At 46.0% G+C, this 144,179-nt stretch overlaps 3 protein-coding genes across 7 annotated transcripts; all 3 read left to right on the forward strand.

Moving 5' to 3' along the window:
- Positions 1-57,637: 57,637 nt before the first annotated feature.
- COX5B (cytochrome c oxidase subunit 5B) lies at positions 57,638-66,665 on the forward strand. The gene is made up of 4 exons (XM_083184627.1): positions 57,638-57,815; positions 59,499-59,569; positions 65,844-65,943; positions 66,425-66,665. Exons 1-4 carry the CDS (start codon positions 57,719-57,721, stop codon positions 66,541-66,543), a joined length of 387 nt encoding a protein of 128 aa, XP_083040753.1. The 5' UTR covers positions 57,638-57,718; the 3' UTR covers positions 66,544-66,665.
- Positions 66,666-75,383: 8,718 nt separating this feature from the next.
- On the forward strand, positions 75,384-91,649 carry LOC146075419 (neuropeptide Y receptor type 1-like). 5 transcript variants are annotated; one of them, XM_083184629.1, is made up of 4 exons: positions 75,960-76,126; positions 81,525-81,663; positions 85,194-85,259; positions 89,236-91,649. In XM_083184629.1, the coding sequence occupies exon 4, from the start codon at positions 89,272-89,274 to the stop codon at positions 90,382-90,384; it is 1,113 nt and encodes a 370-aa protein (XP_083040755.1). In that variant the 5' UTR covers positions 75,960-76,126; positions 81,525-81,663; positions 85,194-85,259; positions 89,236-89,271; the 3' UTR covers positions 90,385-91,649. The 5 variants fall into 5 exon arrangements, with proteins under 5 accessions (XP_083040758.1, XP_083040756.1, XP_083040755.1 ...); XM_083184632.1 differs by lacking the exons at positions 75,960-76,126; positions 81,525-81,663 and adding an exon at positions 75,384-75,950; XM_083184630.1 differs by lacking the exons at positions 75,960-76,126; positions 81,525-81,663 and adding an exon at positions 75,384-75,938.
- An 18,201-nt stretch (positions 91,650-109,850) lies between these two features.
- PURB (purine rich element binding protein B) lies at positions 109,851-117,373 on the forward strand. Its single transcript, XM_083184634.1, has 2 exons — positions 109,851-111,112; positions 112,272-117,373. The coding sequence occupies exon 1, from the start codon at positions 110,084-110,086 to the stop codon at positions 111,071-111,073; it is 990 nt and encodes a 329-aa protein (XP_083040760.1). The 5' UTR covers positions 109,851-110,083; the 3' UTR covers positions 111,074-111,112; positions 112,272-117,373.
- Positions 117,374-144,179: the final 26,806 nt, after the last annotated feature.

Raw genomic sequence — 144,179 nt, forward strand, 5'->3', positions numbered from 1 at the left:
TGGCTGTACGCGGTGCGGGTGGAGGAAAATGTCAATTAACATGCATCGGGACTGAGCTCTCCCTCCTGCCCGCTGGACCGTCACCCGAGGTCCTCCTTAAGGGTGAGTGGTGTCCCCCCCCCCCAGGAGCAGCATGGCGGCCGTATTCCTCCCCCACCCCACCCCCCGTAGAGCGGGTGAGCGCCGGGGCGCCCCCCTGCCTAGGGCGCTCCGGCGCCTTGCACCGGCACTGCCCAAGCCAATTGTATCTGACTCTGCACATGTTACATCTGGCCCACCTGCACTGCACATGCTCTGACCCACGTTGTTGAAAACATTGATCTACCATCATAACAGAATAATAGGCATAGTGCAACGCTAACACAAAGTCAATTTGTACACTACAAATGTTACATGAACTCAGGCCACAGCACAGCATGTTTTCCTGCATGAGTGTGTGTTCTTCTCACACATGTGTATGGGGCTTGTTCTCCTGGGCTGGCTGGTACCAGGATGTCAGTTGCTGGCCATGTCTTTGATCAACTTAGCTGATGTATGAGTCACCATAACTGCTGGTTACAGCTGACTTTACAACAGTAACAGGTGTATTTGATCAGCTGTGTGTAGTGGTGCCTCACAGGCATCTGTCTTAGGGCCAGATGTACTAAGCTTGAAAAGTGATAAAATGGAGAGTGATAAACAACCAGCCAATCAGCTCTTGTCTGACAATTTTCAAACACAGCCTGTGACATGGAAGGTAGGAGCTGATTGGCAGGTTGTTTATCACTCTCCATTCTATCACTTTTGAAGCTTAGTGCATCTGGTCCTTAGAGAGATAGAGAGAGAGATATGGGGCAGATTTATTAAGCTTGGAGAAGAGATAAACTGGAGATAAAGCGGAGAAAAGGTAAAAGGAGATAAAGCACCAGCCAATCAGCTGTGTTTGAAAAAAGACAGTTGGGAGCTGATTGGCTGGTGCTTTATCTCCTTTTACCTTTTCTCCGCTTTATCTCCTGTTTATCTCTTCTCCAAGCTTAATAAATCTGCTCCTATAGAGGGAGACAGAGACAGATTATAATGTATTCATAATCACACAAAAAGCCAGAGAGATAAACACACATGTGTAATCAATTCCCTATGTATCGCATACAGCAGTTTATACAGTATTAGAGACTTACCCAGTAGCCAGCCCTCTGCCATTGATCCGGCTTCAAACTCATCAAAGAGGACTGACTGGCCGAGGATATAGGAGTCATGACATGAGCCAGGGTAGCCTGCAAACACACTCATGATCTTAAGATTGGCATCACAGACCACCTGCACGTTGGTACTTGTGCTTCCATGTCGGTTATAATAGGAACGGGCAGTATCCCGAGGTGGTCTCAGCGGAATGTGTGTGCAGTCAATAGCACCAAGCCCATTTGGCATGCATGCAATGCGATGGAATGCTACCCTAACATCATGCCACTCTGTCTCCTGGCTTGGGAAGCAGATTGAGGCATCTATATGTGGCTGAAGGGCTTCAAGCACCTGGGTCAGGTACCTGGACAGTGTGGGCTGAGATATGCCAATGCCTTGGCCAGTGACATGTTGAAAACTGCCAGATGCCAGAAAGTACAACACAGCCAGCAGTTTGTGCGGCCTGAGACAGCGCATGAGTCGTCTTCTTCCTTGGCACTGCCAAGACATCAGGTCTCTCAAAGCCCACACTGAAGCACCCTGATATAGCATATAGTCTGCCATGCTAGAAGTCAGGAAGTGTTTGTAGGTAGTTATTTGGCTTTTATAAGGCACACATTTGGGATTACAATGGTCTGTGATGTATTGTTAAAATGATAACACATGTGTCCCATTGAAGCAGGCGAAAGACACTTCAAAATACACCTTGCAAAGGAAGGTGTATTTTTTTTCACGAGTTTGTTTACGAATCGTAGGTGTTTACGAATCCGATTTTACGAATTCACGAATACGAATTTTTAGTAAATGGTGAAAATACGCATAGCCAATGCAAAAATCAGGCGTATTCTATCGATGGTGTAGACTTTTCGTAAACATGCGTAATCGTATTTAAAAATACGAATACGAACTCAATATGACATGTTTACGACAATACAAATTTCACGAATCTACGAATTTTGCACTTGATAAATGAACATTTCACGAATACGACAGAAATTCACGATTATTTCCCTACGAATACGACTTTTTTCTACTTTAAAATACGAATCCATATTAGTAAATTTCCCCCAAAGTGTCTGAAGCCAGTGTTAACCGCAGGAAGTCCAACAATCCTCAGCGGGTGTCTGCAGCCTCGGCTGGTACATCTCAGAACACGAGCCAGAGAGTGCCATTGTGCATACGGAGGTGGTACCGCCCAGGTACTCGGGCACTGATGGAAAGTGGAGTGGAGTACCCCAGGGATCTGTACTTGGACCGGTGCTTTTTAATATCTTTATTGGTGATATTGCAAATGGAATTGAGGGTAAAATGTGCCTTTTTGCAGATGACACAAAGGTATGCAACAGGGTAGACACACCAGGAGGGGTAAAACAAATGATTGAGGATCTAGGCAGATTAGAGAAATGGTCAAAAGAATGGCAACTACAGTTTAATGCCAAAAAATGCAAAATCATGCACTTGGGTCTCAGAAATCCAAAGACTCAATATAGTATAAATGGCACTATAATGGAAACTACTGAGGAAGAGAGGGATCTAGGTGTCACTATTTCAGGGGACTTAAAAGCAGGTAGGCAATGTAACAAAGCAATGAAGAAGGCAAGTCAGATGCTTGGTTGCATAGGGAGAGGTATCAGCAGTAGAAAGAAAGAAGTAATAATGCCACTGTATAGGTCATTGGTACGACCTCACCTAGAGTATTGTGTTCAGTTCTGGAGGCCATATCTCCAGAAGGATATAAATACATTAGAGACTGTACAAAGAAGAGCAACTAAAATGGTGCATGGCCTACATCACAAAACGTACCAGGAAAGACTAAAAGATCTTAATATGTATACTTTAGAGCAGAGAAGGGAAAGGGGGGACATGATAGAAACTTTCAAATATATCAAGGGCTTTAACAAGGTACAGGTGGGAGACATTCTTCACAGGAAGAGGAGCAACAGAACACGAGGACATGCACTGAAACTAGAGGGAGGAAGATTCAGGGGAAATGCGAGGAAGAATTTTTTCACAGAAAGAGTAGTAGATAAGTGGAATAGCCTCCCAACAGAGGTGGTAGACGCAAATACAGTAGTACAATTTAAACATGCTTGGGATAAGCATATTGATATCCTTACAAAAAAATAAGGATCAAATATGGTTTGAGGTAACATGTTTAAAAAAAGGGGCAGACTAGATGGGCCAAGTGGTTCTTATCTGCCGTCAAATTCTATGTTTCTATGTTTCTATGAAATACGCAAGTACCAGAAATCAACAGACCTGCTGATCAGGAAGGCCCCGTTCTACCGCCTGGTGAGAGAGGTCTGCATGGAGTATTCCCACGGAGTGCCGTTCAGCTGGCAAAGCCAAGCGCTGATGGCATTGCAGGAGGCAGCTGAGGCCTACCTGGTGTGGCTTTTCGAAGACGCTTACCTGTGCAGTGTCCATGCACACAGGGTCACGCTGCACGTGAAGGACATTCAGCTCGCACGGCGAATTAGAGGGTGCCACCTCGGACTCGGATAGCACGATGTTGAAGTTTTCCGTTTCACGTTTGTTTTCGTTGGTATTTTATTCCCAGTTTTATACACCGTTGGAGGAGGTAATTTATGACCTCAGATAATCCTGTTGCAGAGCACGGACATTAAAGCTCTGGGTTTTTGTCACATTGACATGGAAGTTGACTGTTATTCTGCAAATTTATATGGTTATTACTTGTTTTATTTAACCTGTCAATAAAAATGTTTTAAAAAAAAAATGTCCGACAAACAGGATCCCGACTAACAGGGGCTATTCTCCCTCTTGGAGGGCCACGACCCCCATAGAGGGAGAATAGAACCTGTGGCAAGCGCAGTGTAGCAAGCGCAGCGAGCAAGAAGATTACCCTGAAAACAGTGGTGCGCTATAGTCCTAAAAATGAAAAAGAAAGTGTCTGAAGCCAGTGTTAACCGCAGGAAGTCCAACAATCCTCAGCGGGTGTCTGCAGCCTCGGCTGGTACATCTCAGAACACGAGCCAGAGAGTGCCATTGCCCATACGGAGGTGGTACCGCCCAGGTACTCGGGCACTGATGGAAATGCGCAAGTACCAGAAATCAACGGAGCTGCTGATCAGGAAGGCCCCGTTCTACCGCCTGGTGAAAGAGGTCTGCATGGAGTATTCCCACGGAGTGCCGTTCAGCTGGCAAAGCCAAGCGCTGATGGCATTGCAGGAGGCAGCTGAGGCCTACCTGGTGTGGCTTTTCGAAGACGCTTGTCACACCAGGGGATTCAGTCGACAAGACTGAGACCTCTGGTGGGGACCTGGACCGGTACCTGAACCGGGAAGGTTGGAGAGGACCCTTGCGCATGGAGTGCGCGACAGTGCACCCAGAGCCAATAAGCAGTCAGAGGTAAAATACAACCGGAGTTTATTTGCAGATGGTTGTAGGATAACAGACAGTAAAGCATGCAGGATAAATGACAGAGTTCATGCAGATTGCAATACTTTACAGATGTGATGATATGTGGGATCGATGGTGGAACATCGGATGTGAAGACTGTGGGTCCGGAATGACGGACGGAAGACTTGAGCTTGACTGTGGGTCCGGAATGACGGACGGGAGCTTGGCTTAGAGATCCGGAATATCGGACTATCGATGATGATGTGGGAACATCGGATCCGGGTATCGGATATGGAAGAAGGCTGTGGGTCCGGAATGACGGACGGGAGATGACAGTGGGTCCGGAATGACGGACGGAAGCAGGAGATCCGGAATATCGGACTAGCGATGAAACATCGATGGTGGATGATGCTGGAGCATCGGAAGGACCAGAGTCCCGGAGCTAGGCTTGGTCGCTGGGCTGAGAGGCAGGATCACAGGCGATGGAATAACCTGGACTTCACAGGAGATGGAACAACCTGGAACACACTACAGCATGGAAGACAACACCAGCAGAGAAATACACTTGCACGGAGACAAGGACAGCTGACCATACACTGGAGACAACTAAAGCACTAGCAATGGTTCTGAGAGCTCCCAGCATACTTATCCCCACTGGGTGGCCAGGATTGGCTGAGGAAGTATGACAGGGAGATCAGAACCAACAGGATTGGACAGCACAGACATGTGACTGGGAAGAACATGGCAGCCCCCATGTCTGCTATGGCGGGAAAGTGTGTTTGTGCACACCATGCTGGATACTGGGAGCAATGGCGGCGGACAGGTTGATTGCCGTGCACTGGGGACTGTCACTGGGAGACAGGACGCCGGCAGAGATGACGTCTGGACCGCAAGCTGAACCTGCGGAGGCACTTAGCCGGTAGGAAAGTCTGTCTGACAGCTCGGATCGTGACAACGCTTACCTGTGCAGTGTCCATGCACACAGGGTCACGCTGCACGTGAAGGACATTCAGCTCGCACGGCGAATTAGAGGGTGCCACCTCGGACTCGGATAGCACGATGTTGAAGTTTTCCGTTTCACGTTTGTTTTCGTTGGTATTTTATTCCCAGTTTTATACACCGTTGGAGGAGGTAATTTATGACCTCAGATAATCCTGTTGCAGAGCACGGACATTAAAGCTCTGGGTTTTTGTCACATTGACATGGAAGTTGACTGTTATTCTGCAAATTTATATGGTTATTACAAGATGGGTCTTTTGCCATCCTTGCTGGCGGGTCGCCAGAACGTACGCGCTGGCGACCCGCCAGCAGCCTCGCCAGCGAGGAGACTGAGACGCGCGTGCGTCTCACGCGCACGCGCGTCTCAGTCTCCGTCGCTAGCGCGACGGAAACCCTGTCCGTCTCCGCCTCAGGGAGACGGACAGGGCTAGGGGGGTTAGTGGGGGGTGCGGGCAGGCGGCGGGGACCCCGGGTTACCGCCGGCAAGCCGGCGGGGACCCGGGGGAACGCATCGAAGCGCCGTCGGAAGGGGACGCGCGCGCCTCTCGTGCGCGCGCGTCCGCTTCTCACCGTCGCCATGGCGCTGGCGGGGGATGGCGGCTGGCGACGCCAGCGCCATCCCCTGCAAAGATGGGACAAGACCCATCTGTACTTGTTTTATTTAACCTGTCAATAAAAATGTTTTAAATAAAAATGCCCGACAAACAGGATCCCGACTAACAGGGGCTAGCATAGAACCTGTGGCAAGCGCAGTGTAGCAAGCGCAGCGAGCAAGAAGATTACCCTGAAAACAGTGGTGCGCTATAGTCCTAAAAATGAAATAGAATGTGTCTGAAGCCAGTGTTAACCGCAGGAAGTCCAACAATCCTCAGCGGGTGTCTGCAGCCTCGGCTGCTACATCTCAGAACACGAGCCAGAGAGTGCCATTGCGCATACGGAGGTGGTACCGCCCAGGTACTCGGGCACTGATGGAAAGTGGAGTGGAGTACCCCAGGGATCTGTACTTGGACCGGTGCTTTTTAATATCTTTATTGGTGATATTGCAAATGGAATTGAGGGTAAAATGTGCCTTTTTGCAGATGACACAAAGGTATGCAACAGGGTAGACACACCAGGAGGGGTAAAACAAATGATTGAGGATCTAGGCAGATTAGAGAAATGGTCAAGAGAATGGCAACTACAGTTTAATGCCAAAAAATGCAAAATCATGCACTTGGGTCTCAGAAATCCAAAGACTCAATATAGTATAAATGGCACTATAATGGAAACTACTGAGGAAGAGAGGGATCTAGGTGTCACTATTTCAGGGGACTTAAAAGCAGGTAGGCAATGTAACAAAGCAATGAAGAAGGCAAGTCAGATGCTTGGTTGCATAGGGAGAGGTATCAGCAGTAGAAAGAAAGAAGTAATAATGCCACTGTATAGGTCATTGGTACGACCTCACCTAGAGTATTGTGTTCAGTTCTGGAGGCCATATCTCCAGAAGGATATAAATACATTAGAGACTGTACAAAGAAGAGCAACTAAAATGGTGCATGGCCTACATCACAAAACCTACCAGGAAAGACTAAAAGATCTTAATATGTATACTTTAGAGCAGAGAAGGGAAAGGGGGGACATGATAGAAACTTTCAAATATATCAAGGGCTTTAACAAGGTACAGGTGGGAGACATTCTTCACAGGAAGAGGAGCAACAGAACACGAGGACATGCACTGAAACTAGAGGGAGGAAGATTCAGGGGAAATGCGAGGAAGAATTTTTTCACAGAAAGAGTAGTAGATAAGTGGAATAGCCTCCCAACAGAGGTGGTAGACGCAAATACAGTAGTACAATTTAAACATGCTTGGGATAAGCATATTGATATCCTTACAAAAAAATAAGGATCAAATATGGTTTGAGGTAACATGTTTAAAAAAAGGGGCAGACTAGATGGGCCAAGTGGTTCTTATCTGCCGTCAAATTCTATGTTTCTATGTTTCTATGAAATACGCAAGTACCAGAAATCAACAGACCTGCTGATCAGGAAGGCCCCGTTCTACCGCCTGGTGAGAGAGGTCTGCATGGAGTATTCCCACGGAGTGCCGTTCAGCTGGCAAAGCCAAGCGCTGATGGCATTGCAGGAGGCAGCTGAGGCCTACCTGGTGTGGCTTTTCGAAGACGCTTACCTGTGCAGTGTCCATGCACACAGGGTCACGCTGCACGTGAAGGACATTCAGCTCGCATGGCGAATTAGAGGGTGCCACCTCGGACTCGGATAGCACGATGTTGAAGTTTTCCGTTTCACGTTTGTTTTCGTTGGTATTTTATTCCCAGTTTTATACACCGTTGGAGGAGGTAATTTATGACCTCAGATAATCCTGTTGCAGAGCACGGACATTAAAGCTCTGGGTTTTCGTCACATTGACATGGAAGTTGACTGTTATTCTGCAAATTTATATGGTTATTACTTGTTTTATTTAACCTGTCAATAAAAATGTTTTAAAAAAAAAATGTCCGACAAACAGGATCCCGACTAACAGGGGCTATTCTCCCTCTTGGAGGGCCACGACCCCCAAAGAGGGAGAATAGAACCTGTGGCAAGCGCAGTGTAGCAAGCGCAGCGAGCAAGAAGATTACCCTGAAAACAGTGGTGCGCTATAGTCCTAAAAATGCAAAAGAAAGTGTCTGAAGCCAGTGTTAACCGCAGGAAGTCCAACAATCCTCAGCGGGTGTCTGCAGCCTCGGCTGGTACATCTCAGAACACGAGCCAGAGAGTGCCATTGCCCATACGGAGGTGGTACCGCCCAGGTACTCGGGCACTGATGGAAATACGCAAGTACCAGAAATCAACGGAGCTGCTGATCAGGAAGGCCCCGTTCTACCGCCTGGTGAGAGAGGTCTGCATGGAGTATTCCCACGGAGTGCCGTTCAGCTGGCAAAGCCAAGCGCTGATGGCATTGCAGGAGGCAGCTGAGGCCTACCTGGTGTGGCTTTTCGAAGACGCTTACCTGTGCAGTGTCCATGCACACAGGGTCACGCTGCACGTGAAGGACATTCAGCTCTCACGGCGAATTAGAGGGTGCCACCTCGGATAGCACGATGTTGAAGTTTTCCGTTTCACGTTTGTTTTCGTTGGTATTTTATTCCCAGTTTCATACACCGTTGGAGGAGGTAATTTATGACCTCAGATAATCCTGTTGCAGAGCACGGACATTAAAACTCTGGGTTTTTGTCACATTGACATGGAAGTTGACTGTTATTCTGCAAATTTATATGGTTATTACTTGTTTTATTTAACCTGTCAATAAAAATGTTTTTAAAAAAAATGCCCGACAAACAGGATCCCGACTAACAGGGGCTATTCTCCCTCTTGGAGGGCCACGACCCCCATAGAGGGAGAATAGAACCTGTGGCAAGCGCAGTGTAGCAAGCGCAGCGAGCCCGCAATGGGCTTTGTTGCGCTCGGCCCCATTGGAGTACCAGGTTTCAGATGTCGGTATACTGACCATCGGAAACCCGACTTTTGGTATGCCATAGCCCCCACATTTGCATTGTATTCCTATCTACCATAGGATAGCTACCAGCACTGGTTTTGGCTGTTACATTAACCATAAATAATTTGAACTGGTCCTGGACCACCAAACCAGGGCACCCATGCAAGTGTCCCGTGGCACCCCAGGGAGCCACGGCACACAATTTGGGAAACACTGCACTAGGGGGATTCACATGCGATATGGGCACTTTTCATGCAATTGTGGTTTTCAACTGCATAAAAAGTGCCCAAATCGCATGTGAATGACAGAAGGTCCCCATCACATCGGAGCCCGCGAGTCACACCGGCTGCACAAGCGATCTGATGGATTGCATCCGAGCCATGCAGACTTGGATCATATGCGATATATCGTATTCAAAAGATGTATCAGAGGTACAGGGTGGCTAAAGGGGGGATTGCGTGCAACATCTCTGAGGGGAGAATTCGCACAAGTGTATGCCCAGCTTTAGAGGGGAACAAATTTGGTAGCTCTTGATTATTTATGTCAGGAAACCATCTGGGTCTCCCCCATCAGTGTTCAAAGTAGTCACCATTGGTCATACACCATCAATGATTTAAATGCCCATCCCGACCTGATGGGGCAGTTACACTGACTACAGCATTGCACATTATCTTTTGCAACTGTGGGCACGTGCAGCCTGTTCAAAAACATTCTTCTCCATACAGATCAGTGGTGTTTTATGTATACACATTGAACATCATAGAAAGCATTCAGCACAGTTATATCCCTGTTGGCTAATACCACATGTATATTACTGATGGATAATTCAGTGTCCCTGGAGCAGAGCCATCTGACCAGTCCCACATAACATGCTCTCATGCCCTGCTATGAAGGTTTGCATGTGTGTAACAGCAGGGGTGCTGGACTGGAGATGTGGCTATAACTGATGGGAATGGACTGTGGGAAGCACTGAGCCACCGCATGCTGGGCGGCTGCTGAGCTGCTGCAGACGGTCAGACCTGGGGGAGGAGGGGGGAACCCGAATTGTTACCATGGTAAGGAGCGGGGACAACACTGCAGAGGATATTTGGGGGTGACTTGTAGAGTATTAGGTGGTTCGGGGCATACAGTGTCCTTTTTTAGGTCTCAGCATTGCAACAGATACCGGTGTCATGGAATAATGCAGCTGTGCGGTACTGCCCCTATGCTCTCTGCGGGGAAGTTGGAAGTATTTACGCGTATTGTGCGCATTTACCTTAGGTCCGTGCTCCGGGCACAGCCGACACGCACTGTCTGCTCTCACATACCCCTCCCACAACTGGACTTACTGCTCCGGCACTTGGCCAACGGCCAACTCTAACGACCCCGCGCGCCTTTCAAATCCTAACGGGCGCTCCTCGCTGGAGAGCGCAGGACCAGAATACCGCCCAGTACTGGCCTGCGGTTATGCAATATGGCCACTCCGCGGCCAGGCGGGAGGGGCGGGGCTTCTCTCAGATCCGTAATAATCGTATGTGTGTATGTAATACAGGCGGTGTGTGGCTGTGTGCTGGCCGCTACCACCAACCCCTGGCCCCAACACACGGTAAAATCACAGTCACCATGGAGACAGCCTCTTTACATACATTTCTAACAGTGTCCTCCCCCTACTGCCCTACATGTTGTTCAAGTAATGGCCTCTTGCGCAAAAACAGGCTATACTATGCAGGAAGGATCCATTACAGGAGGGCACTTCAGAATTGCAATGGCAAGAAGAAGTGATGAGGAACAGGGGAAGCACAAGACACATACTTTACAGTATATGCTTTTTTGAGATTCAGTAAAATAAATAAAGACTTTAAAAAATAAAGATTCAGTAAAATCCATCTTGCAGTGGAACATTAAACAGAGTATTAATCCATACTTATCAGCAATAAATGACAGGGTGGATACATCACTGCAGCTCAGTCTTAACAGCTGTTTCAGCACGTGGGTTTGCTGTCATCAGGATCATGCAATATATATATTCATTATTCACATTAGGGTTACCACCTTTGTATTGAAATATTCCCAGACAGTGGCCTGCCCCTTGACCCACCCACTGCCCCAGCCCTGCCCCATGACATGCTTTTTTTCACTTTTGCTTCAATTATTTTCTTGATTTTGCACACCATAATGCCGCTTACATGTTATGCCACATACCGTAATGCCCATTGCACGTTATGCCACACACTGTGATGCCCATAACACATTATACCACACACCCTCATTATACATTATGCCACAAACCGTAATGTCCATTACACGTTATGCCACTACAAGTTATGTCACACCGTGATGCCCATTACGCCACACAATGTAATGCCCATTACACATGATGCCCATTACACGTCATGCCACACCCCCATTACACATTATGCCACAAACCTTTATGCCCATTACACGTTATGCCACTACAAGTTATGCAATACCGTGATGCCCATTACATGTTACGTCACACACTGTAATTCCCATTACACGTTATGCCACACACCATGATGCCCATTACATGTTATGCCACACACCCCCATTACACGTTATGCCACTACAAGTTATGCCCCACACCGTGATGCCCATTACATGTTGCACCACATACCATGATGTCAATTACAAGTTATGCCAGGGAATGACAATTTTTATAAAAATCTTTTTTAAAACTTGGAGCCATGATATAAGTGTTGGAGTAAAACAAACTAAAAATAGGTGCGTGCCGAAAAATTTGCACCATTATGCCTATTACAACGTCACACACCTATTACATATTATACAACATACCATAAGGCCCATTACATTTTACACCACACACCGTAATGTCCACTACACATTATACCAAACACCATAATGCTCATTACATATAATACCACACACCGTAATGCCTATTACATATTATGCCACATAACTGCATACATGCATACCAAACATGCGCGTTGCTACGGGTTTCTAGGTTGATGCCAGGGGTTTTATGCTCGATGCCAGGGGTCACATGATATATGTCAGGGGTTGCATGCTCTATGCCGGGAGTCGCATGCTTTATGCCAGGGGTCGCATGCTCTATGCCAGAGGTCGCAACTCTATGCCAGGGGTTGCATGCTCTATTATTAGTCAGGGCAGCAAGAGCAGCAGCAGCTGAGCCACAGGGGGGGCACACACACCACTGTGCTGTCTAAGTTTTTAGTTGCCACTTACATATAATGATGTTATGGGGGAGGGGAGCACTGGGCATCGGAGGCAGGACACATATTGTCCCTCCTCCTCATCCCAGCACACACCACGGTGGAGTGTGCAGTGTCAATAACAGGTCAGTGTGTCACATGGAAGTGCAGGGGGGAGTGTCACACTGACTCCAATAGACCGGCCAGGCCACGGGTGGGCAAAAGAGCTGCAGCTGTTGCTGCCAGGGCTGAATTCCTGGACATTTTATAGTTCGGGACAGCCATCCGTCCGGACGCCGAACTGTTACCGGACTGTTCGGAGTAATCCCGGATGGGAAGTAACCCCAATTCACATGTTTATACTGTATATAACTGGTCCCCACCCCGAGCCAAAAGGGTGCACTTGACCACACTTGTCTGCCTGGGGGTTTTCTCTACCATTCCACAGAGCCTGACCTTGTGTCACTGTAGACTCCTTCGCTCTCGCATCGTCAACAAGTTTATGGGGTGGCTGTAGTCTAGCTCACTCAGTGCCTACCCTTGTTCCTGGTTGACGATACAACTACCTTGCAAGCTGCTCCACAATAACAATCTGCTGCCCGATGCAAAAGATTATGGCATTGATCACCACATCTGCTTCTGGATACTTCCATGAGGCCAGCAGTCTCCATTGGTATTCTTAGATGTCGAACTAGTCACTTGCAACCTGTAAGTGGTTGACCTAGTGAATGACCACCTAGACATTGTCTATCATCAATACCAGAGCCATCTCCATTTCAGTATTGGAGTACTGACCTGCCTCTCTAGAAGAAATATTGATACAGACTAACCCATTCAGATATAAAGAGGAGTCAATGTAATTGCTTTTATAGTACATAGAATGTGCAGTTACCTGCTTTTCTTATCTAGAGCTAGTGGTGAGGTCAAGACCCATGAAATCACATCCCTAATTGGCTTGCCCTTAAGGTGGCCATACACTACTGCGATGTATAGTAGCTAGGGATGCCAATCCTGGGATCGGGATCCAGGGATTCTGGGCATTTTTGCCCAGGATTACAATCCCGGGATTAAAATGGGCATGTGCATTACATCCCTTAAGGGCAGGCAGCGCTGAACACCAGCATCGCTTGGCTCAGACGCTGCCTGGAAAACGCACACCTGCCCACTACCATCTGCAGGTCCCCTCCACAATTCCTGCTGCCACACTGCAGGCATGTCCAACACAAAGCGGGTGGAGCCACTGGATGAGTGGGCATGGCCTCTGCTGGAGTGGTCTATTGCTGCAACCCCTCTTTGTCGTCACTTATTGGGTTGTGTCCAGCGCTTCCCGAGTAGCTTAGCAGCCTCTTGCTCCTCTGCCTGAACTAAATATTCAGTGATCGCTGGGAGCTCTAATGAGCAGTGCAGTGGGGATTGCAGGCTCCCCCAGCGGTCGACGTTGTTTCCGTGTGTGGGGAAAGTGATGCAGCATTCAATTATAGCAGAACTGCCTCGCTGTAATTGGGACAGTAGGGAGGTATGCCATATTTGCAAAAAGCTGAGCTGCGGACCACAGGTGAATACAGTCAACCATTTGATGGACATGAGAATATAGCCTCCAATTTTCTTTGACATATGTACTTCTATTGGATCAAGAACATTTACATTCCCAATCATGATGTTAGGATAAAACCCTCAAAAACAGCACTGTCCCAACATTATAGAGAGGGTGGGAGATATTATTTTAACATATCAGCCATAGTGGCGTATTCAAATAGTTGGTACTTCTTTACTTTCACGGCGCCAGCATGGCGCCGCACATCAGAGTCCCCTTGTGGGGCTCGCTTCGCTCGCCCACGCTGCGGGCTCGGTGGCTCGCTACGCTCGCCACGCTAATTAAAATCAACTCCATGCCAACATGGATAGTGGAGGTATGAACTATCCATGTTGGCATGGCGTTAACTTAGTTTATTTTACTTAGTTTGTGGCGAGCGTAACCCGGAAGTAGCGCGGCGCCATGCTGGCGCCGTGAAAGTAAAGAAGTACCAAATAGTTTTTTAAAGTTCGAAGTTCAGCTCGTTTGAGCACTTGGTCGGGTTTAGTGCGGCTACACCCGTCCTTAATTAGCGCGATATGCGCAAAAAAGAAATGACAATTGAATACGGCCCATAGTGTTTAAATTGCAGTTGGTGGTAACACTCTGGTATACTGTAATGCACTGGTGGTTTTTACCAATGGGCTGCAGGGCTGTTGCCCCCCCCCCCAGGTAAAATCCACCACTGTCTCTGCCTAAATTGAAGCCAGATGCTGTCTGTGAGACTGCACTGGCTTCAATGTGACTGGCAGTGACTTCCTATTAGAAGTCCGACCTTCCAGTCACGGAAGGCAGTCCCATTGGGAGGTGTTCCCACCCTCCGGGATGCCTCTACAGTATGTGCGCAAATGCGCAGCAACCCCAAAACGGGTTCTGCGCATGAGCAGTACTGCGGACCATACTGCGCATGCACCGGACCCGGGAATCGGATTAAGCCTCCGGGGGCTGCTGCAAAGGCAGCCCATGGAGGCTTGGGGCAGTGCAGTATGTATGAATTTACTGCGCATGCGCTGGCCCTGTGCAGGGGACCGGTGGCTGGGACCGGACCTGAATTTGTGGGAACTCGGAGCGCGGCGGAGGCAGCAGAAGCGGAGGGGGGGGCAGCGCATTGTGACAGCCCCCCTCCTTGTAAAGGGTAAGAGCCGCCACTGATGTAATGACGTCAGACAGTTATATGTTGAGAATGACACAATAATATCCAATGAATGGAATTTTGCTTCAGATTCCTGTATACAGTATTATAGTGTATAACCGTTACCTAAAATAATGGCAAGCAGGCAATAAAAATAATTTGACAACTTAATAATTACAGACTGATCTTAATGGACGTAAGTCTTTATTCAGTCTTAGTATGTTACAAGGGCAAACTAAATGTACTTATTGAACTTTGCAGTTGATTGTTCCCTTAGAAAGTTGTTAAAAAGGATAATTGCACTTGCAATAAATATTTTTTAGTAATATTTATCTGTAAATTTTTGGCGGTAAATTTACTAAGCTAGGCGGTCTATTGAAGATAGGATGTTTACAGTAGTATAAAGGGTTGATTTCGCACTGGATTCCTGCCTGCTGGTACTATGTACGTTAGAGTAATATACAAGGCAGTATGGACTCCTGTACCCCAAAGTAGTATGCTTGGAAAAAGCTAACCAATTATATAGGGTGGGAGGTGCTCCCCAAAGTCAGAAACAACATAAATTTACACATAGAAAAAGAAGACTTTTGTTGGGGGCACAATTAGTAAAGGGAGGGATGTAGTGATTAGTTGAAATTTTAAAACTTAGCGTTTAATTAGATAAATTTAGAAAATGGTCCTATGGTACCCTCTCAGTTTAAAGATCCGAGCCGGGTGTAGGACTAAAGAAGGGAATATAATGATATTCCACTAATATTGGTTTACATACAGACTTACAAACATAAAACACTCACATACACAGGGTGTAATAAATTACCCAGTGATTAAATTGATTAGGTAATGACTGTCACCAGGAAGGGACTGAATAGTTTAATTTCTAAACAGTCTCAAAAGGAAGATTTACAGAGAGTTTCAAATAGAAAAATAGAGAGCTGTTAGCTTGGTCTCTCCACCTATCCTCCTACTTTCACCATCATGTTTCAGAGGATAGTGGTTCGGAGATTTCAAGGTAGTGAAGCTTATTTGCTCAGAAGTGATAGATTCACTATTTCCTTCTGCTGCTTGCTTTCATATGTGCGGCAGCACTGATGTTTAGTAACATTTACAGTGCCGTCGTTCAATTGTCAGTCAAGTGAGAGAGGAAAGAAAAAGAGGAGGAGGTAGTGAGTATTCCTGTGCAACCAGCCTAATTCAAGGTTTTAATGGATTGTATCGTTACTATATTGGATACACATTAGCTGTTTTGTATTCAACAAATTGGTACAATGTATCCGTTAGGTTGCACAGCAGGAACAGTACACAAAAAGAGATTAACAGGATATAAATTCCCAAACAGACTCTACTGTCATCCCATCATTTTGAAGCGGATGGGTGATGAGAGATCTGGTGGGATATCTGTTAATTTTCAGAAATAAATTCAGAAAAGCAAACTCTCTGCCCCTTTGCGTTTAACATGTGGCTATAATCCTGATATCATGTACATTGCAGGAATAAGGCCACCGGTCCCGCTAGTGAGAGGAGTTTATAGAGTTCAAAGTATAGTGTTAGTTTAGACAGAGATATTTGCTGCGTAATTAGTGAACTCAAATAGTTCTGGACTAATGTCCGTATTTGTGCAGTCTATAGTAAAAGGTCAGAAATGTCTGCCCATATACATAAAATTTCAAAAAACCGTACTGTTAGTCTTCCTTTAAACTGAGCAGCTAGATAAGGAGAAACACATATTTGCACATAAGAAAGTAAGGCAGCAGCGGCAAGGTAACGGCTCTCAACGGAGCCAATCAATTAGAGGTACAGCCTGCAGACATACAATGACATTGAACCGCCCCAAATAGACGGTGATAGTCAGTAGAGATATAGTGCCACTTATCTGGTGATGTATTCACCCTTCGCTCGTGTCCGATAGAAGTATCAGTCCTTCCTGCCGTGCAGGACAGAAAAGTGCCTCCCGCTGCTTGTTTCAATGTGCTGGCGTCTGTCTCCTAGTGCGCTCATCCTGAGAAATGCCCTGCAAGAAGGAGCAATAACCAAAAATGAATATGATTATCTGTGGATAGAGAATCCAAAAATCTCTACATTTTACTTGCTCCCCAAGGTCCACAAAAATTCCCAAATACCGCCGGGCAGACCTATAGTATCAGGGATTGGAAGCCTCTCTGAGAAGGCCAGTATCTTCCTGGACCTACACCTACGCAAATTTGTACTTGAGCTACCCTCATACACACGAGATACTAGTGATATACTGAAAAAAATCCACGATATCAAACTAGAGGACAACCAACTACTAGTAGGACTGGACGTTGAAGGATTGTATACCAGCATCAACCATAAAGAAGGTGTAAATGCCATCAAATACTTTCTGAACATGGAAGAACAAGGTAACTTTCAGGAATTCCTTGTAGATCTGGTACGCTTTATTTATTGATGGGCGGAGGAGCTCACAACTATAAATTTTTGTGAGCGTCAATTGAACATGTCGAACAAAACAGCGGTCCAGTATAATCACCTTATGTGTGAAGCCTGCACTGTGGACCTGATGACGCAGCCCCAACGCAAAATTGGCGGTCCGGGGAAAATCGCAGAAGTCGACGAGAGTCTCTTTGTGCAGAGGAAAAGCCATGTTGGACGGATGCTGCCTCAGCAGTGGTTATTTGGAGCGCATTTGCAGGGAGACTGGTGAGTGTTTTGTGACACCAGTACAAAGACGTGATGCCAGTACCCTGATGGCCGCCATCGTGAGGGACATCGAACCGGGGATGAACATCTTCTCCGATTGCTGGCGTGCCTACAACACAGAGCAGCTGGAGCTAGCAGGGTACCACCATGGTCGGGTGAACCATCGGTACAACTTCGTGGATCCGGAGACCGGGGTTCACACCCAGAACATTGAGCGCCTTTGGGGATCCTGCAAGTGTCAAAAACGCCAAAGGGGCACTGCGCGCCATCAGCTTAACTCCTACTTGGAGTTCATCTGGCGAAAGACTGTGGGTGCCAAAAACACTTTTGAGCGTATCCTCCATTCGCTAACCCAGCTCCCCCAGGCTGAGAAAGGCGACGAGGCAAGTGCATCCACTTCTGATGCTGTTTCTGCCAATGCAGAAGAATTACTTATTTATTATTTTCTTTTCTCATGATTAATTGATTTTATTATTATTTGTTAATGTGATCTTTTCTCCTTTATTATTAACTAAAATCCTGTCAACAGTTAACATGTTGTCATCGCTGCGCTCGCCACATTTTATAAAAATCAACTCCACGCCGACATGGATAGTGGGTGTATGAACAGGTCGGGAGGACGCGTAACGCATCCGCTAGCCACGCTTTGGACTGGCGTGGATAGTGGGGGTTTGAAAATGTATCCTTTAATGTACATAGGACGCACATGCACCCACACACACGTGCTAATAATTACTGAGACGCAGGAGCATCTGAGACACACCTGCGTCTCATACAGCTGGAACATCTCTCCGCTGGCTCCCACATGATCCCCTCTTCGCCGGCGTCCGCCAGAGCAGGGGATCTGGCGGTTACCGGCGCTGTGTGAGAGGCGCTCACTAGGCTTGGCATGGACGCCGGGGATAGAGCCATGGACGCCGTGGACAGAGCCGGGCTGCCGTGGACTCACTACGCTAGGCAGCTATTGGGCTGCCGCGGAGTCACTACGCTAACTACGCGAGGCAGCCGTTGGACTACGCTGACAGCGTAGCTTAGCTTACGGCTGCATACGTATGTTAACTGGATGCCCGGCTACTACACAAGTACCTATTTATTTAACACCTTCTAGAAAATAATAAATAGGATCAGATCCCATCTTAGTAATTGTACCCATTGATGTTTTGAAATCTCCACTTAAAACTGTGTGGTTGTAGTAAGCGCTGTGCAATATGTGTGCTCACTATAAATAACTTAATAAATAGTGTTAAAACAAATAACGCATCAATAATTCTATACTTTTGTTATACTCTGTTTTCTCAAATATTGTTATTTATTGCTGCAGGTGGCGTTAGCTTGTTGCACAAGGTACTAGCCACGGCGTATGAGGCCTACCCTTTGCGCTAAGCAGCAGGTGTTTGTTAGAAGCAGCAGCCATTTTGTTGAATCATGACTTGCATAATAACATTATAAAATGGCTGATCATTCAGAACAGTGCTGTAAAAGTGATTTCTTATAGAGAATTGTTTTTGGTTTTAGGAGCTTAAGAATGTGATGTTGACATTATAATGGAGCAAGGACAGAAAGCTAGTCTCCACAAACTGAATAATATGGGAACAGGGCCACACATAGACCCCAAGGCCACTGTGCCTAGTTACAAGGAAGTTGGGTGTTGGGTTAATTATGACATCATGATTGAAAGCAGAGCTTGCCAATAAGACTCAATACTTATGAGTAATTAATTAATTAATGTGATTAAAGTTTAAATATCAGAGTTAGAGAAGGAGGAGGGAGGCAGTTGAGGAAGAACAAGCAAGCACAAGGGGGGCTGGAGGTAACTATGAAGAAGGTTTAATCATGGCTGATCACTGTCCTTGAAAGGTGTCCATTTTGATTTGATTTAGAATTACTGTTTAAATATTAGCTAATCAATTTGATGTTTCTTGTGTTAGTCTGCATTTGCAAATACCTGTAATGAAGCTATTCTGTAAGTAAAGCATTGTCATACATTTTATAACAAGGTTGTGTGGGTGTGCAATCATTTCAGCGTTGCCGTTATATTTAAAGGTAATAAAGTAAATATATATAAGTTTGGGTTATCAATCATACCTAATCTTATCAAACAAATATTTGCGTTATCAGTTGGAGGCCCCAGCGAGATTCACTGATGTTGGTTTCCACATTTTATCAGTAATTGAGAAAATCAAAGTTTGAAAAAAAAATATTAGCTATTTAAAAAAAAAAAATGTGTGTAGAAAAAATTGTAAAGTCGGTGCATTTTTGTACACTTATCTATTTCTCAATATCTGTTAAAGTGTGGTAATCCATATTACTTGAAACTACTTCGCTCTTTAATTATAAAACAAATAGATCGTAATTTAACATATGGAAAGACAACGCTGCATTTTGCAGACTGTCAGCTTACTAAACCCCCCCCCGCATCGCCCATTTCTTCTCTGTGTCAGAGAATAGATAAGAAATGCGAGAAACTTGGCAAGAAGTTTTAAACAACCTTGCTTGTTTCTTTAGTTTATTTGCAAAGCGTGCAGACTATAGCAAGCATATTGATTTAAAGGTTATGCTGGCAATGATTTTCTACTTTTAAAAAAAAAAAAAGGAAAAAATAATTCTTTAAATGACAGTATGTTTTTGTTTGTTTTTATTTTTTGACCGCGGTTGGATTGTTTGGTGTATATTGTCTGCTGAGGATATTGCTGAAGTAACTAATCTGTAGCGGTTGTTTTGATAATTAGAGTTCTTTGTTTGTCCAATCTATAAATTTTAAAGAAGTTGCATATATTTGTTGTAGGTTTTCCCGTGCTTATAATTTGGTGATTAGAGATAGGAGGTTGTGCATTTACATTTCTTTCTGGTTGACTGGCCAGCAACATGTGGAAGAAATGGAATGCATGATTTATCCATAATCTGTATTGTTTGGAAACCCCCGAATTGTCTACTGTATATGGTTTATATAAGAAAATGTTAATAAATAATTAAATATACGTTGCATTGTTAGAGCTAGCAAGCAGTCGGATTACAATAACAGTTTGAGCTAATTTCTTTATATCCATAGACAGAGGTCCGTTAAAATACAGAGTTTAAAGGAGTAGACGCTTATATTGTAAGCCAAGTTCATTTTTACCACCAGAATAAATAAAGTTAATTGGAATATTGTTTATAACAAAGAAAGTAAGATCGAGTTTATCTCATTGTAAAGTTTTTTTGGTCTCTTGTCTTGTGGAGATGAAGTACGTAATGTAGGACTGATGTTTTTCTGCTATGGGTTTTTGATTTAATTTTTTTGGTTTATTAAACAAAGCAGCTGTCAGCACAGGCGGGTTCTCTGTTTCCGGCAGTGACCGTGGTGGACCAGTGGAGGGCGCTGGAGAGCCAAAGGCAGAAGGTTAAATGTAGGACATACACGGGGAGATCAGGGCACAGCGAACCAGAGGGTTGGCGGAGACCAGAAACAGGGGCGCGGAGTCTAACCTGCCAGCGGTATTCACCAGGGAGCCCCGCAAGGAACTTTGGACTTAGCTGCGTCTGACAGGCAGGTCGCGGCCCCCTGCCCTGGTCCTCTGGACGCAGGCAAGGGCGATGATACTTGAGATATGAGTATACAGCGAAGGAGATGCACTCTGGGGACTGCAGAGGATTGCACGGGATGTTGATCAATAGTGTCGACAGTGGTGCCCACGACTGGTGGGTGGCTCAGGTATATGCTGGAGCAATAGGACGTGGATGGTAAGTCTCTATAGTACACAGCAGCGGAGTGTCAACACTGGAGTCGACGGAGCCTGTCCGTAGTTCAGGAGCCAATGGTGGTAATGGCGGGGCACCGGTACTCGACTGCAGAGGTGGAAAAGGCAGGAGTCTTCTGGAGATGAACGGAACCAGGTAAGTATCGTAGGTGCAGGTAAGCTGGATTGAGACACAGGGAAACCTGGAGATCTCGGAGTCTTGGGAACTTCTCTGTCACAGGAGAATACTGAGAGCAGGTAAGCAATTGTTCAAGACAAGGAAGGAAGGCCGCAGGCCGGATTTATCCCCCTTGCTTGTCTGTGATTGGCTGCCGGCTGGAGTACCAATCAATACTGGAGAGTGGAGCACACACCTTGATCCAGGTACAGGTGTGTGGGTCAGAGGTGAAGCGAATGGACATCGGGGATTGGTCTGGGGGATCAGCTGACTGTGAGTGTCATGGCGGCACCCATGCTGCCCGGGAACGGCGTGCACTCGGTAGGGAACTATGGCAACGGCCCACGGGGACACTGGGGACATCACGCCACACATCAGAAGCCATGCGAATGACAGACCTCTCACGCAACACAGACCATCGAGAGGGCAATGACCGATGTTTCCGATGGTGAGATCTGCGGTTTGTGACAGTACCCCCTCCTTTTAGGGTGGGCACCGAACACCCTTTTGGTTTGGAAGGATTCTCTTGGTGGAATTTCTCTCTTAAGCGGGAAGCATGAACGTCTTCGGCATTAGTCCAACTTCTCTCCTCAGGACCATATCCCTTCCAGTCAATGAGATACTGAAGGCGTCCAAAACGATGGCGAGAATCCACGATCTTTTGTATTTCAAATTCAACACCTCGCTCAGTTCTGACTTGCGGTGATACTGGAGATGAGGACTGGAAGCGATTTAGGATTAGAGGTCGTAGCAAGGAGACATGAAATGAGTTGGGAATGCGCAGAGACTTGGGTAGTTTTAATTTGTACGCTACCGGATTGATCCTCTGTTCGATGACATATGGACCTATGAATCGGGGTGCAAATTTCATCGAGGGTACCCTCAGCCGTATGTTTCGGGTAGAAAGCCATACTTTGTCACCTCTTACGATCAGCAAAGAATTTGTAACGGACAGAGGCTTTTTTCAGGTTTGTCACACCAGGGGGCTCAGCCGACGAGACTGAGACCTCTGGTGGGGACCTGGACCGGTACCTGAACCGGGGAGATTGGAGAGGACCCTTGCGCATGGAGTGCGCGACAGTGCACCCAGAGCCAATAAGCAGTCAGAGATAAAATACAACCGGAGTTTATTTGCAGATGGTTGTAGTATAACAGACAGTAAAGTATGCAGGATAAATGACACAGTTCATGCAGATTGCAATACTTTACAGAGATGGATGGTATCGATGGTGGAACATCGGATCTGGATATCGGATGTGGAAGCTGTGGGTCCGGAATGACGGACGGAAGGCTTGAGCTTGACTGTGGGTCCGGAATGACGGACGGAAGCTTGACTGGAGGTCCGGAGTATCGGACTATCGATGGTGATGTGGGAACATCGAATCCGGGTATCGGATATGGAAGAAGACTGTGGGTCCGGAATGACGGACGGGAGATGAGACTGCGGGTCCGGAATGACGGACGGAAGCAGGAGATCCGGAGTATCGGACTAACGATGGAACATCGATGGTGGATGATGCTGGAGCATCGGAAGGACCAGAGTCCCGGAGCTAGGCTTGGTCGCTGGGCTGACGAGGCAGGATCACAGGCGATGGAATAACCTGGACTTCACAGGAGATGGAACAACCTGGAACACACTGCAGCATGGAAAACAACACCAGCAGAGAAATACACTTGCACGGAGACAAGGACAGCTGACCATACACTGGAGACAACTGAAGCACTAGCAATGGTTCTGAGAGCTCCCAGCATACTTATCCCCACTGGGTGGCCAGGATTGGCCGAGGAAGTATGACAGGGAGATCAGAACCAACAGGATTGGACAGTACAGACATGTGACTGGGAAGAACATGGCAGCCCCCATGTCTGCTATGGCGGGAAAGTGTGTTTGTGCACGCCATGCTGGATACTGGGAGCAATGGCGGCGGACAGGTGGATTGCCGTGCACTGGGGACTGTCACTGGGAGACAGGACGCCGGCAGAGATTACGTCTGGACCGCAAGCTGAACCTGCGGAGGCACTTAGCCGGTAAGAAAGTCTGTCTGACAGCTCGGATCGTGACAGCACCCCCCCCTTTAAGGGTGGCCCCAGGACACCTTTTAGGCTTGCGGGGAAACTTGGAGTGGAATGCCCGGATGAGTCTGGGAGCATGGACATCGATGGCATTGGTCCATGATCGCTCTTCGGGGCCGTAGCCCTTCCAATCGATCAAATATTGCAGACGACCATATCGGATGCGAGAGTCCAAGATCTTACTGACCTCATATTTTGTTCCACGCTGGGTGCAAACCTTTGATAAAGCTGGCAGGACCGGCGAAACGCGTCAGAAAGTGCTCCTAACCTCATTAACCACCTTGATTTGTGAATTGGAGTCCGAACCAGCCCAGTGGAAGACTCAGCTTACTTCTCAACTACTACACCACCGAGACGTTTACTCACTCCAGGATCATTGCCTCATTCATCCAAACGAAAAGGTGACCAAATAATTGTCCTTCAAACATCTCCAGTGGTACCGGTTATTTGTGCCAACTTGGGCCGACCACCAGGATACAAGGACATTTGGACATTCTCCACCTACCAATTGATCCGTCGCAATTTCTAACTGGAGTGGTAACTATCCATTATTTCCCCAACTCTGGGCATACTAGGACCGGACTCTTCACATTATCCCCCTATTGTGGTATTGAGGTTACCTACGCCTTGCAATTGTGTTTTATATTTATGCACACTCAGATGTGCTGTTTTAACTGTATGTTGTGTCACATTTTTCTTGTAAAATATTTTCATATGTAAAGATCATCCAATTTACTGTTTTTAATTTCCCCAGCGCTGCTACCCTTTTTCTTTTTCCTTGTTGCAAACCTTAGGAGCCTTGGGGAGCTTGGAATGAAAGCGATTCAGAACCAGCGGCTTGAGCAGCGAAATGTGGAATGTAGCTGGCACTTTCAAATAGGGCGGCAACTTGAGCTTGTAAGCTACTGGATTGACGACTCGCTCAACTGGGAAAGGACCAATATATCGGGGAGAGAACTTCATCGATGGCACTCTCAATCGAAGATTCTTGGTTGACAACCAGACACGATCTCCTGGACGGAGGGCTGGCACAGCTCTGCGTTTCCTGTCGGCAAATTTTTTGTACCTGCTTGAAGCCTTCAGAAGTGAAGAACGAATGAGCTTCCAGGATTTGACAAATTGCCGGATGGTCGTGTCGACCGCTGGAACAGAGGACACAGGTTGCAGAGTGAAGTCAGGAACTCGAGGATGAAACCCATAATTGGCAAGGAATGGAGTGACATTTGATGAAGAATGATATTGGTTATTATGGCAGAACTCTGCCCATGGAAGGAGTTGAGCCCAGTCATCTTGGGAAGAAGAGACATATGTGCGGAGAAATGCTTCAAGGTCCTGATTCACCCTCTCCGTTTGGCCATTGGTTTGAGGGTGGTAGGCTGTGGAAAACTTTAACTTGATTTGAAGCAGGGAGCACAGGCTTCGCCAGAACTTGGCTACGAATTGGACTCCTCTATCGGAGATGATTTCAAGAGGCAGCCCATGAATCTTGAATATCTCTTTGATGAAGAGCTGGGACAGCTTGGAAGCTGACGGAAGACCGGTGAGGGGAACGAAGTGAGCCATCTTGGTGAACCGGTCAACAATCACCCAGATGGTGGTGAACTTGTCAGACTCTGGAAGATCAGTTACAAAGTCCATAGAGATATGCGTCCAAGGACGATGTGGCACTGACAGTGGCATCAATTGCCCAGGAGGAGACTGACGACTGGTCTTGTGCTGAGCACATTTAGCACAAGAGGAGACAAAGTCCTGTACATCCTGTTTGAGGGACGGCCACCAGTAGGACCTGGTGATAAACTCGTAAGTTTTCTGAATGCCTGCATGGCCAGCGAATTTTGAAGAATGCGCCCAACAGAGCAACTTCTTTCTTAGAGCTGGCTTTACAAATCTTTTCCCTGTAGGGGGCGTGAGATTTGAAACTCTCGTTGCGGAGAAGGCCACTGGATCAATAATAAAATGTTGATGTGTGGACTTAGACTCACTTTCTTGCTCCCATGAGCGGGAAAGGGCATCAGCTTTTCGGTTTTGTGTCCCTGGACAGAACGACAGCTTGAAACGAAACCTGGAAAAGAAAAGTGTCCATCTGGCTTGACGGGGATTTAAACATTGAGCAGACTTGAGATACAGAAGATTCTTGTGGTCTGTGATAATTGTGATCTCATGAACAGCGCCCTCTAGAAGATATCTCCATTCTTCTAATGCCAACTTAATGGCGAGGAGCTCTTGGTCACCGATGGCATAATTACGCTCTGCAGGTAGGAACTTACGGGAGTAGAACCCACAGGGATGAAGACGTCCATCGGGCGCTTTCTGCGAGAGGACTGCCCCAACACCCACGGAGGAGGCATCAACCTCGAGAATAAAGGGCAAGGTGGTATCAGGTTGTCTTAGAACAGGAGCGGAAGTGAACCTCTGTTTCAACAGATGGAAGGCTTCGATGGCTTCTGCCGGCCACTTCGCTGGATTAGACCCCTTTTTAGTCAAGGCAGTGATGGGAGCCACAATAGAAGAGAAGTTACGAATGAATTTTCTGTAATAATTGGCAAAACCCAGGAAACGTTGAATACCTTTCAGCGAAGAGGGAATTGGCCAATCTTGTATGGCCTGCAGTTTTCCTGGATCCATTTGAAGACCAGAACCGGAGACAATGTACCCTAGGAAGGGTATAGACTTCACCTCGAAGACACACTTTTCCAGTTTACAGTAGAGATGATTAGCTCGCAGCCGGGACAGAACCTCTTTGACCCAATAACGATGTTCTGTGATGTTATTGGCGTAGATTAAAATGTCATCGAGATATACAACTACATGACGATACAGAATGTCCCGAAAAATCTCATTGACATAGTGCTGGAACACGGCTGGGGCATTGCTGAGCCCGAAGGGCATGACGAGGTACTCATAGTGGCCGTCTCTGGTGTTAAACGCCGTCTTCCACTCGTCGCCCTCTCGTATGCGGATGAGATTATATGCACCTCTCAGGTCGAGTTTCGTGAAGATGGTTGCACCGCTGACACGGTCAAACAGCTCGGTGATGAGGGGCAACGGATATCGGTTCTTTACTGTAATGTCATTGAGGCCGCGATAATCAATGCAGGGACGTAGGCCTCCATCCTTCTTCTTTATGAAGAAGAACCCTGCGCCAGCAGGAGAAGTCGAAGGACGGATGAATCCCTTTGCCAGATTTTCCTTGATGTAATTGGTCATGGCTTGAGTCTCTGGAAGAGAGAGAGGATAAGTTCTACCTCTGGGTGGTTCTTTGCCTGGGATAAGGTCGATAGGGCAATCCCACGGTCTGTGAGGAGGTAGGACATCAGCGCCAGACTTGCTGAATACATCTGAGTACTCTTGGTAGGGAAGAGGCGGAAGGTCTGCTGCATCGGCTGAAGAATGACGAGCTGGGAGTACCTTTTGGAGACAGGTACCGGAGCAGGAAGGATCCCAGGAAAGGATTTCCGATGTCTTCCAATCAAGACGAGGATTGTGAAGACTGAGCCAGGGTAAACCCAGAACCAGAGCATGAGTGGCTCGGGGTAAAACCAGGAAGGACAAAAGTTCAGTGTGCAGGACTCCCACTTTCACTGTAAGTGGCAAAGTTTTGCGGGAGACTGTTGCATCAGGAATCCTACTGCCATCCACAGCAGTCAGGAAGACAGTGTTGGAAAGACTTTCAGTGGGCAACCCCCACTTGCGGACCAGCTCTGCAGTAACAAAGTTGCCAGCGGCACCGGAATCAAGAAGTGCGGAGACAGTCTTGAAATGCTGACCAACTTGTAGGGAAACTGGAAGGACACAATCAGTTGCTGATGGAGAGGACTTAATTACTCCTAGCCTACCCTCTCCTTGACGGGCTAGGAGGAGGAGTTTTCCTGACGCTTTGGGCATGCAGAAATTTGATGTGCAGGATCGGCACAATACAGACAGAGCTGTGCCAACCGACGACGTCGACGTTCTCCAGGAGACAAACGGAAGCGGTTTATCTCCATTGGTTCTTCTTTGGAATGGACCGCAGGAGCAGTGGGTAAAGAAGGCGGAGGAGTTGGCACTTTAACTGGAGCGCTCTTGTGACGTTCTACAGCCCTTTCTCGGAAGCGTAGGTCTACTTTGATACACAATGATATAAGGTCACTTAGACCTGAGGGTAAGTTTCTGGTAGCGAGTTCATCCTTAATACGATCGGATAGGCCATGCCAGAAAGCTGCGTATAAGGACCCATCACACCAGGAGAGTTCAGACGCCAGAATCTGGAACTGGACCAGATATTGCCCGACGGAGCGGGATCCCTGTCTGAGACGGAGGAGTTCAGTGGAGGCAGATGCTGATCGCCCAGGCTCATCGAAGATACGCCGGAATGTTGACACGAAGTCCTTGTAATTGGACAGGATGGCATCAGATCTTTCCCATAAGGGAGATGCCCATTCTAACGCTGCTCCACACAGGAGGGAGATGATGTAGGCGATCTTGACCCTTTCAGTGGGGAAGTTGCTGGGTTGCAGCTCGAAGTGAATCTCACACTGATTGAGAAAACCTCGACAGGTCTTGGGGTTCCCATCATACTTGGTGGGGACAGACAGATGAAGGCGAGGTGCAGCAGCCACTGCAGGAGGATGAACTGGACTTGGAAGTTCTCTGACAGGCTCAGGGCCACTGAGAGTGGTCTGTAGCTTATCCAGCCGGGAAGACAGATCTTGCAGACAATGAATCACTTGGCTCTGCGCAGCCTCTTGCTGATCCAAGCGAACAGCCAGTTGCTGTACAGGGCTGGGTGGAGATGCTTGTCACACCAGGGGGCTCAGCCGACGAGACTGAGACCTCTGGTGGGGACCTGGACCGGTACCTGAACCGGGGAGATTGGAGAGGACCCTTGCGCATGGAGTGCGCGACAGTGCACCCAGAGCCAATAAGCAGTCAGAGATAAAATACAACCGGAGTTTATTTGCAGATGGTTGTAGTATAACAGACAGTAAAGTATGCAGGATAAATGACACAGTTCATGCAGATTGCAATACTTTACAGAGATGGATGGTATCGATGGTGGAACATCGGATCCGGATATCGGATGTGGAAGCTGTGGGTCCGGAATGACGGACGGAAGGCTTGAGCTTGACTGTGGGTCCGGAATGACGGACGGAAGCTTGACTGGAGGTCCGGAGTATCGGACTATCGATGGTGATGTGGGAACATCGAATCCGGGTATCGGATATGGAAGAAGACTGTGGGTCCGGAATGACGGACGGGAGATGAGACTGCGGGTCCGGAATGACGGACGGAAGCAGGAGATCCGAAGTATCGGACTAACGATGGAACATCGATGGTGGATGATGCTGGAGCATCGGAAGGACCAGAGTCCCGGAGCTAGGCTTGGTCGCTGGGCTGACGAGGCAGGATCACAGGCGATGGAATAACCTGGACTTCACAGGAGATGGAACAACCTGGAACACACTGCAGCATGGAAAACAACACCAGCAGAGAAATACACTTGCACGGAGACAAGGACAGCTGACCATACACTGGAGACAACTGAAGCACTAGCAATGGTTCTGAGAGCTCCCAGCATACTTATCCCCACTGGGTGGCCAGGATTGGCCGAGGAAGTATGACAGGGAGATCAGAACCAACAGGATTGGACAGTACAGACATGTGACTGGGAAGAACATGGCAGCCCCCATGTCTGCTATGGCGGGAAAGTGTGTTTGTGCATGCCATGCTGGATACTGGGAGCAATGGCGGCGGACAGGTGGATTGCCGTGCACTGGGGACTGTCACTGGGAGACAGGACGCCGCAGAGATGACGTCTGGACCGCAAGCTGAACCTGCGGAGGTACTTAGCCGGTAAGAAAGTCTGTCTGACAGCTCGGATCGTGACAAGGTTGAAGTGCACTTTTTTCCAAATTTGTGAAAAGTGTCTCAGGGCTGCGGTAGCTGCTGGGACTTCGGTGGTTGCTAACGCCTCAAAGCTGGGTGGTCTGGGATGTTGGCCATAAACAATGTAGAAGGGGGAGTGACCTGTGGACAAATGGTACCTGTAGTTATGGGCAAACTCAGCCCAATGGAGTAGTTTGGCCCAATCATCCTGGGAAGATGAGACGTACAGCCGCAGGAATGTCTCGAGGTCCTGATTGACTCTCTCCGTCTGGCCATTGGACTGCGGGTGATAGGCAGACGAAAACTTCAGTTTTATTTGAAGGGCTAAAGACAGTGCTCTCCAAAAGCGTGCCACAAATTGCACTCCTCGGTCAGAGACGATTTCTGTAGGCAGGCCATGGCTTTTGAAGATGTGCTGTACAAATAACTGCGCCAAACTAGGCGCGGAGGGTAACCCGGAGAGGGGTATGAATCGGGCCATCTTTGAAAAACGGTCAACTACCACCCAGACGGTGTTATATTCTTGGGACTTGGGTAACTCTGTGATGAAGTCCATTGAGATGTGCGTCCATGGACGCGTCGGGATAGATAAGGGGCAAAGTTTCCCAGCAGGGATTTGACGAGGAGTTTTATGCTGGGTACAAACAGTACATGATGCCACAAATTCTTTGACGTCTTTTCTAATCTGGGGCCACCAGTAAGACCGTTGGAGAATCTCGAGACTGCCCTGGACGCCAGGGTGTCCGGAGAATAAGGACTTGTGAGCCCAGGACACCAGTCTTTGGCGAAGCTCAGGGGGCACAGGAGAAAGTTGCGTAGGAGCAAATGCAATGGGATCAATGATGGGATTATTTTCTGGTACTAGAGGATCCTCTTCCATGGAGCGGGATAAGGCATCAGCCTTCACGTTCTGAGTACCAGGACGATACAGGATTTTGAAAGAAAATCTGGAGAAGAATAAGGACCACCGGGCCTGACGAGGATTCATACACTGAGCCGATTGCAAGTACAGGAGGTTCTTATGATCAGTGTATATAATAACTGGAAACTTGGCTCCTTCCAGGAGATACCTCCATTCCTCGAGTGCTAATTTGATAGCGAGTAACTCCTGATCGCCTATAGAGTAATTTCTCTCTGCTGGTAAGAATTTACATGAGAAAAAACCGCAGGGATGCTGCTTCCCATCCTCGGATGTCTGGGACAGTACTGCTCCTACCCCCATATTGGAGGCATCGACCTCTAGGGAGAAAGGTCGTTCCATGTCGGGTTGGGACAGGATAGGTGCAGAGATGAAAGACTGTTTCAGCAACTGAAATGCGGATAAGGCCTCTGGGGACCAGACGGACGGGTTGACTCCCTTGCGGGTGAGAGCGGTAATGGGAGCGATCAGAGTAGAGAAACCCCTAATGAATTTTCGGTAGTAGTTGGCGAAGCCGATAAAGCGTTGTACGGCTTTCAATGTGGTGGGTTGAGACCACCCAGTTATGGCCTCCAATTTCTCGGGGTCCATACTCAGTTGTGATCCGGAAATTATGTACCCTAGAAATGAGACAGAGGGAACCTCAAAAGTACATTTGGAGATTTTGCCATAGAGTTGATTTTTCCTGAGACGGTGGAGGACTTCTTTGACTTGGGAACGATGTGAATGCAAATCTCTGGAGAATATAAGAATGTCGTCCAGGTAGACCACGAGGCAAACGTACAGCATGTCCCGGAAAACTTCATTAACGAATTGTTGAAAGACAGCTGGGGCATTGCAGAGGCCGAAGGGCATCACTAAATACTCGTAATGGCCATCTCTCGTATTGAATGCAGTCTTCCACTCGTCTCCCTTGCGGATTCGTATCAGGTTGTACGCCCCACGGAGGTCCAGTTTGGTAAAGACAGTGGCGCCTTTCACCCGATCGAATAATTCTGTAATCAAGGGGAGCGGATAGCTGTTTTTGATTGTAATGTTGTTTAGCCCCCTGTAATCAATACATGGTCGCAGACCTCCATCTTTTTTTTTTTACAAAAAAGAATCCTGCGCCCGCTGGGGATTTTGAGGGCCTGATGAACCCTTTCTGTAAGTTCTCACGAATATATGCTGACATGGCTTGAGTCTCGGGGACCGATAATGGGTACGTACGTCCTTTGGGAGGAGTCTTCCCGGGGAGAAGGTCAATTGGACAATCCCACTGGCAATGGGGTGGCAGCGTGTCGGCTGATTGTTCACAGAACACATCAGTAAAGTCTCTGTAAACTTCAGGGAGGCCAGGCAACGAGGAGGCAGCGACAGAGCGCACAGGTATCACAGGATTAAGGCAATGCTGATGACAATGGGGACTCCATTGCTCTAATTGCAAAAGCGACCAATTGATGTTAGGGTTGTGGAGCCTGAGCCAGGGGAGACCCAACACAATATCATAAGACGCCTTGGGAATGACAAAGAATTTAATCTGCTCCTGATGTAATGTGCCCACTTTTAGATGAACCAGTCTGGTACAGGAACGAACCTCACTGCCCGGAATTTTACTGCCATCCACTGCTGTGACAATGAGATGAGGATGTAGAGGCATCACGGGAATTTGTAACTTGGTAACAAGATGTTGAGAAATGAAATTCCCTGCCGACCAAGGCAGAGCTTGATCTAAGTCCAGCAGGGGTCTCCAGGGACACTGGAAGGGTAAAGTCAGTACAGGGAGGAGACTTTGAGACATGACCTAACCTAACTCCTCCGTTACAGGTTAGGCCTTGGAGTTTCCCGATCGCTCGGGACAATCATTGATGAAGTGGCTGGGAGCAGCACAATAAATGCATAGTTTGTTGCGCTGCCGACGGGAGCGTTCCTCAGGAGTCAGGCGTGATCTACCTATTTGCATTGGTTCTTCACTCGCAGGGGACTTTGAGCGTACTCGGGGAGTAAACTTGGGAATTAACTTCTTTTGTTTCTCTAGACCTCTTTCTCTGAGGCGGAGATCAATCTTTACACACAAGGAGATCAAGTCTTCCAAAGAATCAGGGAGATCGCGGGTGGCCAGTTCGTCTTTGATGCGTTCTGATACCCCTAGCCAGAACGCGGCTGTCAGGGCTTCGTTATTCCATTGTAACTCAGATGCCAAAGTCTGGAACTGGATCACATATTGTCCCATGGATCGGGACCCTTGGTTGACCCGTAGTAAATCTGTGGATGCTGAAGTGGAGCGTCCAGGTACGTCAAATATACGATGAAAAGTCTGTAAGAACTTGCCATAGTCTGACAACAGGGGGTCAGATCTCTCCCATAGAGGTGATACCCAGTTGAGGGCAGAGCCAGTTAGCAGGGAAACAATGTAGGCTATTTTGATTCTGGCGGTAGGGAAATTGTGCGGAAGAAGTTCGAACTGGATCTGACACTGGTTGATAAACCCCCGGCAGAGTTTTGGATCGCCGTCATATTTGCTGGGAACTGGTAGCAGGAGGCGAGAGGGAAAAGCAGCGGGTGATGACAGATTCCCCTGGGCAGTTGACACAGGAGTCGGCAATGATTGCTGCAATGTGTCCAATCGATTGGATACCTCTTGAAGGAATTTTATCACTCGCTGCTGAGTGGCTTCTTGAGTCTCTATTCGGGCGGTAACATCTTGGATGACCGCTGGTCCCACACTGGGGTCTTGAGCCGAGTCCATCGGTCTTGAACAAACTGTCAGCGCAGGCGGGTTCTGTGTTCCCGGCAGTGACCGTGGCGGACCAGTGGAGGGCGCTGGAGAGCCAAAGGCAGAAGGTTTAATGTAGGACATACACGGGGAGATCAGGGCACAGCGAACCAGAGGGTTGGCGGAGACCAGAAACAGGGGCGCGGAGTCTAACCTGCCAGCGGTATTCACCAGGGAGCCCCGCAAGGAACTTTGGACTTAGCTGCGTCTGACAGGCAGGTCGCGGCCCCCTGCCCTGGTCCTCTGGACGCAGGCAAGGGCGATGATACTTGAGATATGAGTATACAGCGAAGGAGATGCACTCTGGGGACTGCAGAGGATTGCACGGGATGTTGACCAATAGTGTCGACAGTGGTGCCCACGACTGGTGGGTGGCTCAGGTATATGCTGGAGCAATAGGACGTGGATGGTAAGTCTCTATAGTACACAGCAGCGGAGTGTCAACACTGGAGTCGGCGGAGCCTGTCGGTAGTTCAGGACAAGATGGATGATGTCGCTGAAGGCTTGGGAGCCAATGGTGGTAATGGCGGGGCACCGGTACTCGACTGCAGAGGTGGAAAAGGCAGGAGTCTTCTGGAGATGAACGGAACCAGGTAAGTATCGTAGGTGCAGGTACGCTGGATTGAGACACAGGGAAACCTGGAGATCTCGGAGTCTTGGGAACTTCTCTGTCACAGGAGAATACTGAGAGCAGGTAAGCAATTGTTCAAGACAAGGAAGGAAGGCCGCAGGCCGGATTTATCCCCCTTGCTTGTCTGTGATTGGCTGCCGGCTGGAGCACCAATCAATACTGGAGAGTGGAGCACACACCTTGATCCAGGTACAGGTGTGTGGGTCAGAGGTGAAGCGAATGGACAGCGGGGATTGGTCTGGGGGATCAGCTGACTGTGAGTGTCATGGCGGCACCAATGCTGCCCGGGAACGGCATGCACTCGGTAGGGAACTATGGCAACGGCCCACGGGGACACTGGGGACATCACGCCACACATCAGAAGCCATGCGAATGACAGACCTCTCACGCAACACAGACCATCGAGAGGGCAATGACCGATGTTTCCGATGGTGAGATCTGCGGTTTGTGACAGCAGCTGTGAGTTGGAAACTCTAAAGTGATGGATTCAGTTGATGTAATGCGAGATAAGGAGTTGTCCATGTTAGGTGAAGAAACAGGAAATGATCATTTGAATTCAATGTTTTTTTTTCCATTTAATGAGTAATACATTTTGGATAAGAAAAGCGATATATATCGATGAGATATGAGTCCAATATAACATCTATTCTTAAAGGTTCATTTTGATATATTAGACCGTGTTTTCTGTTGTCAATTTCTATTGCTTATTTGCTTGATCTGGATACATATATTGCATCAGATATACCTTGAGTTATGCGCAGATAAATCCTGGGTTTATTTTTATTCTTATGAATGGAAGGGAATCATTGATAACTGACTCAAGGCTGTGGGGTTTTCTTTAAGCCAATTTTTGTTTTGTTTTTGATTTGTGTTAATTTAATTTTGTTTGTTTTGAAAGGGGGAGGGTACTAAATTGATAGAGTATCTTAAGGGGTTAATACTGTGGCCACAGTTAGCTAGATAACCAAGGGAGATAGTGATCTAATCGTGTAATGATCACTTAGACAATGTGCAGATATGGTAACAAAGAATGACATATTGCATATAATTTTTTTCTGATTTCCTGTGAGAGTGCTGACCGGTAGCGAGATTCACAGGGGGTATCTGCCACCTACGTACAAGGTAGAATATATGGGGAAAAATAACAAGAGAAGACAGGGAGGGGGTGGGACACGTGGAAGCGTAGGTGTGATAACATTGGGTGACACATAACGCAGCGTGGAAAGCGTAGGTGTGATAACATTGGGCGACACATAACGCAGCATAGGTGTGATAACATTGGGCGACACATAACGCTAGGTTAGGTTTTTTGGGGAAATTTTTCATTTATTTTATTTACATTTTTGTCTTTGAAAGAGGTAACACCGTTTTAAGCATTTGTATGGGATCACAGAAAGTTCTCTGAGTATGTGACTGGTGTGAGCAAGTGAGAAGGAATAGAAAATACTATGCTGGTCATAGTTAGTTGGAATTGGCGATGATGATGCACCTGTGAGGTAATGATTATTTGATGAGAGTGAACGCGCAATGGCCTGGTGACAGGTGGTGAAAGCTTCAAGAATTGAGATAGTATATCCCACTAACCCACATATGTTTGGAAAGATTGTACTGTCTCACTGAGGGGTTAATTCTGTTCAGTGAGAAGTGAGGAGAGGTGATATCTCTTTTAGAGCCCTAGGGAAGAAAAAGAAAAATGGGGGGAAAAAAAGAATAATTTTAAAAAATTTTGTTTATTTATGAAAAAGCAGAAGGGAAGAAGTTTTTTTCAGTGATGAGGTGAGAGAGTAACATCAGAAATAACTCTGTAGGAGATTAAAGGCAGGAAATGGTTAATGAGATTGATAAGAGAGTAAAGTTTTATTCCTAAATGATGTGAAATATCCAAGGAGTGTTACAGAACTGTTTTCCATAACAAGGACATTTAAACAATTATGTGTTGAAAGATCTTAGAATTGAAGATATTGTTTACCCTTTTGAAAAAGCACAATGAATAGATTAAAGTTATTGCAATGTTTGTATGGGACAGTGATCAGCCATACCTAAAGATGACCTCCAGCCCCCTCCCCTTTGCTTCCCTCATGTGATAATGTTGTTTTATCAACATCTGTTTAAAAAACTGCCATTTTTTTTTTAAAATGACAAATGCTAATATGATGTCTGAGCTTAATAATGCTATTGCTTTGGCTTGTTTTATTTAAATTAAATCCCAGCCATTGTGGGGGCTTGACTGAGACGTCATGACGTGGAGAGCGAGTGAGACGCGGGACACCAGGTGCTGGAACGGAGAGGAGAACTAATAGCGGGCACACAGGCCGACTGGGGACGCCACTCTACCCCGCTCAAAGACGCTGTTGCAGCAGTAAGACAAGCCCGCTTGGAGTACAACAAAGCCGCTTGCTTGTCGGGTGAGCGCAATAGACACAGCGCCGGCGGTGACCCGGTAGCATCCGCAGACCGGGAGTACGCAGTGGAAACAGCCCCGGAAGCAGCGGCCCGACAAGAGGTCAGCATCCACACGCTGCGGGACACCGCAAAGACGCCGGGCTCCAAGACACGCCAAGCCCAGTGAGGTGAGCGGGAACCAGAGCTGAACCAGGGCTGCTGCAGTGACTCCTGCGAAGAGACCTGAACGGCAGAGAACAGGTGAGAAACTGCCTGAGATACATAGAGACTGTGTACCCGTGCTTTGTGGAAGGGTCAATGATGTATGGGCATAGTACCAAGCCCTAGAATATGGTGAAATACAGCACCTACTGGGCCCTGCGTTTCCCCTCTCCACTTAAGTGTGTAGCTGGTTACAGGGGTAAAGATGCCTGGACACCCTGTGACGGTTACACAATGCTAGAGTAATATCCTGTGTCGTCTTGCCACTCTCTAAAAGTCTAAAATAAAATGAAAACGTAGAAAGAAAACAAAAACTTAAAAAGCTCCCTCTCCTGCTTGTTCTCCTTAGGATCCATTGTGCCTCCTAGACAAGATAGCATAAGCACCGGCTGCACGCAAAAATCCCTGGTGTTACATTCTCACTAGAAATAAACCTTACTATGCCTGCAAAGAAACCAAAAGCGGTGGGGAATCCGCCAGCAAGTATCTTTAAAAGCTTGCAAACCCCGACAAATAAAACTAAAGACAGAGTCTCCATATCACCGACCATACAGAGAAATCTAGCACAAAATAATTCAAACATTTCGGTCACCACAGAAGAAGAAAGTTTAGATGAACCAATTACTCAACGGAAAATGCTGCAGTTACTGTCCGAATTGAAAGCTGACCTGACAGGGGAGTTTAAAATTCAGCTTAAAGAGTTAACAAAGGATGTTGCAGAGTTAGGAGAAAGAACGGACCAATTAGAGAGGAAACTTGAAACAATAGCTGAAGCAGACAATGAGTTAAAAACAGCACATGAAACCCTACAGGTAGAAGCCCTATCCCTCAGAGAAAAGCTGAGCAATGCTGAGGACCGGGCCAGAAGAAATAATATAAAAATCAGGGGGATCCCAGAAAAAATCCCAGATGCCCAGCTAAATCAATTTGCCTCAGACCTATTTTGCAGCATTCTCCCAGAGGTCCCAAAAGAATTTTTCATTATCGACAGGATACATAGGTTACCCAAACCAAAAACTGTACAAGCGGAATTGCCAAGAGATGTAATCCTAAGGCTGCACTATTACCATATAAAAGAACAAATTCTCTTAGCATACAGAAATGAGACCAGAATGGCTGAGGTACTGGGAGACCTCAAGATATATGGGGACCTATCAGCTGCAACCCTGGCAAAGAGGAGGACATTTTCAAAAATTACAGCAGCACTTCGACAAGATAAAATAAAATATAAATGGGGCTTTCCTGTGAAGCTTATTGTGTCACACGAAGGTGTAGTGAAAATCTGGAAATCTGAGGAAGAGGCAAGAGAGGGAATGGAATCTGCAAGTCCAGAAAATAGGAGGAGAAAAATTAAGTGTTGTACAACAAGAATGGACTTCTGTAATTGCCACTTAAAAGAAGGAGAACGATAGCCCGACTTAGCACAAACTCCAACCGAACCAGATTTCATCCCGGGATTGGACGTGGGGGGGGGGGGGGCCTTGGGAGGGGTGGGGGTACTGAGGGAGTCCTTTTGGGGTTCCTTTTTTTTTTTTTTGGACCGCTAAGTTGATGACTATAGACGAATGACGTAATCTATAAGCCTTATGCTCGAATCTTAGAATAAAGATAGGAGAATGAAGATATTAATATCCACCTCTCACGGTGAATTCAGTTTGCACTTAACAATGTATAGGATTTTTTATTTAGAAATACAAGGAAGAAGGGAGAGAAGGGGACGGAGAAAAGAGAAGGAGGGGTGACATCGTGTTGTATATAAAAAGATTGGTACTACCTCCCTCCTAAACAGAAGGAGCTGGAAAGAAGTGGGGAATAGTACAGCAGATGATTTGGAGATGTCAGTATACCCTCCCTGCCTGTGTTAGCAAATCTACTTCCACCCTCACTCCTTGAATCCCCCTTTTTCTTTTTTTTTTGCACAGCTCACTGTTCGGATTTGATGAAAATGTATGAAGCTCACAGCTAAGCTTAACCTTAGTTCACATATAAAGGGACGCCGAATAGAGGAGTCCCTCCCCTTGGTGTGATCACGGAAGGACCGATACACTAAAAATACCTCACGTATTCCGCGAAGATAGATATCACTTAAAGCCTTATTTCATAGAGGATTAAAAGATGAAGGGAACTAGGTGCACTTATACACTGTATAGATTAAGAGTAGGAATTAGACATAGCACCATAGATAACTATTGATCCCAACAAACGGGAATCATAATTCGCCGTCTTCTCCTTGCCTATGTGTGTCCCTAAGCTGTTTTTTTTTTCTCCCTTCTCCCTCTCCCTCCCCCCCCCCCCTACCCCCTAATAATGTTCATGCGACTCTCCTTAAGAGGGGAGTTCTTTGGTGCGGGACATAGCACCTTATTGTCTTGGGTGATGGGAAATGTATATTTGTATGTGATGTGTGTATTGACAGGGCGGAAACTAAATACCGAAATAGGGATTATGCAACGATATGGGTAGCCTGATGAAATTTATGTCCCTGAATGTGAAAGGGTTAAACTCCCCACAAAAAAGGCGGAAAATTTTGAAATATTTGAATGATCAAGATGTTGGGATTGCAGCCCTGCAGGAAACTCACTTCTCAAAAGTGCAGCAAACCAGTCTGCGGGACGGTAAATATACTGAGGCCTATTTCTCAAGTGCAAGAAGGAAAGAGGCGGGAGTGGCGATACTGATTAGAAAAGAGATTAAGATAAAGATAGATTTACAAATAACTGATAAAGAAGGAAGATACTTAATATTAAAGGGGAGCCTTAATAATAAAAAAAGTCACAATTGCATCAGTATATGTGCCTAATAGCTCGCAGATGGGTTTTTTGAGAGCTTTTTGGCAGACGTTCAGGGAGGGAGCATTGTTTGTATTGGGAGACTTTAACTTAGTAAGAGATGTTAAACTGGATAAATCAGAACAGAAAAGTTCAAGATCAGCCCATGTATATAAAAATCTTGTGGACAAATTTAACGACACTACACATAAAGCCGGAATGTATGACATCTGGAGAGTACTCCAACCGACCCTTAGGGACTATACGTTCTTTTCAGGTGTTCATAAATCCTATTCGCGAATAGATTTTGTGTTCACGGATAGGATTACCTTGCAAAATATAAAAAGAGCGGACATTCTGCCAAAAACGCTTTTTGACCATGCACCCCTCTTAATTGTGTGGCAACATATGGCATTTAACATAATGCCTAGAAGTTGGCGTTGCCCAAACTATATTATTTCTGCACAAGATACAAAAAAGGTACTAAAAGAAGCCTTAGAGGAATATCTCATATTCAATAATCCTCAACAAACTAACGCAATAAATATGTGGTGTGCCTTGAAAGCAGTAATTCGGGGGAAAATCATCCAGATTATGGCCAGATTAAAAAAACAGGAACGACAAATTCTTATTAATTTTGAAGAGCAAATTAAAAAACTTGAGAAAAGCCATCAAGAACAACCAAGTAATGACCAAATATTGACCGATCTCCTTAAGATAAGAGAAGAGCTAGAATCTTTAAATATTAAACAAATAAATCGACAAATGGATAGATTCAAACAAAAATATTATGGGGAGGCCAATAAAGCTAATACATTTATGGCTAAAAAAAACCCTTCCCGCCCTGAGACGTACCGGTACGTCACTGCAGCGAGGTAGTTCGCGCAACTTGCCGTACCGGTACGTCCCCGCCATGTCATGTCACCTTGTCAAGTGACATAGTAACGATGGCTGCTGTCATCGACAGCAGCCGATCACTGCAGTGCCCCGGCGGACCAATCAGAGTGGTCCCGCCCCGCCGATCGCTGTGATTGGTCAGTCAGTCCTGACTAAACCAATCACAGCTTTTTAATTGATACAGGAAGTTTTGGCTTCTCTTCCCGGGCTCTAACCGTCTCACTCGTGTTAGAGTCTTGGAGAGAGCTGTGTCAGAGCTGTGACAGAGCTGTATTTAGTGTAAAAAAACTAAAATTGCGCCGATCACCACATTACCCCTGCCTACCTATACACATTTGATCACCCACCCTGTGCTGGGATCACCCTCACTGTGGTCATCTGTGCTGTGATCACCCTCCCTGTGGTCATCTGTGCTGTGATCACCCTCCCTGTGGTCATCTGTGCTGTGATCACCCTCCCTGTGGTAATCTGTGCTGTGATCACCCTCCCTGTGGTCATCTGTGCTGTGATCACCCTCCCTGTGGTCATCTGTGCTGTGATCACCCTCCCTGTGGTCATCTGTGCTGTGATTACCCTCCCTGTGGTCATCTGTGCTGTGATCACCCTCCCTGTGGTCATCTGTGCTGTGATCACCCTCCCTGTGGTAATCTGTGCTGTGATCACCCTCCCTGTGGTCATCTGTGCTGTGATCACCCTCCCTGTGGTCATCTGTGCTGTGATCACCCTCCCTGTGGTCATCTGTGCTGTGATTACCCTCCCAGTGGTCATCTGTGCTGTGATCACCCTCCCTGTGGTAATCTGTGCTGTGATCACCCTCCCTGTGGTCATCTGTGCTGTGATCACCCTCCCTGTGGTCATCTGTGCTGTGATCACCCTCCCTGTGGTCATCTGTGCTGTGATCACCCTCCCTGTGGTCATCTGTGCTGTGATCACCCTCCCTGTGGTCATCTGTGCTGTGATCACCCTCCCTGTGGTCACCACCTAATTTTGTGTGTTGTGATCTGTATAATTTTTCTGTACTTTATCCGTACACTATAATTTTTCTGTAGGTGATCCGTACACTATATTTCTGTGCGTGATCCGCATACTATATTTCTGTACCTTATCCGTGCACCATAATTTTTCTGTGCATTTGTACCCCATAATTTTTCTGTGCATTTGTACCCCATAATTTTTCTGTGCATTTGCACACTATAATTTTTAAGTGAATTTGCACACTATAATTTTTAAGTGCATTTGCACACTATAATTTTAAGTGCATTTGCACACTATAATTGTTAAGTGCATTTGCACACTATAATTGTTAAGTGCATTTGCACACTATAATTTTTAAGTGCATTTGCACACTATAATTTTTAAGTGCATTTGCACACCATAATTGTTAAGTGCATTTGCACACTATAATTGTTAAGTGCATTTGCACACTATAATTTTTAAGTGCATTTGCACACTATGATTTTTAAGTGCATTTGCACACCATAATTTTTCAGTGCATTTGCACACTATAATTTTTCAGTGCATTTGTACCCCATAATTTTTCAGTGCATTCGCACACCATAATTTTTCAGTGCGTTCGCACACCATAATTTTTCTTTACGTGGCTTAATTTTTCTGGAAAATTGTCAGTGCTACAAAACCCCACACGTGTTGAAGCACCTCATAAATACATACACCAATAAAACTATGGCCCGCCGAACATATACTGCCGAGGAGGCATACGAGTTTCTGGCCTCTGAAACTGCTAGCGAGGATGAGACAAATTTCCGTTTGTCATCCTCTTCATCATCTAGTGACTCTGATGAACCCCCAAGGAGGCAACGCAGGACTCCCACTGCAGTAGTCGAGTCCTCTGACCCCACATGGACAACCCCTGAAAACTACGTACCCCAGGTCCCTGAGTTCACAGGGAATCCAGGAATACAATTCAATTCAGCAGGGTTCAGAGAGCTGGACTTTTTAAAAAAAAATTTAGTGATGATTTAGTTGATCTAATGGTCACCCAGACTAATGTTTATGCCCAACAATTTATTGAGCAAAACCCCACCTCTAATTATGCCCAGCCCCGCAAGTGGACCCCTGTACAAAAAAATGAAATGGTTATATTTTGGGGCCTTGTACTGTGCATGGGGCTAGTGAAGAAGCCCACGATTAGGTCCTACTGGAACACAGACATATTATACAATACACCAATGTTCCGTGTGGATATGTCAAGGACCCGCTTCGAAGCGATCCTTAGGTTTCTCCATTATAGGGATAATGCACAATGCCCACCCGGGGTTGACCCCAATTATGACCGGTTATATAAACTTAGACCCCTAATAGACCATTTTAGTACCAAGTTTGCCCAGGCATACATCCCCGAGAAGCACATTTCAATAGATGAGTCCCTGGTACATTTCAAAGGGAGGCTCCAATTCCACCAGTACCTGCCAAGTAAGAGGGCAAGGTATGGCGTGAAGATGTACAAGCTGTGTGAGAGTACATCAGGGTACACACACAAATTTAGGATATATGAAGGTAGAGACACAAAAATAGACCCCCCACAATGACCCCCTTACTCGGAATTAGTGGGAAGATAGTGTGGGATTTGGTGCACCCACTGCTGGACCAGGGATACCACCTGTACCTGGATCATTTCTATACCAGCGTCCCACTATTCAAAAGCCTCGCTTCCAGAAGTACTGTGGCATGCGGCACTGCACGTAAAAATAATAGAAGCCTCCCTAGGTCGCTGCTTGGGCAAACATTTAGAAGGGGCGAGAGCAGGGCATTATGCAGCGACAATGTACTGTGTGTCAAGTATAGGGACAAGAGAGATGTCCTTATCTTGGCATGGCCATAGCAGCACCCCTGTCCCAGTGCGGGGCACAAGTACCGAAACCCCAAAACCCAACTGCATTGTGGATTATAATAGGTACATGGGGGGGGTCGACCAGTCAGATCAAGTGCTGAAGCCTTACAGTGCCATGAGAAAAACAAGGTTCTGGTATAAAAAATTAGCTGTACACATAGTACAAATGGCACTGTACAACGCATTTGTACTACATCGATGTGCAGGCCAAAGGGGGACATTCCTGGAGTACCAAGAGGCAGTAATAAAGGCCCTTATTTTTGGCAACCAGGAACAGGGGGGCCCTAGTACTTCTGGAAGCGAGGCCTCGCGAATTCTACCAGGGCAACATTTTCCGAGTGAAGTCCCCCACACTGGAAAGAAAGGAAGGTCCCAGAAACGATGTAGAGTATGCTACAAAAAGGGGATAAGAAAGGACACAACTTACCAATGTGAAACCTGACCCACACAACCCGGCTTGTGTATCAAAGATTGTTTTAAGATATATCACACTTCCCTTGAATTTTAATGTTTTAAAATTTATTTAGATGTACTCCACACAGCTTGTACAAAGAGCCGCATGCCATTACCTTCCCTTCTGAGTCTTGCCATGTGTCCAAACAGAAATTTACAAACACATAAATGCTATTGCCATACTCAGGAGAAAAAGCACCCTGTCAGGTCTGGGGTCTGTTGTGTTCCCGGCCCTGACCGTGGTGGACCAGTGGAGGGCGCTGTGTATCGGAAGGCTGGAGGCCTGATGAATGACATGCACAGAGACAAAGCCTTGCGTACCAGAGTGTTGGCGGAGACCGTAAACAGAGGCGCGGAGTCTAACCTGCCAGCGGTATTCACCAGGGACCCCCGCAAGGGGATATGGACTTCGCTGCATCTGACAGGCAGGTCGCGGCCCTCTGCCCTGGCCCTCTGGACGTAGGCTGTGAGTAGTAATGACACTGGAGACACGGGTAGGTGGAATAGTCTCTGGGAGGCACAGTGTGAAAGTGTCAACACTGATGTCGACAGCTGGGTCGATGAGATCACTCAACTGCACGGTGGTAATAGCAGGAGGCTTCTGGAGATGGTATGCCTGGTGAGGATGGTAACAGGAGTAATTACTCGACTGCAGAGTGGAATGGCAGGAGTCTTCTGGAGATGACAAACCAGGTAGTAACGGCAGAATCTGCGAGAGGTACACGGGGAGACCGGATAACCAGGAGCCTTTGGAAACAGCTGAACACAGGAGGTACTGAGGTCAGATGAACACATATTCAAGGCGATGACTGAGAGTTAGAGGCCGGAATATATCCCCCTCGCTGAGTACTGATTGGCTAGCTGCAGCAGCACCAATCAGTACAGGGAAAGAGTGAGCATACCTGAGAGGTATGCAGGTGTGTGGGTCAGAGGTTACCCTGGCTGAGCAGCGGGATTGGACCCTCTGGTCAGCTGAGTGCAAGTGTCATGGCGGCGCCCATGACGCGCGGAGTCCACCATGCCGGCATGTCGATTACACGGGTCAGCGCCAGCCAAACATGGGACATCTTGCCAGACACTGACAGCAACCAGAGGCCTTACTCTCAACGCTGACCACCGGGAAGGTAATGGACGTGGTCTCAGACGGGGCTGAGACCCACGGTTTGTGACAGTACCCCCCCTTTTAGGGTGGGCACCGAACACCCTTTAGGCTTGGACGGGTTCTCTTCATGGAACACTTTGAGTAAACGGGGGGCATGCACATCTTCTGCATCGGCCCAACTCCTCTCCTCAGGACCATATCCTCTCCAATCAATGAGGTACTGGAGGCGCCCATATCTCCGACGAGAATCAATAATCTTGTTTATCTCGAATTCCACTCCCCTGCTGGTTCGAACTTTGGGTAGTGATGGTGAAGAAGCATGGAAGCGATTCAGGATGAGAGGGCGTAACAAAGAGATGTGGAATGAGTTGGGGATGCGTAAAGATTTGGGTAACTTCAACTTATATGCCACAGGATTGATCTTTTGAAGAACAGTGTAAGGACCAATAAATCTGGGAGCAAATTTCATAGAAGGGACCCTTAGTCTGAGATTTCGGGTAGAAAGCCAAACTCTATCCCCTGGACGCAACTCAGGGACAGCTCTTCTCTTGCGATCTGCAAAGAATTTGTACCTTGTTGAAGCTTTCTTTTTTTTTTTTTTTATAATATTTTTATTGGAATAAAGCAGTTATGGTTCACAAGAGGTACATTGAATTTGACAGTCAAGCATATAACAAAAAGGTAACGGAATGGTGCATAGACGTGTTTTGGCAAAAGGCACATTGTTAATCGTATAAGAGAACACATCCACTAGGTATGACCATATACATGAGGCAATAGTCAACTATTAAGGTGGCTTGGGACATGAGGCTTGTGTTGGGTAGGCGGAGAGTATTGCTGCACAATATTTGAAGGTGAAACACGGTGAGGTCTGAATAGAGGTTATATCAAGCATAGTACGGCAGTTTGAGCCTTAAGTAATCCAGTGTTGGGGGCAGGCCGTCGAGCAGTGGATTAGAAAGGGGGGTGTCCCCTTTCCAGGTTGGCCAGGTTGTACCAAGTGGTGAGCTGGACTGCCTGTTTTACCCGATCTTTTTCATGACTGGGAAGGGATTGTACAAACGGTAGCCAGGTGTTGAAGCTTTCTTGATGTTGGAATGAACCTCTCGCCAGATTTGAGAGAAATGTTTAACGGCTGCTGCGGCTGCAGGTACTTCTATCGCAGGTAAAGCTTCAAAATTGGGGGCACGGGGATTTTGTCCATAGACTATAAAGAAAGGGGAATGACCAGTGGTAGTGTGGTACCTGAAGTTATGAGCAAATTCTGCCCATGGGAGGAGTCTCGACCAGTCATCTTGAGAGGATGATATATAAAGACGTAGGAAGGTCTCCAGATCCTGGTTCACCCTTTCTGTCTGACCGTTGGACTGGGGATGATAGCCTGAAGAAAACTTTAATTTGATTTGGAATGCATCAGACAGGGCTCTCCAAAACCGTGCTACAAATTGTACCCCACGATCGGACACAATTTCATTAGGCAAGCCATGACTTTTGAAGATATGTTGTACAAACAGCTGAGCCAGACTGGGGGCGGACGGTAGCCCGGGTAATGGAATGAATCAGGCCATCTTGGAAAATCTGTCAACTATTACCCATATGGTGTTATACTCTTGAGATTTGGGTAAGTCGCAGATAAAGTCCATTGAAATGTGAGTCCAGGGACGAGATGGAATGGACAGAGGATGGAGCTGGCCGGCTGGAGCTTGTCGGGACACTTTGTGCTGTGCACACTCTGGACATGAAGCCACAAACTCCTTCACCTCCTTGCCAATCTGCGGCCACCAATAGGATCTCTGAAGAATTTTTAATGTCCCCTGGGCGCCAGGATGCCCAGAGAATAACGACTTGTGTGCCCAGGAGAGAAGCTTCTGACGCAGTTCAGTGGGGACGAAGATTTTACCAGGAGGAGGCACAGGCGACACTTGCGTGGGAGCAAAGGCGATGGGATCAAGAATGGGCCGATTCTCCTGTAGGTCAGAATCCTCTTGCATGGAACGAGATAAAGCATCAGCTTTCACATTCTGAGTACCTGGACGGTATAACAACTTGAAAGAGAAACGAGAGAAAAACAAGGACCAACGAGCCTGTCGAGGATTCATACACTGGGCAGACTGGAGGTATAACAGGTTTTTATGATCTGTGAAGATCGTCACGGGGAACTTGGCACCTTCTAAAAGATATCTCCATTCTTCGAGGGATAATTTGATGGCCAGTAATTCTTGGTCTCCAATGGAGTAATTTCTTTCTGCTGGAAGAAACTTGCGAGAGAAGAACCCACAGGGGTGGAGTTTTTCATCACTGTTCTTTTGGGATAATACAGCACCGACTCCTATGTGAGAGGCATCTACCTCAAGAAAAAAGGGTTTGTCGACATCAGGCTGGGACAGGATAGGAGCAGTGACAAAGGCTTGTTTTAAAAACTGGAAAGCTGCGACAGCTTCTGGAGGCCAGCTGGCTGGATTAGCCCCCTTTTTGGTGAGTGCGGTGATGGGTGCAATCAACGTGGAGAAGCCTCGAATGAATTTCCTGTAGTAGTTGGAAAACCCTATAAAGCGTTGGACTGCTTTGAGGGAAGTGGGTTGTGACCACCCGTTAATAGCCTCCAACTTCTCTGGATCCATACGTAAGTCAAAACCAGAAATGATGTAACCCAGGAAGGGCACGGAAGGAACTTCGAAGGTACATTTGGAAATCTTGCCGTACAGTTTGTTTCGGCGAAGACGAGACAATACTTTCTTGACCTGAGTTCGATGAGAGGATAAGTCTTTGGAAAAGATGAGGATGTCATTGAGGTATACCACAAGACAAACGTAGAGCATGTCCCTGAAAACCTCATTCACAAATTGCTGGAATACTGCTGGGGCATTACAGAGGCCGAAAGGCATTACCAGGTACTCGTAATGACCATCCCGGGTGTTAAATGCGGTCTTCCACTCGTCACCTTCACGAATTCTTATCAAGTTGTATGCCCCTCGGAGATCCAATTTGGTGAAGACTCGGGCACCTCTCACTCGGTCAAAAAGTTCGGTAATTAAAGGAAGCGGGTAACTGTTCTTGACTGTGATGTTGTTTAAACCTCGGTAATCGATGCATGGGCGAAGGCCTCCATCTTTTTTCTTTACAAAAAAGAAACCTGCGCCTGCTGGGGAACTTGAGCGCCGGATGAAGCCTTTCTGAAGATTCTCCTGTATGTATGCAGACATGGCTTGAGTCTCAGGAACGGACAATGGATAAGTTCGACCCTTAGGAGGGAATTTCCCTGGGAGGAGGTCAATTTTACAGTCCCAATTACGATGAGGAGGAAGAGTATCAGCAGACTGCTCGCAGAACACATCAGCAAATTCACTGTAGACTTCGGGGAGCCCAGGAAGAATTTTTACATTGGCTGAACGAGTGGGTACCACTGACTTGATACACTGCTGTTGGCAATGAGAACTCCATTGCTCGATCTGAAGCGTCTTCCAATTGATGTTGGGATTATGAAGACGAAACCAGGGAAGACCGAGGACGAGGTCATAAGAAGATTTGGGAATGACGAGAAATTTGATCTGCTCCTGATGCAGCATGCCGACTCTAAGGGTGAGGAGGCTGGTACAGAAACGAACCTCAATGCCTGGGATTCTGCTGCCGTCAACTGCTGTAACAGCTAGGTGGGGAACTAATGGTTCCATAGGAATCTTCAGTTTAGTAACCAGGTCTTGAGAGATAAAATTCCCGGCCGACCCGGAATCTGCCAAGGCGGTGCTAGCATGGGCACCGGCAGGGGTATCCAAAGATATGGGCAAAACAAAGTCCCTTACAGGTTAGGCTCGGTCGTTTCCCGAACGCTCGGGACAATTGTTAATGAAATGACTAGGAGCAGCACAATATATGCACAGACGATTGCGCTGCCTACGGGTACGTTCTTCGGGAGTCAGTCGTGATCTACCCACTTGCATTGGTTCTTCACGCGTAGGAGACTCAGAACGAATCTTGGGAGAAACTTTGGGAATTAACTTCTTGTGTTTTTCTAGTCCTCTCTCACGAAGACGTAGATCAATCTTGATACATAGAGATATAAGATCTTCCAATTGGTCAGGAAGATCGCGAGACGCCAGCTCATCTTTGATCCGGTCAGAGACTCCTAACCAGAAGGCAGCTGTGAGGGCTTCATTGTTTCACTGTAATTCAGACGCAAGAGTTTGAAAGTGGATTACATACTGCCCCATGGGGCGGGACCCTTGCTTAATCTAGAGGATGTCGGTAGCTGCTGACACGGGTCGACCTGGCAAGTCGAATATGCGGCGGAAGGTCTGGATGAATTGATCATAGTCTGCCAGCAGAGGATCTGCTCTTTCCCATAAGGGTGATACCCACTTCAGGGCAGAACCAGTCAATAACGACACCATGTATGCAATTTTAATTCTGGCCGTAGGAAAGTTCTGAGGGATCAATTCGAACTGAATTTGGCACTGGTTGATAAACCCTCTGCAGGTCTTGGGGTCACCATCGTATTTGGTGGGTGCTGGCAGGTGGAGACGAGAAGGTAGGGCTGGTGTTGCTGATCGTACGGGAGAGGTTGACACAGAAGTCGACAGGGACTGTTGCAGGGTGTCCAACCGACTGGACACATCCTGTAAGAATTTGATCACCTGCTGCTGAGTGGCTTCTTGGGTCTCCATTCTGGCAGCAACATTTTGAAGAACCGCTGGTCCCACACTTGGGTCTTGAGCCGAGTCCATCAGCCTTGAATATACTGTCAGGTCTGGGGTCTGTTGTGTTCCCGGCCCTGACCGTGGTGGACCAGTGGAGGGCGCTGTGTATCGGAAGGCTGGAGGCCTGATGAATAACATGCACAGAGACAAAGCCTTGCGTACCAGAGTGTTGGCGGAGACCGTAAACAGAGGAGCGGAGTCTAACCTGCCAGCGGTATTCACCAGGGACCCCCGCAAGGGGATATGGACTTCGCTGCGTCTGACAGGCAGGTCGCGGCCCTCTGCCCTGGCCCTCTGGACGTAGGCTGTGAGTAGTAATGACACTGGAGACACGGGTAGGTGGAATAGTCTCTGGGAGGCACAGTGTGAAAGTGTCAACACTGATGTCGACAGCTGGGTCGATGAGATCACTCAACTGCACGGTGGTAATAGCAGGAGGCTTCTGGAGATGGTATGCCAGGTGAGGATGGTAACAGGAGTAATTACTCGACTGCAGAGTGGAATGGCAGGAGTCTTCTGGAGATGACAAACCAGGTAGTAACGGCAGAATCTGCGAGAGGTACACGGGGAGACCGGATAACCAGAAGCCTTTGGAAACAGCTGAACACAGGAGGTACTGAGGTCAGATGAACACATATTCAAGGCGATGACTGAGAGTTAGAGGCCGGAATATATCCCCCTCGCTGAGTACTGATTGGCTAGCTGCAGCAGCACCAATCAGTACAGGGAAAGAGTGAGCATACCTGAGAGGTATGCAGGTGTGTGGGTCAGAGGTTACCCTGGCTGAGCAGCGGGATTGGACCCTCTGGTCAGCTGAGTGTAAGTGTCATGGCGGCGCCCATGACGCGCGGAGTCCACCATGCCGGCATGTCGATTACACGGGTCAGCGCCAGCCAAACATGGGACATCTTGCCAGACACTGACAGCAACCAGAGGCCTTACTCTCAACGCTGACCACCAGGAAGGTAATGGACGTGGTCTCAGACGGGGCTGAGACCCACGGTTTGTGACACACCCTATAATATGTTACACAATTTATCCTATTAACCCTTGTGAAAATGGCACATTTTGATCTAAAGCTACATATTAATGGAAAAAATTAGTTTTTTTTTATTTTCACAGCCCATAACAATTTGACAAAACACCAGTGGGGTCAAAATGCTCACTACGGCCATAAGTGAGTTCCATGAGGGGGGCTAGTAACAAAAAGGTATCACTTGCTTGGGATTTCCACTGCACAGGTACAATATGGGCTCTGCAAATGCAAGATGTCGCCCGAAAACCATTCCAGCAAACTCTGTGATAAAATGGCACTCCTTCCCTTCTGAAGCCTGCTCAAATAGCGTTTTACAACCATATATGGGGTATTGCCATACTCAGGAGAAATTGTGTAACAAATTTTGGGGTGCTTATTCTACTATTGCCCTTTGTGGAAGTATAAAATTATGGGGTGAATCTACAAATTAATGGAAAAAATGACATTTTTCATTTTCACGTATCGATGCCTAACAATTTGACAAAACACCAGTGGGGTCAAAGTACTCACTATACCCATAGATGAGTTCCTTGAGGGGTGTAGTTTACAAAATGGTATCACTTGTTGGGGTTTTTGACTGCTCTGATACAACAGGGGTTCTGCAAATGCAACATGGCGCATGAAAACCATTCCAGCTAAATCTGCGCCAAAAACGCCAAATGGTGCACCTTCCCTTCTGAAGCCTGCTGTCTGCCCAAATAGCGTTTTACAACCATATATGGGGTATTGCCATACTCAGGAGAAATTGTGTAACAAATTTTGGGGTGCTTTTTCTACTATTGCCCTTTGTGGAAGTATAAAATTATGGGGTGAATCTACAAATTAATGGAAAAAATGACATTTTTCATTTTCACGTATCGATGCCTAACAATTTGACAAAACACCAGTGGGGTCAAAGTACTCACTATACCCATAGATGAGTTCCTTGAGGGGTGTAGTTTACAAAATGGTATCACTTGTTGGGGTTTTTGACTGCTCTGATACAACAGGGGTTCTGCAAATGCAACATGGCGCATGAAAACCATTCCAGCAAAATCTGCGCCAAAAACGCCAAATGGTGCACCTTCCCTTCTGAAGCCTGCTGTCTGCCCAAATAGCGTTTTACAACCATATATGGGGTATTGCCATACTCAGGAGAAATTGTGTAACAAATTTTGGGGTGCTTTTTCTACAATTGCCCTTTGTGGAAGTATAAAATTATGGGGTGAATCTACAAATTAATGGAAAAAATGACATTTTTCATTTTCACGTATCGATGCCTAACAATTTGACAAAACACCAGTGGGGTCAAAGTACTCACTATACCCATAGATGAGTTCCTTGAGGGGTGTAGTTTACAAAATGGTATCACTTGTTGGGGTTTTTGACTGCTCTGATACAACAGGGGTTCTGCAAATGCAACATGGCGCATGAAAACCATTCCAGCAAAATCTGCGCCAAAAACGCCAAATGGTGCACCTTCCCTTCTGAAGCCTGCTGTCTGCCCAAATAGCGTTTTACAACCATATATGGGGTATTGCCATACTCAGGAGAAATTGTGTAACAAATTTTGGGGTGCTTTTTCTACAATTGCCCTTTGTGGAAGTATAAAATTATGGGGTGAATCTACAAATTAATGGAAAAAATGACATTTTTCATTTTCACGTATCGATGCCTAACAATTTTACAAAACACCAGTGGGGTCAAAGTACTCACTATACCCATAGATGAATTCCCTGAGGGGTGTAGTTTGCAAAATGGGGTCACTTGTGGGGGGGTTCCACTGTATTGGTGCTTCGGGGGTCTTGCTAATGCGACATAGCACCCACCATTCATTCCACCAGAATCTGTGCTGCAAAATCCAAATATCACTCCTTCCCTTCTGAGTCCTGCCATGCACCCAAATGGTATTTTTTGGTCACATATGAGGCATTGCCGTACTCGGGAGAAATTGCGGCACAGATTTTGGGGTGCTTTGTCTCCTTCATTCCTTGTGAAAATGAAAAATTTTGAGCCAGAACTGCATTTTTGTGTAAAAAAATGTAATTTTTCATTTTCACAGCCCAGTTGTACCAAAATTAGTGAAACCCCTGGGGGTTTGAAATGTACACTATACCCCTAGATAAATTCCCTGAGGGGTGTAGTTTGCAAAATGGGGTCACTTGTGGGTGAGGTTCCTAACTTTTAGCATCTTATGGTGCCTAGAAACCTACATGGTGCCTAAAAAATAATCTCATACAAAGGAGGCTCCAAAATCAAGTAGGTGCTCCTTCTATTATGAAGCCTGTGGTTTGGTCAACGTGCACACTAGGGCCACATATAGGATATTTATGAAAATAAAAGAATTGGGGGAATCAATTTTTAGTCACATTTCTCTAGTAAAATCTACTGTGTTCCTTAGAAAAATGTATTAAAATTGAAAATCTGCTAAAAAAATGAAATTTTGAAATTTCACCTACACTTTGTTTTAATTCCTGTGAAACACCTAAAGGGTTAACAAACTTCCAAAATGCTGTTTTGAATACTGTGAGGGGTGCAGTTTTTGAAATGGCATCATTTATGGGGGTGTCTCACATACAAGTCCCTCAAAGTCACATCAGAACTGAACTGGTCCCTAAAAAAATCAGTGTTTGAAATTTTCTTGAAAATTTGAGAATTTGCTATTTATATTTTAAGCCTCCTAGTGTCCAAAAAAATTAAAAGGAGGTTGAAATAATGATGGCAACATAAAGTAGACATATGGTCTTTGTTAGTTATTAACTATTTTGAGTGGTATGATTATTTGTCTCACATGATAAATCACAGGACAAGACGGCAGCATAGCCAACTGACAGGTCTTAAGCTGGGGGGCACAGCACTAAAAAACTCTGATCATGTGCGGAATCTTGGTGTTGTCCTGGATAATGGCCTGACACTTAAACATCAGGTGTCAGCCACAATCAAATCCTCATTCTTTCATCTGAGAAACATAGCCAGAATCAAGCATTTAATTCCCTCAGAAGACCTTCCTAAAGTCATACATGCATTTATATCATCACGACTAGACTACTGCAATGCTCTCTACCTGGGTCTTCCAGCAAAAGAATTGCACCGCTTGCAGCTGGTACAAAATGCAGCCGCCAGACTATTAACTAACCAGCCCCGCTCCTGCCACATAACTCCCATTCTCTACGCCCTTCACTGGCTACCTGTAAAATGGCGAATCGTTTTCAAGATTGGCTTACTCACTTTCAAGGCCCTACATGACCAGGGCCCAAGGTACCTGCAACAGCTGCTGATCCCTTACTGTCCTACTCGATTACTACGATCCACTGAAGAAGGACTACTAACAGTACCCAGAATCTCCCTGAATTCATCTGGGGGTCGAGCTTTCAACTTTGCTGCTCCAACTCTGTGGAACTCTCTTCCTCGCACAGTGCGAGAAGCGCCCACTATAGAATCCTTTAAAAATACACTAAAGACATACTTATTTACTCAAGCATTTCACTGACATCTACTGTTAAGTTTGTTTTGTATTTCGAGCTGTAAAGACAATGTGTGAAGCACTTTGAGTCCTATTGGGAGAAAAGTGCTATATAAATATCATTATTATTATTATTATTATTATTATTACAAGCAGAAAATTTAACATTTTGCAAATTGCAAAATTTTCAATTTTTTTTTCCAAATTTTGGTATTTTTCACAAAAAAACACAGACTGTATCGACCAAAATTTACCACTAACTTAAAGTACAATGTGTCACGAGAAAACAATCTCAAAATCAGTTGGATAAGTAAAAGCATTAGAAAGTTATTCCCACATAAATTTGATTTGAAAAATAGGGCTGCGTCCTTTGGGCCCAAATAGGCCGCGTCCTTAAGGGGTTAAAGGCAGAAGGATTAAAAGCTCAATAACTGCATTATATAATAAGAAAGGGGAAAAAATAACTAACCCAGTGGAAATGTCTAACATTTTCGCAGACTATCTGAGTAAATTATATAATCTGAGTGAAGACAAAGAGACATTTCAACCATCCCCACAGCAAATAGATGCCTTTTTTGTGAACATAGAATTACCAAATTAACCCAGCAACAGAGGAACAGCTTAATGCCCCGTGGAACCTGGGAGAGGTAACGCGCGCAATAAAAACTCTTAAATTAAATAAAACACCGGGGCCAGATGGCTTTATTAACAACTTCTTTCTAGACTTCCAGAACGAAAAAGCGCCCACCCTACTCCAGGTTTTTCTTGAAACAAACAGAACGGGAAAAAGAGATGCTGGAAGCAAAGATAGTCATGATAGCGAAAGAGGGGAAAGACCCCACACTCCCTAATAATTATCGGCCAATTGCATTACTCAATACCGATATTAAAATCTTCGCCAAAATGGTCGTTAATAGACTTACCCCAATTCTAAAAGACCTAATTAAGATAGAGCAGGCAGGGTTTGTCAGGGACAGACAAGGTACACACAATATTCATAAAGCAATACATATCATGGAATATGCAGCTAAGAAAGAGTTTCAGCTGGTGGTTCTGTCTCTGGACGGAGAAAAAGCTTTCGACCGCTTAAATTGGATATTCATGGAAAAAGCTTTGGAAAAATATGGATTTGACGGGAGCTTTGTGAAGGCTATCCTGGCACTATACTCGGCGCCATCCGCACGAGTATATTGTAATGGCTTCTTGTCACACAAGTTTAAAATCACAAATTGGACAAGACAAAGCTGCCCGCTCTCCCCAGTAATCTACGTATTAGCGATCGAACCACTAGCAGAAACCATTAGGCAAGCAAAAGAACTGACGGGTCCCAAAATAAATAAAACCCAGCATAAAATACTATTATATGCAGACGATGTGCTGCTCTTCCTGACAAACCCTAAGCATGCCCTGATTGTGCTTTTGAATATCATTCAGGAATTTTCTAGAGTATCATATTATAAATTGAATACAGATAAATCTGAGGCTCTTCCACTAAATCTCGATCCTAATGAACGAGACTTTCTGAAAGGAAAATACAGATTTAGATGGAAGGAGAACGCTCTACAATATTTGGGTGTCCAGTTGGTGGCGAATGAAAAGAATCTGATAGATTTCAACTTTGCCCCTCTTCTCCACCAACAGAACACAAAAATTAATACCTGGATGAACATAGAGGCATCAGTAATGGGTGGAATTGCTATGCTAAAAATGTTCTTACTACCTAAGGTATTATACCTATTTCGTGCCCTCCAAAAAGCACTCCCTAAATATTGGGTGGATAGATTTAATAGCATATTCAATAAGTATATCTGGAGGAATAAACGTGCTAAAATAGCTAAGAAATACTTAATGCTCCCAAAGGATAGAGGTGGCCTCGCGCTGCCGAACCTAGTAATATACCAATCAGCCACTCTAATCGATCAAATTAAGGTAGTATGTGGCCCTATGGGAAAGGATCTAAGACCAGACCCAGAAGTGGATAACAAAGCGCCAATCCCCTTCGAACACCTAATATGGCTCCCACCTGCTGTCGGAAACCAGTGTAGCGATCTACCAAAGGGTATGAGAGCTATACTCCACAATTGGTATAAATTCTTAGAAACAATAAACCTCCTAGGTTCCCCGATAGCCCATCTACCTCTGGGTGCTCTAACAAAAATTATCCCAAATTTGGATTCGGAAGCATGGGGAAAACGCTCTATAAAGACACTCGCAGACCTATATATTAATAAACAATTAATGTCATTTGAACAGATTAAGAATAAATTTGGTGTCCCAAATTCTGATTTCTATAATTTTTTGCAGATTAGACACTACTTGCAGTCTGACATCTTTTCCTCAAGGGAATTGACATCACTCCCTACAGAGCACTTACATCATATATATGGGTTGAAAAAGAGGGGAGGAATTACCTTTTGGTATAGAACTCTAACCAAAGAAGAACCGGAGTATAAAAGGAAAACGATATGGCAGCAAAAGTGGGAAAAAGATCTAAACTTTGAATGGGAAGTGGAGCAATGGTCAAAACTATTTAACACAATTAATCATATGTCCAAATCCATAGTGCATATCGAAAGGTACTTTAAAATCTTTTACCAAACTTATTATACCCCAGCTAAAATCAATAGTTTCTTCCCTGAACATCCAGATGGGTGTTGGAGATACGGGGAAAGAGCGGATATAAAGCATATATTCTGGTCCTGTGTGAAATTAGAGAGCTTTTGGGCGGATATTAAAACATTACTAGCTGAGAGGCTGGGCTTGGTAATACAATTAACACCACAGTTGATACTACTACATATTGCCCAAGAAGGCTTAACAGCCTCGAAGAAATATGTATTAAACCAAATAATATCCACAATAATTGCTACCATCGCCCAACTGTGGAAACAAGAACTAGTACCATCCTCTCAGAAAGTAATAAACAAAATTGAATATAGCTATAAGATGGAAACCTTAGGGGAAAATCAAAAGGATAGAAACACAAAACTATGGAAAGATTGGGAGATCTCCCGGAAGAGAATATTAGGGAGAAACTAGTAGGTGGGAGGAGTCCGAGGGTAGAATGGCCCATACCGTTGCATATTTAGACTTAGGAAAGTATACTATAAGCAATCCCCCCGTCAATAATACTTGTAGTTTGTATAAGTGTATAAGTGTATTGTAAATGTTAATGTCATTGTGTCTTTATGTAATGTACTTCTTTAGGACGCTCAAAGATGGGAGGGTCCTCTTTGTATGTTAATAATTTAAAAAAAAAATGCAAATAAAAATTTAAATTAAAAAAAAAAAAAAAAAAATTAAATCCCAGCCAATAGAGGTGTGACCATTCCAGAGAAAACATTAATTTACAAATTGATGCATTTAATTTTGCACAGAAAAAGCAAGTGTTTTAAAAAATATTATTATTATTATTACTACTGAGCCACTAGAAATTCTTTAGAAAATAATATTGAGTCTGCAGGTACCTCTGCAGAATCCTTATCAAAGCCCTTATTGGAAAATACAGATTTTATAGTGATTATAATAAGATGCATATTGAGTTGCATTTTTATGCTTACTGATGTATCTGATTGCATGTTGCCACTTTACTAGATCCATTGGCCATGCATATGAGCCCACAAATAAGGAATGGAGGTCACAATTAGGTGCAGCACTACTGGGTACTGCTACTAGTAATCGCATTTGCTGCACAACTAATCATGATATTCTCTCAAATATTTGTAATGATTTAATGATTATTTAGGGGCATAACTTCTAGGAAGCAGTCTAAATTGACATCTTGGATATATCTTATCTCTGGCTGCTTAACTCTTCTGCTGTTCCTGATCTGCACCAAAATTGCTCCTTATTAGGATTCAGGATATTTGTGTAGTCATTGTCTTAGCGTTTCTCCTAAATCCTTTATTCCTTCTCACACTGTCCTCCATCATAACCCTCTATATTGGTTTTATGTTTTTCGATTCAGCATCATCAGTATACACTACAGCATGTATGATTACTGCTGCAGCACTGGGTCACCTACACACACGACACGAGAAGGCCGCCATCATAGCACTCACGCCACGTGATGCAGCTGCAGCACACGCAGAGGAATCGCGCAGGACAGGAGGTGACGTGTGAGTGACTGCCGGGCTGTGCGACTTCCTGGCCGCGGTTGCTGCTGTGTGTGTGATTGTGTGAGACTGTATCATGGCTTCAAGGTTACTGTTCCGCAGCGCCGTCCGCGCCTTCACCAGGACCGGGGCGGTGAGAGCGGCGGCCCCAGTGCGGAATATGTCTGCGGGAGGTGAGCTGGTCACAGCCTGGCGCAGGGAGAGGGGCGCTCACCCAATCCACCGGCACAGGGCGCAGATAGGACACGCAGCCTCCCTGTTCCGTGTGTGACTGTGCCTGGCCTCAGCCCCATCATACAGCCACCTGCACTGTGTATTCTATGTAATGCATGCAATGCAGGGCCTCCACTTTTAATTAACTGTTCAGGACTAATAAGCTCTAAAAGTGGTATAGCTCACTGACCATACATTGTGTGGTATAGCTCACTGACCATACATTGTGTGGTATAGCTCACTGACCATACATTGTGTGGTATAGCTCACTGACCATACATTGTGTGGTATAGCTCACTGACCATACATTGTGTGCTATAGCTCACTGACCATACATTGTGTGCTATAGCTCACTGACCATACATTGTGTGCTATAGCTCACTGACCATACATTGTGTGCTATAGCTCACTGACCATACATTGTTAGACAGTTGATAGGCCGACTGACAAAAGTCTACACATCCAAAGTTGACATGAGTTTTTCATAATTTTTTGCTGTGAATGACGTCTGTGCACATGGTTCCCCCATTAGTGAAGCACGTACCCTAAATGCTGGTGGATTGCACAAGAATTGCTAACACCACAAAGCTCCACTTTTACCATACATGAGAACAGCCAATATTATTGACATATACAGAGTACACAAGACCCACAAATGCCCTGGTGCCCTCCAAGAATGCTCACTTTATTACAGATGAATCAGGGTATGGGTGAAAACCGGACCAGGACAAAACCCCCGGACCGCCGGACCAGACATCAAACGCTGCATTTTGGAGCTTGTAGAGTCCGGTCCGGGGGGTGTCCTGTCCGGGGGGGCTGCCTGTCACACCTGTCACCAGGGAGAGGAGGAGGGCTAGAATAAAGTCTCCCTGAATGGTCCGGGCATGTAGCAAAAACCGGACGGTCCGGACCACACGGGGAGGCTGTAATCTCCCCTTCCCCATGTCCCTGGTGATAGCTATCACAGGGACCCCCTCGGACAAGACACCCCCCGGACAGGACACCCCCCGGACCGGACCCTATAAGCTCCGGACTGCAGATTTTGATGTCCTGTCCGGCGGTCCGGAGTCTAGTCCGGTCCGGTTTTTACATAGTCCCGATGAATCAAGGTCTGCACTACTGTACTTGCTATTGCCTGGATGTGTATGTTAACAGCATCACCATCACATGCATTTTGATAGATATACGTGCAACTCAGAGTAAGGGTCACCGTGGATCTCGTGTGAGCAAGTCTATAGGAAATGGGACTTTGATGCTTATAGCTCTCGGTATAGTCTCCGTATAACTTCTGTGAAAACCAGTCAAGCAATTTCATGTAACTTGTGCCAGTCAAATATGACTGACAGATCAGTTCACATAGCTTATGTTAATGCATGGCCTACTCAGTAGGTCATTAGATCTTCATTTTACATGTATTTTTTATCTGCTACAGGTCTTCAACCTGTGGCCCTCCAGATGTTGTAGAACTACATTTCCCAGCATGCCCTGACCGTTTTGGCATGCTCTTATAGGAAAAAATGTGGCAATGCATGTTGGAACATGTAGTTTCACAACATCTGGAGGGCCATAGGTTGAAGACCCATGAGCTACACCATTGTGTGGTGACCTCAGCATGATTGGATTTTTCTTTCTGTCTTCTGCAGGTATTCCCACTGATGAAGAGCAGGCTACCGGTTTAGAGAGGGAGATCCTTACAGCACTGAAGCATGGTGAAGTAGGTAGCACTATGACACTTGTATTGTGGTACCTGCTGATCTGGTTTTCTAAATCTGTTTTACCCAGAAGACACTGCTTTCCATCTGTTGTTCTTCCCCAGTAATTTCCTATTTCCTCTACTCCAGTGGTCCCCAAATTTATTTGAATCGTGGCTCCCTAGATTATCATAGCTTTTTTTTTTTTTTCTTGCACTCCAGGACTAAAGTCAGATTACTGCCTCAAACATTTCTACCTGCTAATTTGCCAATTAACACAGGTCCCTTTCTTGTGTGAAAGGGTCAACCTGGGTCAAAATTCCCAGGTCTTCCACCCTGGTTTCTACCAAGCTTGAAGACCTGGGAATTTTGACCCAGGTGGACCCTTTCATACAGAAAGAAATACCTGTGTTGATCAGCAAATTACTGGGTAGAAATGTTTCACCCATTAATTTGCTTGTCTGTGTGAAAGTGGGTTATGTGCTATACACACACGATTCGATTCAGGGACATTTTTGATTTGGCTTAGTTTATAGAAATGAAATTGAATCAAAATTGACCCTGTATCACAGAGTGTTAACTGCCTTCGATGCAGGTTTGATCACAATGCGTGGCTCCAGGTTTGACAGCAGAAATAACAGACTCGCCTGGCATTTTGTGCTTCAGTCTGGAAGATCAGAGGCAGTTACATGCTGCTCTGTGCAGCATTCGCCCCTTCCTTCCCTGCGCACACTGACCCTCCCATCTATTGTATGCCAGCACCCACCAGCAGTCGATATCGAATTGGTGTCGACGGCCGCCACATCTTTACGCCCCATTGGACTAGAACTGGCAAAATGACAATGCCTTCAAAAGACAAGATTTACAGACAATTCTGTCTGAATTATTCTTATTGAGAAATTCAGAACAAAATGAAACTTAAGTAAATTGTGTTTATATTTCAAACCTAGGTTCAGTAATGTGACGAGGGACAGGATTCACTTGTGTTTATCATTGGAAGTGACACACACAGGTCTTGCCTATTATATTGACCATAAATAATTTCAGTTAGTACTGGACAACCAACCCAGTGCATCCTTGCTAGTGCCTTGACGCTTCCTAGGGTGCCACATCACCCAGTTTGGGAACCATTGACCTAGCCTGAAGGAAGTAACTGAAGCTAGGAAAATATATATAATTATCAGTTAATTCAGGTCTATCGAATTCTACTGGTAAATAAGAAGGGGGATATTGTTCACAAACAAAGGTTTCCCAGTAAAACACAAATTGATCATGCCAATGACACAATGAAGTAGGTCAAGTCATGAGACAGACTATGCAGAAGGGAAGACCTACAGGATATATTACTTTAGAATGATTTGCTGGTTGCCAGTCTTCCACAAGAATCATATGGCCACTGTGATTGGAAATGGGCACACATTGCTTATTATATTAAACCTATTACAGGAATTGGCAATTCACATGTCCTGCCACAGTTTTAGTGTTAAGGAATGATGAATTTGTGGCACACATCAGCTGGAGTGCCGCAGGTTGCCAACACCTGACACTGTAACCCATAATGGTTGGCATCTATGATCGCATACTCCCAAAAACTCCAAACTGAAGAAAAAAAAAATCATATCTAGTATGTAAGATTAGATGCTGTTTTCTGTATTAGCAGTTATTGCCAAATGAATGCAGAAATCTGGAGCCGGTCCATAGTCTACAATCCAGCCTAATCTTTTAATGCGCCAGTGAGGATGTGCATCTGTACATATGAATAGCCAGCAGCGTGTTATTCCGTTCCTGGGATTTCTCCTGCCCTGATTTATATTGCAGATCTGTGTATAGATACTGTTATGCGTCATAGTTTAGTGTACACCATAAGTCGCACATGTGTATTTATATACAAGGGGAGGATCTAACATCAGAAGCTAAACAGACTTTATTATAATAAGATAATCGTGTTTTGTCATATTGACGACAATGATTGCAAATGTAAGTTGTCACGGGCTCGCTTTGCTTGCCACACTATGGGCAGGTTGCTGTTCCTAATCGTGGCCCACACGGATGGTAACTCAAGCAAAAGGTGAAAAATATGAACAGTCTCCAATCATTTGTCATCCATATTTGTGTCGACCTGTTGACCTATTAACCCTGTCTATTCTTTCAACCTATTGATTGTCTATATAAACACTACGTATATATTGGAACCCGTGGAAAAATCTAGTTCTAGTACTAATGATGGATACTTGCCATAGCTATGCAATTACTTCAGTAAATTCAGATTAGACTCTTGCTGGATGGCAAGGTCCTCAGTACATATTAAGCCAACCTGTTATGTTTCAGCTTCCAGGTGCCGTGTGTGTGTGTGCGCGCATATGAAACCACAAAACATGAATAAAGCAAAGTACGATGTTTATGGCAGTGATTCTGTGCTGAGAACCAATGCTAGCTGTATGTAAAACCTGTTAGCTTAATATATAAAGGAGATGAAAGTCTTGGTTGGTAACAACTGCGGCCCCAAGATGGGGCTGCAGCACAGTCCAAAAAGTCAAATAGGGGAGCCACTAACACCCCGAACACTGACAAACATCATCTGCCAGGACTCGTTAGTGGGTGTGGCTCTTCTATTTGAATTTTTGAACTGTGCTGCGGCCCAACCCTTGGGAGCCATTACTGGTTGGCAGGGGTTTGTCAAGGCCTATGTGAGACTGCCTGTCAGGTGGATACATACGTAAAGGATGCTACAGATGAACGCTACAATTTGTGGATACAAAAAGGATGTACTTTAAGCTATAGTCTTGGATGTGGCCACTGGCGGTATCGTTTGTGAAATCTTTTAGCTTTTAAAAAAGATATAGAGGCCGATTCGGACCCATTTGTTTGGGGCCCAATTCAGACCAGTTTTCAATGTTCGGGGATTGGGCATGCAGGAGTATACACATGTGCAAGCGCCAGGAGCGATCGGCTCCTGCAAGTTTCACGCTCGTTGAGCCATTCGCTTTGTGAAGGGGGAGGGTGGGAGCAGGGGAACGCCCATAAATACGCTGGGCATCCTCCTGCTACTACAAATGCGCACGGCAATGCTTGCTCGGTGTGGATGGCTAATGTCACATGACATCAGCGCCCGCCCCAAATTCGTCGGCCGGAATAAAAGTTAGTCCGAAGGGGAGAAGATTAATTCAGTGATGTGTGACCATTGAATGATTTATCTCCCATTCAGCCGCATGCAAGGGGATGTTAGAGAACACCCCCACCCCCTCGCATGTCAAAGGGGGGATTCGTGGGGGGGGGGGGGGCGGCATGTGGGTGGGTTGACCTGTTTGCTAGGCTGCAAACAGGTCTGAATCAGGCCCATACTTTGTAAGGGAGTGCAAGGGAAATAATCAACAACATGGTGGGTGTTGTAGTGTTTACTCTAGAATTTTTTTAGGGCAGGGTGCTGACCACGGGGAGGGCACATTTTTCAGTGAGGAAGGCACATTTTTAATTTTAAAGGGCAAAATAATGCGAGATATAGATAGATAGATAGATAGATATATCTATCTTATTCTGGCAGCACAAAACAGACTACCTTTACTAAACAGGCTGTGGTAATGTCCCACACTGTAATGCCCATTACATGTTATGCCATGACTGGACAATTTAAAAAAAAATTAGGGATAATACGGACAGAGCGTGCCAAATAATTACACCATAATGCCTATTACACATGTCACACCCATATAATACCACATGGCATCATTCCCATTACATGTTATGCCAGGACTCAATTTAATAAAAAAATTAAGGACAACTGGGACAGTTTACACCAAATATTTATGCCTTTTATACTGTACATCACACACCCATTACATAGTATACTACATGCCCATTACACATTATGCCACACACAAGTTAATGCCCATTACCCATCAAATGATTAACCGATTGTGCACAGACCCTAGAGAATCTGTTACCAGCCTATACAGAAGCCAAAATGAGAGATGCAATCCATGTGGTTACAACATTCCCAGGACAAACATGAAAGCACATCTCTTGATTGCTGCATTTATGTAACATAGAGATGCTCAGAGCTCTGAAGGCTGCAAACGGCTTTCCTAGCATCTGTACTAGAGAGGGGACTGTCACTGAAACCTCTATTCTAGCGCCAGGAGAACAACAGGGGAGAGAGCACTTTATATTAGTCCCTGGTATTTTTCCAGAACTGGTATAATAAATAACTATAGTTCTGTCAACTATAAAATGGTCACTGATCAGTATGACGCCATTGAAGAATGCAGGGTATGAATGAATGGTATGACACGCAAACTGCATACAGAAGCCCCTTAGAGCCAGCACCCTTTAGTGCCAGTGGTCCCCATACTACAGACAGGAGCCCCCCAAAGAGCCAGTGGTCCCCACACTGCAAACAGGAGCCCCCACAGAGCCAGCACTCCCCCACACTGCAGACAGTAGCCCCCTCAGAACCAGGGACCCCTCCCCAAACACACACTACAGCCAGGATGCCCCCCTCAGAGCCAGTGGACCCCACATTGCAGATAGCACCCTCCCAACACACACAGAGGAACCCCCGTGGGCTGTGACACCTGCTCACCAGCATTTTCAGTTCCTCCTCGGACATGCTGGCATAGTGGTGCTGCTCGAACTCATAGCTGGTGGTCTTGGGGGGACCCGCGGACAATCTCGGCAGAGGGAGGCGCGCGGCCACCGAAGCCGGGGTCACGATGCGGCGGCACCAGGCGCACAGGAGAGCCGGCCAGGAGCTCACCATGACCAGGGCGTGAGACCTCTGTTTCGGGTCATCGCCCGGTGGGGGCGGACACAACAGCGACACACTGCTCCATTCACTCCCGACCAGCTAGGGAGACTGCAGGGCTGAGGGGCTGGCAGGTAGCAGGTCCAGGCAGCGTATGGACAATCGGCAGCGGGGTCTCTGCAGACGATGGGAACTAGTTCCCATCCGCTGCTGACTGCCCATACGCCACAGGGACCTCCTGCCTGCCCGCGCTGCCCGGATTTATCAGCGGCTGCTATTTACTGTGCAGGGCGGCAAAAAAACAGGCAGGGTGGAATTTGGCGGCCTTTAAAGGGGCAGGGAGCAGCGCCCTGTGAAATAAGCCTAGCGGGAACACTAGTTTTATGTAACGAGCCCCGTACGCACTAGCCGATGAGCTCTGTAAATGATCATTGATGATATCGTTCAGTGTCCTCATCCGCCCCAGCTGCAAGCATACGTCACTGACAATATAGCTCACAGATAGGAGGGGGGTTTGTTAACCATGCGCTGGAGTGTGCATTTTTAACAATATTGATTGTACATGCTAGACCAGGGGTGGCCAACCGGTCAGAGGTAAAGAGCTGAAAAATATCGGTAGGCAAGCTAAAGAGCCGGCATCATGCGCGCGCCGAAGGCTAATGCGCCAAAAAAAGGGGCGTAGTCTATTTTGACCCCTTGGGTGGGTGAGATACAAATATGCCTCCAATAGTGCAGTGCCATATATACATATGCCCCCAATAGTGCCAGATACACATATGCCCCCCACGGTGCCAGGTATTGCACCACACGGTGCCAGAAAGCTGGTTTGCCCCCACAGTGCCAAAAAGCTGGTATGCCCCCACAGTGCCACAAACTGCTATGCCCCCACAGTGCAAATTTCCCAGCAGCACTCACCGTTGTTGCTGCTGCTGCCGGGCGTGGAAAGGACAGTCTGGTGTCCCCCTGCAGTCCTCCTGTCATGTCACCGATGGGAGGAGAGCACAGCAGACCGCGTGTCTCCTTCCCCCTCACTTCCCTGTGACTGGGCCCTCCACCAATTAAAGCTCGCTGGCCGGTACCTGATTGGCTGCTGGCCCGCGAGCTCTGATTGGCGGACGGCCCAGTCACAAGGATGCACAGTAAGGGGTAGGAGAGATGCGCGATGCGCGCTCTCCTCCCCTCAGAAGGAGAAGGGATTCAGGGAACCGGCAGCAGGAGGGACTGGGACAGACGGTGGGCAGCAGTGGGAGCAGGAGCCGCACTTTACAAGGGGGAGAGCCGCATGAGGCTCAAGAGCCACAGGTTGGCCACCACTGTGCTAGACAATATATTCTCATTCATATTGTCATATACATATTTATGAAGCTTGTTCTGTACAAGGCTTTACATGACAAATGATGTGTAGTAATTCATTTAACTATGTATCATGGCTATAGTAAAATGTTTGACCTACGATAACATTTGGGGCGTTTGTCTTCGTTATGAAAACCGCAGAGCCGTGTTTAATATGCTGATAAATCCTCTTGAGATTATTATTATTTTTATTTTTTCCACAGGATCCGTACAACATGCTGAAGCCAAAACCGTACAAAGGGACCAAAGAGGATCCAAATATTGTTCCTTCTGTGAACAACCAAAGGATCATAGGATGCATCTGTAAGTCGGTTATTTTAAAATAAAACTCCCCTAATACCCCCCCCCCCCCCCCCCCCCAACAAGGTTGAATTGTCTTACACCTTCCCATCGAAGTGTGCTGGCACTGTAGGCTATCACACTTGCCTGTCCCTACTGTGGTTCTCCTGTTGAAGTCCCAGCATGCCCAGCCAGAGTTCTGGCATTGTGCAGTTCAGAACAGCTGGAAAATCTCAGGTTGGCCTGGCCTTGCATTTTAAATGTTATTAGTTTTGAGGAAGGACAGATAGCATTAACTAAACAAGAAAATAATCCCCCAAATCGGCTTCCTGCTGAATTTAACCCATGGTGGTAATCTAAGCCATATTTGTTGTAAACAACAAGGAACCTGTGTGCACCTTCTCATAGATGGACCTGGCTCTTGGTTCCCAATTCTGGTTCTTAGTGTGCGCTATAACTCTGACCTCTGATGCTGTTTTGATGACCATTTCTTGTGTGTGCACAGGTGAGGAGGACAACACTGCTGTTATCTGGTTTTGGCTACACAAAGGAGAGGCTCAACGCTGTCCATCTTGTGGCTCCTTCTACAAGCTCGTACAGCATGAATACCACCACCACCACTAACGGGCACGGCAACCTCCTGTCTTGCTTACATTGTTGTTAGCTGTTACATTTTAAGGTGTCCTGTATTTTATTCCTTACTGACATGGGACCATTAATATTACAATTAAAAAGCCCATCTTCTATGTATTGCTTCTACCCTTTATTTCCATATGTAGGGATGTTTGGTTTGTGTGCAGTACATATATACAGCTCTGTAGCAAATACAACAAATGTAAACCACCGTGGAAATGTGTTTTCTGCCTTGTAAGAATCTTAGTTTTAAAACGGGCCCCTGGTGCTGTGATACATTATGTTCTCATTAGTATACTTATCGTAGGATGTTGTGTTGTAGGTGGACTGTACTCATCAGATTGACTGTATCACTAATATAACCTCTTGACAGTATACAGTCCAATACAGGTTTAGTATCCCTTATCCAAATGATTCCGAAAACCATAGTTTCCAGAATGTATGTATTTATTTTTTTTGCTAAAAACCTACGGGAGACGTAACGGGCACTGCTGGGGGACGGGAGACGTAACGGGCGCTGCTGGGGGACGGGATACGTAACGGGCGCTGCTGGGGGACGGGAGACGTAACGGGCGCTGCTGGGGGACGGGATACGTAAGCATAAGCAGCCAACAGACTTGGGATAGGACTCATCAGGCAGTTTTCTCACCCAAAAGCGGGTCAATTTGTAGCCAATAAAAACGTCTGCTAATTGGTTACTACAATAATGACCATGTCATTAATCTTGATATCTGCCAAAACAGCATGGGGGCTAATAAAATATCAGGTACTTGTTTCCTAGCATGGCGCCCACGATATTCAGTCGTATGGCATCTTATGCATTGTATCGCATCGCATGCCATATACCCGCATGCAATGCGATTTTAAATTGTATAAGCACCCTAATGGGTTTTTTCAATGGTAAATGCCCCCCCCCCCCCTATATGGTTTTTAATTGTATAAGCACCCTAATGGGTGCTTACAATGTTAAATGCACCCCCACTCCACCCCCACTATCAACGCCAACCCGAAGCGTGGCGAGCGGGGGCGGTATGCATCCTCCGACCTTTTCATACCCCACTATCCACGTTGGCGTGGAGTTGATTTTATATAGTGTGGCAAGCCACTAAGCCCTAAGCGTGGCGAGCGGACGCGTATTACTTTACATGTATTCCGCGGGGCTCGCTTCGGGAGTGGTGGCTCGCTGCGCTCGCCACACTGTCTGAAATCAACTCCACGCCAACGTGGATGGTGGGGGTATGAAAAGGTCGGAGGACGCATACCACCACCCCTCACGGGCTCGGTGCGCTCACCACGCTTCGGGTTGGCATTGATAGTGGGGGTGCTTTTAACATTGTAAGCACCCATTACGGTGCTTATACAATTTTAAATCGTATACCATTGTATATGGCATACAATGCGATGGTATACGATTTAAAATTGTATAACATCGGCTGCCATCGCGTACCATCGCATCGCATACCATCGTATGCTTATGGTATGCGATGCGATGGGCGCCGTGCTAGGAAACAAGTACCAAATATCATATCACCCTTCATTAGATCCTGCATGTTCATTTCAGGAATGTCTGCAGATGGCTGGATTCTCAAATGGCATAAGAAAGACCTCAGATGCGAATGACTACTCTGCAATAACAATAATTCAAACCCGGAAGCTAGATACATGCTATACAATTATTGGATCAGTTTGCTAATAACCGGTGGATCAGCCAACAACCAATAACCTAAGGAGCAGATGTAACAAGGAGTTATCCATCGAAACCAATCGGCTTCTATTTATGATTTTATTGAATGTTCTTCATAACTGCTACCTCAAAGCATATTGGTTGCTATGGGTTAACGTCACTCTTTTTATCACTTATCCCTCCCTCTCCTTGTCACATTGGCTCCTCCCATGAGACATTGTAGCCAAGCCATCACAACAAAATGTCAATTAGTGTTCCTTAAGGTTTAAAGAACATTTAGTCATCATTAAGTTAATGCAGAATAATTACTGAGTCAAATGCATTGAACTACTCCATTAGACAATAGTAATAATAATAACAATATTGATATTTATATAGCACTTTTCTCCCAACAGGACTCAAAGTGCTTTACCATTGTCTTTACAGCTCAAAATACAAAACCAGCTTAATAGGAGATGTCAGTGAAATGCTTGAGTAAATAGGTATGTCTTTAGTCCATTTTTAAAGGATTCTACAGTGCGAGGAAGAGAGTTAGATAGAGTTGGAGCAACAAAGTTGAAAGCTCGACCCCCATATGAATTCAGGGAGATTCTGGGTACTGTTAGTAGTACTTCTTCAACGGATTGTCGCAATCGAGTAGGACAGTAAGAAATCAGCAGCTGCTGCAGGTAACTTGGGCCCTCGTCATGTAGGGCCTTGAAAGTGAGTAAGCCAATCTTCAAAACAATAAACCATTTTACAGGTAGCCAGTGAAGGGAGTATAGCATGGGAGTTATGTGGCAAGAGCGGGGCTGGTTAGTTAATAGTCTGGCGGCTGCATTATGTACCAGCTGCAAGCGGTGCAATTCTTTTGCTGGAAGACCCAGGTAGAGAGCATTGCAGTAGTCTAGTCGTGATGATATAAATGCATGTATGACTTTAGGAAGGTCTTCTGAAGGAATTAAGTGCTTGATTCTGGCTATGTTTCTCAGATCAAAGAATGAGGATTTGATTGTGGCTGACACCTGATGTTTAAGTGTCAGGCCACTATCCAGGACAACACCCAGATTCCGCACCTGATCAGAGTTTTTTAGTACTGTGCCCCCCAGTGTAAGACCTGTCAGTTGGCTATGCTGCCATCTTGTCCTGTGATTTATCATCAGGACTTCTGTTTTATCTGGGTTCAATCTCAGCCAACTGGTGCTCATCCACTCCTGGAGCTGAGCTAGGCAGCCATTTAAGGTTGTTATTGTGTTATCAGTGCCTAAAGGACAGGTACAGTTGTGTATCATCTGCATAGCAGTGGTAGACCAGGCCATGATGTCTGATTATGTCACCCAGTGGAAGCATGTATACTGCAAAAAAGCATGGGTAGTATAGAACCCTGTGGGACACCACAGGACAACGGCACTGGTGGTGAAGAGTATACTTCCAATGAAACTCTGACCTGCCAGTGAGAAATGATTTGCACCAGCTAAGGACTGTGCCCCCCAGACCGCAGAAATTCTTCAGGCGCTCAATTAGAATCCCATGATCAACGGTGTCAAATGCTGCAGAGAGGTCCAGAAGGATTAGGATTGAACAGTCCTCCTCTATCCCTTGCATTTAGAAAATCATTGAGCACACATACCAGAGGTGTTTCTGTGTGATGTCTTCTCCTAAATCCTGACTGGAATGGATCATAAATGTCATGGGTTGACAGGTGGGTTTCTAGTTGAGTTGCAACCACTTTCTCAATAACCTTTCCTAGAAAAGGAAGATTTGATACTGGCCTGTAGTTGGTCATGCAGTCAGGGTCTAAATTAGATATTTTAAGAAGTGGTCTGACTATTGCTTCCTTTAGTGGTTCGGGAAAAACGCCTGTCTGCAAAGAGCATTGAACTATTTTTGCGAATGCAAGGCCGATTATTTCCATACACCCTAAAAGAAGCTTGGATGGGGCAGGGTCCAGATCACAGGAGGAGGGACACAATAGTCGGGAAATTCCAGCACCGTATTGTACATCCACTTGGTCAAAGATGTCCCATGAAGGCAGTTGTCTTACACTGGCAGGCTTGGTATGTTGGTACTCCTTTGGTGTCACTGTGGGGATTCCAGCCCGGATGATAGATACTTTATCTGCAAAGAATTTAGCAAACTCATTGCATCTGGACTGGGAAAGGGTTACATCAGCCTGCAGGCATGCTGGTTTGCAAAGCATCTCCACTGTACGGAAAAGCTGAGCGGGACTATTTTTTGCTGCCATGATCTCATTTGAAAGGAACTCTGTTTTCTTGCGGGTGATTGTTGATTGGTATATTCCAATGTGTTTGATTAGATTTAATTTATCCTCTGCCAGGTTTGTCTTCCTCCATCGTCTTTCAAGTATACAACCCCTTTTCTTGAGATCACGAATACTGTTGTCAAACCAGGGTGCTTGATGGTGCTGGGCTAGAGTGCCAGGGCCTGAATCGTCATACCACTCCTTGGGCGATATTTGGTAAATTCCATGGGCAAAGATCTATTTTGAGGGGTTGCGACTGAGAACCATATTGAATGGTGGTCTGACCATGTGACTGGGTTTATCTTTAGGTCAGAGACTTCTAATCCAATCTGGAAGACAAGATCAAGAGTGTGACCACTTTTATGTGTAGCAGAGGGGATGACTTGTGTGAGCCCGAGAGCATTCATTGTGCACATGAGATCTTGGCCAAGGCGTGAGAGTAGTAGTAATTCTTTTTTTGTTTAGGTGGGACTGATAATGCCAGCCTATAGTAGCATCTATTAGAGGGATACTGTGTAGGCTATAGATGAGTTATTGAGCAAAGACATGGAATGGGTGAGCGTTATGTGTGTTGGGGACTAGAGTTGGTTGGTGGAACTGCCAAGGAGCTGTATGTGCACTGCACCTATGTTGTTCTGTGAGAACCTGTGTCTTGACATAACCTTAAAGTCGGTCCTCAGGACCCCACACAGTGCACGGTTTGCAGGTCTCACAGAATCAAGTGAAATAATTAGCTCCACCTGTGGATCTTTTAAAATGTGTCAGTCAGTAATGAGTGCACCTGTCAGGTGACCTGGAAACTGAACTGTGTGGGGTGCTGAGGACTGACTTTAAGGGACTGAGTTTGAGAACCATTGAGCTATAGGGATACATCAGGATAGCGTTTGTGCTTACATAAATATACACTGGGTCTGCATATAGCACTATCTCTGGGGTGCTATTCATATATATCCAATATTCTAAGGCAGGCATGGCCAAACGATGGCCCTCCAGCCGTTGTGAAACTACACAGCCCAACATGCTTTGCAACAGTTTTAGCATTCCCTAATAGCAAAACTGTGGCATGGCATGATGGGATTTGTAGTTTCACAACAGCTGCAGGGCCATGTTCCATCCTCTTTGGGACAGCCCCGACCAGGAGTCACAGACTTCTGTTGGGCTGGTTCAGGATCATGTTAAAGATCAGATCTCCAAGTTCTAACGAACCTTGTTATATTGTATACGGCTAAAAGCAGGAAGGCATCTGGTGTGGTTCAGGACTGAGACCACTACGTACAAGTCTGTGGTAACCAAAAGAAGAAAAAAAAACACCTGTCAGGTGACCTGGAAAACATGAACTGTGTGGGGTCCTGAGGACCGAGTTTGAGAACCACTGTAATACAAATTTATGGATATTATCACTCAGAAAATGAAATACCCGGGCAAAGCAGTTCCACCTGGGAATTTCATTAAATACACGGGTCCTTTTTCTGTGTGAAAGGGCACACCCGTGTTGTAAATCCCGTGTCTCCGACCCTGGAATTGACCAGGGTCGAGGACTCGGGATTTATGACCCATGTTGACCCTTTCACACAGAAGAAATACCCGTGTTCAGCAAATTACCGGGTAGAGATTTTGAACCCGGTAATTTTGTTCTTCTGTGTGAAGGGGGGTCAGGCTGCTCCCAGCAAAGTGACATGTCATTTGAAATGCAGTGTATTTGCCGGGATTTTCAGACTTTTCTGTCTGAAAGGGGTATGACTTTGAAGAGGTGTGATTTTAATGTAAGCTTGCTTTCTTGTGATAACTGAATTCTTAACAGGGGAACACTGAATACTCATTTGCTTGTGTTTATAGTGTACTAGCTGAGATATTCAGCACGCTCTGGTTTTGTTGTGCAATTAGCATTACTGGAACTTTCTCTTGTGTTAAGATTGACAACTCTTCCAGCAGACCCAGGAGGTGGCTGCCTAGTGTCATTTTTGTTAATGTGGTTTCACCTATAGTATACCCTCCTACATGGCCCATTACATTAGGTACAAAATGCTCTGTTGCAGAACTTCCCTCTTACTCGTATGATTGCTATCATATGTATGCTGTGTAGCCATAATCCCCACACTTTTTATTGAGCAGCAATCCGATCTTTTTGTTTTGTTGGGGGGGGGGGGGGCACAATACTTTTCCCTTTTTTTCTGCATCTGTAGCATTTTGTAAGTTTTTTTATTTTTTTGCCATTTTTTGGGGTATTCCACCAACAGGAACCCAAACACTTAGTTAGTCATCGCAGACCATTTGTCATCCGTCTGTGTCATTTCCATCTAGTGGAAGGCCCAGAACACGCTCCGCGGGTCAAAGATCTGTCCGGTGTATACCAACTTGACATTGGACAGTGGTCCTGCCCACTCCAATAGGCATCCCAGACCTTTTGCCATCCGTCTCTGAAGTTCTCATCCAAATCCGTCCAGCATATGACTGGCCGACAGTCAGTATACCGACATCAGAAGCCAGGACTCCGACAGAGGGTGAGCACAAAAAAGGCCTTTGCTCGGCACTGGTTCTATTCTCCCTCTATGGCGGTCATGTACCCCACGAGGGAGAATATCCCCTGTTGGCCAGGTTCAAGACTATAGTGCAGTTGAGCAGCTGGGATTTCGGCATCTGTATACTGACTGTCGGGATCCCGACAGTCGGACAGACATCCAGCACCCCCATGGTGTGCCTGGCATACACCTCTGTGGTCAGCTCACGTATCTGAACACATTTTTTTTCTTAAACCATATGTCCTCTACCCCTTCTATATTCTGCAAGTTTGCCATATCTTGATTCCCTGACCCACTTTGTGTAGTGGCAGGAACCTTTTTACGGGCCCCCGGGACCCCCACAGGGTCAGGATTTAGGGGTCAAAGTGGCCACATATTTTTCTTAAATCCTATGTCCTCTACCCCCTCTATATGATTCAACTTTTGCCATATCTTGCCTACCTGACTCACTTTGGGCCTTATTCTAGTTTACTCTTAGAGGCAAATTTCGGTACTTATGTATTATCTGGACTCCCATGTTAAATGCACCCCATTTTTTCATACCCCTACTATCCAACTACGCATGGAGTTGATTTTATATAGTGTGGCGAGCGCAGCGAGCCACCGTGCCCAAAGCGTGGTGAGTGCAGCGAGCCCCGCGAGGGGACGCGGTCTCATAAGAAAAATGGGAGTCCAGATATTACATAAGTACATAAGATATTTTAGGTAGTACATAGATTTTGTGTTTAAGGCTCTGAAGCCTGTTTTTTTGCGTGAAATAATAAAGAGATAAATGGTCTGACTAGATGGACGGATTATTCTCTATTAACTTTCTGTCTCTGTGTATTTTCAGCATGAGCAATAATGCAACAGTGAGTGCCAAGGAATACCATAGATTCCACTAATATCATAGTATGTACAGGGATCCTAGAGGGACTGAGGTGTTTGAACAGGAATAGCAGCTGTTCCTGTGGTGGCAGGGTAATAGGTGCATCTTTGTGTGTGCATACTCAGGGATAGCAGCTATTCCTGTGGTGGCAGGGTAATGCTTGCAGGAGCAGCTTAGTATTTGCTTGCCCAGGGGCATACTGAAGAATAGCAGCTGTTCCTGTGGTGACCGGGTTATGGTTGCTGGAACATGCTCAGGAATAGCGACTGTTCCTGTGGTGGTGGCATAGTGGGTGCAAGAGCATGCTCAGGAATAGCAGCTGTTCCTGTGGTGGCAGTGTAATGGGTGCAGGATCATGCACAGCTGTTTCTGTGGTGGCAGTGTAATGGGTGCAGGAACACTCACAGGAATAGCAGCTGTTTCTGTGGTGGCAGGGTAATGGGTGCAGGGACATGCACAGGAATAGCAGCTGTTTCTGTGGTGGCAGTGTAATGGATGCAGGAACACTCAGGAATAGCAGCTGTTCTTGTGGTGGCAGGGTAATAGGTGCAGGGACATGCACAGGAATAGCAGCTGTTCCTGCGGTAGCAATGTAATGGGTGCAGGCACATGCACAGGAATAGCAGCTGTTCCTGTGGTGGAGGGGTAATGGATCCAGGGACATGCACAGGAATAGCAACTGTTCCTGTGGTGGCAGGGTAATGGGTGCAGGAACATGCACAGCAATAGCAGCTGTTCCTGTGGTGGCAGGGTAATGGGTGCAGGGACATGCACAGCAATAGCAGCTGTTCCTGTGGTGGAAGGTAATGGGTGCAGGAACACTCAGGAATAGCAGCTGTTCTTGTGGTGGCAGGGTAATAGGTGCAGGGACATGCACAGGAATAGCAGCTGTTCCTGCGGTAGCAATGTAATGGGTGCAGGCACATGCACAGGAATAGCAGCTGTTCCTGTGGTGGAGGGGTAATGGATCCAGGGACATGCACAGGAATAGCAACTGTTCCTGTGGTGGCAGGGTAATGGGTGCAGGAACATGCACAGCAATAGCAGCTGTTCCTGTGGTGGAAGGTAATGGGTGCAGGGACATGCACAGCAATAGCAGCTGTTCCTGTGGTGGAAGGTAATGGGTGCAGGAACATGCACAGCAATAGCAGCTTTTCCTGTGGTGGCAGGGTAATGGGTGCAGGAACATGCACAGCAATAGCAACTGTTCCTGTGGTGGAGGGTAATGGGTGCAGGGACATGCACAGGAATAGCAGCTGTTCCTGTGGTGGCGGCATAGATGGTGCAAGAGCATGCACAGGAATAGCAGCTGTTCTGGTGGTGGCAGCGTAATGGGTGCAGGAGCATGCACAGGAATAGCAGCTGTTCCTGTGGTGGCAGTGTAATGTGGGTGCAGGAACATGCACAGGAATATCAACTGTTCCTGCGGTGGCGGGGTAATGGGTGCAAGAACATATTCAGGAATAGCAGCGGTGGCTGGGTAATGGGTGAAGGAACATGCTTAAGAACAGCAGCTGTTCCTGCGGTGGCTGGGTAATGGGTAAAGGAACATGCTTAAGAACAGCAGCTGTTCCTGCGGTGGCTGGGTAATGGGTGCAGGATCATGCTCAGTAATAGCAGCTGTTCCTTGTGGTGCCAGAGTAGTGGGTGCAGGAGCAGTTTAATGTGTGCATGCCCAGGAATAGCAGAAGGTACTGGGCTGCGGAGTGTGAGGAGGATTAGGAATAATTTGTTTCTGTTGCTGGCAGATTCCAGATAAAAAAGAATTTGGTTTCCTAGCAACAGCAACTGATTCCCCATAATGAGTCTGTCCGTCTGCTGAGAGCTCTTCATTCCTCCTGCAGGAGCTGGAGGGGTTCTCTAGTCATCCCAATCTCCTGGGGTCTGCACCCCTATCATCACAGCTCCCCCTCCATACAGCAATGCCAGTGCAGGGGAGGAGGGGTGGGCACTGAGGAGGAGGAGGAGAGGTGAAGTACATGTATTAGGGGGAGAGGTAGAATATTAGGCAGAGAGAAAGAGAGAGACATGAAGGTGACATAGAAGAAGAGTGGGACACTATCAGAGACAGAGGTCAGTGGAAAGGTAAAGTGAGAGGAGAGATAAGGGGGCGGGGGGCAGCTGAAAGGGGGGCAGAGAGTAGGAGTCACACAGCAGACATCTGACAGTTCTCTCCTCCCTGCTTCTCTCGCTGCTTCTTCTTCTCACCATTCTCTCTACACCTGATCCCTACATGCTGACACTCTCCTGTAGTGTGACACGTAAGTGACTGTCTCTCCTTGCCTTGGCTGTCTCTGTGTCTGTTGCCCTGTCCCATCCGGTCAGCTCCCAGGGGTTTCTACAATACTTGGTAACAAACTGATTTGCTGCAAAACCAATGGTGCATGTGGTCAAGGCAGTGATAATCTGCATAGCATCTCTCTCCCACCTCATACCCACTACATGTCCTGTCATTAATGCCTTCCCTGCCAGGGGGTACATAGTGCTTCTTATACCATGCAGACAGATTGAAGATTCATTCTTTCTAGGGAACTACCCCAAGCTTTCCTAAAAACTTGCATGTTATGTTATATAAGGGGTGCTCATATTTTTATATTTTTAAACTGGCACCAAAAGTGGCAATATTCCAATGTTTTGTGATATATACAGTGTGTATATATATATATATATATATATATATATATATACACATACATACATATATATATATATATATATATATATATATATATATATACCTGCCACTGGGATGATTCATAACATATTATGGGAACCCACTGAAAGCCCCTAATCCACAGACTGCACAGATCCATTACTGATCACTGTATTTATGATAGGATGGTTAAAGGCACATTAATCCCATTATATCTAGCCAATTGCATTATTAGTTTTATCAGCGCAATAATAATATAAAACTTAACAAGAAAGCTTTGAGTACAATTTAAGCTGATTCCTGCTCATTGTGATATTTTATGTGTGGGTGCCCATACACGCTGCGATTAGCTCAGTGCATTTTGAACTAGATCGCATTGCTTCTAGTGCAAAACGCAGGTGAAGTGCTAAAGCAGTGTGCGTTTTGAACTAGATGAGATGCGATCTAGTTCAAAAAGTACCTGCAGCACTTACTTTATGTCCTTTGCGATGCGCAGGAGCGTGCATGACCTCGCAAATCAGGATCGCTCTGTGTATGGGCACCTTAAGAATGAATCGCACTGTCCTCCCACCTCTGTCTTCCCCAGATAGCCCCACAATTGTGGGCAGAATGGAAGTTCTTAGCATGTTGTTAGACATTTCCTAAGAAGGGGCCAGGAGGTTCCTCCTGGGATCACACATGGTTGCCAGATGTGTGTAAACAGCTTGTTTTTCCCCGACAGAAATGCAAATCCAAATACTGAGCGCACGCACATTTACTTTCTGGGTCACAGAAATACAGACAAATAGTCAAGTTAGTATGTTAAATACAGACAATATTTTCTTGATATCCTACTTTGGTGGGTAAGGTCCTTAAGTATTTTAATGCATCCAGACAGTGGTCAGGACAAGCATGTAGCGCAGAATGCTTCTTGTGTGAAATTTGCAATGGTTCAGAATTGATGTGATAGCATTAGCTTCTCTTTTGGGATTTGCTGACCGCAAGTGTGATGCGGTCATTACCAGGGAAGGATCGTACAGATCCCTCTCCTGATAATCTGTGCACATTGTAGGCCATAGGCTACAGCAGCTAGCAGCATCTGAAGATGGCATTAGCTGCCAGGGCCAAGCCCAGAGTAAATCTGACAGCTGGGGGCGGCCGACAGGGGGGTGCTGTGGGTACAGCTGCCCGGGCCCTGGCCTCAGGAAGGGACAGGGCAGCTAATTTTGCCCACAGCAATTGGCCGACGGCCAATTAAAATGCTTTTGAGACAGTCAGAGCTTGTGTACCGTTAGCCAATCAGAGCGGCTGTCGGTACACAAGCTCTGATTGGCTCACCAGCCGGTACTGCATTTCAATTGGCCGTAGGCATTCTGCAGTGAAGAAGCATGTGCTTAGGGACCTTCTAAGTTGGGAGGTAAGCAAAGGGGGGGGGGGGGGGAGATGGGAGCGCACTGACAGCTCATCCACCATTGGCAACTCCATTGTGCCCGGCATGACTGCTTCTGTCCTGGGAAGGTCGGATTACTGCGCAAGCGCAAAAAAAAAGCAACATCAGTCAACACTGAGAAACAGTCCCGGGCCCCAAAATTCCTAGAGGCAGCCTTTCTGACAGCATAGCAGCCCACTTATAACCTGGCAGCTGCTCCGAATGGGGCAGATGTAGTAAGCCTTAACAAGAGATAAATGCAAGGGTGATAGAGGGCCAGATGCACTAAGCTTCAAAAGTGATAAAATGGAGGGTGATAAACAGCCAGCCAATCAGCTTCTACCTGCCATGTTACAGACTGTGTTTGAAAAATGTCAGGCAGGAGCTGATTGGTTGACGGTTTATCACTCTCCATTTTATCAATTTTGAAGCTTAGTGCATCTGGCCCAAAGAGAGATAAACGTCCAGCCAATCAGCTCCTTACTGACTTTTTTCAAACACAGCCACCACAACCACCTCCTAACATGGCAGTTAGGAGGTGATTGGCTGGACGTTTATCTCTCTTTATCACCCTTGCATTTATCTCTTGGTAAGGCTTAATACATCTGCCCCAGTGTGAGAAATGGCTACTATTTGTATGTATGTGTGCTCTGAATGTACGTAGAAAAAGGAAGTAAAGAAAACATAATGCCATGTATTTGTCCAGTTGGATTCAACCAGCTCATAAACAGTTTATCAGGCAAAAAAAAGTATGTATACTTGCACCTCACTGAGGGGCACTTTTATCAACAAGTTTTAGTTATTTAAAACTTGTTGTGTATGATAAATGGTGCTCAAGTCATTCAGCCCCCAACAGTCATTTTTTGAACACATGGCAGTTAGGAACCGAATGACCGGAGCACCATTTATCATATGCAACAAGTTTTAAATAGCTAAAACTCATTTCTAAATGGACCTCTAAGGGACTTATGCAGTGTCTCATTATATGCTGATATTGATACAAATGCATGCCTCTCAACTGGCCCAAGTTTCGTGGGACAGGACCATTTTTTTTGGGACACTACTGTGACCGGCAGTGATCTGCAGTGTGCGGGAGAGGGGGTCGCAGCTAAGAGACATTTCTGCAGAGCCGTGAATAGACACCAAAAATGGGATGTGACCCTGCAATCACAGAATCAGTGAAGCTTCGCCCCTTTCTCAAGGGCCACGCCCCTTATTGGGTACAAGCACATCAAGCCGCGCGGGTGTCCTGCTTCGGGACATTAGAATGTTGGGAGGTATGCAAATGGACTTTGTTTTTCTTATGCATATGAGTCAGAGGGGTAGATGTAGGAAGCAATGGTAAGGGAGAAGTGATAAAGTGCCTGGTACTTTATCACCAGCCAGTCAGCTTCTAACTGTCCCTTTTTAAACCCAGACTGTAACTTAACAGTCAGGAGCTGATTGGCCGGAGATAAAGTACCAGGCACTTTATCACTTCTCCTCCCTTATCAGTGCTTCACACATCTACCCCAGAGTCCCAGAGTATGTGCGTCCCGATTGTTTCTAGAAAAAGACGAACAGATGTGGATGTAGGTTCTGTGGAATTCAGTGGGCTTTCCTGGGTGGTAGCAGAAATGGGCGTGCCAAAGATGCAATCACCCACACAAGAAAAGATGGTCAGGCAGAGAAACTGCACATACGATAGGGCTGGTGCAAGTTTAGATGATGCACCGAGACATTAATGCACCACCGCAAGACACTGCAAGTGGGCCTCCCAGTATTAAGGGAATCAGCCGCAGCATCCGCATTAGATGCGACGGATCCATCTGCTTCTGTGTGCAAAACTGGATCCGGCTCTAAGAGGGAAGATTGCCTTGGCAGTTACTAATACATGTGAACATGTGACAGTCACATTTTCAGTACAAAATACGATTAAATACAAAAAAAAGATATGAAACACAAGTTCAAAGCAAACATCTGTTGTTTTTCCATTTAAACATGACATGGGAATCATCTACTACTTTCCTGCAGTAGTCTTAATGGAAATGTCAATGAAGTAATGAGAATAGATGGCTACAACTTGATATAATACAGTCACCAAACTAATGAATTAAGTGCTTGAAGAGCTTGAAAGAGAATCAGAAGCAGCAGGATAATGCTGATGATAATCACAATTATTATCTTTGAGTCTGATTCATGTTTGTAAGAACAAAAAAACATGGAACTTTGGGGCCCATTTATGAACAAATGATAAAACTAATTGCATATGAGTAATGGAGTTCCAGCCAATCAGCTTCCAAACCGTATCGGTTTTTACTAGAGATGTGCGGGCTCGGATTCCTCAGATCCGAGCCAGCACGGACGTCATCAATCCAGGCCTGGATACGAGCAGCGCTCGGCGCTTCCCGCCTTACTCGAATCCGGGCGCACGGGCAAAACGTCATCGCCCGGCGTCGGATTCTCGCGATATTACGGAACCCTTAAATTCCGCAACCTTGCGCCGCCATCTTCACTCCAATCTCCGAGAAGGGAAGGGTGTGCTGCTGCTGTGTGTGGTCTCTGCTGGGGCCTGTGCTGCTGTGTACTGTGTCTCTGCTCAGTGATCAAGACATCACCATTGCAAGGATGACTGGTGCTGTGTTCTGTCTCCTTTGTGCTGGGGCCTGCCTCTGCTGAGTCTGCTCCTGTATAGTCAGTCACAGTGTGATAGTCCACTGGTGCTGCTAGTGCCACTGCCTGCCCTGCACTGCCTAGTGTCTGCTGCAGTCTGCTCTCTGCTGTTGCCACTGGCTAGTGCCTACCAGTACCTATTGCAGTATATAATTCCAGTGTGCTGTTGCCCCTGGCTATCAGTGCCTATCACAGTATATAATTCCAGTTTGCTTTTGCCACTGGCAGTGGCTACCAGTATTTTATTTATTGCAGTATATAATTCTAGTCTGCTGTTGCCACTGGCTACCAGTATTTATCGCAGTATATAATTCCAGTCTGCTGTTGCCGCTGGCTACCAGTATTATTTATCACAGTATATAAATCCAGTCTGCTGTTTCCACTGGCTACCAGTATTTATCGCAGTATATAATTCCAGTCTGCTGTTGCCGCTGGCTACCAGTATTATTTATCACAGTATATAAAAATCCAGTCTGCTGTTTCCACTGGCTACCAGTATTTATCGCAGTATATAATTCCAGTCTGTTGCCACTGGCTACCAGTATTTATTGCAGTATATAATTCCAATCTGCTGTTTCCACTGGCTACCAGTACTATCAGTCCAGGGGTGCCCACATGTGTGCTGTATCCATCCAGGGGTGCCCACATGTGTGCTGTATTTGTCCAGGGGTGCCCCCATGTGTCCTGTATCAGTCCTGGGGTGCCCGCATGTGTGCCGTATAATTCCAGGGGTGCCCCATGTGTCCCATATCAGACCAGGGGAGCTGCCCTTTTTTTTAATGAAAATAAAATTAAGGTGTTTTTTTTTTTTTACTGCAAGGGCTGTTAAATGCGCTGTAGTCCAGGGGTGAGCCAAGAGTTCTGTATAATTCATGGGGTGTTGCTAAGTAAGGTGTGCTGCTCTTTTTTATAATTAAAAGAATACACATTTTTATTTTTACTGCAGGAATTTGTCTGCCGTATAATTCCATGCCTGCCGCCATGTGTGCCGTAACAGTCCAGGGGTGCCGCCATCTGTGCCGTATAATTCCATGTGTGCTGTATCAGGTCAGGGGTGCCACCATCTGTGCCGTATAATTCCTGGGGTAAGCCAAGTCTGCCGTATAATTCATGGGGTGCTGCCAAGTGTGCTGTATTAGTCCAGGGGTGATGCTAAGCGTGCCATATCAGTCCAGGGGTGATGCTAGGTGTGCCGTATCAGACTAGGGGGGATGCTAAGTGTGCCATATCAGTCCAGGGGTGATGCTAAATGTGCCGTATCAGTCCAGGAGTGATGCTACCTGTGCCATATCAGTCCAGGGGTGATGCTAAGCGTGCCATATCAGTCCAGGGGAGATGCTAGGTGTGCCGTATCAGACTAGGGGGGATGCTAAGTGTGCCATATCAGTCCAGGGGTGATGCTAAATGTGCCGTATCAGTCCAGGGGTGATGCTACCTGTGCCATATCAGTCCAGGGGTAATTCTAGGTGTGCAGTATCAGCCTAGAGGGGATGCTAAGTGTGCCATATCAGTCTAGTGTTTGTGCCGCACACTTGTGTGGCTTATCATAGTTATCCAGCTACCTCGGTGCAACCTTTTGCCCTAAAAACAATATTGTAAGGTGTGAGCTGTTCAGAATAGACTGTAAATGAGTGGAAATGAATGTTATTGAGGTTAATATAGCGTAGGAGCAAAAAAAAAAAAAAATTCTGCGATTTTAGCAGTTTTTATGCTTTTTTAACAAAAAAATCAGAACCCAAAACCCAAGAAATCCAAACACAAAACACTTAGGAGGTGTTTTGGCAAAACCCATTAGAACCCAAAACCTCAAGGTAATCAGAACCCAAAACCCAAAACCCGAAAAGTGGCCGGTGCACATCTCTAGTTTTTACCTAGGGGGACCCTGCCCCCAAGGAAAATCCGCCATCACCAGTTAGCAACCAAGTGATTGCAGTGGCTTCCTAATGGAAGCACTATCTGCTAATCCCCTGTTACACTGTGATTGGCAGATACAGCTTCCAATGGGAAGCCTTTCTGTCAGCGCTGTTGTGCTTTTAAACTGTAGCCGATGCAGTCCGTAGAAGCCGCAGAGAAGAAAGCGGCTGATATCATTCATATCAGTTATTTGCTTGGCTGGTTTGAATGATTACTATGCAGTGTATGGCTAGCTTTACACCTGGCACTCCAGGTCTTCAGACAAAGGGGGGTTATTCAGGTTGGCTCAGTAAGCTCAGTTATTCAGTTTGGCTTAGTAAGCAGCACAAATAAAAGTCAGTCTGAACTGACTTTTATTTGTACCAGGAGATGGCCGAACAGGAGGTGGATGCTGATGTCATGTGATGTCAGCCGTCCACCACGTGCCGGCTTCGGCACACCCGCATTCATATGGGAACTCTCAGCGTTTTTCTGGGCGCACCCACTGTTTTTGTGGGTACACCCAGGAAACGATGGGCATCCCCATGTGCCAGCTCCCTGTCTGTCTCCTTCCCGCTCCCCTCCCTTGTGAAAGTCGCCAAAGGTGTTCGCACAGCGGCCTTGCACATGCATATATTTGTGTATGCGCATCCGCAGAGCTCCACCGTCATTCTCCAGACCGAATTCGGCTCTTTACGAGCCAACCTACATCACCCCCATAGGGGCAGATGGAAAGTGATCAAGTGGAAAGAGATAAAGTACCAGCCAATTAGCTCCTAACTGCCATAATGCAGGCTATTTTTGAAAAATGGCATGAGCTGATTGATTGGTAATGTATCTCTCTTTAATTGATCACTCTTCAACCCTTAGTACATCTCCCCTATACCCTCATGCATTTTTAGTGTGTATTTGCAGTAAGGAAAGAGGCAACTTAAACACAATAGTCCAACGTACTCCCACTACAACGCAAACCACTGTGTTAGTACAGTAGTAATAGGGAAGACATCAATACACTGACCACCATTTTGGTTTATTTGAGTGGGAGAAGTCACAGAAACAAACATTTGAATTATGTTCCTGTTATTATTATCTGTAGGTCAGGGAATGGCAGGATTCTGGAGTTACACACCTTGGGGCTGATGTGGAAGGCGCCAGATGTAAAATGTGATACCGAAAGACAGAATTACAGATGTGTGACACACAGCGTAATATGTTACAGGAAACGCCTCAGACTCATCAGGCAGCCTAGTTACCATCATTGTTTGGTGACTGACGTTCAATGTAGAATTAAAAAATAAATCATTTGTAAGATTGACGAAGGCACCGCTCAGAAGTCACTCAAGCACCAGAACTCCTAGCATGGGCTTTTTACAGCAATTTGGAAATAGACATCATCCCCCTAAAGCAGGGGTGGGGAACCTTTTTTGTGCCAAGGGCTGTTTGTATGGGGAAAAAAATCCTTTGGGGCCATATGTAAAAATTTCTCTTACAAATTGTCCTGCTGCAGCTGTCCCACGCTCCGGCGGCTGTTGCTGAATAGAGCTGACAGTCTCCGGCTGCTGTTAATTAAGAGGAATCTTGTGAGAACTACCGACCTCTTGCGAGAATTCCCCTGTACGTGAATCCCAGCAAAGTCGCCAGGCGGGTGGGCGGGCCACTCAGATCAGCTACGGGGGCTGCATATGGCTCCCGGGCCTGAGGTTCCTCACCCCTGCCCTAAAGCAAAGATATGTCTCATTAATAGGGAAACCCACAGCGAGGGATCCCCCATAACGTCAGATAGCACCAGTCTGTCCAGTGCGGGTCCTAATTCCTTATGGGATTTACTAAGGGGTCATTTTACTAAAGCTTCAAAAAATGAAATGAGGTGATTCTGCACATAGCAACCAATCTGATTGTGTCTATCATTTTCTCAGGTACAATAGAAAAACTCCGGGGGCGACTCCGGGATACTTTCATTTTATAAGCTCTAATCTCTTAAAGTGCAGACACGCCATGCTATGTTATAAACAGTATCGCCCAGAGCGTATGCTACGAAAGGATGTATGATGCGCGTGCCTGCGGATCGTTAGCAAACCCCTAACCCCCCCTGCTGTCTGTTTATGCAAGTCAAATTGCCAGGGAACCAATGTAGTCACTGAATATATCCCTTATCTATCCCTCCCAGTATCCCTATAGATTGTAAGCCTGCGAGCAGGGCCCTCCTACCTCCGTGTCGGTTTGTTATTGTCCAGAATATGCTGCGCTATATGAAACTATATGAAACTGTAAATAAAATAAATAAATAACGAACCGACTGAGTGAATTTCAGATCCGTGCATATCAAACTGTTTTTGGACCAGGGCCACATCTGTGGGGGGATTGTATGGTCTCCTGTTTTTGGGCTTAATTCACGTTGGCTCGGTAAGCAGCGCTGGTTACCGAGCGCTGAAACGCCAGCCCCCCACCACCACTAAATCCCATCAGTACCATGTGAGGGTATGTGGTTCGCTAACACATCCCCTCGCATGCCTCTGCTAGCAGGAGAAATCTGTCGCCGTCCATCGTATGATTTCTCCAGCCGTCACAAATCGCACAATAGATCATTGAAAGCACTGCAAAAATGTTGGCTTGTTATAAATAATGCTTAATAAATATTAAACTTTATTATCATTTACCACTTTTAACCACAGTTTTACTGTCCCTGTCTTGTAACTATATCTCCCAACATATTTTCTTCTAGAAATCACCAGCAGTGCAACACCAGCTCTTATAATGATTCAGTCCAGAAGTCGGTCTTAACTGTCCGGTAAGCCTGTCCTTTTTCATCCATTTCAGAAGTTATCATCCTTAGTGAATTATCTTTATTTATAGAGAAAGGAGGTCTTCTCTAAATGTTATATTTATACACTTCTGAAACCTCCCCCCATCCTCAACACTAATGTATTATTACAGGCTGCTAAATAATGTATACACAGATCTGAGAAGAGAGAATTCCTTGCTAAAACAGAGAGCTGTGTGCAGAAATGGCCTGTTACCAGCAGAAATCAGCTGGGTTCTAGCTCTCTTGTTTCTAGTAGAGTTTAGAAAATAAAAACAAACATCTGGAATTGCAGTGAGGTTAAGGGGCATACACACGGGGCGACTTTTGCCGATTTTCTAAGCGATCTGTCTAGATCGCTTAAAAATGAAGCACGAATCACTCCATGGCCCTTATTCAGATCTGATTGCGGTACAAATTTGTTCTCAAAATCGGCAAAATCATGTGCACTGCAGGTGGGGCAGATGTAGCATGTGCAGAGAGAGAGTTAGATTTGTGTGCGTTATTTTGTTTCTGTTCTGGGTAAAAAAACTGGCTGCATTATTTTTACAGTACAATTTAGATTTAAGTTTCAACACACCCCACCCAAATTTATCTCTCTCTCTATACATGTTACATCTGCCCCACCTGCAGTGCACATGGTTTTGCCCATTTTGAGAACAAATTTGTACTGCAATCAGATCTGAATAAGGGCCCTTGTGTATACCCCATAGCGATGGCGATGCGTCGCTGTTGCCGACTCAGATCATATGAGCATGCAGAATAAATCTAGATAGGGGGGTTTATTTTTTTTATCTTAGCACAAATGGCTTAGCCCACATCGCTATGTGTGTAAGGGTGATCTAGACACCTGGAAGTTCAAGGGAAATTGCCTAGCCTTAATTGCTTAACACACGTCAATAAGCACACATCGCTAATCAGAATCCACTTGCAAATTCATACGCAATTCCCCAACCATCAAATAGTTTTTGCCGTCTGTGTGAGTAGGTCTGAGGCTTCCACTAATCTGCGACTGAGGCAGGCTTTAAGTGGTCATCACTGACCAAACAGACCCTGCTAAGAAATGCCTGCGCATGCCTCCGTTTTTCTGACAAACCCATAATATGGCAGGTTCCACCCCCAAACGCCGGCTTCCTGCCATTCAAACTGCAAGGGAAATACCTTTATTATCCATACACAAATTTTTATGCTAATTCCCCTAGCACATGTATGATGCGTACAGTATGCATACGCAGTCATTCGATAATCTCTCCGTTTGCAAAGGATCTATTTAGCAATCTATGTTGAATTAGCCCCATAGTGTTATCTTATAGTGCCAGTTCTAATGAAGGTTATTACAGATTTTTTACTGAATCATGTCACACTGTCAAAATCCAAAAAGGATGAAATTAATAACGTAATGTCTGCAATCGGCATGGAGTTGGTTAAACATCCAAGGCTGTTGTGTGACCTTGGGAAGCATGTGACTCGGGGGTCCAATAAGGACTTATGGAAGGGCAGTGTTTAGCTGGGATATCAGGGCAGGAAAGGGAGGCGTCTTCCTCTCTTTCCTGAAGGTTTTCCCGCCCTCCCTCCCTTGTGTTATTATGGTTGGGTGGGTGTTAATCGCGTTGGCTGATAGGCAGGAAAGAACGGCAGGTGAATAGAATTAGTTCTTATTCAAATGATGATGCTACGTATATTTTTGATTTTCGGGGCGCTCGCCTCTCATTGGCTAAGGCCTGCGCTGGATCACCTGCTCGGGGACAGCGACCCCACACTGATGGGTGGGTAGTCAATGCAGTAGGTCGAGCGAATACCGCTTGTTAGGGTAGGCTTGATTACGTATGCAGATTGTGTGGGTGGAGCTTAGTTAATTAGCCGTTCTTTCTGGGCCACCATTAATTAATTAATTATTAATAAATTAATCTAGCTTAAAAGTGCTAAAATAAATCAGCTAACAATTTCTGCCAAACCTAAGTCTCAGAGTCTTTATTTCAGGTTTAGTTTGTAAGTCTTGAAATGTGATGTATATACATGCTAGAGGGCACACACATTAGGGACCTTATTTTGGTTCATTCTTTCTGACAAAATCCTTCTTAGATGGGCAAAACCATGTGCACTGCAGGTGGGGCAGATGTAACATGTGCAGAGAGAATTAGATTTGGGTGGGGTTTTACTTCAAAGTGAGATCTATATTGCAGTGTAAAAATAAAGCAGTCAGTATTTTCCCTGCACAGAAACAAAATTACTCACCCAAATCTAATTCTCTCTGCACATGTTTCATCTGCCCCCCCTGCAGTGCACATGGTTTTGTCCATCTAAGAAGGATTTTGTCAGAAAGAATGAACCAAAATAAGGCCCTAGATGCTAGGATGTTTAGATAATTTCTAGGTGTTTCTATGGCAACAACAACTCTCATGGATGGAATGAGAGATGGTTGGTATATTAACCTGTAGAGTTGATTCTGGAGAATTGCCCAGGTGGAGTAGGAATAGTCGTTTGCATGTGTGAAGGTCCATCTTGGTGTAGCAAAGCCTCCTCTCAATACAATGGCATTACAAGTGTTTCGAGCGCAGCGAGGGGACGCGGATTACTTGGCGTGTGTTCCGCGTCCCCTCGTGGGGCTTGCTGCGCTCGTCACACTTCGGGAACGTTTTTCACGTCCCCTCGCCATGCTTCGGGCTTGCCACATTTAATAAAATCAACTCCACGCCGACATGGATAGTGGAGGTATGAACAGGTCGGGAGGACGCGTACCTCGTCCGCTCGCCACGCTTCGGGCAGACGTGGATAGTGGAGGGGTGTTAAATCGCATTGCATCAAATCGCATGCAATTTACATGCGATGTGCGATGCGATAGTGGGGGCGTGCTAAATCACATTGCCCGCAAATCGCATGCAAATCACGAGCAATGCGATCCGCGGGCAGTGGCGCCATGAAACTACACAAGTAGGGCTTCCCTAATACAAAAACATGCAAATACAAAGCCACCCGCATATTTACTTACAGGTGCGGTGTGGCCGGACGGGTGGGCGATGGAGCCGGGAGGATGGAGCCTGGGCGGGTGGCGTCGGGTGATGGTCCGGGAAGAGCGGAATGCAGGCGGGCGGGCAAACGGTCTCATGGAGGCGGACGGGCGGTCTCATAGAGGCAGACGGGCGGGCGGTCTCATGGAGACAGGCGGCCGGTCTAATCCTGAAATCCCAGGATTGGAAACCCTGGCGTTTTAGGGGCCAAATCCCGGGATCCCGCCGATCCCGAGATTGGCCACCCTATACACAAGTACCATAGGAAAATGTAGAATTACTCAGTAATGATAATTGCCAGTGATAGATATTGATATTGGGCCTGATTCAGCATGCTTGCAGCAGCTTATCACATGTGATCCTTAATCTCCACAGCGGGACTCTGCCGGCTGCGGGAGGGACACAGGAACGTCCCCAAAAACCGGGACGTTCCTGCATTTAGCGGGACAGTTGAGAGGTATGCAATGGCAGTATAAAAGGTACATTGCGACCAATGGTCACGGTGTCCATCTGAGACTGCAGCCTGAGTAAATATAACCTTACTCAGGCTGCCTGTCTTAGTTAGGTTTGCAAAGGCATGGAAACTGTGCCTGGTCACTCTTGAAAAATGATGGCGACACCCCTTTTTACAGAAACGTGGGCCACCCCAGCCTTATCCACAAACACCTCTTCTTTTCAGTCAGGCAGAGTCATTCGCTGTTCTGTGTAGTGATCACAGGACACTTCCTGCGCACAAGCAGAAAGCATCCTGTGCATGTGCAGAGCCGCACCATCGAGCATAATGCGGGTTCCATCAAAGCTGAATTATCCCCATTGTCACGATATGTTCACTGTTCATTCAGTTCATCGTCTATTTCTCCTTTAAGAGCCAAGAATTATTTTGCGCGGTCATTTTTAGTATGTTGTTTGGATTATAGGTTGTTTGGATTATAAATGGGTTGTTTTGTGCTCTGCAGGTTATTCCCGTCAGAACACCACATTATTATCAGAAAATGGAGGACTACCTTCGCCTTCTCTACCTAAATGTGTCTGGACATCTGGGCCCCAACTGGGAACGGGAGGACCCTTGTACAGACTCAGTTGGCAATGTAACCTTCCTAGTGGTGGCATACAGTGCTCTCATAGCGGTGGGGCTTATTGGAAACTCTTGCCTGGTCTTTGTTATTGCTCGGCAGCGAGAAATGAGAAATGTCACAAACATTTTTATCGCCAACCTGTCCTGCTCTGATATACTCATGGCTTTGGTTTGCCTGCCCGTCACTGTAATCTACACCCTAATGAACCGCTGGATCCTTGGCGAAGCACTCTGCAAAGTCACACCATTTGTACAGTGTATCTCTGTCACAGTCTCTGTACTGTCACTGGTCCTCATTGCTTTGGAAAGGCATCAGCTCATAATTCACCCAACCGGTTGGAAGCCCTTACCATGGCATGCTTATCTTGCAGTTGCTGTAACCTGGGCTGTGTCGTGCTTCATTTCCTTGCCATTCCTCTCCGTCAGCATACTAACCAAGCACCCATTTCAGAACCTTTCATTGCCGTTTGATCCTTTCATTGACCATTATGTTTGTACTGACAGTTGGCCTTCTGAGCACCACCGCTTGGCTTACACCACCTGTCTCCTGCTCTTCCAGTATTGTCTACCCCTGCTACTCATTCTAATGTGTTACCTTCGTATCTTTCTGCGGCTGCGGAGGAGAAGAGATGTGGTGGAAAGAGCAGGTGGTGGGGATTCTGGAGGTCGTAGGGGAGGCCACCGCAGGGTAAATATCATGCTACTTTCCATTGTGGTTGCATTTGGTCTTTGTTGGCTTCCACTCACTGTTTTCAATGCTCTCTTCGATTGGGACCACGAGCGCATTTCAGCCTGCTACCACAATCTGATATTCTCGCTCTGCCACCTGTCAGCCATGGCATCCACTTGTGTCAATCCTGTCATGTATGGTTTCCTTAACAGCAACTTCCAAAAAGAAGTGAAGACCTTGATTCTCCGCTGCCGGTGTGCAGGGGGTCGGGACAGATATGAGACTTTTCCACTCTCCACCGTAAGCACGGAGGTGTCTAAAGCTTCTCTGCAAAGTGTGAGCAATGGAAACACTGTATAAAGCTGGCTTTCAGGAATCAGGTGTGGTCAACTGGGTGGTATTTCAACCGGAGCGGTAAATGTAACCGTCTTTCCCTTCCAATGCCGAGGGTCAAAATGCTGCTTCTTGGAAGTTCTCACTACTTGCCGATGTCACAAGCCTTTAAGTTCCTTGCTACAAGATTGTGACACTTATGTTGTTTAAGTGGCCTCAAAGACTTTACAACAAAAACAAATGATAATTTCACTAATATTATTAGCCCAGCATCCAACAGCATGCACACCTGTGTTAGTGAGTCTTGAACTTTGACCTTTTATTAGATATTGCTGTGAAAATCCAGGGCTGAGAAATACTGAGGTAATATCCACCACAATTAACTTTTGACAATGAGCTTTGGTACCACAAAATGTCTCTTGTGGAAACAAAGATGGAGGTAGATAGGACATGTATGACTACAGGATATTTTGGATCTTCACTGCAAATATTCCCCAAAGCTGGACAGCTCCTTCACAACTTGCACTAAAAGGCTGGAAATCTCTCAGATTGTGGGTTGCATGTTTTATAATAAAACATGAGAATATACTAAACACCTTTCCCATCACAAAGATATGAAACTGACAATTGTTTCCTTGTAGATAACTGCAAATATTATCATATGGAATATATATAATATATATACATCTGAGCCCGCGAAAGGCTTGATCGCGCCTCCCATCATCTGGACATCTTGCAAAGACATTTAAAGATTTTAAGATGGCGGCTCCACCCGCAACTGCTAAACCATATATATCAATATTTACATTTACACAGAGATGTTTTATAACTTTTATATTATATATCCACTGTCATACATTGTGTGTATGGGGTGGTCTTTAGATGTCTGCTATTGGACGAAATGAGGCACACTAAAGTCTTACCTGTACCTATGAATGAATGTGTGCTATCATGCGTGAGGTGTGTTTGCTGTGTGAATATAGGGTTGCTTGTGTGTGAGGGGAGGCTGGCACTTTACCTATGTTGTACTTTACCTGTTTACATACTTGATGTTAAATGCGGCACTGTCTGTACATGCTGTGTGTGTGCCTTGGGCAGGCTGGCACTACCCCGGCAATACATGTGCTGGGTACACATGTATGTTCTTGCATTGTTTGAGGTGAGCTGCCAATATCTGCCACGTGTGCTATACCCATACAAATAGTACACATTCTAACTTGATACGAATAATAATACTTTACCACTTCTCTGCACAAATATGAATTTACTGAAATAAATCTTTGTTGTAGTCATGAATGCCTATTACATTTGTACATGCCATAACATAGCAGCATGCCTAGATGACAGCAGTCCCTGATTCGCAGATGCAGAGACAAGAGCTGAGCAAGGGAAATGTCGGTTTCATACCTTGCTCTAGGTGAGATGTACTAAGCCTTGAATGCGATAAAATAGGGTGTGATAAACCACCAACCAATAACAGTCATTTTCAAACACAGCCTGCAGGGCTGCCATCATAAATTGTGCGGTCTGGAACCGACAATATAGGCAGGCCCCCCTCCCTTGGGCACCAGCGAGCCCCGCAAGGGCGGCGGAACGTGTACTCACATCAGCGTGGAGTTGATTTCAGATAGTGTGGCGAGCGCAGCGAGCCACCGAGCCCGAAGCGTGGCGAGGGGATGTGGAATACCGTGGATAGTGGGGGTATGAAAAGGTCGGAGGATGCGTTCCGCCGCCCCACGCGAGGGGATGCGGAATACCGTGGATAGTGGGGGTATGAAAAGGTCGGAGGATGCGTTCCGCCGCCCCTCGCGGGGCTCGCTGCGCTCCCCACACTTCTCCCATCGCACGGTAAAAATGTACCATGCGATGCGATTTTACTACGTTAGCGTACGTAGAAAATCTGGGCGCCGTGCTAGGAAACAAGTACCGATTATTTTATATACCTTTTCCAAGGGTGGGCTGGGGCTGCAAAACGCTGATCTAGATAATGGATCCCAGGCACTGGCAGGCTGCACCACTCTGCTTCTTGCTCCCTCCCTTGTGACAGCAGCTGCACTAGCTCCTCATCCTCTGTCTGGTGCGCGGCGTGACATCACAATGTGGGTGGGGTGTGCTGAAACTGAAATTTAAATTGCAGTGTAAAAATAATGCAGCCAGTATTTACCCTGCACAGAAACAAAATAACTCACACAAATCTAATTCTCTCTGCATATGTTATCTGCCCCACCTGCAGTGCACATGGTTTTGTCCATTTTGAGATCTGAATAAGGGCCTTAGGTCATGGAAAGGATTCCATGGATTAAATGGAAAAAGATTTAGTTCTAAGATCTTCCGATAGGGGAAAATATGGCGCAGTACTAGAAAACTAAAAGTGCCAATTTTTTACTCGATTGCCCTGAAATTTCATATCCAAACACAGAGAAGTACACAGGTGAGCAGGCAGCGTGCATAAATATAAATCTAAAGTTCACATCGGGCCTACAGATGCGGTCACAATGCTGACACAGGAGCAATCTTATCAGTGACGGAACTGTGAGGCAACGCAAGTGTAGCAGCCTCCCACAAGTGAACAGAGACGTGCTTACCAAAGTCATTGCAACATTCACAGCATCTGCATACTCCATCACAATGCAGGTGTGAGGAACGTAAACACCCTGAGCGCCAACATGGCCGCGTACAATGGCTGCATGAGTTTTGACGCCAGTGCAAGTTGCTCAATGAGACATGGTCAGGACTAGTGGCAGCTCCAGGGGTGGGGCTGCAGTACAGTTCAAAATTCAAATAGGAAAGAAATAACTGCCAGTGAGTCAGTTTGAAATGATAGTTGGTGATTTTGAACTGTGCTGCAGCTCCACCAGCTGCTACTGGTCACAACATACAGTACATTTTGCAGACACTTCTCATAATCTTCCCTAAACAACTGATTCCTCTCAATCATTCTTTTGGTGTGTACACACGGTCTGATGTGCCTTAAGATACTATCCGATCAGATCGGATCGTGGATAGTATCTGAAGGCACATCCGATTTGCATACAAGTCTGACTATATAGTGCAGATCTGCACTATATAGTCAAGGCAGACAAGACTTTCTGCCTTGCGATACGTGAACGCGCATCGGAATCGGATCGGGATCGCAAGGGTTAAAACCCTTGCGATCTGCATCCGATTCCGATCCGCTGTTGACTATATTGTCAACATCGGAAGGCAAAAAGTACCGTGTGTACACACCATTTGACTGATTCCCAACTGTGAGCGGTACTCTGACGTGTGAGCATTGCAGCCATGGTGCATACTCAGTCTGCCAATAATCACACTCTTGCTGTCTCATTTATAATGGAATATGGTTCATTTAAAATGAATGGTGATTGAATGTTGATACCCATTTAGCTGCCAACTGCTTTCCATGTCATGTTACTATTATTTTTTTATTAATAATAATAATAATAAGTGGTGACATATTACGCATAAATATTATGATCTATAATATTAATTTATTAACAGTTATTTAAATAGTGCCAGTGTAATCTAACAACAGCGAATTGCTATCAACTACAAATGTCCACCCCCGTATTATGACAAATTTCAGTTCACAAGGGTGATTCAGAGTTGCACATTAAAAGTGCGGGGAAATAAGGTCTGAATCAGATTTGTACGTAAAGCAAAAACAGCAAGTAACTTTGTGCCTGGAACAAACCATGTTGTCATGCAAGGGAAGAAAATGCATTTATATTTTTTCTGTACAGAGTAAACACTGCCTGTAGCCCACAGATGATTGCTTTATTTTTAGAATGCAATTTAGACTTCAGTCTGAACACACCCTTCTGATATCTAAAGGGCGTATATAATCCGTATTCAAAATGGTACAACTTCCGAAAGCTTGCCGTTTTTGGGCCATTCGACGTGCAAAACTACTTCCGACCAGACAATGGTCGGTGTCCATCAAATAATTTCTCCTATGGCCGAGGCATGCGAGGGGATGTGTTCTCGTTACACATCCCCTTGCATGTTACCAAGGGGAAACGGTGGGGGGGGGGCGGGCATTGGGGATTTTAGCAGTTTACCTAACCAACCTAAATTGGGCCCTGTGTTTGCTGCGTGTTCCAGGCACCATTTTGACTACCAGCACAGAGGAGAGAGCTTCTGCAGAGCAAATCAAATTGTCCTTTTTTGCTATTGGATCATGAACTTCACAATCAGGTCAGTGAAAGGCTCCAATTGTTGTCGGCAGTGTTAAAAAATGATGTGTAAAATGAATAAACTCTTACATACCTCCCAACTTTGTGTCCCCTCTGATCAGGACTTGTGCGCGCGTGGCCGAAAAGGAGGCGTGGCTTATGAAAGGGGGTGTGGGCTTCACTGGATGATGCATCCTAAGGCCGCACCCCCGATTTTCGCCGCTCTGCGTCTATTCTCTTCATGCTGGGGTTGACTCCCAACTGCCCCCCACTGCGGGAAAATGGCGGCCCCGGGCGGGACGCGGGTACGTCCCCAAATACAGGGCTGAACTGAGGGGTGAATGGAATCAGAATGGAGTCAGAAAACGGCAGGTTGCCACCGCCAAACACCATCTTCCTGACAGTCAAGTTGCGAGGGGATTGCATTTACAATCCATGTGCATTTTGTTTCGCTTGTAGGGCTAGCGCATGTGCAATGCGTACGGAACACGTTGCACAGTAATTTGCAAATTCACTGATTAGCTATCGAAGCTGAATAAGGTCCTGTGGGGACATTTCAGTTTGGCTCGGCCTGAGACGCCGCCCAGACCGAATGCTTGCCCCCGCCAATATTACTCTGATTAACATCCCCTCGCATGCCCACTGTAGGAGAAATCATTCGATGGTCACCGACCATCGAACAATTTCTCCTGGCTTCGCAAATAAAGTCAGTGGGAACTGTTTTTTTATTCCCCGAGAGCTGGGACAAAGACGGGGAGGGTGGCTGATGTCTTGTGATGCATGAGGCGTATCCAAAAGGAACGCCCATGGTTTTCATGCAGATGCCCATAAAATGCTGGGCGACCCCCATCCCCGCCGCTGTCTACTCATCCCTATCTCCCTGCTGCAAGCAGCCTGGCGAGTGCGTAACTCACCGCAGCCATTTGCTATCAGGGTGTCACGGCCGCTGCTAAGACGTGCCGCTCACCTGTTCATCTCCGGCGGCGGGGCCTGCGGGCCATCCGTCCGGGTGCAGGACGGAGAGCGCGGCGTTTAGGTCTCCCGGCCGCGACCATCTTCCTGTAGCGTGCACATCCAGTATGAGAACCAGCCAAAGTTGTTTGTCTCCAGTCCGGGCGCCGCCATCTTGTGGTAGCCAACCAATGGCCCGGATCCCCAGTTCAGCTCCTCCAATCAAGATCTGCCCTGGGGGATAAAGCAGAGCCCTCTGGGGCATACAATCGCCAGTACTTTGTTGTCAATCCCTTGGGAGGAAGCTTCTGCCTGTGCTCCTGCCCTTGCTCTGTGAAATCCTTGATTCCAGTGTTCCCTGTCTGCAGTCCACACCTGTATCCTGTATTCATTATCTTCTAATCAGCACCTGTTACCTGGATCCCTGCATTTGCATTCTGCCTCCAGTCCTACAGTTCAACATCTGTTTCCTGGACATCGCAATTGCATCCTGCTTCCAGCTCTCTCAGGTTTGCTCCAGTCGTCTCCACTCCTGCTGTCGACCAGCTGCACCTGCTGCCAGCCCTCCGTGCCTGTTGACACTTCTCCACTCCTGCTGTCGACCAGCTGCACCTGCTGCCAGTCCTCCGTGCCTGTTGACACTTCTACACTCCTGCTGTCGACCAGCTGCACCTGCTGCCAGCCCTCCGTGTCTGTTGACACTTCTCCACTCCTGCTGTCGACCAGCTGCACCTGCTGCCAGTTCCCCGTGCCTGTTGACACTTCCTCCCTCCTGCTGTCGACCAGCTGCACCTGCTGCCAGTCATCCGTGCCTGCTGATGCCTCTCCATCCCAGCTGTCGGCCATCTGCACTTGCTGCCAGTCATCCGTGCCTGCTGACACCTCTCCACTCCAGCTGTCGGCCATCTGCACTTGCTGCCAGTCATCCGTGCCTGCTGACGCCTCTCCACTCTAGCTGTCGGCCATCTGCACTTGCTGCCAGTCATCGGTGTCCGTCGACATTCAACCACCGCTGCTATCTGCCGTCGGCACCCACGGTCAGTCGTCAGTGTCCCTCTCGGCACTCTGACAGAGACTCTTGGACATTCCTTGTTATTGTGGACATTCCCTTGTTGCCCAAGTATCCACTGGGTTCTTTGTCCTGCAGTTTCCCTAAATGGTCTTACCTTCCAGTGTTGGTACTACAATAAAGCGTTATATTAAACCTGCTGTTCTCCAGTCTCCTTCAAGCCGTGAACCCCTGACCTCCAGGTCTCAGACAGATCCACAAGGTACCCCTAGCGTGACACAGGGTTTGCATGCACAAACCCTGACCATCGGGGCAGGGTCCGAATACTACGAGTGATCCAGAATCGGCCCCTATGTGCGCTACATGCCTCACTTCTGCCAGGACATGATCTCCCCACGTTCTCCCAGCCCGATAGCAGAGATGTTGTTAGAGCAGGGCTCGCCACTCACAGAAGCAGTCGTGTCAGCAGCAGCTTGTTGATGGAGCTCTCCTCACTAGATGGGACATTGGCCATAACTATACTAAACAACATTTTCATGCCCAGGTTCTCCTGTAAGGATTCAGAAGTTGTAAGGAAATATTTATAGCAGATGTTCTGACATATCCATCTTCCTGTGGATTTGGCTTTGTCGAACGGCGGTGAAAAGATTTGGATTTGTTTGAAAAATGGTCAAAAAACGCCCAAATCACGTAATTTTTGCAATTTTTTGTCCCTAGAGTAATATTAACCTCAATAACATTAATTTCCAGCCATTTCTAGACAATTTTGACCACTTTACACCTCACAATGGGCCTTATTTTGGTTCATTCTTTCTGACAAAATCCTTCTTAGATGGACAAAACCATGTGCACTGCAGGGGGGGCAGATGTAACATGTGCAGAGAGAATTAGATTTGGGTGAGTAATTTTGTTTCTGTGCAGGGAAAATACTGACTGCTTTATTTTTACACTGCAATATAGATCTCACTTTGAAGTAAAACCCCACCCAAATCTAATTCTCTCTGCACAAGTAACACCTGCCCCACCTGCAGTGCACATGGTTTTGCCCATCTAAGAAGGATTTTGTCAGAAAGAATGAACCAAAATAAGGCCCAATATTGTTTGTAGGGTAAAAGGTTGCACCGAGGTAGCTGGATAACTATGCTAAGCCACAAACACTTGGCACATCTAGTAGTATCACTGCAGCAGCAGACAGGATGGCAGTTTGCAAAAAGTAGGCCTCAAAAACCACATAATGGCAAAAAAAAGAGGTGCAAGATGGAATTGTCCCTGGGCCCACCCACTCACCCTTAGCTTGTAAAAAAATGGGCAAAAAATACTATGAGTGCAGTACACAAAGAATAAATAAAGAAAGACGAGAAAAATTGATTAGGATTTTTTACATTTCATTTGTAATGATGGGCAGCTTGGACAACGCTGCTTGGACACAGAACAATCACACACCCACCTTCTGACAGTATATACTATGGGTGCACTACACACAAAGAATGAATAATTAAAGATGAGAAAAAGTGATTAGGATTTTTTTTGTTTTGAATGCGCAGCTTGAATAATGCTGCTTGGACGCAGAACAATCACACACGCAACTTGTGGTGTATACTATATTGGGGTGCAGTATACAGCAAAAAAATAACGAACAGTAAAATGTAGTTTTATATTGTACTTCTTTTTTATGGACGGCCCTTGGATATCACTGCGTGGACCGTGGAGGCAGAAAAATCACACACGCAACTTGTGGTGTATAATACTATTGGGGTGCAGTTACAGTATTCAGCAAACAAATAAAGAACAGCAAAATGGAGGCAGAATAATCACACAATGCTTCTTCTGACAATATATGGTGTATAGTCTGCACTGCACAAGTTCACAACACCCCTCTGTCTGCACTGCACAACACCCCTCTGCACACTAATGTAATTGTAATGATGACTGAGTGATTGATGATGACAAGTACAATTTCAAGTTTAAGTTTAACACCCCAGTGCCAAACCCCTCTGCAGTCTGCATGCACTGCACACAACACCCCTCTACTCTGCACTGCACAACACCCCTGTCTGCACTGCACAGCACTAATGACTCTGAGTGATTGATGACAAGTACAAGTTCAAGTTATGTTAAACAGCCCCGTGCCAAACCCCTCTGCAGTCTGACTCTGCATGCACTGCAGCACACAAAACCCCCTGTCTGCCTCTGCACTGCACAGACAGCACCCCTCTGCAGTCTGCACAACACCCGGGCCCCAGTTAAACTTTCAAACACTGTTTTATTCTCCTGCCACGCCCTATTGGATGGTAGGGCATGAAATACCGCCTGTCGGCACATGTCGGCTCAAAAAACAGTGAAAAACCCCATGTCGACCTTTTGACTGTTGACCTAGCGTATGTTGACCTAATGCTTTTGTCGACCTAATGTCATGTCGACCTTGACCCATGTCGACCTTGCTGCATGTCGACCTTGCTGCATGTCGACCCAATGCTTGTCGACCTAGTTGTTGTAGACCTAATGACCGTATCCCCTCGGGCCAGCTATGTTCGGAGCGAATCGGATTCCGTTCAATCCGAATCGCTCATCTCTTGTTTTTATCACCGGCCAATCAGCTCCTAACTGTGAAGTTACAGGATTGGTTTGAAAAATGACAGGTAGGACCTGATTGGCCGGTGCTAAAAACCAGACACTTTATCACTTCACCAAGCTTAATAAATCCATACCTCCCAACTTCTGTCCATATGAAATAGGAACACTCGCGCTGCGAAGCCGCACGAGCGTCCGAAAAGGGGGCGGGTGTATGCAAATGAGGGCGTGGCTTATGCTAATTAGCCGCAACCTCATTTTCATACGAGAATAGACGCTGTGCGCATGCGCACAGCGTCTATTCTACTAGATTGGGGGTCTCCCAACTACCACCCCCCGCAGCGGGACAATGCCTGCCGCGGGTGGGACAGCGGGACAGGACCCGAAAATCGGGACTGTCCCTCTAAAATCGTGACAGTTGGGAGGTATGATAAATCTGCCCCTCTCTTCCTTGGATCATCAATCGAGTGTGGCATGACTTGCCGACGTTTGGGATCCCGACAATCCGTATACCGTCATCAAAATCCCAGCCACCGGTACTCCGACGGTGGTGAGCGCAAAAAAGCCCCTTGCGGGCTCAGTGGCTCACTAGGCACACCACAGATTTTATTCTCCCTCTAGGGGTAGTGGACCCACACGAGGGAGAATAGCCTCTGGTGGTTGGAATCCCGACTGTCGGGCAGTCTGGATTTAAACGTCAGTATACTGACCGTTGGGATCCCGACCATCGGCTAGTTGTCCGGCACCCGATCAATTAACTATCTTTACTTTCACAAAAATGCAAAAAACATTGGCATTTTTTTTATTCCCCAACAAATACCAATGGATCTTTACCTATACGACTATATCCCCCATCTCTGAATAGCACAATCCTCTGCCCTAGTGTATAGAAGCAAATCTATGATGCATGATGTAATGTCCTATGTATTCCTCTGACCGAAATAAATGGAACCTCCATCTGGTTTAGAAAACAGTCATGTACAATGTAAGCATAAGAGCAGAGTAGTGTTTCCCCCCCTGTCTGCCTGACCTCGTACATGTCCTCCTTCCCACACACCTCCATCCTTCCTCTGGGCTTCATACCCCTCACAGGCTCCAGCTGTAGTCGCCACGGTAACTGTGTGATAATATACAACAGCAAGTTTGCAGCCTTGCAACTCAATGGCCTTTGCAGTTTACATAATCTCTTTGTAGTATCAGTAAAGCTGAAAGCGTCCTTGCAGGTGACATCTTCCTTTAGATTCAGAAGGCTGATCTGCACGCACAGCATTGTACCCACACACATCATGCCTTTACATATGATGCTCAGAGTTCTGCAGCAAGCTGCTTTATTGTAAGCTGTTCTGCATTGCATCATATTATTATTAACAGGTTCTTACATAGCTCTGCCTATTCTATTGTGCTTCACAATTGGAAATAACAGTGTTTGAATAAACTGGATGCTAATGGACAGATGTAGAGGTAGGAAGGCCTTACTCGCCAGCTTACAATCTATAGGGAAACAAGCATTGAAACACAAGGACAGTTGCTATCTACTGCATAATGGTCCAGCCAGATTGCGCAGGTTCTTGGTGGGCTGGATGATATAGTCACGCAGGAATGTTGGCCAGGGGTCAGTAGGCTGTGAATAAAGGGGGTCATTCATCTCCGCTCGTTAAGCAGCGGTCACTCGCAGCTTAGTGAGCGGCTTAACGCTGACCAGGGTCGTTTATGAAGGTGGATCTACAATTTTATCAGCTTAAAAAAGTTTACCAGTGTGTTCCTTTAGCGCTGACCGTCTATTTATCTCTTTCTCATGTGTTTTACCCCAGAAAAAGGGTAGAAAAGAATACAATAGTGCAATACAGTTTATAATTGTATAGTAAATCTTGATGATCTATTTAAGTATAGGTGACCCGTACCCTATGAATATGTCTACTTAGTTGTAGACAAATTAGCTCTTTAGGAAGCATTAACGTCACCAGTTGGTCAATTTCAATCCAGTTCGTAATTTACCATAAAAGAAAAAAAATGGATATGGTGCAATACAGTTTTTTCATGGTAAAAGTGAACAAATAAAAGAGACAAATAACAAGGTGGATTCTCACCGGATGATGTGGTCATTTTTTGTGACATTATTGGAGCTGCTATCTTTAAGATAGCACGACGAGGGGTGAGGCCTGACTGCCATTTGAAGAAGTCGCATCTTCTCTGAACTCCTATTTTCAGACTTCCGTGAGCTACCTATTTTGCACTGCAGGACCCCCATCACTTGTCATGAGGTGCTCCCTGGTCCCTTGCCTTACTGTTATTTTATCAAATTTTAGGAGATAAAAAGTTGTACATGTGCCACCTGTTATTTCCCTGCACAGTCAAGCAGCTATTTTGTATTGCCCCTGCCTTTTACTCTCAGATCCTCTAACTTATACTGTATATTGTGCTCCTTAATGTTGTAGACTGTCCTTGCTGGTCCCGGTTTATTCTCACATTACTACTTAAAATCCTCAAGATGATGTTGCTTTTGCCCTGAGAACTGTTATGCTACACAGCACATATAATGGCAAGCTGCTTAATCAGATTGTGATGTCACCCAGGTGCTAAAAAGGGAGGGGTAATTCTGTTAAGGAAAGAACATTTTTTAATCCCTAATGTACACTGAGTGAGAAATAACACTATAATGTCAGATAATACAGAGATCTTGGTTCCATATATCTGCAGATAGAGGGCTAAGCCCCCAAGCCAGGGCCGGTGCAAGGCATCTAGGCGCCCTAGGCAAAACCTACAGGATACCACCCCCACCCCCCCATAGAGGGAGGAAGGGGGGGGTGTCACCGGGGGGAGAGTAACATCATCTGCTCTTGTTACCTGGTCTTAATGCATTGCACTGCAGTGACAAGGAAGCACAACCTTGTAAAAAAATTACTGCCAGTGGACCCCCCCCCCCAATAGAGGGAGGAAGCACCACCGTGTAAAAAAAAAAAATAACTGCCAGTGACACCGACCCCTCCCCCCCCCACCAACCTTGTAAAAATAATTACTGTCACCATGCAGAGGAGGATGAACCCCCCCCCCCCCCATAGAGGGGGGAAGCAAGCACCACTGTGTAAAAAAAATAACTGCCAGTGACACAGTGTCACTGGCAGTTATTTTTTTTACACAGTGGTGCTTGCTTCCCCCCTCTATGGGGGGGGGGGGGGGGGTTCATCCTCCTCTGCATGGTGACAGTAATTATTTTTACAAGGTTGGGGGGGTCGGGTGTCACCCGACCCCCCCCCCCCCCCAACCTTGTAAAAATAATTACTGTCACCATACAGAGGAGGATGAAACCCCCCATAGAGGGGGGAAGCAAGCACCCCTGTGTAAAAAAATAACTGGCAGTAACACCCGATCCCCCCCCCTCCCCCCCAACTCGTAAAAATAAATATTGTCACCATGCAGAGTAGGATGAAACCCTACAGAGTATGCAGAGTAGGATGAAGCAAGCACCTTTGTGCCACCATCCAGAGGGAGAGGATGAACAGCTTGGACGGTGTGACCGAGTAGCTGGGCGGGGGGAGGGGGACGGGCAGCGGCGGCTCCTCCACCCGCCGGAGATTTTCAAGACAGGAGCTGGAGCATTGCTCACTCACTGTCTGACTGTGCCGCTGACGCTGACTTGCCGGCGGGGGCAGGGGCTGCTGCCGCCGCACGCCGCCGAAGTTTCCCGCTGGCTGCTAGCTGTAGGCCCGCCTGGCCAGGCCTGATGACTTGCGACTGACTAGTCTGTCAGCGCCTGGCAGGCTGCAGCAGCGCAGCAAGGTACTAACTGGGCGGGCTGCGGCGGGGGGGACGGGGTGTGGGAGGACCGAATATACTTACATAATAGCTGTACACACTTGTTTCTGTAGTCCTGGCTGACTCCTGCAGCTTGCTTCTTCTTGATCCTCTCCTCTCCTCTGCGGACTGCGGTAGCGTGCGTAGCGTAGTAGCTTCCTGCTGCTGCTTCTGCTACTGCTGCTGGCCGGCCAGGCCGGCTCACTACCGCCCTCCAGTGGCCGGCGCCCTAGGCAAATGCCTAACCTTGCCTAGTGGTGGCGCCGGCCCTGCCCCAAGCCATACGACAAGGCGTCTCTGTGTCACTGGGGGCCCCTAATGCTAGGTATGGGTCTGGGGACCCATCATGTCAGGAAAGGTCGGCCACTCCAGGGCAGCACACAGGTAAAAATTAGTAAGGGTTAATAAGAAGCAAGTGAAAGTGTGATTAAAATAATACAAAATATTTACAATGTGATAGGGGAAAACGTGTTAATACGGAATGGGATCATTCGTCAGACTGCATTTAGGTCTACAGTCATTAGGTCGACCCCACTAGGTCGACTGGCAGGAAGGTCGATCTGACTTAAGGTCGACATGGGCCAAGGTCGACATGACTTAAGGTCGAATTTGCATAAAGGTCGACATGAGGAAGGTCGACTGGTCATAAGGTCGACATGGGTTTTTCACTGTTTTTTTATCCAAATGTCGACACAGTCGACATGGACACAGTTGGCAATGAGAATCGGACCCTCGCATCGCTCGCTTAGCTCGCTATGCTTCGGGAACGGTGCCTCGCTGCGCTCGGCACACTATTTTATTCTCCCACCACGCCCTAGTGGATGGTAGGGCATGAAATACCGCCTGTCGGCACATGTCGGCTCAAAAAACCGTGAAAAACCCATGTCGACCTTATGACCAGTCGACCTTCCTCATGTCGACCTTTATGCAAATTCGACCTTAAGTCATGTCGACCTTGGCCCATGTCGACCTTAAGTCAGGTCGACCTTCCTGCCAGTCGACCTAGTGGGGTCGACCTAATGACTGTAGACCTAAGTTCATTCTAATAGATGACCGCATCCCGTTAATACAGTGTTAAGGTGCGACAACTAGAAGCAGCCAAGCCACACCAACACAGGGGGCACCGCACCCCCAAACGCAATTCCCACTTGGCAGGGGGTCTGTGTGGACCTGATGACGTGGATCGCCTGCCCCCCACTCTGCATTGCATGAAATACTGGCATTGCAATGTGGGTGTGGCCATGATGACAAGCCACACCCCCAAATACAGTGCATAGTTCCAGCCACAGCCCTGGTTCCGGACAAGCCCCCTTCATGCTATGTGTCCATTGGCTCCACCCCCTTTTTCGGCTAGCTGGCTGCCGTCTCCCAGAGAGGGCAGCTGAAAAGTAGGCAACCTTGGGACTCTTTGCAGAGGATCCGCCCTTGGAGTGTGATGCCTTTATTAATTTGTCTCTCTCTTCTAACTTGTTTCTCAAATACCTATGCCTTCGTAGAGGGCTAAAAGGTTGCTCCCTCCTGAAGTTTCTTTCCCTAGCAATAAAGTGGCTCGTACCTCACAATGGGCCAGATGTGCTAAGTTTGAAAAGTTATAAAATGAAGAGTGGTAAATCACCAGCCAACCAGCTCCTAACTGCCATATCACAGGCTGTGTTTAAAAAATGAGAGGTAGGACAAGGCTTAGTACATCTCGCCCAATACCCTTTTGCGCCTATTGCTGCAACAAGCACTAATGTGCATGGAACCTCTGGATTGCTATGTGTCTCCGGTGTCAATCTCAACTCTGATGCCCCCATCACTGTCAAAACTCTGTGTTAAGTCTTGGCGGCCTTCAAAACTGACCTTACTCAAGACCTTACTGCCACTTTTGTGAGGTTATAACAGAGTTTACATCTATTGGGGACTGTACAGACCACCTGGAATGCAAGATGTAATTAGGGGTTTCTCATAATAATGTTATATCTGCTCAAGACCATCAACAATCTGAGCTGGAGGTGTTTCAAAATAAGCCTATATGGAAGACCACTCCTGGAGAAACAATATTAAAATTCGAAGGATCCTCTGACCATTTCTAATTTGGAATTATGAGACCTAATCACTGGGCTGTGAGATTTTGGAGCCCAGCAATCAGGTGAATGCTGCCTTACCACACTTAGTAGTAACTTTACCCAAACCAGAGAAAGACCCAGATTATTGCCAACATTAGCATTCCACAACGTACATTTTATTCTAATTCAATATCTAGCCTTATTTGCCTTCCTTGATCCATCCCGATAAGTCGGGTTATTTTCCGTCAGGCAGGCATCCGATAACACCAATAGAGTGTTTTTTTTTTACCGTCGATTGATGCTGAAAAAACATTTGAGAGGTTGAACTGGCTGTATATGCTTGTAGTCCTTTCTGAGTTTGCTTTTTGGGACCAGATATTGTCCTCTTTTTTGTCCTAGATGGTGCTGTTTTGTTTCCCCTTTCTCATCTTCAGGAACAATTCTCCCTCCCATAGTGATCTACTTCACTATTTCCAAATCCCACACTGGATAATAGTTTGAAACGTCCCTAGGGAATTATCTGTTCTCTGACCTCAGCTGTGGTGGCTCGTGTGGATTCAAGCAACAATAAATACGACATTTCCTTTTGGTATAAAACTTCTTTAGCTTTATTGTCTGATTCTAAATCAAATGCTCAGATACATTGAGGGGGAAGATTTAGGTATTCTCTCTCACATGTTGGAAATATTTATACTTTTATCTTATCGTACAGTATGTTCCATATATGGAATGCATGTAATGTCTTAATGTAATGTATGTAATGTATGTATACAATATTGTATACAATAATTGTAACGTGTATGGGCACCTTATGACGTTAACAAATTTGTCCATATGTTTACAAGGAAGGGTAAGTTCTGTCACCCAGTAAATATAATAATAATTTTATTTATAGAGCGATTTTCTCCCATAGGACTCATAGTCTCTTAAAATACATGATACATTGAACAAAGGCATTAGAATTGCATGAAGTTGAAAAACAGAGATAGTTAATGACTTAAAGTAGAGAGCACAATAAGCATACTATGGGGTTGGTATAGAAATTTTGGGTAATAACTTATACGGGTTATATATTCCGATCATAAAAGGTACCAGGCGCGGCAGCCATCTTGGGCACATAATGTAGAATTACTGGGAGGAATAGGTCACCCCCAGAAGAGATGACACAAAATGGGTAATTTCAGGGTCCTAGTGCTAGGGGTAGTGTCCCAGCATAATCATCAAGTCCATGTGTTTTTCATCCTATCCACGGGCATACCAAGTGAGGCAGCCATTTTGGGCGCACTATGAAGATTATGCTGTAGGAGATAAGACACACATGGACGCAATGCACATTTGGGAAAACTGATGTGTGTAATAGTATGATAAACTTTGCATTAATAAATCCACAAGTAGTACATTCTCTGTGTACATTCTAGCAGCCCACAGATCCCAAAAACCCACGCAGACCCCCCCCCCTCCCCCCGCCCAGGGTGCCACTCTCCAGCGCAGTACGACCAAGGAGCACCAGATACACAAAGGCAGAGAGCAACATCCCATGCAGGACAGAGGAACAGCATAGGCCCCACAACATACAGGGTGCAAGAATGGATACTACATCCAGCGCACAGAGGTATAGATGTTTCCATGGTAAATATCTGAGGTGTCCTGCACAGGTTGTTGCTGGCAGGGTGTGCAAGCAGTGAAGGTACAGCATAAAGGCTTTGCATACAGTGGGGGCGGAGGTACATGATACAAATCATGGTAAAGAAACAACTTTATATAGTGTGGGCTAAAGGCTGCATAAGACAAAATTAGATTTCTTAGAAAATTCTCAGATTTTCACTACATTTGCTATTTTCAATGCCCTCTTTACACCAATCACTAATGATTCTCGGGTCATGGTGATTTTTATTGGTACATAGGGAGACCCAAAGATCACTTTCAGGACCTCCAAAACCAACTTTGAGGTTGAACCAAGATTCAAAAATATATAATTTTTACAATTTTACTAAAAACTTTAAACTTTGCTTGCCAGAACAGAATATATTAACTCAGAGGGTTGGCATTTTGGACAGTTGATATTGACCCCAAATGGCAACTTTTGGACACTAAGGCCAAACTCCACTGTCACTTTTATTTTTTTAAACCATCTTAATGCAGATGCACCACCCTCGTCCTTGGTCCTGTTTAAAATCAGACAGATCTCTGTGCATGCATAAATCAGCACAACCCATAATTCTGTCTGCACAACCTTGACATGCTATCACTAAACTTAGCATATGTGCACACACTGTCACCACTAAGCTGCAAGTGGTGAAACGACTGTGATAGGTGCATCTCTGAAACACCCACTTGTGTCTTCTCTTGCCTCTGTAGCATGTGCAGTTCTAAATATGTAATACCCTTCTGCTATATGACCTGGTATACAACCGTGCATTGACCACTGAGTTTGATTACATCATTTGTGCTTCCAGAGGAGGGGATCCTTGTAACTTGGTGGGACTGCTATGCTATTACTGGTGCCTGTCCTTGTGTTTCCCTCCTATATACCTATAGATTGTAAGCTTGCAGCAGGGCCCTCTTACCTCCAAGTCTGTTGTTACCCAGTTTGTTTTATCACTGTCTACAATTGTAAAGCGCAACGGAATCTGCTGCACTATATAAGAAACTGTTAATAAATAAATATCCTGACTCCTCCAGGAAACCTCTCCAGATTTGTTAATCACGAATGGGTTCACAAATAGGCCACAAGCTATTAATCTATTGAGGTGAAAATGAATCAACCTTTTACATAAAATTACATAAGGCATTTGCAGATGTTTTTCAATCCACTCATTTTTTTCAGTTATGCTGGCGTCAGAGTGGTGTCCAATCACATCAGTCATCTTCTTCACCGTCACACGCCTTCTCCTGCACTGACTCTTCTCAGCTTTCCTCAGACCTTGACCCTCGGACTCCCTCATTCTTCTTGGCTGCCCATCATTTGGTTAAAACAAAAACATGCCCATGCTGCAGGAGGCATCATGTGTGAATAGATGCTTCCTGCGTGCTTTTGATGGGATGCGGTCATCTATTAGAATGAACTTAGGTCTACAGTCATTAGGTCGACCCCACTAGGTCGACTGGCAGGAAGGTCGACCTGACTTAAGGTCGACATGGGCCAAGGTCGACATGACTTAAGGTCGAATTTGCATAAAGGTCGACATGAGGAAGGTCGACTGGTCATAAGGTCGACATGGGTTTTTCACTGTTTTTTGAGCCGACATGTGCCGACAGGCGGTATTTCATGCCCTACCATCCACTAGGGCGTGGTGGGAGAATAAAATAGTGTGCCGAGCGCAGCGAGGCACCGTGCCCGAAGCATTGCGAGCGAAGCGAGCGATGCGAGGGTCCGATTCTCATTGCCAACTGTGTCCATGTCGACTGTGTCGACATTCGGATCAAAAAACAGTGAAAAACCCATGTCGACCTTATGACCAGTCGACCTTCCTCATGTCGACCTTTATGCAAATTCGACCTTAAGTCATGTCGACCTTGGCCCATGTCGACCTTAAGTCAGGTCGACCTTCCTGCCAGTCGACCTAGTGGGGTCGACCTAATGACTGTAGACCTAAATGCAGTCTGACGAATGATCCCATTCCCTTTTGATCCACTGCTGCATTCCTTGTGATCACTTGCATAACCCTCAGGTTACTCAGGAAGGCTGGGCTGTCCAGACTTCTGGGGCCAGTATATCTGCACTGGAAATTGCATACGATGCCGCGATGATTCACCCCTGCGATATAATTGCAGCTAACATTAGTAACTCCAGTAAATTGGGGGCATGTCGATAGCACAATCCCAGCACATCCCATCTAACCAATGCAGACAGGTTATACCCCTTTCAGGCATTCAACCCGGGAATTACCGGGCACTTTTTACTGCTGGGTCATTTTCCCAGGTGCAGCCTGCACCCTTTCACACTTACAGCAGCAAATTACCGGGTGAAGCAGTTCTATTTGGTAATTTGATGAATAACCTCGGTTTTTCTTATAAAGGGTCAACCCAGGCCGTAAATCCCAGGTCCTCAACACAGGTAAAAAGAAGGGTCGAGACCCGGGTTTTAACACCCGGGTTGATCCTTTCAGACATACCAAAATCTTGGGTTGATGCGCGTTCATGTGCAAAAACCTGGAATTTTGTAGTATGACTGAAAGGGGTACACGTGGCATTTACGGAAAACTTAAATGCTCCCGGGAATTTGCCCCAATTAAGAAGACATTCCAGAAGAGTAGGCACCTATGACCAAACAATCATTTCAACTGCTAGACACACTGGCATTACACAGTGAAAAGAAAATCAATGTGGCATTTCTGTGTTATAAAATTAATCGGTCGGTTCGGTAGAAAATCCCATAGCCCTTAATTTGCGTGAATCAGATAATGGGGATCATTCCCTAAATAAGATCAGACCACATAGCAGCCAATTAGTTATTTTATTGGCTTGTCAGTGTCTACAATAATTGCTGCTTCCATGGGCTACTTCATATTAGCAATAGGGAGTAAAAAACCTTCCTGCTGATTTTGCTGGGGATGACTCAAATACAGAATAGACACAGCACCATACTTTCCACAGAAATGCAGGCTATCAAGGACAAGAAGACATGCACATTGCACGGGGACTCCCAGGTCTCCCTGGTTTTCTAAGACATTCCTCTTCCTCCCCCTACATGATCCTAAATTTTGCTTGACGTCAAAATCTCACATTAACAGAAGGGAATAAATGTTATATTATAGGTTGTAACGAGAACTGTGGAGCGGATTTTAAGGCTTTAGAAAAATGCCGGTTACATAGCAGAGTGCATGAATATTAATACCTATACCCTACGTCGATCCATTTTATGTTTATTTTTTGCAGGAGGCCTGTCATGCCCTCAGTCAAGATGGCGACGACGGCCTCAGGCCGGGTGCCCGCAGTCCGTCGTAGCTGCGCAGGACGCCAACAGGAAGGGGCGGAGAGGTTGAAGCTGAGGCAGAGAGAACGAGAGGGAAGAAGAGGGGCGAGCAGTGCGGAGGAGGGTGAGGAGTGGCAGAGAGCGGGTAACCGAAAGACGGGCAGCCCGCGGGGAGAAGGAGGAAGGAGTCCCGGGGCCAGGGACTGACGGAAGCCGAGAGGAGTCAGTGCAGGAGGCGGCTGTGAGTGCGGAGGAGGAGAAGAAGATGGCGGACGGGGACAGCGGGAGCGAGAGAGGCGGCAGCAGTGGTGGCGGAGGAGGCGGGGGCCCCGGCGGCTTCCAGCAGCACATGTCCCGGGATCAGGAGACCCAGGAGCTGGCCTCTAAGCGTCTGGACATCCAGAACAAGCGCTTCTACCTAGACGTCAAGCAGAACGCCAAGGGCCGCTTCATCAAGATCGCAGAGGTCGGGGCCGGAGGCTCTAAGAGCCGGCTTACACTCTCCATGGCCGTGGCCGCCGAATTCCGCGATTACCTGGGCGACTTTATCGAGCACTACGCCCAACTGGGCCCCAGCAGCCCAGAGCAGATTGCACAGTCCTCTGGGGAGGATGGGGCTGGGGCCGGTGGGCCCCGCAGGGCCCTTAAGAGCGAGTTCCTGGTCCGAGAAAACCGCAAGTATTATCTGGATCTGAAAGAGAACCAGCGAGGTCGCTTCCTGCGCATCCGCCAGACCATCAACCGTGGCCCAGGCTTCAGTGGTGGAGCCGGAGGGGGAGCGGGGCTACAGAGCGGACAGACCATTGCCCTGCCCGCCCAGGGCCTCATTGAGTTCCGTGATGCCCTGGCTAAGCTCATCGATGATTACGGTGGAGAGGATGACGAGCTGGGCGCAGGACTTGGCTCCGGAGGAGGCGGCGGAGCATCCGGTGGGATGTACGGAGAGCTCCCAGAGGGCACGTCTATCACAGTCGACTCAAAGCGATTCTTCTTCGATGTGGGCTGCAACAAGTATGGAGTGTTCCTGCGGGTAAGCGAGGTGAAGCCCAGCTACCGCAACTCCATCACCGTGCCCCTCAAGGCCTGGGGCAAGTTCGGTGGCGCCTTCTGTCGCTACGCTGAGGAGATGAAGGAGATCCAGGAGCGGCAGCGGGACAAGCTGTATGATCGCCGGGGACCCGGGGAGAGAGGCGGCGGCCTGGGCTCCGGTGGTGGAGGAGAAGACTCAGAGACAGAAGATGTGGACGACGACTGAGCAGAGAGTGAGGGAGGCAGAGGAGAAAGCGGGGGGGAGGTCAGTAACACACATACATACAGTTATTACACTCACAGGATGGCCTGGGGCTTGCCTGCTGCCAGGGAACTACAATTTTCAGAATGTCTTGTCTGGGGCAGCCATGGAGCTACTCTGCAGGTATACTGAGACTTGTAGCTCTGTGGCAACCGAAGAGCCTTGGGTTACCCCAATCGGACTTAGAGTAGCACAGCTGGGGTGTCAGGGACTTCATTGGGGTCTATCAGAGGATCCAGATGGGCAAAAATAGTTATAAACCATAGTTAAACGCCATAGGAAGAGATGGGAGACCAGGAGGCCTCTGTTCTCTTTTTGAAGGCAGAAAAAAAAACACATTCAGGACTTGTACACACATCACTTTTAGTAAATTGGTTAATATGCCAGTTCTCTAGCTGTGTTTTTTAATGTGTGAACCAGATCTAAATGTGACATTAGGTGAAACTTGGCGACGTTTCAATTAAAGAAAAAAGCTGGGGGGAGGGGGGTCTATAAAACATTATATATATATATATATATATATATATATATATATATATATATATATATATAATTTTTTTTTTTTTAAATTAATCCTTGGTTTTAAGTCTAGTTTGTCTCTTAGTTCACATCATTAAGTGCAGACCCTAAAAATAAAAGCAGAAGTGTCAGCTTTTGGCCACTGGCCACCAATACATTTCTATGTAGTAAGTGGGTGCTAATCTTTCCATGTGGAGTCGGAGGTCCAACTGGCAATTAATTCATGGTTAGTAAATCTACAATTTCACACTAGACTCTTAGAGCATTCTGCCTTCCCTATGGATGCAGTGTAGGGAGGCCTGCATTGTTATATTGGTGCTAGGTGATATATTACATGCTACTCGATAAAGCAAAGCTAACATGTCTTTCTACTATTCTTGGTGGTATGAGCAGACTGGGGCTTCAATAGCCGGAATGAGTAGGTTTTTATAAAATGACCACCTTTCCCTATTTCCTGACTCCAGTCTCAATAGCTTTCCCTATTTCCATACTCCAGTCTCAATAGCTTTATCTTAATACATATTTTTCAGCTGAAAGATAGGGAGCAGGTGGGGGTACAGGCTGGGGTAGAATAAAGTAAATGGGAGCTAGTCATGAAACGCACTCACCCCTTTCTTCCTTGCCTCTCTCACCACCATTTCAGTTTACTTCTGTTTTTAAGGGGCTTACAGTGATGCCCCCAAGGAGAAAAGACCAGCAGTTCTCTTCCCACCATGCTCTGCAGACACACAACAACAACAAGTCCACCAATTCCTAAAGCACAAGGAAAGCTTGGATTTTTTTTGCAGGCTGCCATAACATCCGTGGAGTATCTGGTGGCAGGACCAGCTTGCCGTTCCTACCAGGACTGAACTCTGACCCCGCCAATCCAATCATGGATAATTTCCGACTGCCATAATTCACCTTTCTTTTAATACCAGCACTATCAACAAAGGAAAAAGATCTTCAGATTGGGGAGCATTCTGAAAAAAAAAAAAAAAATTAATGAGCAAAACCATACAACCTAAAGTCTGTGAAATCTCCCAATTAAACCCTTCCACTGAGGAAGTGAAAAAGACAAAAAAAAAAAAAAAAGGACAAAAATTAATGCAAACGGACAATTGTCAAATAAGATAAGCTCAGGTCCATGATTATTCTCGTACAGACTTTTTACTATTCAAAAGACCTGCATTCAACTCACAGTACCTCGGAGGGTAATGGTGCCTCCACAATGTTCTTGGCAAATGCCAAGGAGATGCTGTCCAGGTGGTGAACAGGCAACAGCAGTCTGAGTATCGGGGAGAAGAGCGCATTGCCTGTTGCCGTGCAGGCGGTCTAGTCAGTTATCACCACGTGAACTTACTGCGTACAAGATGGTCTCTTCCTCTAGTAAAGATAAAGGGGGTTCCTGTATTTAGCCCCCAAACTGTCATTTTAATGAATTCTTTACAAATGGTTTTAACTATACTGGATCGCTCCCTTGCTTATACATTTGGCGAGAAATAAACCTTTTGAGAGCAGAGGTGCATGGATTCCCCCTTTACCTCTGTCCCCAAATAGTTGAAATGAAATTATAGTATTTTTATTTTCTTTTGTGCGTACATGTAGTTTAAATGAGATTATCATGAACTCCCTACTAGTTTTCATATTGGTGTGCAGTTATTGCGATGCTTCTACAATAGCGTTAAACAGTACAAAACAAAAAATATTGTAGAAGCATCTAGAAATGTTCATTTAATTTGCAGCTTGCAGTATGTGATGCATAGAGGTAATTTAGATCTTCATGTGAGCTGCCTTTTTTTATTTTTACACACCACATCCTGATTAAATGGGTATGCGTATTAATGCATATATATATATATATATATATATATATATATATATATATATATATATATACTGACCTAATAGTTTGATGTGGACCCTGCTAAAAGGGCCAATTACATTTTCCTGCCACTGTCAATGAGGGCTACAGTGTCACTGTAGCCCTCATTGACAGTGGCAGGAGAATGTAATTGTTTCTAGAAAGAGGCATCTCCAACCTTGACCCTCCAGCTGTTGTGGAACTACACATCCCAGCATGCCTTGCAATGGTTTTAGCATTCCCTAATGGGAAAACTGTCAAGGCATGATGGGACTTGTAGTTTCACAACAGCTGGAGGGCCAAAGTTGCCACATGCCTGATCTAGAGGGGCAGAGTCTGTCACTAAATGTAATGTATAGTGAAATGCACAGAATAGTGTTACAGGTGGCAGATTGAAGGGATAGCTTGGACAGACTTGTCACCTACACAGCGGCGGCATATTTCTTCTGGGCTGAGCTTATATTCAGTCTGCTAGATCACTTAGGACTAGTGACATCACCAAGTCAGGTGCTTTATTGTTCCAGTGATGTCGCTGCTTCTCAATCGACTGAATGTTGACGCAGTCCCCAAAATAGCCGCCGACACTGTACGAGATGGGTCTGCTGAAAATTCAAGGATGAGATTTGCTGCTGTTTTAAATTCCAACAACTAGTTTTATCTCAGCACTTTTTATTATGTCATCTTATTTTTGCAGACTTATTTTTTTTTTATTGTTTTTATTTGTTTTTAAACTGTATGGGAGCAATAGTATTTCTTGATGTTTTAATCACATCAGTATATTGTACTGTATTTTTGTACCTGCAAGGCAGCTGTATAGTGTGTCCTGCTGTATCAGTCTTATGTGGATTTTCCCTTCCTGTTACTTGTAGCAGGCTCCATGCTTCATCCACTGCTAGAACAGCAAATTACAGCCCATGCAGGGTTTGTAGAGAATCCTTCAACATTTTTTGTCTGTTGCACAGAAAATGCAAGAGGTAGCTTGCTCCAAAGTTATATTCATATTTGCACCTAGTGTAAAACAGTCATGGGCATATATATATAGCACATGCTCAATGGGCTGCCAGTTGTCCTGTGCATCCTCTTCCTTACTGAAGGGGGAGGTTTGTAAATGTCTACCAGGCCTCCCTCTTCTTGCTCACTCTGAATGTAGTGGTTTACTAATAGAGAAATAAGCTATCATGTATGACAATTGTTTAGAAAGGAGAATGACCTACCCCCCCCCCCCCCCCCTCCCTTCCATATTAGATTACAGTCCCATCCCCCTACTAAGCATTGCATTGTACGAGTGCACAGAGCTGTTCATGGGACAATTAATGGGTTTTAACTTCATTTGCAGAGATCCTGAATTATGTAACAGACAGTTCCGGCATAGTGTGATCTGTCCTCATTTCATGCACCCCATTCTAATTAACAGTCTAGTTACAATGAGCAACTGTCTAATATCCCTCTTTCTTTTCTCCCCTACAAAATCGTAGTGCATTCAGAAAGACCCTTTTACTGCCATAGGGAACGTTAGTGCAATATAGACCGTTGCCCGCTAATGGGATAATTGAGCCACAAGCAATATATATCTTGAATTAATAACCTTTACTGTTAAGTTTTTCTGCTGCCGGTCTCATGGAATAGATTGTAGCTTCTAGAAATACTGGTCACTTCCACTAATCCAGCATGAACTGCAGGACTTCTCATTGTCGGGCTTGGCTAATTGCTCTGCTGGGCTCATGGTCGTATGCAGCTTGTCCAGGATATCAAACACCTGTATAAATATGCAGATACTTACCTGCAAATGCTATATCGCCTCTTACATCCGTATCTGTATAGCAATATAAAGGAGCCGGTGAATATCTGAATGTTTTACAGATGTGTTTGTATACCACATACTAATAAAGTTTAGTTGGTTTCCCTCAGACTATAAACTGTCACAGCCCGCTTCCCCTTGCTGGTGATCATGTCCGCTACATTACCTTCTGGGGACCTGTTCCATTTACACTTTCCAGTCAACTCCATTAGGGAACTCTTGCAAATACTCTGCATTAACTGGAAATAGACCAACCTTAGGAAGAACACGTAAAACTGCCAGGATTTTCTAATCTCCCAATTCCGCCATTGAATGTAATAGAGTTTAATTAGCAAGCCCCCTGTTTAACACAACATCCCAAAACTACAGACTTCTATGTCTTCTATCCAGGTGTTAAAGCTGCGTTAACACCAGATTGCATGGTTGTACCTACGTAGTGACCTACAGACCGCGCTGCTGAGCACAGATGCTGCGTATTAGTCTGCACATCCCCCAGCATTGTGTAAAGAAAGGTATTAGAATGTACAATTTAATGATGTTTGCAAGCAGGGAAATAAAGCATGTTGTGCATGTGTAGGAAACGTCCCATCAGTGCACAACTGACCGTTGAATTGCATTGGGGTTAGCAGTTCAGTCCATTTTATCCACGCTGGTATTGATGGATGAACATGCAAATTGACCTTCTGACTACAAGAAAACCCTGTTTCAGTTATGTTTGGAGAATTGTGGGATGTTCTATTTGATGCTGATATTGTCATCTCCCATCACCACGATTGCGTAGGGCTGTCATTTTACATCCAAAGACCTGTGTGTAACCAGCCCCCTCAATTAAGAACCATTGTGCTGCTTTGGAGCTGTGGTTTGAATGCCGCGGCAGAAATGACCCTGGTTGCCATTATTATGCCCCCCCCTGTGAAAAGAAACCCTACCTACCTCCAGTCTGTAGTTGAGATACGCTCGTTCTATTTGAGGAGGTACTAGTCTATAATCCCAATGCTCACTTGTTACTTGAGGAGCCTTAGTGTGTAAAGATAACTGCAATTTAGTCCGCCGGTAACCAGAAATATTTGTATGTATCCTTGCATTAAAGCAGGGACACCGAGTTACATGTTTCTAAGGATTACAGATGCTTTATTAAAAATGATGGATCTAACTAAAGATATGCGCATTTATAGCGCGGACCCTTGCGGCCATTTAGAGAACCATTCCCTAAACCGTACTACGAGTCTAGAATTGTTTGGCACCAAGACTTTGTTGTAGAGAAGTAAAAGACACATGATGTGGTTAAGAGGAAAGCACAGATTACTATTAATGACTATTTGCACTGGCTCAAATCAAGCGGAGACATGTCAGTAGCACGTGTAGGGGGGACCCCGTACCCGAGATGTGCGAATAGATTGAGCACACAGAATTTAGAGCTTACCCTATTTAGATTCTAAAAAGCATTTCTGCTGTAGGCATTTAATCTACATTTCTTCAAATACATTTAGCTCACTAATAAAAAAGAATTATATTGAAAAGAAAAAAAGTATATTTTTTGTTTCTGTTTAAAAGCACTTTAAATAGTAAAACAGCTCAATGCGCTGTTCCATTAGCGACTAGAAGTGGAATATATCTGTAAGTCTTCCTCTTGAGGTTAGACGGTTATTAGTTATTCCTCAGACCCTCCCATTCAGCCTGCTGATCACAGCTTCAATCCCAGCGTTTCCTCCGAGGAAGCAGCCAGGCCAGGTTTTTACGGTACCCATTTGTACCCTTCCGCTCCTAGGGGCTTGTTTTGGTATTGCAAAACCTTGTCTGGACCAGACTTCCCCCCCGGGAGGTGGCTGGGAGTGTTCTGTCCCTATTGCGAATCCCTGACAAAGAAGCCAGTGCTACAGGCTGGAGATGAGTTTTGGATTTACCACTAGCTTTACAAAGCAGGCGGAATTTTAACCATATATATAAGAGAACAAGCAATTTTAAAAGCATAAGGTTCAGAACTCATGCTTGTCAGCACTCCTTACAATAACAGAATTTTGCAAATTGAGTTTTACAATCTATATATTTAAAAAATTGTATGTTTGTAACAAATAAAGTATGCGGAAAAGTGAATGAAACCATATCCATTTGTGTCCAGTGGTTTGTGTACTGAACGTGATGTCAACTGATGATAATTCTGTTTAGGGTGTATAGCAGTCCACTCTCAGTCGGAGTGCTGACAGGCATTCAGCATATGGAAGCAGGTGGAGAGTCGGTGAGAGGTAAATCATAATTTTTATTTTTTACTTGTCCCCATGAATGGGAGGGGCACCAGGGCCTACCATACTGTTAAGATAAATTCAGCCTTAAAAAAAGTGTAACCCATCTCTAAGAATGCATGTAGAATGAATACACAGAGCCCCAACCCTAGCTAGGGTTGCACACTTTATCCTGGTGGTGATAAACCAGGAAATTAGTACATGTGCATAGTTCTGTCATGAACAACTCTATGGCAGTTAAGGCCCCATACACTGGGGATTCACATGCAATTTGGGGTCTTTTCATGTGATTGACTTTCCACAGGAGACTGAAGTGGTTTCCTGGGCTTGTAAGACCAGCCGTCGGCAGCAGACAATGATGTGGGAGCGCGCATCATCACTGAGCCATACACTAGAATATTTTCAGCTCAAAATGGTAAAGCTAAGCTACATTGAGCTCAAAATTTACTTGTGTGTATGAGCCTTTCACAGCTCTCTACCCATCCAAACTGGCAGGGAGTGGCGACCCATCCATATTTGAATTGGCACTGCCTGGCTGCATTTCACCATTACAGTGTGTCGGGAAGTTTCTTTTCCCAGCCAAATATTTTTTAGTAAATTTCTACTTTTAACACTTCACTAAAGGGTCGCATCACATATGATATATTACAGTGCTGTGCTGTAAGACAACATTAAGCAAGCAAATCTAACTAAATATATAATACACATTAAGCCAGGCCTTGAGTAATTTCTAGTGGCTCAGCTTCCTGTTGTACCTCTGGCATGCGGTGGTCTAGCTAACGGCAAGTATATGCAGCTGTAAAGGACAGAGATCTCTATGCAAAGAGGACTTCAAACTTTTTTTCCAGTCTCCTTGGATGTCCTGAACCATTCCGCCAGAATACAAAGGCCACGGAATTGTGGCCAAACCTACAGAAGATATCTCTCTGAAGTACACTGGGCCCAACAAAGTGGTAAAAGTACACTGGGTGGTGTTCTACTGCCAGGTGAAGCCCTTGACTTTTTGTCTCTTCTGTGTATATGGAGCTTTTGACAGGTCAGTTTTGTATGAGCTAACCCACAGGTCTTCAACCTGTGGCCCTCCAGATGTTGTGGAACTACATATCCCAGCAGGCCCTGACCGTTTTGGCATGCTTTTATAGGAAAAAATGTGGCAATGCATGTTGGAACATGCAGTTTCACAACATCTGGAGGGCCACAGGTTGAAGACCCGTGAAACCGGTTAAGAGCAATATCCTGTAACTGAAGTAGTAGTAGGAACAGTAGTATTAGTGCGTAAACACTGTACTTGGAGGTATGGAAGCTCTGTAAAATGCTGAAGAAGAGTATCCAATATGGTCATAGCTGCTACACGGAATACAGAGAAGTTTCAATATTCATTAAGTCAATAGTTTTTAATTATATTGTATAAATCACGGCTGATGTGGCTGCCCGATATTAAGTTAAAAAAACTCTTGCCACTGTGCCTCTATCTCTAGACCAGAAGCCATACGATGCATCCAGAATTACATGAATTGGCAAATACCTTGACTCCTCTTAACTCCATATCTAAGGACAACAGTATCAGACCATAATCCGAAATACATCTAGTTTCATAATTCACATGGGTAAGCCTAGGCAGTAAATCTTTGGTAAGAAGGGCCAAGTCGTTTCTGGAGATTGAGTAATGGGAAGAGGAAAAAAATGAGAAATTATGTAGAGGGGGTTTTTCATCCTCCAAGCACCAACAAGACCCAGTTTTCCCAGCATCCCAGAGAAACCACCTACTCCGCCCCTGACAAATCCAGTCATATCCATCCCTGGATCTAATACATTGCCATGTGAAAGTGCCATAAATTCAGCTGCTTTCTCAAGAATTCCTATAATATTATTTTAAATGAAATGTTGCATTGAAAAATACAGTGGGCATTGTTCCTAATAAGACACTCACAGACCTAACCTTTAGTAGCAGTATCTAGTATTCCATTCTCTTCACACATATGACTTGTTAAGACTTAAGAAAATATTAAGCAAAACAAACACAAAAAAGGCAGACTGGTCCTGCAACTTTTTTTTTTTTTTTATTAAGGTCAATGTTTAAAAATAAAGTTTTAAATATGAGATACAATTAACTTGACAAGTGTGTGTGGTGGAAACTTACTCAGTACTTGTCCACGATTTATCGCCAGGGCACACTCCCATCACTGGCAATATGGTCGCCTGCGACCATATTTTCAGCGATTTCAGCCTCTATCGCCCCCGTGTGTACACAGCTTTAGAGTCCCCCCTTCCTCCCAGACTGACAGGCAAGTGGTACACCCACCCAGCCATTATAAGGGAGCCCTTTACAGGTGCACTAGACTACAGGGAAGGGGTGCAATATGGGTAAGACACACATTTTATATCCTCTAAATACATGACTCCTGGGTTTATCAGCTAAATATCTCTGGCTCCTCTAGCACAGTGGTTCTCAAACTCGGTCCTCAGGACCCCACACAGTTCACGTTTTTCAGGTCACCCGACAGGTGTCCTCATTACTGACTGACCACAGATCCACAGGTAGAGCTAACTCGATACTTGTGTATTATGGCGACGCCCATGCCCGCGGATTGCATCATATGCAAATCGTATGCAAATATTGCAATTTGCATACGATGCGATTTAGCACACTACCACTATCCACGTCAGCCCGAAGCGTGGCGAGCGGACGCAGTACGCGTCCTCCTCACCTGTTCATACCCCCACTATCCACGTCGGCGTGGAGTTGATATTATAAAGTGTGGTGAGCGCAGCGAGCCACCGAGCCCGAAGCGTGGCGAGCGGATGCGTAAAATGAGCCCGATGCTTGGCGAGCCCCACGAGGGGACGTGGAATACATGTCAAGTAATCCGCGTCCCCTCGCAGGGCTCGCTGCGCACACCACGCTTTGGGCTCATTTTCAGATAGTGGGAGTATGAACAGGTTGGGAGTAGGGTGGCCAATCCTGGGAATCGGCGGGATACTGGGATTTGACCCCAAAATTTTCGAGGTTTCAATCCCTGGATTGGAGTTTCCAATCCCAGAATTTCGGGATTAGACTGGTTGTCCCATACGCGGCAGAGCAGCACTGCGCAGCGTGACCTCTCAGCATAACGAGATCAGAGGTCATGCTGCGCAGGCAGACAGGCAGTGATCACGCCAGGGCCGGCACTATGAAGTATTTTAGGGACTGTAGACACAGTGGTCGGCCAAGGAAACCATGCATCAAATGATAGATATCATGCTTACTTCCCTTTAAAATTGTTGTCCAGCGTTGCCATCAGATAAGTAGGTAGTAGCAGAAACCAATGAGACATTTTTCCTGGGCCTGTGTCTGCTGGAGGGGCCCAGCTCCCACTCCTCTCTCCCCCATTGCAGGGAGCCGGGCAGTAGGGAGAGATATGGCAGACTGCTCTCTGCAAAAAATAAACTATACTTTTATTTTTTAAACATTTTTTCCACTCCAGCCTAAAACCTTTGCGTGTTGTTCAAAACGTCAACAGTATCTAGGTTGACAGTCAATAGAGCTACACCATGGGGGTTATTCTGATTTGTTCGCTCCTCCCGTGTATACACAAGGGGGAGTGGTGTTTGGCATCTGCACACGCACATTTATGCGCTTGGTGTGAGCGAGCGTGGTGAACTGCTTGTTCGCCGTCCTGTTCGTACCTTGAAGTGCAAGGGGGGAGGGGGGGTATTTTATGCATTTTATACATTCTTTTGGTAGAATTCACACCAGGAACCCAAGCACTTACTGTAATTATGTAATTAGGCATCCCAGATCAATTGTCATCCACCTTCCATTGAGTGGGAGGCCCAGAACATGTTCCCAGGATCAAAGGTTTGCCAGATATACACCAACTTGACATCGGACAGAGGTCCTGGCCACTCCAATAGGCATACCAGGCCATTTGCCATCCCTCTCTGAAGCATGCCTCTCTGAAGTTCTCATCCAAACCCATCCAGCGGAAGGCCCTAAACATACTTCCCTTGCCCATGGTGTGCTTGGCATACACCGCTCTTTGGTTAGCTCTCGGATTTGACCACATTTATTTTGGAAGTCACAGCTTTCCTGTACCAATTTCACTGGGGCCTCGTATTTCTACTTTAAGCATACCTCTTTGATAGGACAAGCCTGGCATGAGGTCCAATGGTGGGTGCAGCCCAATTCAGGTGGGACAGCGCAATATGACATCCAAAGATGGGCACAGTCTTCAAATGGTTCTCAGGGAGGGGAATAGGATGGGAGCAATCCAGTGGTGGACATGTCCTGTGTGATGCAAACCACTACCCCGTCTAAATCCCCATACACAATACAGGATATAGTCAAATATATTGCTCAGAAAGGGCTCACTGCACGATACATTTTACTATATCCTCCACTTTACTTTTCTGCATTCCCCAATACAAAGGTTGGGATGAATACTTTGAGCGTTAGTGTAAGCAGTAGGATCCCCATTAGCACAGTATATAGATTCATGTTTGCCTCTATTCCCCTGCTCACATTATAACATGGCCCATGCAGGACTGGCCTCTGTAATACAGTTACCTGATTGGGAAGACCATTACCTTCCACAAGACTAGCAGACCTTCTGTATGTTCTGAACCATCTGTTCTCATAGGAGTACTCGGCGGCCAATATCATTCAGTGTGTACGGACAATATCACCCGGCAGCCAATATGGTTAACTATATCGGATGCGCCCTCTGTCATATAGCGCATATGGGCTTACGTTATAAGGATATTGGATACAAAAAAAAAGTTGCTTTGGAACCCATCAAACAATACCTGTACAGTCTGTATCTTCTAAGACTCAGCTCAATGTAATTTTACTAGCCTGGAACAGAGTAAGCAACCAACCCTTGATGCCATTCCTTAAGATCCCCATACACTGTGGTGACTTCTCCCCTCGGAAGAGTCGCTGGCTATCCCCCCTTGAGCCGCCCGGGACCTTCTTGGGCAGCAGGATTGCATGCCATATATCGCATGTGGTCCTTTTGCATGTGGTACTGTATATTGCATTTGATCCCAGCCAAGTCTGGCTGCAGAAGACATACAAAAGATGGCTTTTGCAGCCGGTGCGACCCACAGGCTCCATTGCAATGTGTATGGTCCCACGCATTGCATCGGACCTGCTGTCATGAAAATAACCTAAATTGCAGGTGAATCGCATAATGTATGGGTGTCTGTACATGCCACTTTAATGCATACTTACCTACCCTTCCACAATGGCCGGGAGGTTATCGAAAGTCAGGTCCCCCTCCCAGCCCTTTGGAAGGCTGAGCAATGCTCCTGCATGGCCCTGGAACCCCGCATTCCTCCCCGGTATCCGCCTACCCGGTATCCGCCTACCCTGCTGGTCAAATACAGGCATTTGCCATGGGGAGTTGCTAAAATGAAGCAAATTGCTGGGCTCCGCCCCACCTCCTGTAGCGCAGCAAGAAGTCTTATCTCCGAAAAATAAAAAGTGGGCAAGTAAGCCCTATGAATACACTTCCAATACGTAAACAAGCCGACCTAATCATTTTCTACCAGTTTTCATTTATCTGTGTTCCCTATGCTTATACAGTAGTTGCAGCAACAAAAGGACACTGGCTTTATTTTATTATTATCCAAATAGTAACATGACTGGAACTGAGCAACTTATGTTAAAAAAAACTGTTTTGCATTTAATTTAATTCAGCCCAGTATATGTATGTAAACAGAAGGCTATTTTTTTGTGATTTGTGTATCTGACAGCTGATTGTGGTGCCTCTGTGATAGCACCAGTTAATCCCAACTCCCTATATTTACTTAAGAACCACACTATTTACAAATGGCACTGGCGTGATATGTGTAAAGCTTATTATAATGGTATTTATTTTATACCAAGGAATTAAATGTAATCTACCCGGCTAGAGGATGTGTCTAGGCTGACACCATATACCTTTCTTCCAAAGGAGTCTGGTAAAAGAATAATTCAAGCCACAAGCCTATTTGAATGGGCTTGTGGCTTTAATTTTTAAAAGCTGGCTGTGGATACTGAGAATCAATGTTTCTGATGAAACTTGTATTGAAGCAGAGAAACGCATTGTAAAAAATGGTATAAAGCTGCATAACCAGATCAAAATACATCAGTGCCTATTAAAGATCTACAACAAATGCCTCTATTTCAAACCCCCACTATCCATGTCACCCCAAAGCGTGGTGAGCACAGCGAGCCCCACGAGGGGACGCGCTACGCATCCTCCCGACCTGTTCATACCCCCACTATGAACGTCAGTTTTTTTTTTAATAAAGTTTGTCGAGTGCAGCGAGCCACCAAGCCCGAAGCATGGCGAGCGCAGCGGAAAACGAGCACGAAGCGTGGTGAGCCCGCGAAAGCAGAATACACGTGAAAAACGAAAGCGTGGTGAGCCCGCGAAAGCGGAATACACGTCAAGTAATCCGCGTCCCCTCACGGGGCTCGCTGCGCTCGCCATGCGTCGGGCTCCTTTTACGCGTCCCCGCGCTGCGCTCACCACACTTCCTTATGGCACAGTCCCGCGCTGTTGTTTGCTGTGTCAAAGCTGTTTGACATAGCAAAACGCGTCAGAGGTGTTATCCACATCCCACTGAATCCTGGTATCAAATCCATATCCATCATTCTCTATTGGGACCTATCCGAACCAGCCCTTAACACTCTACCGATTCCAGCACCGGAGCTATTTCCATCAAGCCCTCACCGCCAGCAATCCTCCATGGTGGACTGTACATCCATTTGGACCAGCTTACACACCTGCTCAGGAGGCAAACAACAGCGCGGGACTGTGCCATAAGGTGGACGGTAAACAACACCCCTTTATTTACATTTTGGCTCAAGGGGTTACATGGGAACGGACAGATCCCTAATCCACTATTTTTGACATACCAGGAACTGTGTGGGTCTTAAGTCTAGTGCACTAGCACCTCAGCATTGATTTCACATTTTTTATCCGCCAAGTGATTTTATTTATACTGTTTTAATTTATATTGCTTTTCTGGTCGTAACATGTTTAATAAATCAGGCTACTGACAGAGAGGAGCAGTATAGTGATAGTTTGCAGTAAGAGAGTGGCAGTATAGTGATGGTCTACTGACAGTGACAGGCAGTATAGTGATGGTCTACTGACAGTGACGGGCAGTATAGTGATAGGCTACTGACAGAGAGGGGCAGTAAAGTGATGGTCTACTGACAGTGACAGGCAGTATAGTGATAGGCTACTGACAGTGACGGGCAGTATAGTGATAGGCTACTGACAGAGAGGGGCAGTATAGTGATAGGCTACTGACAGTGACAGGCAGTATAGTGATGGTCTACTGACAGTGACGGGCAGAATAGTGATAGGCTACTGACAGTGACGGGCAGTATAGTGATGGTCTACTGACAGTGACGGGCAGAATAGTGATAGGCTACTGACAGTGACGGGCAGTATAGTGATAGGCTACTGACAGAGAGGGGCAGTATAGTGATGGTCTGCAGGAAGAGAGGGGCAGTATATTGGGGTGTGGATTATTAGATAGATATTTATTTATTTATTTATTAACAGTTTCTTATATAGCGCACACAAATTCCGCAGCGCTTTACAGAGCATAGTTCTTAGCAAAAACACATAACAAATTACAGCACAAGACCATTTAGGACAAGTACATGGTTAATATGGATAGTTGCATCAGGGGACAGGACACTGAAGCAATCATCAGGGTGGCAGTGGTTTATATATTCTAAGAAAGGCACATGAGGAGAGAGGGCCCTGCTCGTGAGAGCTTACATTCTAAAGGGGAGGGTTAGACAGACAGGGGTGACACAGAAGGGAAAGAAGTGGGCATAAACAGGTTAGTATGAGAGATGGTCAGGTTTTATGCAGGAGGGTGGGAAGGAGTCAGCTTAGTCCTTGATATTTTAAGTCTAAAAAAGAGCTGGGTCATCCAAGAGTAGACAGCAGAGAGACAGTTGGAGATATGAGTGAGGATAGAGGGAGAGCGATTAGGAAAGGAGTGGTAGATTTCAGTGTTATCAGCATAGATGTGACAGTGGAAGTCGAGTGAGCACATAAGCTCACCCAGAGAGGACGTATAGAGAAAGAGAAGAAGAGGGCCAAGAATAAAATTTTGGGGGACACCTAAAATCAATGGAAGAGCAGGACAGATGAAGTCATTAGAGGTACAGCTGGGCATTTTCAAAACTGACAGTGCAAATACAAGCATTAACAGTGATAGTAAAAGTTGTTTGCAGATGTAAAAAAAGGGATTTTTGTAAGAACTTACCGTTCGAATCCCTTTCTCTGATATGGTCCTGGTGACACAGCTCAACACTGGGATGTAGGAGGGTCCGAAGGAGCCAGGCACCTATCCTAAAGTTTTAGAGGGTAGGCTCCTCCCCTACTGCATCCCTGGACTCTTCAGTTCATCTTTCAAAGCCACTGGAATACATTAACTCAGTACAAACGCCTGCACATATTATATGCACATTTTATAACAGAAAACTGTTAACTTTTAACCATTTTAACATGAACATCATGAAACTTCTGGCATACTTACTGAGCGTAAGGGAGGGATCGCTGTGTCACCAGGACCATATCAGAGAAAGGGATTCGAACGGTAAGTTCTTACAAAAATCCCTTTTTCTCTTTCAATGGTCCTGGTGACACAGCTCAACACTGGGACGTTCCAGAGCCGGTCCTTTGGGAGGGTACGCTCAGGTCTGCAGCTCTCAGCACTGCTCGCCCGAATGATGCGTCCTCCGACGCGAACTCATGGAATCTATAGAATTTGGCAAATGTGTGAACAGATGACCAAGTGGCAGCTCTGCAAACCTGCTCAGCTGTGGCCCCATGTCGAACCGCCCAAGAGGTGGCAACTGACCTGGTGGTATGCGCATTTATTTTGGCCGGTACTGGTCTACCCACTTTGGTGTATGCAAAGGCTATCACAGACCGCAACCACCTAGCAATAGTCTGCTTAGATGCAGGCCAACCAATCTTGTGTACGTCATACAATACCAACAATGTGTCAGTCTTCCTGACACTCTTCACTCTGTCCACATATATGCGTAAGGCACGCACAACATCCAAAGTTCTCAACTTGTCCCTTTTCTTAGAACCCTCTGGGGGTTGAAACACAGGTAGAACTATCTCCTGATTTAAATGGAAGGTAGATACCACCTTCGGTAAAAACTGAGGCACTGTTCTTAAAACAGCCCTGTCATCATGAAAAATTAAGAAGGGAGATTTACATGACAAAGCTCCCAATTCTGAAACTCTTTTAGCAGATGCTACTGCTAACAAAAACACTAGCTTCCACGTGAGAAACTTAAAGTCAGCCGACCTTAAAGGTTCAAAAGGTGCCTTTTGAAGGCATTCCAAAACCAGTGATAGATCCCAAGGTGCTACTGGTTGCTTGTATGGAGGTTTCAACCTGGATACTCCTTGTAAAAAGGTTTGAATTTCCGGCAAAATGGCTATCTTTTTCTGGAAATAGATGGACAAGGCCGAAATCTGCACCTTCAGTGACTGAAGGCTTAGGCCCGATGAAAAACCATCTTGTAAGAATTCCATCATTCTTGATAGCTTAAAATGAGATGTATGAGCCTTTCTTCTCTCACACCATCGAATGTAAGTCTTCCAGACTCTATAATAATTTGCCGAAGATACAGCTTTTCTGGCTTTTATCATAGTCTGTACTACTGCCTCAGAAAACCCTTTTCTTTTCAAAATGGTGGTTTCAATAGCCAGGCCGTCAAAATCAATCGATCTGAATCCAGGTGATTGAATGGGCCTTGTCTTAGAAGGTCTGGTCTCAGAGGTAGACGCCATGAGTCCACAGACAACCTCTGAAGCCTCGAGTACCAGGATCTCCTTGGCCAATCCGGGGCCACTAAGATCACTGGAACCTTCTGCCCCTGTATTTTCTTCAGAAGTCTCGGTAACATTGGTACTGGTGGGAATGCATAAAGGAGATCTCCCTGCCAATGAATAGTTATGGCATCCACTGCCTCCGCTAGTGGATCCCTTGTTCTGGCATAGAACCTGGGCACTTGACGGTTGATCCTGGATGCCATCAGGTCCACATCCGGAGTTCCCCACATCGAAGTGATTTGGTGAAACACCTGAGGGTGTAAGCTCCATTCCCCTTCCTTGAGCTCCTCCCTGCTCAGGAAGTCGGCTTCTATATTCTCTATTCCTGGGATGAATATAGCCGATACAGCTGGAACATTCTGTTCCGCCCATAGGAAGATTCTGGACACCTCCCACATGGCCAATTTGCTGCGTGTACCTCCCTGGTGATTCAGATACGCCACAGCTGTGGCATTGTCGGTCTGAATCCTCAAAGGGAGGTTCTGTAACCTGTCTCCCGCCAAGGAAATGACTTTCCAGACAGCTCTCAGCTCCAAGATGTTGATTGGTAACGCTGATTCCTCTGCCGTCCACAGGCCCTGAAGCCTGAGATCCAGGACTATTGCCCCCCAGCCCCTGAGACTGGCGTCGGTAGTTACTATCAACCAGTCCCAGGTCTGTAATGACCGACCCCACTGAAGGGAATCTACTTCTGTCCACCATTTCAAGGATTCTCGGGTGTCCGAAGACAGCACTATCATCTCGGATTTCATGGTCAAAGTGTCTCCTGACCAAGCTGACAAACTGTTCCATTGGAACCTCCGAGAGTGGAACCTGGCAAATTGAAGCGTCTCGAATGACGCCACCATCTTCCCCAGGAGCTTGAGGCACCTCCATACTGAAATGCTCTGAGCCCTGAGAATCTCCTGGACTAGGGTGACCAGATCCCTGGCCTTTACCTCCGGGAGGAATACCCGATGAAGATGGGTGTCCAGTATGACTCCCAAGAATTGGAGCCTTTGTGACGGTACCAACTGAGATTTTTGCAAATTTAAAATCCAGCCGTGAGCCTGCAAAAAACCGATGGCCTCTGCCAAGTGACTCTGCAGCATGGCTGCTGACTCTGCTTTGAACAGGAGATCGTCCAAATAGGGTATTACTGTGATTCCCCTGAGCCTCAGCACCGCCGCCATTACTGACATTATTTTTGTGAATACCCTTGGCGCGGTTGCTAGCCCCAAGGGTAACGCCCGGAATTGTAAATGCAGGTCTCCTATGGCAAACCTCAACAAGGTCTGATGCTCCGGGTGTATAGGAACGTGCAAATATGCGTCCTGGACATCCATGGACGCCAAAAATTCTCCCTGGTCCAGACTCAGGAGTACTGACCGTAGAGACTCCATTTTGAAATGGTCTACCCATAAATGAACATTTAGAGACTTCAAATTTAGTATTGGTCTGAAAGACCCGTCTGGTTTGGGCACCAGGAACAGCGTGGAGTAAAAGCCTTTCTTCCACTCTGTCTTGGGGACTAGTGTCACCACCCCTTTTTCCAAAAGGGAGTGCGCTGCTCTCACAAGAGCTGTACGCAGCCGTGCCTCCTTTGGTAAGGATGTGGGAATGAACCTCTTCGGAGGTGGCCCTCTGAAAGGGATTTTGTAACCCTGTGTTATGATGTCTAGCACCCAGGCATCCTGGTCTAGAGAAGCCCAAGCGTCCCTGAAGAGTGTGAGACGCCCGCCCACTTTTGTCACTGTCGGGCAAAGCCCCTGACAGTCATGCAGAGGGTTTATCCTCTCCTTTATTGGCAGGCTTCTTGTGAAAAGAGCCAAATTTTGACTTTTGTGTCTTGCCTCTAGAGGACTGAAACCTTCCCCTGAAAGACTGTCCTCGAAAGGACGCACCACCTCTAGGGGAGGGCCGAAAGGACGGCTTAAAAGCAGAAAATCTGGACGTCTGCTTTGCTGAGGAGGCCGGCAGGAATGTACTTTTGCCGCCTGTGGCCTGTTTTATAATCTCCTCTAATTCGGTACCAAAGAGTACCTTTCCTTTGAAGGCTAATGTTTCCAGAGCCTTCTTGGACTCATTGTCTGCTTCCCAGGCTTTAAGCCAAAGCACTCTCCTGGCATTAATGGAGACTGTGGACACTCTGGTTGCCATTTTAATAGCTTCCTCCTCTGCTTCAACTGCATATTCTGCTGCTGCCTTAATCTTTTCTGCAAGCAGTAATGCACCCGGGTCAGCCTGCAGCATGGTGCATAATTCACCAGCCCACTCTATCATGGCCTTAGAAACCCAGGCTGAAGCAATAAGGGGTCGTAAGGTAAACCCCACCCCTTCAAAGATAGCCTTGAGGTTTCCCTCCAGCTTTTTATCCACAGAATCTTTAAAAGCTGCACCGCCTTGTACTGGTAATACAGTAGCCTTGGACAAACGTGCCACTGAAGCGTCCACAACTGGGACCCTTTCCCAGAGCTCCGCATGAGACTCTGGCATGGGGTACAGATTAAGGAATCGTTTTGGCATCTGAAGCCTCTTATCAGGAGTTTTCCAAGCCCCTTCTAACAATTCCTGTAACCCCTCATCTGAAGGAAAAGTAACAGCCTCCTTCCGCTGTCGCTTAAAAACACCTTTAACAGGAGTCTTATCCTCCACAGTCAGCTTTAAAGCCTGCTTCACAGCTACAATGAGATCCTCTATACCAGCAGCAGAGTTCTCTTCCAAATCATCACCCTGATCCCAGGGGATGTCAGTATACTCTCCTTCCTCTTCATCTACCACAGTAGTTAAAGCATAAGACCTTCTAGGGGTCCCTGCCACATCATCCATTTTGTCCAGCATTTCACTGAACCTGTTAATCCCTTTTGCAGTATCCTGCATCACCTGGATAAGTGCAGGATCTGCCTGGGTAAGAGGCAAGGAGCCAGACGACTGCTGAGATGATGGCATAGGTCTCTGTGATTCTACCAGCCCATCACTCTGCCTGTCCAAAAGCTGCACCAAAGCGTTTACTGACCTGCCTAGGGCCCTGGCCCACGCAGGTTCCATATGCTCTGCCCTATGGGGATCACTGCCCATGGGTCTCACATCAGCGCAAGTAATACATAAGCCCCCCTTGGCCATCTGCTCAGGGACAAACTTTTGTGTGCAAACATTGCACGCGCTCAGTGCATTAAGGGCTCCCTCCCCCAAAACCACAGCCTGATGCTCAGACATGATGCAAGTGATAAATGTATATCTATCAGTATACACAGTGCAAACAATGTACAAGCGTTTATACAGAGGCAATGCACCCAATCACTTATCTGTCTGTTGGTTTCAACTGCGGGGAAGCGATGCCCAGGAAATCCAAGTCACTCTGCCAGGATCAGTAAGCCAGCTCAGCTCCGCTGCAAGCGTTCTGAAAGGCGCCAAAGTCAGAGTGAAGGAAGAGACCACAGGTCCCTGCTGCTGCGGGGTCCGTGACCTTTTGGCGCCAACCACCCCCAGCAAGCCGCTCCTTAGGTAGGATTTCCTAGTTCCAGTGTCTCCCCCTCAAATGGGGATCACTTGGAACATGCCTGTCACAACGCTGCTGTCCTCTCATCTAGGAGCTCAGCGTGTAAGCTCCGCATAAAATGGCCGCCGCCATCACGGAGCGCCTGTCCCCCATGATCCCCACCTAAACGTGGAGCCGGTTTCAGGGTACTCCGGAGCCCAGGCAGCCTTTTAGAAAAGGCTATAAGCGCTGCACAGGGGGACCAGACAGTGTCTCCCCTGTGCACAGTGAGCTGACAGGACGCGCTTCTGTCAGCTCCTGCTGCGCAAGCAGTGTGAGGATTCACTATGAGAATCCTCACACTGTGCCTACCTAGCTAGGGTAAAAGTTAATAAAATAATAAAAATCACCTAACTACTCTAATTCTTCGGCTGCTCCTGCAGCCCTTTAGAATAGCACCCACTCCAGTGGGCACCTAACACGAACTGGAGAGTCCAGGGATGCAGTAGGGGAGGAGCCTACCCTCTAAAACTTTAGGATAGGTGCCTGGCTCCTTCGGACCCTCCTACATCCCAGTGTTGAGCTGTGTCACCAGGACCATTGAAAGAGAAATGATGATATTATGGTTGAATTGCCAGATTAAGCAGCCACAGGTAGTATGTTGTGAGAGTAAATTAAACTCACTCAAAGCAGTCTTTGGTTTTCTCAGTTGTTGCTTCTGTCCTTCTGTTTCACTTCAGTGTAACGCCAGTATAACGCCACAGTTATATTTAAATTATGCAGCACTTTAAAAATGATGCACTTCAAAACTATTATGCACACAGCTAAAACATGCACACAGCCTATTCGGCCACAGCCTATGTAATGACCATTAAATGCATCTGCACTCATTAATTGGACTTTCCCCACCCAATCCCAACCCCCCTACTACAATGAATGGTAATAAAAGGGGCTTACATAAACATCCATGCATTCCAAGATAGCATGTGTCATTAAGAGTTATAAGATATTCCTCCCTTCACATAGGCAACAGAGATTTGCTTTTTAACTTGCAAAATTAAGTTAGTCAAAAACACATTTCTGATATCTAAAGCAGTGTGCAGAATGATCAATTACCAAAGCATTTAAATACATCCAGCACCTGAGGTGTAATAATCTGCAGCCCAGCCAGACCAAGTATGTAGAAAGCTGGTTACCTATGACAATATCAATCAATCTAGGACAGAGGGTAGAATCATCTGCAGCCAAGCTGGTTACCTATGACAATATCAATCAATCTAGGACAGAGGGTAGAATCATCTGCAGCCAAGCTGGTTACCTATGACAATATCAATCAATCTAGGACAGAGGGTAGAATCATCTGCAGCCAAGCTGGTTACCTATGACAATATCAATCAATCTAGGACAGAGGGTAGAATCATCTGCAGCCAAGCTGGTTACCTATGACAATATCAATCAATCTAGGACAGAGGGTAGAATCATCTGCAGCCAAGCTGGTTACCTATGACAATATCAATCAATCTAGGACAGAGGGTAGAATCATCTGCAGCCAAGCTGGTTACCTATGACAATATCAATCAATCTAGGACAGAGGGTAGAATCATCTGCAGCCAAGCTGGTTACCTATGACAATATCAATCAATCTAGGACAGAGGGTAGAATCATCTGCAGCCAAGCTGGTTACCTATGACAATATCAATCAATCTAGGACAGAGGGTAGAATCATCTGCAGCCAAGCTGGTTACCTATGACAATATCAATCAATCTAGGACAGAGGGTAGAATCATCTGCAGCCAAGCTGGTTACCTATGACAATATCAATCAATCTAGGACAGAGGGTAGAATCATCTGCAGCCAAGCTGGTTACCTATGACAATATCAATCAATCTAGGACAGAGGGTAGAATCATCTGCAGCCAAGCTGGTTACCTTGATGAAAAGTTGTCTAGATAATCAATAGTTCTACCCCCAAAAGGTCGACATGCAATAAATCGACAGGGTCAAAATGTCCAAAACGTTAGACACGTAAAAATGTAGACATTGACATGAGGTTTTCACTTTTTTTATGTCAATGTTAACGACTGTCGACATGGCCCTCCAGTTAGTGTTATGCGTTCCCTCTCTTTCGGGCTCGTTGCCTGGTGGTCTGCAGAAAGAGAGGCTATATACTGAAGATCTTCAGAACTGGGGGGGGGGGCAGCATATTGATGGTCTGCATACAGAGAGGGGCGGTATAGTGATAAATGGAAGAATGAGAAGTATAATGATGATCTAGAGAAAGACAGAGAACAGTATAGTTCCCGGTGTTCCTGATAGAAGCTGCTGTCACATGAATGATGTGTGACTGAAGGCTGTAATATAAAGGGATATGAAGGAAAGTACTGTTCTGAGATATGTTCATATTTGTTCCATTCCATTGGGAGCTGTTTCTTTTGGGGCTTTGGTTCATATCCATTGACCATTGATGGTTAGGCACTTACCTTGTTCACATCTGATGGTTATTGGTTTTATCATTGATGGAGGTGGTCCCAGCCACGTGCTGACGCCTACCATTGATGCACTTTCACTCTTGCTGCCTTTCCTGATTGGCCAGCCACCTTCCCATGATGCACAGCAGGGATGCCCATCGATGACTCACCATTGATGGGTTACTGCCATCAATGTAAAACACCTAAGGTACCATTTATGGAGACGATCAATGATGGCCATATTTAGATTCCAGACAAAGCACTCTGGAACTCTACACTAGAGAACAAAAACAGATTAATACTTGTGGTCAATTACTTTATTTGTTAATGAACCTGTAAGCCCGAGACCAGCACATGTAAGACTCCTCTTATGACTGCCAGCATTGCTAGGCTGCTGTACGCAACTGCTCACTCAACATTTGCAGCAATAACTCATTTTATATCTCTTCATCTTTGCAATTGTCATATCTTCATATTAGAGCTTGGAGCGAACATACAATACTAATAAAATGGGTCTATTCATGTAGTTCTGCTGCTATTAATTGCTATTTTTAATATATATTGCATCAATTGGATGTGATATATAGCTTTTCTAAGTAACAATTCATGTATACTTACCTTTCCTACAAAGCAATGCAAAATCCAGGGCTAATGCCCTGCACAGTATTCTGTGTTTGGAAAAAGAAGTACAGCAGTTCCTGTCCGCTCATGTGCCAACAATACCTTCTGCCTGATGAGCTTTGGGAATGGGTGGCAGGGGCAGGGGAGGTTCAATATTAGAGGGCATTTAAAGCCTGCAGTCCTTGCCAGAGGACACCACTTTTCTGCAAGTTCCTACTTTATTGCTCAATACAGCTATTTATTATTGTTTGTTAATATAGTGAGTGCAGAGCCCCTGTGTGATATATATTCACACCCTGATGAAAAATGTGATAATACATTTGAAAAGTTGTTTTTGCTGCTGAGTTGTGCCACCCACCTACCTGCTGCTATATATATGTTTTTTTATGTAACTTAGGGCTATTTCACACGCTCTGGCTACTGCCGGGTGGCGAATCCCTGCACGGCCAAGAAGCCGTGCCGAAATGAGAAGTTTACAATGGAGGGGATGGCCACAGCCTGGCAGCCGTCCTTTCCAATGGTGGGATCCGGCTGCAACCGGGGCGGCCGGTCCGTGGCTGTCCCGTGTGAATGGACACAATCGTGTCCATCATTAACTACTGTGTGCGGCATGGCTTTTGGCTGTGCAGGGTTTCGCCGTCCGGCAGGAGCCGGAGCGTGTGAAATAGCCCTTATTGTCCTGGTTAAACAGGAAGAAGAGACAGAGAGACCCGGCAATCACAAACACATATAGTGACTGTATCTAATTGGCCTCTATGAGAGAAGGGGGCGGAGAGTACAGGGAGGCAGTGGGGACACAGCATTCTGTGCTTTTATGAAGGTGTGGCTCAATCAATGTATCAACAATTGTCAGGTTAACCTTTTAAACCAGTGAGTCGACCTTAAGAACTGCCAACCTAATGCATGTTGACCATATGGTGTCAACCTATTGAATGTTTACCAGTACATTATTGATCTATCTTCCCATACTGTATTGGGAATCGATAGCTACACTGCTTGGGGGCACTGCTGCAGAAAGCTGACAAAGCAGTGAAAGCCATTGTCACTAATAAAGAGTGTTTCAGTGCTCCAATAATAGCCCCCTATTGCAGGGCCAGCAAAAGGGGGGTCAAGGGGGACACGTGTGACCGGCCCCAACGATCTGAACGGCCCCAGAGTTTCTGTGCCCCGGGATGTCTGAGTCTGTGAGCCCGCGGCCCTTCCGACGACTGTGTTGCCCCCCGCCTATGTGTGGACTGGAATGGCCCATCGCTGACTCTCACGAGTCACACTGTGTGCCGACAGTGCCGACGGTTCTCTCTATGTGCAGCAGCAGGCCGCTCAGCACTCAGACACTGAGTCTGTTTTCTCCTGCCTGCATTGCACACTGACAGCCACAGCCGCGCTACTCCGCATGAGCGGCCCCACTGGTGGACTGTTCCGTGCTCTGCGCTGCCCTGCCGTCACGCCGCAGCAGCAGGCATGGACTCAGAAGTCACAGAGATAGAACAGAGAAGTGGATTTTGTAAGTCCCCGACTTTTAATCAATTTATAATTGATTAAAATCGACATTTGTTAAATTTACTCCTAGTGCAGCTTCCATGGGCTCAAATCATGAGTGCACATTGGCAAACACAGGGGAGCTATCTGAGAATCAGGTAATATAAATGTTAGAACCTGAGGCTATACACTGTTTGAACCAAATAAATATATATTGGGGCAAAAGGCTTTCCATAGCACCAGTCAGCTGACATTAGCAAAATTGTACATTTACCTCTATTTGCACAATTCTGGTATTCCAGTGTCTTATATTTGGCAATACATTTATTGGTACATACAGAAGAGGAATGCGTGAGTTTGGGATTATGTGTGGGGGCGTGGGGCCCCAGAAATGTCAGTGTACAGGGCCCGAAGATTTCTGTTGCCGGCCCTGCCCTATTGTTTTACTTGTTGCACACAGGCAGTTGGCAGGTCACAGCTGTCCTCAGAACTCTGTCGCAGTTTAGTGGCTTGTTGCATTTGGTACCAGTCCTAAAGTTTATGAACCTTCTGTTTCTTAACCCAGCTGTTGCAGGATCCACCTGTCAGTCCGTCCCTCCAGCTGCCATGTAGCATTCTTTCTCTTGTAGAATAATAAGTATTCCCAGCATGAGTTGTGCTTGATGGGTGCGTACGAGAGAAAACAGGAGAAGTCTATGGACAAGCTTTATTTGCAACTCCTCATATTTGCAATGCAAAAATAATACCTAATCTACCATGGTGGTTTCATAGAGATGACTAGAATCTTGCTGTGCTTGGTAGCTCTAAATAACACAGTGCACATGCCAAGATGTAAAGAAGGTTAGACTATTCATATAACAAGTAAAATGAGTTAGAATTTCCAGAGGTTCTGGATTCTGGGCGAGTCTGCCTGGTTGTTTGAAGTTTGACTCATTTACCAGGCAAAATGATGTTGCATTGTTCGTGCTTGCTGCTTTAAAAGAGAATGGGAAGACGCACAGTTGCTGAGCTGAGAATAACAGGTCGCTCGGGTAGATGTCAAATAAAAGTCCTTTTCTTGTAGGTAAAAAAAGCGCACACTTTATTCATCCATATACAGCGATTTCCACAAAATCAATTCATTCAAGCAAAGAAATAAAAAAAATATATATATAAAAAAAGGGATTGTAACCCCAGCGTCAGTCTATATCAATGGTTCCCAACCTGGGGTACTAGTACCCCTGGGGGTACTCTGCAGACCAGTTGGCGGTACTTGAAAATAATATTGGTAATGGCGGACAATGAAAAGGTCTTTTGATGGCTGAAGAAGACCCGTTGCCATGGAGACAAACCATGTTGTGTCATATGCCTGACCAGCAATCCACTGGGAGCTTCCCATGCTGCCCTCAGACATCAGCAGTCATCTGCCCAGCACTGACAAAGGTGGAGGAAGCAGCGTCATTAATCCTACCGGTGTTAGCGGGAATCCTGGAGATAATACACAACCAGTGTCTAGACACAGAAGGGCATAATTCCTTGCTGTATACTACTCCTCCACTCCTCCTTAATATAAGGACATGCATAAGGATCTGCATACCACTAAGTACTGTCCATATTTCGAAATGAAAGGAGGGGGTACTTATCAATGAAAAGCCTAATCGATGGGTACGGGAGAGAAAAAAGGTTATGAACCACTGGTCTATATGCTTGTCAGACACTTCACACTGAGAGAACGGGGTAGGGATAAGTGATAATTTGTGAAATACCTCAAACTCCCGTCTCTGAATCCTCCGCTTAGGTGCTGTGTACACTCCGTCACAGCTGTACCACGTGGGGGTAGTCTCCTTGTTGCTGCAGCCGTGGAATCGGCTTCCAGTTTGACAAATGAACATCCACCTCACACGGTTCCTTTGGCGTGGGGATAGTGGGCAAGCATATATTGTGGCGTGGGTATCCTTAGGGCTGCTCCGTATTGTAAAAACATATAAATTGGTGACCACGTCCACCTGCTGGCCAACGTGTTTCGATCTACTTGAGATCTTTATCAGCCTTGATAAAGATCTCAAGTAGATCAAAACATGTTGGCCAGCAGGTGGACGTGGTCACTGTCGGCACATCAGAAAATGCAGGGACTAGGGTGGTGTGAAAGGGGACAACCCGGGAATGTCCCTGCTTGATCCAGGGACCATTTTCCTGGGTAAATCCCTGCATTTTCTGGTGTGAAAGGGGTATAAATGTAATACCGTAATACTACAACATTTACTGGGCCACCAATTCTCGTTGCAAATGAAAACAGTTGCAGCTTTTCCTAGAGCTTCCTGTGGAGGTTAAATGATGTCTGAGGGAGTTTCTTAAAGTTGCTAAAAGCCTTAAATAACCTAAATGCCAGGAGCAAGATGGCTTCCTGACTCTGTACTGTGATTGATGCTCATGTTTCTTGGCTTTCTCCCCAGTAAAAAAGTGTTTAGTTCCAGAAGAAGTGATCAGTGCTTCCACAGCAATTCTTTATTGGCATACATTTTTATGGTGCCAAAGTCTGGTAGGTATCTGACACCCATCGATTGCTCCACCTAAAGACCAATTTTAACATTAAATTTTAAGCAAGTAAAACTGGAGGACGCTGGGCAGAGAGAGGAGGAGGCTCATTCTTTTTTAACTTAATAGGTTATTATAGAGTATATTTAAGAATGAACCTTTATTGGAAAATATAGTAAAATTCCGTATTCATATAAAGGGACATTAAAAGTTTAGAGTACCAACAGACATACAAATACATAGAGTGCTAAAGTGAAATGGGTGATTATAAAATAGATAGACCTGCTCAATTTAGATATCTGGTGTCATCGGGGTATATTTAATGCATAAAGCATAGAGACCCTGCAGCCCTCCAAAGATGGCCACCGCCTATGACATATCAACAGACGCTAGAGGATGTGCTTCTTCACGTCTAACGTCTAACAGGGGACTGCAGGTCACCCAGAACTACCCGGAAGTGCGTATTCTGAGAGCGCTGGCTGTGCGGTTTCCCTACAAGCAACCCCGGGCAACGAGCATTTAACCCCCCCCCCCCATGGCAATAAGCACTTAACAACGTGCAGGTAATCCCCCTGAGCAAAAAGCATGTAATTGCCATGAGTAAGGAAAATGTAATTTCCCCATGGCAATGAGCATGTAACCCACTTGTGGCAACATTCCTAAAACCCCATGGCAACGAGTGTGTATCCCCCTGGCATCGAGCAATAAACCCCTGGCAACAAGCAATACACCCCTGGCAACAAGCATGTAACTCCTGGCAACGAGCATGTAACTCCTGGCTACGAGCATGTAACTTCTGGCAATGAGCGTGTATATAACGGCACTTATGTGGCATAATATGTAATAGGCATTACAGTATATGTTATAATATGTAATAGTCATCCCAAATATCTGGTTATAGCACTGCTCCTACTGGGCACATTTGGAGTATAAGCAGTACTACTACAAGCAATATAGACCCTTTATTTCAACCCGCACCTATCAAAGCCCACCTTTCCAGCCAGCCACCCTTGCTGGGTGCTACACTGCCTGCCATTCCCGGCCGCTTGCCACTCTGGCTGCCGGCTGCCATTCCTGCCCCTTGCAATGAGGCCACACCCCTTTTTTGTAATTTATTTCTTTAAAAATTATACAATTTGGAACTGGGACAACCCATTACCAAATTTTAAGTTTCGCCTATGCCCACTAACGGACGCTTCCTGTCAATCAGCTTGTGAACGGATAGCGATCAAAATAGAGGCTGGATTTTGTCACTGTTGGCCTCGCACATGCGCGCCATGATCCATACACATATGCAGTCATTCGATAATCATCCGCCTTACGACTTCGCATAGTAGTGATCAGGTCTGAATAACCCCTATAGACCACAACTCATGCCAGATCCTTCCAACTGCAGCGTGTACTGATAACAGGAACCAGCGCTGTCTGTCTGCCAGCAGAGTTCTTACTTCAGATACACTGCAGCCAGCATGCAGCAGCTTCTTTCCTACAGGACAGAACTAAGCATCAATAAAAAAATAATAAAATCAATTCATAATACATGTCATATACATTTTATATGCAAACAGTTGACAGTCCATCCATATCTACATAAATAGATTATAATGATGTATCTACAGTACATGTCCTTACAGTGATGCCCTGTTCCAGCATCGTATCACACACCGACTGTGGGCAATGTGGAATAGCTGGACCTGGTAAAACATGGCCGCATTCACAATACAGCTTGATGCATAGAAACAAATACAGTACAAGATTATTTCAGCTGCAGACTCGTTGTCCACATGCATGATGGAGTATTGCAGTGTTCTATGGTTATTGTGAGGGACAGCCACAATGCGGTTCACTGGGTAATTACCAGATCGCACTGGGGCAGTGAGTGTACGTTAGGTACCGTGGGGCAGATGTATGAACAGTGGTTATGTGCTTTATGCCACATGTCAGTTTAAAAAAAAAAAAATGACGACCTTTTGACTATCGACCTAATGCTTGTGTCCACCTAAGGAACCTGTCGACCTAAAGCCATGTCGACCTTTTTCATATATCGACTTAAGGCCTATTAACCTTCAGTGGTCAACCTAATGCTTGTGGACCTTATAACTGTCGAACTTGGGACCGTATACCATTACACCTGTTTCTCTGGAGATAGTAAGCAGTATCATACAGTGACAGAGGTAGTCGTGGGGGTGATATGGAAGTGTAATATGCTGGTCTGGTGGATGTTAGTTTGTTCGCCTCTAGCTACAGCACAACCTGTATGTGTTATGTAAGGTTACTGCAGAGTTCTGTGTCCAGTAGCAAACCTGCTTTGTGACTTCAGCTCGTTAGAAGACTACAGGACAAGTCAGTGGCTTGGGTTAATAAAGTGCTTGTGTTTAATTAGACTTAATTAAATTTAATGACATGCATCTTTTTGATATGTTTTATTATTTTCTCCTTCCAACGCCCATTTCAGGGTTATAATTTCTGCTGTATAGTCATTCACATATATACAGTACATGTAACTTTGCATGATCCAGCTTGTGACTGGGTCCTGAGTCAACAGATTCAGAGGGGACTCAGTTGTCTAAGCAGCATGAAAATATGCAAATGACTCATCCACTGTCTTGCACACAGCGATGCCCATTGCTTCTCACCACCGCCACTCCTGCAGATAACCTCATTGGCTAATTTCACTGCACTTTGGGTGAGGGTTTAGGAGTCCTTAGTTCTGCATGGGGACGGTAGTATACAGCAGCACCGCTGATCCCAGATACACTGCTTGCACATATAATACACACACATCTTTACGTGTATGTTTATATGTGCTAAGGGAACCCCTGCACTAGTTAGTCAGTGCTGCTGCAGACCAGTGACGTGCGGTGAGGATAAGCAGCCCATACACGCTGCAATCCCGGCGGGTCCGATGTGCTTTGAGGTGCGCGCTCCCGCGGCACCTCATCGCACAGTACAAAAAGTATGTGCTTGCACATACTTTTTGTACTTAGTTTTCATCGCATTGCATGCACAGGCAATGCAATGCGATGTGATCCGTGCTAGTTAAGCACGGAACGCACGACCGTATCGGGAGGTGTATGGGCGGCAATACTTTTTGTACTAGATCTCATCTCATCTGATCTTATTGCAAAACCGAGATGCGATGAGATGCGATATTGTATACAATAATTGTAACGTGTATGGGCACCTTTAGTCAGGAGAGGCAGGCGCTTTTGTGGACAGTTATAGCGGGGGATCACGGGGAGAGTGACAGCAGGGAGAGTAACAGTGGTGACACAAGGCTGAAGCACTACTTATTTTTTAAGCGTACCAGGACTCCAGCGGCAGCAGAGACATGCCACCCGGTGGAGGGGATACAGCCACAGCATAATCATGAAGAAAGCCGACCCAGGCTGCAGCAGCAGCAGGAGAAGGAAATGGAAGCCGGGGCACCCGGCGGGGTCCAAGGAGACAGCCGCTGCGGCATGAGCACAAAGAGAACTGGCCGTGACGGCGGGAAGAGGCAGACGTGTAGGTGCCACTTCCCTGTTGCTTTTTAATGGGCTTTTCAGCCTCTTTTTGTGCCTGCAAATTATCCCTGCCCCCTGCTGCTGACAGTTTTCAATTGTCAACTGGAGGCACTCCCTCCCGCTGCCTCCCAAAGCTCCTACACAGTGTCTCCCCACATAGTTTGTAAAAAATACCAATAAGATAAGTATATGTGTTAGAAATATCATATTTGTATTGTTGTTTTTTATGATTTATGACAGGTGAGGCACTGCCTCCCCTGACTGCAGATCTAGGAGCATAGGGGCCGAATCAGATCTGTTCCCATCACTGCAAATTTGCAGAGCGATCAGTTAAGCCACTGCTCTGCTCCAGTGAAATTTCGCCTTGGGATTTAATGTGCTCACTGCGCAAATGGGTGTGTACAGGTGCACATCCTTTAGCACCCGTGCAAATATGTCCAAAATCCTTCGTAACAGGCTCACCATCGAGCATAACCCAGGACTTACGTGGCGTTGCAATGAAAAACAGAAACATCTGGGCTGCTGCGGACATAATGTTTTTCAGCACGGCCAGTGTTTTTCTAAGCACATGTCAATCACCATGCGCACGGCCAGCGTACAGGACTTGATCGCAGCTGGGCATCACGCACTTGGCGGCCAATAGGCATGCACAGTTTATCAATAATCGACCTCCGAGCGAATTTGCGGTCTGAATTAGGCCCATAATACAGAATGATGCAGCCAGTGAATGTATATAAGATTTGGGCTCAAGTTTATAAACCAACATATTCACAGAATAAAACAGATTGCACAGCTCTGTTTTCCCCTCTGAGACTAAGATATTGCTGTCTGTATAAAATATTTCTCATATTCCCATCCCATGTGCAGGCAGAAGTAGCCGAGTGACAGCTGGGAACACAGTCCTGTGTGTACGCAGCTGCAGCAGAAATATCTATATATAGAGGTGGGGGATGGGTGACGCCAGTACTATTTTCCTTGAAAAATAGGTCCAGGAACTCCAGGTCTGGGGGTGGATCAATTAATTAAAAAATAATATATATAATAAAGAGAGGGAGGGAGAGATAGATGTATATATTGTATTTAGATACTAAGGCACTCACAGGTGACCTTAAAATAAAACTTATCTTATCGAAAGTACATTTTTAGTTCCTGATGATGTCATATTTAATTAGAGGTTCAGGAACTGAGTTCCTGCTGGTTCCTGCTGAAAAATAGCACTGGGTGACGCAGAATCGACAACTGGACCTTTTTTTCCAAGAATACTCCCAGGTTTCAGAGAATTGTCCCTAAATAATTACCTCATTTTCAACACTGATCATAGAATTCCTCTCTTTGGCCCTTATTCTAAATGACGCGGACTTTACCGCATACTTTCGGATCGCGTGTTTACGGCGTCTGCGCATGCGTGGAGAACGCAACGCGCATGTGCCACGCTTTGACTCGGTACCAGTTCGGCCAGATCCTGTCCAGAACTGTTCACCGCTATCATTCGGGAAATAGGGGCGTATTATGGGCGTCATGCGGAATGACACATGGGCGTAGTTTCAAAGTGGGCAAAACGGGGCGGAAACATGGGCGGACACGGGGGAGTACACTTATGTTGGGGGGCGTACATTCGGAAACCACTCCGAATGCACGCGATCAAAAAGGGCAGAAATGTGAGGTGTCCACAAGTGTACTATTGCTTTGCGGACACCACTCGTTCATGCGCTAGGCGAACGTACGCCTAATGACTACAACCATTAACACCTGAACCCAATAGAATCTACTCCTTTACTCATTACTCACTAATAGGACGCTTGTCAGTGCTTTAATTGAAACCATTGCTGCTTCAAGGAAACCTTACTAGTCCCCCACATATGCTGTACTTGTCAGACACTTTAAAACTGCTAACAATGGACATGACAGAATATTAATACTAGCAATACACATGTGTATTCGACATGTTCCAAATAAGCAGTTTTTTATGAGGATAGGTAATTGAATAAGTGGGTCATGTGATGTATAGCAGAAGATACTTCATAGTGGGTTGTTTGGCGTAAATACTCCGCTTACGGGCGGTAGCACCGCTTGGCTCCCGTTCGGATGCGGTATTCCCGAGCATACTCTGTAATACTCTGTAATACCGTGCCGAATCGGAGTGTTTCTCCCGCACACGCATGCTTTGTATGTCGTCCGTAAACACGCCCTGTTCTTAAAGAGTGAGTCCGTCCGAATGCGTAGGACACATGGGCGTTTCTACGGACGATGGCCGCACGCGGCAAAACACCGTGGCGTGCGGACCGCACCGTAAGAATGCGGGAATATCCGCACCGATCAGAATAAGGGCCTTTTTCTTTCTTTTTAATTGCAGGTCTTGCCATTTATTCTTATTTTAAGGTCATTATATACTGACGTTTATTGGAGTTTTAGTTAGCAAAAATGACAACCCATTTGTGGAAGACAACAGCATTGTGCATGGTGTTTGCAGAAGAACCGACTCAGCAGCATAGGGTCGCTGGGAAATCGTATAACATATCTGCAGCAAAGGTGATAAATGTTTTAAACTGTCAGCTCCCAGGCTCCCCTTCAGCGCAGCCGATTATAGAAACAGAAGGAAAGTAGGTCAAGTGAAATCTACAGGGGATTCTCACTTACCTGCTGTGCACAGTTCACACCAGGCCATAGCACTATAGTGAGAGAAGTACAGTTGTGCTGCTGTCGGATTAGTCCCACACAGAGTTATTTATCCTCACAAATAGCATCAGGAAAATGGTCTTCAGGCATTTATTACAT

The sequence above is a fragment of the Crinia signifera genome, chromosome 4, assembly GCF_055691185.1.
Source record: "Crinia signifera chromosome 4, ASM5569118v1, whole genome shotgun sequence".
Taxonomy (NCBI): Eukaryota; Metazoa; Chordata; class Amphibia; order Anura; family Myobatrachidae; genus Crinia; species Crinia signifera.

What these genes read in the sequence shown, in the direction of transcription:
- PURB (XM_083184634.1), top strand. Translation starts at nt 110,084, where the DNA reads ATGGCGGACGGGGACAGCGGGAGCGAGAGAGGCGGCAGCAGTGGTGGC.
- COX5B (XM_083184627.1), top strand. Translation starts at nt 57,719, where the DNA reads ATGGCTTCAAGGTTACTGTTCCGCAGCGCCGTCCGCGCCTTCACCAGG. An exon ending in CAGCACTGAAGCATGGTGAA is followed by an intron (nt 59,570 to 65,843) that starts GTAGGTAGCACT and finishes TTTTTTCCACAG; the next exon opens with GATCCGTACAACATGCTGAA. An exon ending in AAGGATCATAGGATGCATCT is followed by an intron (nt 65,944 to 66,424) that starts GTAAGTCGGTTA and finishes GTGTGTGCACAG; the next exon opens with GTGAGGAGGACAACACTGCT.
- LOC146075419 (XM_083184632.1), top strand. Translation starts at nt 89,272, where the DNA reads ATGGAGGACTACCTTCGCCTTCTCTACCTAAATGTGTCTGGACATCTG.